General features: G+C 50.2%; 4 protein-coding genes across 9 annotated transcripts in view; all 4 read left to right on the forward strand.

Moving 5' to 3' along the window:
• Positions 1-7,100: 7,100 nt before the first annotated feature.
• HMGXB4 (HMG-box containing 4) lies at positions 7,101-40,209 on the forward strand. Of its 5 annotated transcripts, none has more exons than XM_055395327.2 (11): positions 7,101-7,240; positions 12,003-12,102; positions 12,747-12,895; positions 13,074-13,239; positions 14,025-14,983; positions 31,019-31,100; positions 32,039-32,103; positions 33,119-33,224; positions 33,683-33,852; positions 37,454-37,576; positions 38,329-40,209. In XM_055395327.2, exons 2-11 carry the CDS (start codon positions 12,072-12,074, stop codon positions 38,371-38,373), a joined length of 1,896 nt encoding a protein of 631 aa, XP_055251302.1. In that variant the 5' UTR covers positions 7,101-7,240; positions 12,003-12,071; the 3' UTR covers positions 38,374-40,209. The 5 variants fall into 5 exon arrangements, with proteins under 5 accessions (XP_055251302.1, XP_055251308.1, XP_055251307.1 ...); XM_055395333.2 differs by lacking the exon at positions 12,003-12,102 and adding an exon at positions 13,346-13,460 and having other exon boundaries at positions 7,103-7,240; positions 13,070-13,239; XM_055395332.2 differs by lacking the exon at positions 12,003-12,102 and adding an exon at positions 13,346-13,460 and having other exon boundaries at positions 7,103-7,240; positions 13,161-13,239.
• A 2,242-nt stretch (positions 40,210-42,451) lies between these two features.
• Positions 42,452-83,086, forward strand: TOM1 (target of myb1 membrane trafficking protein). Of its 2 annotated transcripts, XM_055394662.2 has the most exons (16): positions 42,452-44,061; positions 61,667-61,751; positions 64,275-64,353; positions 65,465-65,614; positions 65,896-66,030; positions 66,141-66,287; positions 69,334-69,450; positions 71,670-71,803; positions 73,576-73,609; positions 74,003-74,096; positions 74,738-74,858; positions 77,357-77,432; positions 79,796-79,849; positions 81,065-81,124; positions 82,061-82,100; positions 82,180-83,086. In XM_055394662.2, the coding sequence occupies exons 1-16, from the start codon at positions 44,010-44,012 to the stop codon at positions 82,332-82,334; spliced, it is 1,533 nt and encodes a 510-aa protein (XP_055250637.2). In that variant the 5' UTR covers positions 42,452-44,009; the 3' UTR covers positions 82,335-83,086. The 2 variants fall into 2 exon arrangements, with proteins under 2 accessions (XP_055250637.2, XP_055250639.2); XM_055394664.2 differs by lacking the exon at positions 79,796-79,849 and having other exon boundaries at positions 42,464-44,061.
• A 31,352-nt stretch (positions 83,087-114,438) lies between these two features.
• HMOX1 (heme oxygenase 1) lies at positions 114,439-121,452 on the forward strand. The gene is made up of 5 exons (XM_055395972.2): positions 114,439-114,584; positions 115,734-115,854; positions 117,989-118,480; positions 119,718-119,817; positions 120,796-121,452. Exons 1-5 carry the CDS (start codon positions 114,562-114,564, stop codon positions 120,924-120,926), a joined length of 867 nt encoding a protein of 288 aa, XP_055251947.2. The 5' UTR covers positions 114,439-114,561; the 3' UTR covers positions 120,927-121,452.
• A 2,475-nt stretch (positions 121,453-123,927) lies between these two features.
• MCM5 (minichromosome maintenance complex component 5) overlaps positions 123,928-140,574 on the forward strand; it is an 18,104-nt gene continuing 1,457 nt past the window's right edge. Inside the window, exons 1-15 of the mRNA XM_055396167.2 lie at positions 123,928-124,052; positions 124,297-124,471; positions 126,047-126,173; positions 126,254-126,382; positions 128,616-128,788; positions 129,595-129,750; positions 131,344-131,510; positions 131,908-132,079; positions 133,078-133,189; positions 134,209-134,352; positions 134,677-134,742; positions 134,996-135,172; positions 135,795-135,907; positions 137,585-137,713; positions 138,676-138,818. Of these exons, the coding sequence (XP_055252142.2) occupies positions 124,305-124,471; positions 126,047-126,173; positions 126,254-126,382; positions 128,616-128,788; positions 129,595-129,750; positions 131,344-131,510; positions 131,908-132,079; positions 133,078-133,189; positions 134,209-134,352; positions 134,677-134,742; positions 134,996-135,172; positions 135,795-135,907; positions 137,585-137,713; positions 138,676-138,818 (1,975 nt within the window). The 5' untranslated portion in view covers positions 123,928-124,052; positions 124,297-124,304. The remainder of the gene's footprint in view (positions 124,053-124,296; positions 124,472-126,046; positions 126,174-126,253; positions 126,383-128,615; positions 128,789-129,594; positions 129,751-131,343; positions 131,511-131,907; positions 132,080-133,077; positions 133,190-134,208; positions 134,353-134,676; positions 134,743-134,995; positions 135,173-135,794; positions 135,908-137,584; positions 137,714-138,675; positions 138,819-140,574) is intronic.

Consider the following 140,574-nt stretch of genomic DNA (forward strand, 5'->3'; position numbering starts at 1 on the left):
TTTTAATTAATTTCTGATTTTTTTTTTTTTTTTTTGGCTGCACTGTACAGCATGCGAGATCTTAGTTCCCCAACCAGGGGTCGAATCCATACCCCTGCAGTGGAAGCAGAGTCCCAACCACTGGACCACCAGGGAAGCCCCCAACCCATTGATAATTTCTTAAAGTGAAAGTTGATGTTATTGACTTGAAAGTTTGAGACCGGTCTTTAGTTGACAGATTTAGTACCGTAGATTTTAGTACTATAAATCTTCCTCAGAGTCCTGCTTTAACTGCATCCCACACATTTTGATATGTTTGATGTTTTTTGTTTTGATTCAGTTCAATATACTTCCTAATTTCCCTCTTGACTCACTTTTGGATGTATGCATGATTTGAAGGTACATTATTTAACCTCCAGATAGTTGGGAATTTTCCATAGAGACATTATCTCTATGTCACTGATTTCTCACTTAGTTCCATTATAGTGAGAACATATTTTACATGACTTGAATCCTTTCTAAATTTATTAAGACTTTTTTATGGCTCAATATATAGTCTATCTTGGTAAATGCTCCATGTCCTCTTACAAAGCATGTATGTTGTTGGGGGGCACATGCTAGTGAAATAATGCTCAAAATTCTCCAAGCCAGCTTTCAATAGTATGTGAACCATGAACTTTCAGATGTTCAAGCTGGATTTAGAAAAGGCAGAGGAACCAGAGATCAAATTGCCAACATCCTTGGATCATTGAAAAAAGCAAGAGAGTTCCAGAAAAATATCTATTTCTGCTTCATTGACTATGCCAAAGCCTTTGACTGTCTGGATCACAATCAACTGTGGAAAATTCTGAAAGAGATGGGAATACCAGACCACCTGACCTGCCTCCTGAGAAACCTGTATGCAGGTCAGGAACAACAGTTAGAACTGGACATGGAACAACAGACTGGTTCCAAATAGGAAAAGGAATACGTCAAGGCTGTATATTGTCACCCTGCTTATTTAACTTATATGCAGAGTACATCATGAGAAACGCTGGGCTGGATGAAGCACAAGCTAGAATCAAGATTGCTGGGAGAACTATCAATAACCTCAGATATGCAGATGACACCACCCTTATGGCAGAAAGTGAAGAAGAACTAAAGAGCCTCTTGATGAAAGTGAAAGAGGAGAGTGAAAAAGTTGGCTTAAAGCTCAACATTCAGAAAAAAAGATCACAGCATCTGGTCCCATCACTTCGTGGCAATTAGATGGAGTAACAGTGGAAACAGTGGCAGACTTTATTTTGGGGGGGCTCCAAAATCACTGCAGATTGTGACTGCAGCCATGAAATTAAAAGATGCTTACTCCTTGGAAGGAAAGTTATGACCAACCTAGACAGCATACTAAAAAGCAGAGACGTTACTTTGCCAACAAAGGTCCTTCTAGTCAAGGCTATGGTTTTTCCAGTGGTCATGTATGGATGTGAGAGTTGGACTATAAGGAAAGCTGAGCGCCAAAGAATTGATGCTTTTGAACTGTGGTGTTGGAGAAGACTCTTGAGAGTCCCTTGGACTGCAAGGAGATCAAACCAGTCAATCCTAAGGAAATCAGTCCTGAATATTCATTGGAAGGACTGATGCTGAAGCTGAAACTCCAATACTTTGGCCACCTGATGCAAAGAACTGACTCATTTGAAAAGACCCTGATGCTAGGAAAGATTGGAGATGGGAAGAGAAGGGGATGACAGAGGATGAGATGGTTGGATGGCATCACTGACTCAATGGAAATGAATTTGGGTAAACTCCGGGAGTTGGTGGAGAAGGCAATGGCAAGCCACTCCAGTACTGTTGCCTAGAAAATCCCATGGATGGAGGAGCCTGGTAGGCTGCAGTCCGTGGGGTCGCTAAGGGTCGGACACGACTGAGCGACTTCACTTTCACTTTTCACTTACACACATTGGAGAAGGAAATGGCAACCCACTCCAGTGTTCTTGCCTGGAGAATCCCAGGGATGGTGGAGCCTGGTGGGCTTCCATCTATGGGGTCACACAGAGTCGGACACGACTGAAGTGACTTAGCAGCAGCAGCAGCAGCCGGGAGTTGGTGATGGACAGGGAGGCCTGGCATGCTGCAGTCCATGGGATCGCAAAGAGTCAGACACGACTGAGTGACTGAACTGAACTGAAGCCAATTAACATGCTGCTCAAGGTTTCAGTGGCATTTCTGATTTTCTATTTAGGTATTCTATCAGTTATTGACAGACAGTTGTTGAAATCTCTGATATAATTGTGTTTATCTGTTTCTCCCTACAGTTCTTCTGACAACAATCTCTGATTTTCCTTAAGGTTCTGCCTGACCTACTCTTGGGTGAGGATGTGACCTAATTTAACCAGTCAGCATACCCCATGCCTTTGCTCATACCGATTGCTTTCTGTTTGGACATATGATCCAATTCAGGAAAGAAGAGTCAATCCTATGATATCTACCAAAACAAACAGGAAAAAGAAACTTTCTCTCCAGGGATGTTGCTAGCAATAAAGATAATAAAGCCTGGAACTATTGGAGTCACCACCTGGAGCCTGAGAATAAAGCCAGTTCAGAAGAAAGCACCAAAGAGAGATGTCAAGAGAGCAGCTGGAGTTCCTCCCTGGATCCAGCCACAGCTGAATGCACTGGACACTTCAATAATGTTAGTCAATAAATTCTCCTTTCCTGCTGAACTATTTTGAATTGGGTTTCTGTTGCTTACAACTGAAAACATCCTGACCAATACTGAAGAAGACAGAAATACATTCTTGAGGCTCTTAAATACTTAGCAAGGATTCTAATGTCAGGTAAGGTGTCCTGGAAGTGCAATCCCATACCATTTGGTGAAACTCATTGCCAGTCTTTTTGGTGAGCAGAATAGGGGCTGTGCAGAACGTCATGCTAGAGTTATTTTCTGTGCGTGTGTGTGTGTTTACATTTGAGGAATATATTCAACAACTCTGTCTCAATTGTTTTAACATCTCAGCATCTCACAGTTGTAAGAACAGTAATTAAACAGAATCTGATCTTCTACATAGCACAGAGGAAGAGAGAGCATGACATGGTGAAAACAGTAGTAAACCAAGAGTCCAATAACCTGGTGTCTAATCCTAATCTGATCACTAACTGACAGTATGGGTTGAGACAAATACCCCTGCTCCTCTTGACCTCAATTTGTAAGTCTGTAAAGTGATAAGAATGACTATATCGTCTTCAAGCACTTGTCCAATTCTGGAATGGACATCCTGTTAGGATAGAGGTTCCTATTCTTTGACAGGAAGAACTGATGCTGAAGCTGAAACTCCAATACTTTGGCCACCTCATGCGAAGAGTTGACTCACTGGAAAAGACTCTGATGCTGGGAGGGATTGGGGGCAGGAGGAGAAGGGGACCACAGAGAATGAGATGGCTGGATGGCATCACCGACTTGATGGACATGAGTTTGAGTGAACTCCGGGAGTTGGTGATGGACAGGGAGGCCTGGCGTGCTGTGATTCATGGGGTCGCGGAGAGTCAGACATGACTGAGCGACTGAACTGAACTGAAACCCCAGAAAAATACACATGTGCACAAACATATATTTCGCATAGAGTCTCATAGGTTTCACAACTCCAGAAGCCATTCTTCTAAGATGGAACTAAGATGGACTGGAATGGGTGAATTTAACTCAGATGACCATTATATCTACTACTGTGGGCAGGAATCCCTTAGAAGAAATGGAGTAGGCATCATGGTCAACAAAAGAGTCCAAAATGCAGTACTTGGATGCAATCTCAAAACGACAGAATGATCTCTGTTCGTTTCCAAGGCAAACCATACAATATCATGGTAATCCAAGTCTATGCTCCAACCAGTAATGCTGAAGAAGCTGAAGGTGAATGGTTCTATGAAGACCTACAAGACCTGCTAGAACTAATACCCAAAAAGATGCTCTTTTCATTATAGGGGACTGGAATGCAAAAGCAGGAAGTCAAGAAACACCTGGAGTAACAGGCAAATTTGTCCTTGGAGTACAGAATGAAGCAGGGCAAAGGCTAATAGAGTTCTGCCAAGAGAATGCACTGGTCATAGCAAACACCCTTTTCCAACAATACAAGAGAAGACTCTACACATGGACATCACCAGATGGTCAACACCGAAATCAGATTATATCCTTTGCAGCCAAAGATGGAGAAGTTCTATACAGTCAACAAAAACAAGACCAGGAGCTGACTGTGGCTCAGATCATGAACTCTTTATTGCAAAATTCAGACTGAAATTGCAGAAAGTGGGGAAAACCACTAGACCATTGAGGTATGACCTAAATCAAATCCCTATGACTATACAGTGGAAGTGAGAAATAGATTTAAGGAACTAGATCTGATAGACAGAGTACCTGATGAACTATGGACAGAGGTTCATGACATTGTACAGGAGACAGGGAGCAAGACCATCCCCAAGAAAAAGAAATGCAAAAAAGCAAAATGGCTGTCTGAGGAGGCCTTACAAATAGTTGTGAAAAGAAGAGAAGCGAAAAGCAAAGGAGAAAAGGAAAGGTATACCCATTTGAATGCAGAGATCCAAATAGCAAGGAGAGATGAGAAAGCCTTCCTCAGAGATCAGTGCAAAGAAATAGAGGAAAACAACAGAATGGGAAAGACTAGAGATTTCTTCAAGAAAATTAGAGATACATTTACATTTCATGCAAAGATGGGCTCGAAATGGTATGGACCTAACAGAAGCAGAAGATATTAAGAAGAGGTGGCAAGAATACACAGAAACTGTACAAAAAAGATCTTCACAACCCAGATAATCACGAAGGTGTGATCACTCCCACACACATAGAGCTGGACATCCTGGAATGTGAAGTCAGGTGGGCCTTAGGAAGCATCACTACGAACAAAGCTAGTGGAGGCAATGGAATTCCAGTTGAGCTATTTCAAATTCTAAAAGATGATACTGTGAAAGTGTTGCCCTCAATATGTCAGCAAATCTGGAAAACTCAGCAGTGGCCACAGGACTAGAAAAGGTCAGTTTTCATTCCAATCCCAAAGAAAGGTAATGCCAAAGAATGCTCAAACTACCTCACAATTGCACTCATCTCACACGCTAGTGAACTAATGCTCAAAATTTTCCAAGTCAGGCTTCAGCAATATGTGAACTGTGAACTTCCAGATGTTCAAGCTGGTTTTAGAAAAGGCAGAGGAACCAGAGATCAAATTGCCAACATCCGTTCGATCATCGAAAACGGAAGAGAGTTCCAGAAAAACATCTATTTCTGCTTCATTGACTATGCCAAAGTCTTTGACTGTGTGGACCACAATCAACTGTGGAAAATTCTGAAAGAGATGGGAATACCAGACCACCTGACCTGCCTCTTGAGAAACCTGTATGCAGGTCAGGAAGCAACAGTTAGAACTGGACATGGAACAACAAATTGGTTCCAAATAGGAAAAGGTGTACGTCAAGGCTGTATATTGTCACCCTGCTTATTTAACTTATATGCAGAGTACATCATGAGGAACGCTGGGCTGGAAGAAGCACAAGCTGGAATCAAGATTGCCGGGAGAAATATCAATAACCTCAGATATGCAGATGACACCACCCTTATGGCAGAAAGTGAAGAAGAACTAAAGAGCCTCTTGATGAAAGTGAAAGAGAGTGAGAAAGTTGGCTTGAAGCTCAACATTCAGAAAACAAAGATCACGGCATCCAGTCCCATCACTTCATGGGAAATAGATGAGGAAACAGTGGAAACCATGGCTGACTTTATTTTTCTGGGATCCAAAATCACTGTGGATGCTGACTGCAGCCATGAAATTAAAAGACGCTTGCTCCTTGAAAGGAAAGTTATGACCAACCTAGACAGCATATTAAAAAGCAGAGATGTTACTTTGCCAACAAAGGTCTGTCTAGTCAAAGCTATGGTTTTTCCAGTAGTCATGTATGGATGTGATAGTTGGCCTATAAAGAAAGCTGAGCGCCGAAGAATTGATGCTTTTGAACTGTGGTGTTGGAGAAGACTCTTGAGAGTCCCTTGGACTGCAAGGACATCCAACCAGTCCATCCTGAAGGAGATCAGTCCTGTGTGTTCATTGGAAGGACTGATGTTGAAGCTGAAACTCCAATCCTTTGGCCACCTGATGCGGAGAGCTGACTCATTGGAAAAGACCCTGATGCTGGGAAAGATTGAGGGCAGAAGGGGATGGCAGAGGATGTGATGGTTGGATGGCATCACCGACTCAATGGACATAGGTTTGGGTGGACTCCGAGAGTTGGTGATGGACAGGAAGGTCTGGCTTACTGCAGTTCCTGGGGTCGCAAAGAGTCGACTGAGCGACTGAACTGAACTGAGAAGCCATTCTATATCTCTAAACTCCCTGCTCCACAGAAACAATGATATTAGCTTCTGCTTGGACTCCTCTGGTGACAGCGAGCTCACTACCTTACAAAGTAGTCAAACATAACTGAACTGCGCTGGAAAAATTCATTCGTCTTCGTATTGAATCAAGAGCTGCAGACTGTAACTTCTACCCATTGGTCTAAATTCTCCAGAGCAAAATGGGGAAAAAACAAAACACTTTCCCTCCTTTGTGTAGCAATTCTTCATTTCTCTGAAAACTGTTTCTAACTTTGAAATGCAAACGATTTATGGGGAGAAATGCAGATGACTTGCCATGCAAATTATTTTACAGTGTATTGTTATAAAGATATATTCTGCCTACCTCATCCCAAATATGCCAATCTTCTAAATTCCAGACAAGCAGCACTGGTATTAATCTGCACGATTTTGCAAAGACAGGAGTTATTGTATAAAAATATCTCGAAGGAAACAGCAGAGTCTTTTGGAAAGAGCACTTAAGTAAGAATCAGAAGTCTTAGAAGTGACTGGTAGCCTGTCTTGCACTCCAACTACCTGTGTATCCTTGGGCAAGCCACTTAACCCCTCCCTCTGAACGTCATTTCTCATCTGTAAAATGTGACAGAACCTACCTCACAGCGATGCAGTGAGGATCAAATGGTGTCTTGTTCGTAAAGCTTCTAGCCCAAGCCTGACACAGAACAAATTCTTACTACAGATTAGCTCCGGGGCTCCGCAAACCCAGCGTCTCATTCGATGCGCTCGGCGCTCTTGCACCAGCGGGATTCCCCTTCCCAAGCGGAGTCTGCGCTCTGGGCTCGACTGAGGCTCCCTGGTCGCTCGCGCTTTTCTCTCCTTCTCCAAGATGGCGGCGGTCGGCGGCGCTGAGGCGGGATCCGGGCGAGCCTAGTGAAGGTAGCGGCGAGCGGAGCCCCCACGAGGCCGAGCTAGGCCCCCACCCCCAGGCGGCAGCGGCCCCGCCCCGCCGCCACCTGCCGCCTCGGGCCGCGACACCGCCCCGAGAGCGCCCCGGGCCCTTCGCGGCCTAGCCCAGGGGCCGAGCCGGGGACTGGAGTAGCGGCCGCAGTCCGCCCCCGGGAAGGGGCTGGAGCGGGCCGAAGGAGGAAGGCGGGCGGGAGCTGTTCAAATGGGGAAGGCGGGAAAGTGCGGGCCGGGAGGGGGCGTGCGGCCGCCCCGGGGGCCCGCGAGCCGAGGCCGCCCCTCCCCCTGCCCGGCCGTCTCCGCCCTCGGGGGCGCCTGGAGCCGCCGGGACGCGGGAACCCTGGACGCGGCCGCCTTGCGGCTCAGGACCTGGGACACGGGGTCCCCGGGCTGTCAAGGGGCAAGGGAGCCCGGGTGACGGGAGGGCCGGGGCGCGGCTGGCAGGAGTGGATGCGACGAGCTTTCTTTTTTTTTTCCCATCTTCGCCCAGCTTTGTTGAACTAGCTGTTGCTGCAAAACTGCCAGGAGAATCCCGTTGGTTTGCCGTGGGGACCACAAAAATGGTGGTCTTGGGGGCTCTTTGTAGCAATAACCTGTGTGGTATGTAATCTTTGCGTGCGACCCAGTTTGAACGTGCCTTCCTTAGTGGAATCTGCTCCATCCAGACCCATTTCCCCCGCAAAGCTGTTGTAGATTTCACTTAATTTTTCTGTTGGGCAGAAGAGGAGAACCATCTTATCTCTCTGCTACCTGATGGCTAAGTTGGTGGCTGATTATATTGCCCCACAGCAGAATTTAAAAAAAACAAAAACCACTGAATCTAGAGTAGAGCCTGTTGATTGGATAAGGCTTGTCAAAATTTGTACCGCTGGTTTTTTTTTGGAAATGTGTGTTGTCAGCAGATCTGTGTGGTGGTCGTGGTTCCGCTCAATTGCACCCCAATGAGAGGATTCAATCCCCAACCCTGGCTGTCGGGATCTCTGCAGTTTCCAGAGCTGGCAGGGGCTGTGAGTGCTGCATAGGTAGGTTCGTGGAGAAGGGAGTGGCAAGAATTCCGTGTCTCTGGATTCTGAGATTGGAGAAAATCTGGGCGAAAATGAGAAGGCATTCCCTGCACCTATCCTCAAAGTAACAACAGCAGCTATTCAGAAACTGGCAACAGCTATATGTGCATCTTCCTTTTCCTGCACCGACTGGCAGCTTGAGTTCCCGAAAGAAGGGCTGGAAGAAGAGAACGTGGAATCTTGAAAATCTTGAACAAGGCTTGCCTCCTGAACTGGACCCGCGCCTCAGGATTGCGCTTACTGCCGGGGTTTCCGAGGCTTACTTTGTCTTTTTCAAAACACACTTACATTTTGGGATGAAGAAGCTTGGTAGTGATTGCTGAGGCTGAGATGACCTCAAAACACCATCTTCTGAAACATTTTTTTCCAAAGTGCTTTTAATTTGGGCTTTCAAAATGACCAAGTACTATGTCTGATTTCCCCTTTTTTCCCGATTGCTTTGATAACTCCGAAATCAAAGCCTAAACATCACCATATACTTATCTACAAGTGGAAGAGTAGCTCTGTCTCCTTTTTCATCTCTTGAAGAGAAGTCCACAAGTTTGATAATTTTCATTTTCCAAAAGTGCACATTTTTCATGATGGCATATTTCTTACTTCCACAAACAACATAAATAATGAACTTTTACTTCTGTTGTCATTTCTTAACCCGCTGAGAGGAACATAATTGTAAAATTATCCTGCCTCTTGAAGTTGACAGTTTTGAATTCTGTACACACCAAAATTTATGGAGTTCCAGAGAATGAGCTTTAACATCTAAATGAGTTTTTACATTTGCCAACATTTAATGTAATTATGGCCTCTGTTTTCTAATGTGAATATCCAGCCTAATATTTTTCAATTTCATTAATCCTCACAATCTGCTGCCTAAGCCTGGACTCTGAATTTATCATGGATAATGTTCAAGACCTGGAAAGAACATCAGGAGAGTTACCTTACATAAATGTTGCCCTAACTCTGCCTTTCCTCCACACTGTTGCTTGAGACTTCTTTATCTGGTTTCATCTTCCTTCTATGAGTCAGCATCCAAAACTAACCCCTGGGCTGCAATAATATCCTCACTTGAAAGAACCTAAAAGTTCAGGGTCCATCAGACTGCCCAAGCTGTGAGTGAGTGAGACTATTGTATCTAATTTTAGTTTTTTAAGCTCTTGACTGTCCCAGTTTTACTGAGTTGGACTTGCCTTCAGGCCCCGTTCATTTTTCACTATAGGTTATTTAATCTTATAATTTATAAAATGCTCCTCCTGTGTCTTTAGAAAAATTAAATAGTAGCAGACCTAATTGTAATACAAAATGCCAACACCAGCACATGTTTTCTGTGCTGTTCTATGCCTCTGAGGATCAGCTCCTAATTTTCTGTTCTCTTGTACAATTTTTTCATCCACTGGTTGTTTTTCAAAGCAATCAGTTAAGAGACCATGAGTGCCTTTTCGTAGTCCAGTAAGTGACATTGTTTTCTTTCTGGAGCTGTCTTCAGAGCTGCTTACTCCTATTCTGTTAGTTGTTCAGCTCTGTTTTATGTTAGTTTTGATATTTCCAAAGGGAAGGCCTGGTTATAAGTCTCAGGACCTGCCTTCACTTCATACGGAAGAGCATTTTGTTCTTGACCACAGATTGGTGGCCGCATTGGCGTTGAATATTTCAGATTTTTTTGCCCATTATTTCTCAAAGGTTCTTAGCCAGAATCCATTTGGCATGGAAAACATTTAACTTGAGGTCACACGTTGTGCTATTTATTGGCACTATTAGCCTATGAAAATGAATGGGGTCCATATACTCTTCTAATAAACTTACTATGCTTTAGTGCCAGTGAGCAGATATGCTGTTTTTAAATGAGTGATGTAATTCCCTATGGTGATGCTCCTCCTCTGACCCCTCCTGGAGTTGCACCATGTGGGTGGACAGGGGGCAACAGTAATTTCTATTTGAGGGAGTTTAACGCTTAGTATTGGAATATGAAAAACTGGCTATATTATGAATTTCTACGTGAGACCCGACCTCGTATCCCCATAATTTCCTGCAAAAAGCCCTTTGCGTAAGCAGTTCTCCAATTATTTGTAAAAGAACCCAGTTCATTTCATTTCTTCACTTCACTCAAGCTTCTCTTGCCTTGACCAAGTCCATTCTTCTTTCCACTCCTTAGGGAAGTGGAGAGATGCTTTTTTATATTTCTGAATGTTACTTGTAAATCGTTCCTGGTAATACTTCTTTTTCTGTTTTCAACATAAGCTTATCTGTGCATTGTATCTTATCTGACTTGTGCAAGTAGGTCTTTTTTCTTTTGGTTTATTTTAAATGTAACTCTCAGGAAAGTTTCCCTTATTCATTCATCTTTTCTTTCCCAAAAGTTACATACTTCACAATCACCTGTACCTTCCTCAAAGGGATTGTCAGTATCTCCTTGAAGTGTCCTTCAGCATTTCTAAACCCCGCTATAGCTATGAAGGTAAAATAAAATATACGTAAATAATCAGATCAACTTTTAAGCATTTCACTAACAATGAGGACATTTTCAATATATTTAGTATATAAAATTTAAACTTCCTGCAAAAACTTTTCCTGCAGGAATTGTGACATTGCCTGTCCTAAAAATATTTGAAGAACCTTACCTTCGAGTGCGGTTTATGGCTCGTCATCTTCAGAGTCAAAATGGACATACAAAGTTGAATGCCAAAAAAGTAATTTTAACAAATTTAAAGCAGTATTTAGAACACTTAAATTTTAATAGTTCTTCAAATTAGTGAAAATCTTAATAATGGTAAAAATTTCATCACCAGTGGACAGGTGGCAATTCCTCCTTATTTTCACCTGTGAAAGTGAAAGTTGCTCAGTCATGTCCAACTCTTTATGATCCCATGGACTATACAGTCCATGGATTTTTCCAAGTCAGAATACTGGAGTGGGTAGCCTTTCCCTTCTCCCGGGGATCTTCCTAACCCAGGGATCAAACCCAGGTCTCCCTGCAGTGCAGGCGGATTCTTTGCCAGCTGAGCCACAAGGGAAGCCCATTTTCACCTGTAGCCTTTAAGAAAGGCTTCATAGCATTAAAGCTGTTTTATGGGCAACTAATGTAAGAAATGTGCCTATTTTTACACTTCTGTGATTTTGAGCAAATTCACAGAGCCCAACAAAATACACACCAAAAAATTATGCTCTCAAGATCTTTACTATCCCTGTCACGTCATCATTTCTGCTTAAACTGCAATACAACAGAGTTTAGCCTGTCACCAATTCAGCCAGTAGGATGTTGTGGTCTCAGATGCGTGGCATGGTCTGTCTTCCTCTGCATCCTGCTCTGTCTGTGCATTTTGTGACCGTAATTGAACCTAACCCTCTGACTTCATGTCGGCTTTCACCCTGTCTCAGTGTTACCAGACCTGTTGGCATTTTACAAGTTCTCATGAATTTTTGAATTTTTTTTTAAGTATTTTATATACTTCCCCAACTGACAGCTTTAATTCATGAATCAAATCAAATTAAGCCTAATGCACTTGCTACAGCTTCATCCCTAGTATATTTACAACCAAAGAGGAGGTGGTGACAAGACCCTCCTTTATTCCTTGCTGCCCTTCCAGTCTGCCCTTGGATCACTTCGCATTTCCACCTGGAAGGTTGCTTCTCCACAGTGATTTCGCATTACAGGAGGGTTTTCCTTCTTTGTTTCTCAGACCTGGTCCTGTAGACGGGGAGGAGCCTGGACACAGGGACCCCATTCTCAAAGGCCCTGCAGGACCGCCATGGCTTATGATGACTCCATGAAGAAAGAAGGTATGACCCCTTAACCTGAGAAGCATTCCAAAGGGGGTGTCCTCTTCAATCCTTGCAACCCATGGACATAGAGACCAGGACTGGCCATCACAGCCTGGACTCCCAAGTGATGACCCAGAGCGCTAGTAAGACTTCACATCGTCCCCAGACTGGGCCCGTGGAAACGCAATCCGGGACAGGGTTCTAATACAAGAATCTGAGCCATAAGTCTCCGTAGGCTATGGGGTGATCCCCAGCAGCACTCGTGGTCCTTGCCAGCTCCAGTGTGCAGGAGCCTGGGGATGGGAATCACACAGTGGACGCCCACAGAGCAGCACAGCACATGAATCCTTATTCTTTTCAGCCTTACCTCTGCAAATCCGTGTCCACCTGCCAAATCACAACTAAGAAACCATGTCTTGCACCCTTGGGCCTTTGCATAGCATGGAAGCGTTGTTTCTTCAGGTCTGATTCTTGTATTTGCAGCCAGCTCATCAGAACATAATGTTCACCCCCTCGGATCTAGCCCTGTGTTCCAGTGGACTTACCAAATGACAGGATTCTAATTCGGAAATGGAGGGACTGTTGCATTTCATGGGTGGGGATGCAGCCGTGACTTACTTGACTTTCTCGTTTCCTTTCCCAAACGAACCTGTGCCTCTCAGATTGCTTTGATGGTGATCACAGCTTTGAGGACATAGGGCTAGCTGCTGGCCGAAGCCAACGAGAAAAGAAACGTTCTTACAAAGATTTTTTAAGGGAAGAGGAAGAAATCGCTGCTCAGGTCAGGAATTCTTCCAAGAAGAAATTAAAGGTAAATTCTAAACATTTGAATTAGGAATGTTTAAACTAGTTCATAGCGTGTTTCTTAGTATTTGAAGAAAGATATTTCTTTGAAAAACTTTTTAAAAGAAAGATAAGCATCGTTCACGTCTTTTTTTTTTTTTTTTTTTTTACTATTTCCTGTGTGGTACTTTATTTTCCAAAGTCAGAAATCGTCAGAAAACAACATTGGTTCCAAAGTGCCTGTGCCTCGTCGTCTTACTGGTTGCTCAGTTCTCGTTCCTCTTGAATTCCAGGACAGTGAACTTTACTTCTTGGGGACGGACACGCACAGGAAAAAGAGGAAGCACTCCTCTGATGACTACTACTATGGAGGTGAGGCTGGGGAGTGGCAGCAGGCGGGACGACACTTCACTGGTTCTTGGAGTCGGGGTAGGGGAGAGAGATCCAGATGTTGCTGACTCAGTGGCCTATTTAACAGGACAGTGGTTCTTGTTCTGAGTGCCGATAAACCAGTGTGAAGGAGGAGAGAGGTGGAGGGCTGGTATTTTGGAGGATTCAGCATAGAAGAACAGTCTTCATTTGTGATACACCAGGTACCAGGCTCCTTCTCCCCCCAATCATCCACTTATCTTGTGCCCATTGTTACTAGCATCCCTCTTGCCATTTGTAGTCCTGGGCCCTCCAGCCTGCGCCTGTGGGTTCCTTCTCACTCCAGCGCGTATCCACTCACAAGACCAGCTTTTCTTAGCTATATTATGCACTTTAGCTGACAAGACCAACTCTTTACTAGAATGGATTTGTCCTGAACCCAGAAGTAAATGATGCTTTGTCTTCAGCATAATCTAAAGTTGTAACTACTCGTAACCCCGCAGCCATGGTCCATCCTTCTGAGCATGCTGTCTTTGGTGGCTGGTGAAGACTCAATGAAGAAAAACATCTTGAGTGGCAAGAACTGTCTCCAGGGTCAGAGGCAGGATCTACCAAGCCAAGAAGCACGTGGGCATCATCTCTGAATGTTTACAATCAGTTGAAGGGCCTCCCCTCCAGTCATTCCTGTTAGCCTCTTCCTCATCTTAGTTGGGGGTTTTTGTTGAGAGAGGAAACTTGTTGATAGTTACTCTGCCATAGGGACAATTATTTCTCTTGATTACTTCTAGATATTTCGTCTTTGGAGCCGTCACAGAAGAAAAAGAAAAAGTCCAGCCCACAGTCTGCTGATACAGCTATGGACCTATTGAAAGCGATCACTTCCCCTCTGGCCACAGGCGCCAAACCCTCCAAAAAGACAGGAGAAAAGTCGTCCAGTTCCTCAAGCCATTCAGAGAGTAAGAAGGAACACCACAGGAAGAAAGTCAGCGGAAGCAGTGGGGAGCTGTCCCTGGAGGATGGCAGTTCCCACAAATCCAAAAAAATGAAACCGCTCTATGTGAACACAGAGACACTGACCCTTCGTGAGCCTGACGGCTTAAAGATGAAACTTATCCTTTCACCCAAGGAGAAGGGGAGCAGTTCTGTTGACGAAGAGTCTTTTCAGTACCCCTCTCAACAAGCGACTGTGAAAAAATCCTCTAAGAAGTCAGCTCGGGATGAGCAGGGTGCTTTACTCCTAGGACACGAGCTACAGAGCTTTCTAAAAACAGCCCGGAAGAAGCACAAGTCATCCTCAGACCCACGTTCATCTCCTGGCCCCGAAGGCTGTGGCTCTGAGGCCTCCCAGTTCCCAGAATCCCACAGTGCTAACCTTGACCTTTCAGGGCTTGAACCTATCCTGGTAGAATCAGACTCCTCTTCTGGCGGGGAGCTAGAGGCTGGGGAGTTAGTGATCGATGATTCTTACCGGGAAATCAAGAAGAAAAAGAAGTCAAAGAAGAGCAAAAAGAAGAAGGACAAGGAGAAGCATAAAGAGAAGCGACACTCCAAGTCCAAAAGGAGTTCGGGGCTTCCCCCTGCTGCGGTGGCAGGAGAGGTCCCCGTGCCGCCTGTCCCTGCTCCCAGCCTCCCCTACACTGGAGCCGCCGCCCCGCCCCCGCCACTTCCCAGCCTCCACACAGACGGGCACAGCGAGAAAAAAAAGAAAAAAGAGGAGAAGGACAGAGAGAGAGACCGAGGAGAAAAGGTAAGGCATGTTTTTAAAGTATGACAGAGGACAAGAGGTGAAGCAGGCTTTTTCCTTGACAGTGGTAAGTGGACTCGGAATTAAGCAGGTGAACCTTTGGGAATGTAGCAAGATAAATCCACTGGAATGATGCAAAACATAAAATAGTGCCAGGCTTCCCTGGTGGCTCAGGAAAGAACATTGCAGAATCTCTAGTCCACTTTTTTTTTTCAACAGAAACAACAGTCTTATTGAAATATAATTCTGATGGCTCAGACAGTAAAGAATCTGCCTGCAATGCAGGAGACCTGGGTTCAATCCCTGGGTTGGGAACATCCCTGGAGAAGAGAACGGCTACCCACTCCAATATTCTTGCCTGGAAATCCCACGGACAGAGAAGCCTGGCTGGCTACAGTCCATGGTTTGCAAAGAGTCGGACACGACTGAGCAACTAACACGTTCACTCATAAAATAGTACCAGTGTTACAAAAATAGGAGCCATCTTAATTATTCATGAATTTTCTTGAGAGAGTTATTCTCCCACTGTGCCAGGCATGGGTTTAGAAACACCGAGGCTTTTTCTGACTGGCCCTTGGAATTCATAGAAGGAGCCAAACCCAATTTCCTTTACTCAGCAGTGCAGTCTGCCTAAGGCAGTTGAGAGAGATTTTCTGAGTTCATCTTGAAAAACAGATTTTTTAAATTAGAATGACAAAATAAGGTACTGGCTTCCCACTAACTGATACTGGCTACGGTGTGGTGTTCTTTTCAGTGTCAAAGATGTGTTCTCTCACCATGTGAGTGCTTTCTGTATGCCAAGACCAACCAGTGCTGCCATGACTTAAGAGTTGGGAAGAGGAACGTGGGGCCTATAGCTCTTGATCTCAGGATGCTCACCATTTACTGAGAAGAGAGGAATAAAAATCAGCCGCCTTGGTTTGATTTCTGTCTCCCAACTCAAGAAATTTTGTAGCAGTTGTACTATGGGGGCTGATGGCTGTGTCATTACAGGTTTCCTTTAAAAGATAAACTGTTTTTCCCCCAGTTATCAAAGTAGAATGTTATTTGTCTAGAAACTTAGAAATTCAGAATAGTAGAAAAAAATCAATCATAGTTTTTACCACCCAAGGACAAACATTTTCTTCCTTTCCCCTGCAAAGTTAAATGTCAAGTAAAATCAGAAAAGAAAAACAACTAAGAAAGAGAAAATCAACTATATTAAGAATATGGGATTAGTGATTTCATTTCAGCCTATAATTGAGGCACAAGTTATTTTCCCCACTAGTAAGATTGCTGTTTAAGAAAATATACAGATCAGAAAGAAAAAAAACTACCTTCTGATCTAAGGATCATCAAGAACTGGACAGTCAAATCTCAGGGCAGGTTTTATTCATTGTTTATTCCAAAATTATTTCACAAAGTAGTACATTTCCTGTGTAAGATTCTGTTTATTCCGAGAATTTCCACTCTAGTGATACATGCTAATGCCATTAATTAATCTAGTAAATGTGAGGAAGGCAAGGTGGTCATAGAAAGCTTAAAGGAGCAAAGGTTAATCAGCGAAAGGGAACACATGGAGGCAGAGAGATGTTTAGGAAGCAGGACAGCAAAAGAGCTGAACTCCGGTCCTGTGTTTCCAACTCTCTGATAATATTTCTACCTGAACACCTTGGCTACCTCAGATGGTGTATCACTCATGAAGCTCATCACCAGACCCTAAACCTGCCTCTCCCCCTCCATCACCTCCTATAATCCTCATGTCCTACCAGTCAACCCAGACTCAAATCTATATGCTTATTATTCTTCTCAGTACTTTATTATGAAATTTTTCAAGCTAAAAGCATTAAAGAATTGTACAGTGAACACCATATGCCACCCATTGAGACTCTGTAGTTAGTATTTTGCCATTTGCTTCATCATCCATCCATTTATCTTATCTTAAAGTAAGTTGTGTGTATCATACACTTCACCCCTAGACACTTCAGTTTGTGTATCATTAACTTAAGCTCAATATTTGCCTTCTGGGCTTTTATTAGGTAAAATTCACATATGGTAAAAATGCACAGATGTTAAGTATACCATCTGATGAGCGTTGATATGTTCACACAGGTGTGTGACCAGACCTCTGTCATGATACAGGTACTACCCTCACCACAGATACTCAGAGTTATTTCTCTTACCCCTTCCCAGTCAGTCCCACTTTTTCTCATATTTTTTTCCAACCTTATAGTTCACTTTTACATTTCCCTCCACTTAAGGATTGAGCCTAATATCTTCCTCTTTAATAACTTCCACACTTTTATGCCCTCTGTCACCACTGCTTCATCTCTCTCAGTACTTAATGTAATAAATAGCCCTCTTTCCGTCTCTTCCCCCGTGCAGTTAATTAGTCTTACACTGATGCCAGAATGAACCTAAGTATCATTTGATGATGACAGTTGCCCGCTCAACATCCTCAGTGAATTTTTACTGTCTTCATGCTAAACCATAAGCTCCAAGGGGACCGAGATCATGTCTGCCTTGCTGTCCACTCTGTCCCTAATACATCATCTGCAGTCTGGCCCATTGTCAAAAATCAATGCTTGTTGAATGAATAAATATCAAATTCCAAACCCTTGCCCAAGCATTCATAGTCGTGATTTAGTCTGAAACCTCCCTTTTCAGCTTTACCTGCTAGTAGTCTGATTTGCATACAACTGTGCAGAAACCAGACTTGCTCCTCACAGTCTGACCTCCATTCCTTGGATCGTATTTTGCAGTGACCTTCTTCCCCTTGTTTTTTCTCCTTCACATATTGAAGCTCTGCTTCCCCTTCAGACCCAATCAAATGCCACCTCCTCTAAGATATCCTGACCCTCCAATTATAAGTAACTAATGAATTCTCAGAACACCCTTGCTCTGGGCAGTTACTGCACTTATTTTCTTCTTTATATTGGATTTGTCTTTGTGTGTATTCCATTTCCCCTACTGAAGATGGTAAGCTCCTTGAGGATGTTTTAGCTCCTTCAGTTCAGTTCAGTTCAGTCGCTCAGTCGTGTCCAACTCTTTGCGACCCCATGAATCATAGCACGCCAGGCCTCCCTGTCCATCACCAACTCCCAGAGTTGACTCAAATTCATGTCCATCGAGTCGGTAATGCCATCCAGCCATCTCATTCTCTATCGTCCCCTTCTCCTGCCCCCAATCCCTCCCAGCATCAGACTTTTCCAGTGAGTCGACTCGTCGCATGAGGTGGCCAAAGTATTGGAGTTTCAGCTTTAGCATCAGTCCTTCCAATGAACACCCAGGATTGATCTCCTTTAGGATGGACTGGTTGGATCTCCTTGCAGTCCAAGGGACTCTCAAGAGTCTTCTCCAGCACCAGAGTTCAAAAGCATCAATTCTTCAGCGCTCAGCTTTCTTCACAGTCCAACTCTCACATCCATACATGACCACTGGAAAAACCATAGCCTTGACTAGATGGACCTTTGTTGGCAAAGTAATGTCTCTGCTTTTTAATATGCTGTCTAGGTTGGTCATAACTTTCCTTCCAAGGAGTAAGCGTCTTTTAATTTCCTGGCTGCAATCAGCATCCACAGTGATTTTGGAGCCCAAAAAAGTAAAGTCTGACACTGTTTCCACTGTTTCTCCATCTATTTCCCATGAAGTGATGGGACCAGATGCCGTGATCTTTGTTTTCTGAATGTTGAGCTTCAAGCCAACCTCTTCACTCTCCTCTTTCACTTTCATCAAGAGGCTTTTGAGTTCCTCTTCACTTTCTGCCATAAGGGTGGTGTCATCTGCATATCTGAGGTTATTGATATTTCTCCCAGCAATCTTGATTCCAGCCTGTGCTTCATCCAGCCCAGCGTTTCTCATGATGTACTCTGCATATAAGTTAAATAAACAGGGTGACAATATACAACCTTGATGTACTCCTTTTTCTCTTTGGAACCAGTCTGTTGTTCCATGTCCAGTTCTAACTGTTGCTTCCTGACCTGCATACAGGTTTCTCAAGAGGCAGGTCAGGTGGTCTTGTATTCCCATCTCTTTCAGAATTTTCCACAGTTTTTTGTGATCCACACAGTCAAAGGCTTTGGCATAGTCAATGAAGCAGAAATAGATGTTTTTCTGGAACTCTCTTGCTTTCTCCATTTAGCTCCTTAGGGACTCTTTTAGCCACCTTCTGAGATTGCTTTCAAGTCCTCAATGTCCTTGGTAGGCATTTTGTGACGTATGTCAAATGAATGAATATGTGGGTGAAAACAACATCAAAAATGTAGGTTGTAAACAAATGGTAAAGAATCTCCAATGCCAAAGTGAGGGATTTGGCCATGGCACTTTGGATTCTGAGCAGGGTTTAGATATGTGGTAAATGATAAGAATAAAATGATGAAGCTATACCTGGTGCCTTAGACCGAGGAGAGACTTGAGGCAGATCACCCAGGAAGTTACTATAGTCTGAGGTCAGTAATGAAAGCCTGTTAGAAATAAAATTGAAGACACAGATTCAGGAGAGACTCTGAAGGAAAAAGTGACAAGATCTAGCAGCGGAGCTTGGCTCTAGGGAGCCAGAAACCTGAGTGAGTACATAGATACTCCTTCAGGTTTTGAACCTGGGTGCCTGGGAAGATAAAATTGTAACCTCCTCAAGGGTGAGGACTTACTTATAACTCCCCCAAGTGGCGAGCGGTTGCTAGTGGAAAATGAATTTGAGTTTATAGTGAGAAGTCTTACTGTGAGTCAGTAGTTGATTGTGACTGTCCGCAGCTGAAACCTGATTACTCTGAATGCAATTCTTTATTTCCCAACAGATTATTTATGGGACATACACTGAGTTTTCACTGTGTATGAAAATTTCCATGGAGCTTTAAAAAAAAAATCCTTCCCTGGGCTTTGTTTCAGTTTAAAAAAGAACTATCTAAGGGACTTTCCTGGCGGTCCAGTGGTTAGGACTCAGCACCTCCACTGCAGGGTCCATAGATTTGATCCCTGGTTGAAGAACTAAGATCCTGCATGCTACTCGGTGTAACCAAAAAAAAAATAGAACTATCTGAAAATTCACCTCGAGATAGAAAGGAAGGCTTCAGGAACAGCTTTCCCTTGGCCTGCAGAAAACACACATGAGGAGCTCACTATGGAAGTGTGGTAGGCCTCCATGTGCCCTTTTACCCTAGGTTCTGTGACCAGGACAGCAGTAAATATGGAGAAGCAAGAAAATGTCTGATTTGGAAGAAGAAGAAAAGTTAGGTGTAGATTCCAAGACATAAGAATCTAGAGGTTCAGCAGAGCTAAGTGTGTGGTGAAGCTAAGTGCTGAAGAGCGAGGCCATGGAGCCAGCCCCGTGGGCTCCATTCCTGGCTCTGCCACTTAGAAGCTGTGCAGTGCTGGACACATTGTATAACTCCTCCATCTATAAGTTGGGGGTGAGGATGGACCGACCTGGTAGGGTTGTTAAGGTTCAGTGATACATGGAAAGGTATTTAGGGCCTCTGTATGCCTAGGCTCTCTGGGGTGCCAACAGCAAACTCAGGGGTACCACGGGGTTTTTTTTCAACATTAAAATTTCAGGAGAAACAGCCATACTTGCCATCTGTCGAGTACCTTCTAAACTACTGGAGTGAAGTAATTCTCAGTTTCAACATCTATACTCCATTCCTTTCCATAATGCCATATCTTTTCAAAGCTATGTTTTCAGTGATTGCTGTGATAAAAAGCGTATACTTTCTGGTGGTCCAGTGTTGAAGACACTAGTTTCTACTCTAGGAGGCACAAGCTCAATCCCTGGTTGGGAAATTAAGATCCTACATGCCATACAGCTAAAAAAAATAAATGTTTTTTAAACAAGGAAATTAAAAAAAAAAAAAAAGTATACCACCTGAAGACCTGCACAGGCACCGTGACCCAACAAAGTTTGGAAACCCTTGACTTTGCACAGTGTTGAGCACATGAGCCAAAGAGCATTTGATACTTATCAGTTGTCACTGACAAGTCATCAGTGACAAGTCATCATCTCAGTAGGTTTTCCAGGGAGCACTAGAAAAGTGAGGCCTTTGAGTTTGATGGACCACCTGAAACCAGGGTTAGAAGTTGGGTGTTCGTGGGCAGTACATGAAACGTGTGAGTGGATGAGAGGTCATCGAGCCCAAAGTGGAATCATGTAACACACTCGAAGGCCCTGGAGGGGAAAGAGAGGCCTTGGGTGCCGGAGGAGAGACCAGAGAGGGCCGAGTGAAGACAGAAGTTCAGGTGTGATGGAGAGAGCGGAAGCCAGGTTGGCAGAGTTCACGTGAGAATGAGAAGTGACGTGGGGGAGCTCTTCCTAAAGAACCATGACCGTCGACACAAAGAACGGAGACTGGACTGTCTCCCTCATGGAGACACTTTCAGTGTGGAGTTTTATCTTGGAGGAGGTTTTTTGCTTTTTTATTTGCCCCTTTGTTTGTTTGTTACTGAATCCTGCTTTCCAGGAGGAATAGAGAAATCGTAAGGTGGTACCTTGATGCATCATTTCCCCTTTAAGATCATGCTGTTGGAGTGAGGGTCTTTTGGTTTATATTGGAGGAGCAGGATATGGTAACATTTCCAAGACACTTTACTTTGTGTGTGTGTGTGTGTGTGTGTGTGGCTGTGCTGGGTGGTCATTGTTTTGTGCAGGCTTTCTCTGGTTGCAGCGAGTAGGGGCTCTCTAGTTGTGATGCTGAGGCTTCTCATTGTGGTGGCTTCTCTTGTTTCCAAGCACAGGCTCTAGGCACTCAGGCTTCAGTAGTTGCAGCATGTGGGTTCAGTAGTTGAGGTGCATGGGCTTAGTTGCGCTGAAGCATATGGAATCTTCCCAGACCAGGGATCAAACCCATGGCACCTGCGCGGGAAGGAGGATTCTTAACCATGGGACCACCAAGGAAATCCAAAGATACCTTACTTTTGGTTTTACTAAATCAGTAAAACCCCATTCACTACCACTTGAAATAAGATCTGTGACATTGCCACTTCAGAGGTATGTCTTCACTTATCTCCATGTTTCCAGAATGTTCTCATTTCCTCTAAGCAAACGAAGGCTGGCCTAGTGCCTGGCACGCTGACATTGCTGCTGATCTATGAATAAACTAAATTCTGAGAGATAAATAGACTTGTCTTGTCATGGTATTACATAAACGAGTCACAATAGCCAGAAGTGGTACCAGTGAGGAGGCATCATCTCTGAGGGCCTGCCACGTGCCAGGCTTTCTGAGGCCGTTTTGCACACAGAGGGGTCTTGACTGATAGGTATGGTTAGCTCCCTTTCACAGAGGAGGAAGCTGAGAAGACAAAACATGGAGCCAGAATTTTCATAGAGGTTTCTTTAACCCTAACGTTGTACTCTTTCCACTATAGTGCATGCCTTTCTAATACTTAAGATGATCACCCAGTGCCACAGTAAGCCTTCAACAAAGCTAAATGTAGGTCGTAGGGGAACTGAGACTGATACAGTGCGCTGGTGTCTGAGATCAGCATTATGGAGACAGATGTTGTAATAAAGTGGCTGAAAGCTTCGACTCGAATTCTGTCGTCTTGGGTCCTTGTTCTTGCTTGTGCTCAGTCATTCAGTCATGTCCAAGTCTTTGCGGCTCCATGGACTGTAGCCTGCCAGGCTCCTCCGTCCTTCGGATTTCCCAGGCAAGCATACTGGATCGGGTTGCCATTTCCTACTCCAGGGAGTTCTTGTTCTAGTTGTTGCTTACTAGACTTGTTCTCTGGTGATGGCATCCTCGCTGCCCTGCTCACTTGTGAAAGGGGCTGCTTAGAGAAAATCAGGTGAACGAGTAGCATGCTTGGCACAGGGCGTGGCACAATCAAGGGCTGCTGTTACAGTAACTGTCTTCATCCCAAGTTCCTTGGAAGCATAAAACATACTTGAAAACATGTTTTCAAAACTTTCTTTTTTCAGCCACTCATTTCACAAATTAGAATAAGCAAGGGGGTGCTGCTTTTATGGTTTTGTTTCTGTTTTGTTTTTTCATATTAACACCTACCTTTTAGGAAGCCACCTCTGCAACTAGCATCTATTTGGAAAGCAGTTAAGAACCAGAAAGAGAACAGGGTCCCTAAGGAGCAAAAGCAGATGTTACAGAACAAGTTTACAACAGATCCTTGGAACACTTCATGGGCGCTGGGGAAGGGGGAACATCAGCTGGAGATGCATCAAGAGGCCACTCTGGCCCTATTCTTTTCTTCACAGTCTTAACAAACAAGCACCCAGCCCGCTTCACGTAGAAGCAGATGAGGGAATACAAATGAATGTGCTTTTCACACACAATTCTGACACTTGGTTATGCATAAAATACTTATTTATTCTGCACTTACATTGTCCCAGGCCCTGATCAGATACATTGTCAGCTCTGAAAGAGCTCTCGATGTAGTAAGAGGGGTTGGAATGTACCCATTGGGTTGAACCTCAGCAGAGATTCGTGCTGCGTGCCAGGGAGAGCCTAGGGGTGACCAGGAAGCTTTCAGAGGGAGGCAGCACCCAAACCGAATCTTAAGGCCAAATAGGAATTGACGGGTGGAAAGGAGTGGGCTTTCCAGTCAGGGAGTGGAGAATGCGTGTGAAGGCACGAGAGGTGGTAGGGTGTTCGGAGAACCACAGAAGTCCAGCCAAAGGTGAAAGAAACCATGTGGAAGGCAGGAAGCAGGCATTAGTAAATTACAGTGGTAATGAGAACTTTACTATAGAGTTGCTCATACATTCCATGAACTGCACTAAGTTTTTTTATCTATGGTGTACTGATGAATTTGCACAAGAGCCCAATGAGGTGTAGGTATTTTCATCTCCATTTCACAGACACGAGCTCAAAAAAGTGAAATAACCTGCCCCCGGATGCATACCTGTTTAGTGGCAGTACAACGGTTTGACCCCAAGTTTTTCTGATGACAGGACACAGAAAGAACATTTAAATTCTACTCAGTGATGTAATATGAGAGAGAGCAGAATTAGATTCCCATTCAGAACAGTTAAAACAGAAGCTTTGGTGTGAAAACTTGACTGCTCCAGCACCCTTTCCTTCAGCCAGTACAGATTTAGAGATCTCAGTGAGGTTAGTTCAGAGGAGCATCAGAGATGGTGGCCCTGCCAGTTCCTGGGTAAATGCCTCAGGTATGTGGTTCTCATCTTAAAATGGCAGGAATGATGAAACCTACCTTGTAGGGTTGTTGGGAGCGGTAAGAGTTTCCGCAGGTAAAGCCTTTGGTAACTGTCTCTTGCACAGTATTAACATCAGTGAAGAGATTGGGTTCCGTCACCAGCAGAAGAAAGCCAAGTTTATTTAGAAGACTCATAAATTATGTTTTGCCAGATTCCTCTGTCCATGGGGATTCTCCAGGCAAGAATACTGGAGTGGGTTGCCATGCCTCCTCTAGGGGATCTTCCCAACCCAGGAATTGAACCCAGTCTCCCGCTTCACAGGCAGATGCTTTACCAAGTGAGCAACCAAGCAAGCTGTTTTGCCTTAACCCCCAGATATTTTACCCTTTAAAAATAGGTTCTTAAACTAGAGTCCTAGATGGGTTCAAAGAGCGCTTTTTATCAGATTTTCACAGAGTTCTGTGCTCTAAAGGAGTTCAGCATGACTGCTTTATACAATACATTAAGACGTTGCTCTTGGAAGGTCTTGATATTGTGACACATGTCTTCAAACATTTAAAAGGAGGGCTGGCTGTAAAATTACAACCTCCTGAGTCATGCTTAAGTGGATTTGTTGTAGTTATTTGCTGCTAGTAATAAAGTATCCAAGTTTTCCTCGAAGTGTTAACATTTTGTTAAAGGAGAGCCCACAGTTATTCCAGATGTAACCACTATGAGTCACAAGATTTTGGGGGTAGAGAGAAGGATTGAATATTTGTATAATAAGTGAAAAAAAAAAGGTTTACCGGTTTGTTATTTAGTTGCTAAGTCGTGTCTGACTCTTTGTGACCCCATGGACTGTAGCCCGCCAGGCTCCTCTGTCCATGGGATTTCCCAGGTTAAGAACTCTGGAATTGATTGCCATTTCCTTCTCCATTACCAGTTTGGGAGTTGGGGAGGGGTGGTGATTTATTGTAAATATCAAGTGCTAAACTTGAATATATTAAAATCCTATTTATACTATAAAAATAAAAAATCTAGGGTGTGGGCTTACCTGGGGATCCAGTAGTTAAGACTAAGCTTCAGTACAGGGGCCTTAGGTTCAATCCTTGATGGGGATGTAAGATTCTAACATACTGTGCGGGGCAGCAGAAAAAAATTTCTAGGGTGAAATTACTGGCCTTGCATTTAGAAGCATATGGAAATGTTTTGTTTGTCCAGAGATCATCCATTATTTGTGTTATTTCTGACTGTTAATTTAGAAAAAAAAATGGCTATGCCCTGGAAAAAAATTTAACCCTCAAGTTTGAATTCCAAACTTTGGATCCTTAGGCTGGAGTTGCATCTTATAACACAAAGGTTGGGTTCTAAGGTCAGCACATAAGGTGAAAATTGTTAAGAGTTTCCCTTGAAAATCCCTTAGGAAAGCTGAAGGCCAGTAGATGCTCAGTCCAACAGAATGTCAGCCCATTCTTTACCAGATGAAGTCATTGATGTGTATTGAGAAGCCATAATTATGTCAGCTCCAACATCAGACTCACCCTTGGGTAGCGAGGTGCTCACACTGAGAGAGACATACAGGAACTGTCTAAGGAAAGCAGATTTATGCTTTCTGTCACGCTCGCTCCAAGGACTGGGTTCTCAGAGCAGAGTCACCCAGACTAATCAGTCCATAGCTCCCTCTCTCTCATGGCCAAATATAGAACTGTGAACTCATATCTTTCTCTGTAATGCCACTTCATTTTATCTTGAGCCCAATAAAGGGAGATCTGAAAGGACTAGAACACGGCTGCTACTAAGTTAATAAAGGAGATACAGCACCCAGAACTTACTCCTGTAGCATCTCTGAACAGGACTGGCTTCATCAGAAGAATACTAAAACTGAAACCTTTACCATTTAAATGAAATGTTTAAAGGCCTTGCCACTGTGTTCTTTGTCTGATTTAAGTAAGATGGATTCACCCTATCCCCCTTCACCAGAATTTCTATTTTTAAGAAAACTCATATTGGCTTTTTGGATGCTACAACTTCTATTGTTAAAAAAAAAAAAAAATAGAGGGAATAGAAATTAACTTTTCTATTACGGCATAACAAATTACCACAGTATCCATTTGTTAATATCACCTCACCATCCTATAGATCAGAAGTCCAGCCAGGGCTCCTCTGGACCCTCTGTTCCATTTCTCACAATCCACGTGTTGGCTAGAACTGGGTTCTCAGCTGAGGCTAGAGGTCCTCTGCCAGGTTGTTGGCAGCATTCAGTTCCTTTCAATTGTAGAACTCATGGAAACTTGTCTCCAAGTTCAGGGCCAGCAGGGGAGTGTCTCCTGTTGGGTCTCACCTCTTTTAAGGTCACAAAGAGTCAAACGCAACTGAACTGAACTGGATAACATAAGGCCCACTCAGGAAAATCTCTCTTTGATTCACTCGGATTCAATTCACTTCGGAACCTTAATTACATCTGGACAAGTTCTTAGGAACCTTAATTAATAGCAAAAAAATCCCCTCTGGAATTCACCGGAACTGCCCACAGTCAAGGGAGGGCACTTTACAAGGCATGTCCACCAGAGGGGCAGAAATCTTGGCTGCCATCTTAAGATCCTGCCTACCACAGAGATAACATGATGGAGTACCTCCTGAAGTGTCAAACTCTGATGAATTCCCACTTCTGGAAATAGTATTATTCAAGCTCAGTGGTATCATCCAGGTTTTACTTACAGGGAAACTATAGTCAGGATTCTAACCTAGCTCTATCGGCCCCCAAAGCCCAGGGTCTTTTTCTTTTGCCACATTGGGTCTGATAAATCCTGTTACCTTTTCCCTCCCTTTCAATTGACCTGCTTCTCTCCAACCCCGCTGTCTTGGCCATGGGCCTTCATCCATCCCTCCTGGGTGCTCCCGCAGCAGCCTTCTCACCTCCACAGGACTCCCTGCCTCCCCTCTTGCTCTTCTCCAGTCCATTCTCCATTGTCATAAATTGCAGTCTGACGTTGTGACTTCCTTCTTGAAATAGTTGCCTCTTTCAGAGAGAACCCTTACTCTTCAGTACAGTTTACATGGCATCCATCTCTGAGCACTTCCTGTTTCTCTCCTACCTCGCTCTCTGATGAGTGTCACCACGCTGAGAGCCTAGAACACTTGTACCACTCTTCACCTGGCTAATTCTACCCAGCTTTAGGGTCTAAGTTAAATGTCCTTTCCTCCAGAAAGGAGGACCTTCTTCAACTCCCTGATTAGTGAGGCGCATATTCCTGTAGCAGACAGTACTTCCCCTATAATGTTGTCACATTGTATTATGATGATACATTTATCTGTCAGATTCTGTGTCTGGTTCTTGGCTATATTCCCAATGTCTGGCATATTTCAGTAAATATTAAGAAATGAATGACAGAGTACTTTGATGGGTTACTTTGTTTCCTTTGCAATCTCCTCCTTGTTAGTCTCTGCTTTTCCTTCTTTGCCACTGAAATACTTTTAATATCACATGTCAGAAGAACTATCCACTTCTGTGTTTTATTCAGGATCAAATCGTTAGTATAAGGTGAAGCTGAGAAAAGATGGTGACCCTTCGAACTTTATGTTTCAAAAGTTTTCCACCATTTTATGCTGTTTGACTGCCTTAGAATATGATCTGGGCTTCAAAAGCTCATCCTCTTTAACTACTCACATTCCCAGTAAATTAAGACGCTTACTCCTTGGAAGGAAAGTTATGACCAACCTAGATAGCATATTAAAAAGCAGAGACATTACTTTGCCAACCAAGGTCCGTCTAGTCAAGGCTATGGTTTTTCCAGTGGTCATGTATGGATGTGAGAGTTGGACTGTGAAGAAAGCTGAGTGCAGAAGAATTGATGCTTTTGAACTGTGGTGCTGGAGAGGACTCTTGAGAGTCCCTTGGACTGCAAGGAGATCCAACCAGTCCATTCTAAAGGAGATCAGTCTTGGGTGTTCATCGGAAGGACTGACGCTAAAGCTGAAACTCCAATACTTTGGCCACCTCATGCGAAGAGTTGACTCACTGGAAAAGACTCTGATGCTGGGAGGGATTGGGTCCAGGAGGAGAAGGGGCCGACAGAGAATGAGATGGCTGGATGGCATCACCGACTCGATGGAGGTGAGTTTGAGTGAACTCTGGGAGTTGGTGATGGACAGGGAGGCCTGGCGTGCTGTGATTCTTGGGGTCACAAAGAGTCGGACATGACTGAGCAACTGAACTGAACTGAACTGATACCCAGTACAGGTACTCAAAAAATGCAGGTTTATTTTCTACACAATTAAATAAAGTCCTTATGAGAGGAACTCCTTTCTTCCGGATGTGGACTTGGATCTAGTGTATTGAGTAAGAGTTGTGATTCATTCTATAAAAGTCATTTTAGTTTTATGTTATAGCTATAGATAGCCTTGTGAAATAGAGGGCAATAACCTTTCACAGTCCTATAACTTGTCTAAGGAAACATTGTTAAAACTCCTTACAAGTTTTATAATATGGCCAAATGTCAGTCCTATGAATAAGCTGTTTTTAAAGGTTGGTCTGAAATTTTTGAAGGTAAATTTATAACAAACATGCCATAATTTTTATAGCCAAAGAAGTGCTATCTCATTCAAAACAGGTACTTTGGGAGATGTCTCAGGGTTGTTTCCATTCTTCAAAAATGGTTTCAGGGACTTCCCTGGCGGTCCAGTGGTGAAGACTTCGCCTTCCCATGGGGAGGGTATGGGTTTGATCCCTGGTCGGGGAGTTGGTATCTCACATGCTTTGGGGCCAAAAAACCAACACATAAAACAGAAACAATATTGTAACAAATTCAATAAAGACATCAAGAAAATCTTTTTTTAAAAAAAATGGTTTCAGAATTCCTTTGGGAATTCAAGTCAGAGCTGTCACACAGCTATTTTTATTGTCTTAAGCGTTGGCTATGACAAACCTAGACAGCATATTAAAAAGCAGAGACATCACTTTGCCAACATAGGTCCATATAGTTGAAGCTGTGGTTTTTCCAGTAGTCATGTATGGATGTGAGGGTTGGACCATAAAGGAGGCTGAGCTCTGAAGAATTGATGCTTTCGAACCATGATGCTGGAGGAGACTCTTGAGAGTCCCTAGGACAGTGAGATCAAACCAGTCAATCCTAAAGGAAATCAACCCTAAATAGTCATTGAAAGGATTAATGCTGAAGCTGAAGCTTCAGTGGTCTGGCCACTTGATGCAAAGAGCTGACTCACTGGAAAAGACCCTGATGCTGGAAAAGATTGAGGGCAGGAGGAGAAGGGGGCGACAGAGGATGAGATAGTTGGATGGCATCATCGACTCAATGGACTTGAGTTTGAGCAAACTCCAGGAGATAATGAAGGACAAGGAAACCGGACATGCTGCAGTCCATAGGGTCACAAAGAGTTGGACACAGCTGAGCGACTTAACAATAACAAAAGTGTTGGCTAGCCTTTGGTCTTTGAGGATAGTGGTTTTATGAAAACAAGAATTAAGTCCGGTGAACCCAAAGTGCGTGATTAGACTTCGTTTTAAACAAGGTGCAGCTCTGAAGTCACGAGACAGGGACTGTGTCGTTTGTTGTTTTGTTTTGGTTGTAAAATCTGACTCTTGAGGCAAACAAAAGTTTCCAGCAGCTTTTAAAGCCCCAAACATTCACGTCAGTATAATAACTTGCAGGACCAGAAAGGACTATCTTGGAAGGAGGTGGAGGACCAATCAGCACATTTTGATACTTACAAATGAGGTTGTAAGGAAAGCCAGACTGAAAACATCTCAGTATATTAGATAAAAATCATAAATGGATAATCTTTTATTCTGAAATAGTAACTTTTTCTGTAAGGGAGCAATGTATTTTTTTTCCTTGGCCCATAGTGCATAACCCTAAAGGTCAGGTGCCTTGGTCGTAGCCATTCTGGTGTTACAACCGGCATAGCTGCAGAACCCAGACAAGTCACTATTTTTCTGAGTTTCCTTTTCTTCATCCTCAAAGTGAAGGGTTTGGACAGGTGCTATCTAATGTGCCTTTTCAGGTAGGAAAACTTTTTTCTTCCAAGTTTATGGATAATTGTAAAATGGAATGCATAGTAATGTATAATAGCTTCTGTTTTGTATATACTTCGTTGGTTTTAAAAGCTTGTTTCTCAAAAATCCTGTGTTGCTTTTCGAATTGTCATAATTCAGTGAAGCATAAACATACTTCAGGTAGTACAGAGCACTTTGTTGATGTGAAAGAGGTTCATCATACGTTGAGTACCAAAGAATTGTCCTCAGTTATTTATTTACTTTTCACCTTGGACCACAAGATGAAATAATCTTTGATTATTTCACAAGAATGTGAATAATAAAATAACAATAAACTACAAGTGACAGTCAAAGCAAGATCAAGAAAATTTTAAGGTTTGAAATCAAAGCCAGGGACTTCCCTGGTGATCCAGTGGTTAAAGACTTTGCATATCCAATGCAGGGGGCGCAGGTTCGATCCCTGGTTGGAGAACTAGGATCCCACATGCTGCAGAACCAAAACAAAGAAGAAGAAATGAAAACCAGAGGCACAATATGAACATAAATTTGGCTCTTGATTTTCTAGCCCCAAAGTAAAGGAAAGTTATGTGGTTCTTATTTTCAAAGATGAAGAATAGATACCCCAGGAGAGGTAAAGATTTGCTTAGTACTTAATTCTAAAAGAATTAGGTAACATTTATAGGATGAATGCAGAGCTTTACAAACAATTATCAAGTAGCTGCAACAACCTAAAAAATCTAAAAATCAGCATCTGGTTTTTATCTTCTACAAGTAAAACTGATACTCATCTCTGAGTCATAGTAACATGTTTAATAATTATCCTGTTTAAGGAAAGCTGGTTGGCAGTTTAGGACCCTTGAGGAAAAAGTGCAGATCACTTTTCTGTTTTGTTCTCATAGACGCAAAGTTGTTCAACTTGGCTTCTAATTAAGTCTTACCCTATTCTATTTTTATGTGGTACTAGCCAAAAAAGAAGAACATGTCGGCCTACCAAGTGTTCTGCAAGGAGTACCGTGTAACCATTGTGGCTGACCATCCAGGCATAGGTAAGAACATTTCTCATTTTTAGTGTTCTTACTTTCCGTTTGTATCTTTGAAGCAAGGCAGTTAATCCAATCAGCAGGCAAAGTTCCTCCCATGGTCTGAAAAGGACACAAATCTCATTTCTCTCCTCTACTGTACAAGTCACTTTAGATTCTGTCTTAGTACACCCCGTCCAAAAGCACAGTATGTAAACATACAGTTGTTTCTTTCCAAGATTCTACAGTTGACCTTTTCCTTAAACTGCCTCTTGGGTATGGAGTTGGAGTGAGATGACATATTACACTGTTCATTATTTGTCTTTATATCAGAAGTTGGTAAGGTGAGAATACTATACCTCAGCCCTTGGACAAGTCAGGTAACATCTACAAATCTCATATGCCTAGCATGTGGACTAGCTTCTCAACCCTCACACCAGGGCTGTTGTGAGGCCCACATGAAGCATCAGAAAAGACTCGGATGTGCTTTATGAAGTGTGAGCTTGCTCTCCAATGTGGGGACCACAGTGTCACACATCTGAAAGATTTCTTCTGAGCTGCTCTAGGGAAATTGTCCTTTGTTTCTGAGCTCTCAAAAATTTGGTAAAAACCTAACATTTCTTATCAAATTCTACATAACATTTTTTCTTTAAGTAGATAAGCCATGTTTCATGGGATCATATTAAAAGATACCAATATGATGCTTCAGGCATAAATCCTTAAAGAGTAGATGTGTGAGATTTTGAGCTTGTCTCATAGCGACCCAAACAGCTCCTTCCTTCTATAAAAGACCCAAGGGAAGTGGTGGGGTTTGGTTTGGTTTTCTGAAAGAATCGTGTGCTATTTAAATCTGATCTTCAAAACCCTCTTCCTAGTTTTTGTTCTTATCAGCCTTCTGTTTTGTTTATGGTTAAACCTTTACTATATTGAGTTTTCCTGGTTTTTTTTTTACTCTTTTGTGCCAGATTTTGGGGAACTGAGTAAAAAACTGGCTGAGGTGTGGAAGCAGTTGCCAGAGAAGGACAAACTGGTAAGCAGACTTTATTACAGACACATTTTTCATTGCTGTGTTCTTCCCAAAGTGTGTAATCCTCCTATGTTGTTGTTGTTTAGTTGTTCAGTCATGTCCGAGTCTTGCAACCCCATGGCCTGTAGCCCACCAGGCTCTTCTGTCCATGGGATTTCCCAGGCAGGAATACTGGAGTGGGTTCCCATAGCCTTCTCCAGGGGATCTTCCTGACCCAAGAATCAAACCCATGTCTCCAGCATTGGCAGGCAGATTCTTTTACCTCTGAGCCAATGGGGAAGCCTGAAATTCCAAACACTGAAAATAGAAAAAAAAAGAAAAATTACAGATTGGTGGAAGATGGCTTAGAGGGCAGCGAACAAGTTGGTGCCAGTTCACTCTAGGTGAGGATTTAGCTGCAGGGAGGCTGTCTTCTAACATCATCTAATTTTTTTTCTCAGCAACCTTAATATACTGCCCTATCAAAACACGAACAAGACAGTGATAAATAGTCATACGTGAATCACTCACAGTCACTTTCCAGTTAGATGATATGAAGGTGGTCTAGGAATTAGAATTTCCATTTTGCTTTCTTTAAGGTACCGCTCATCTAGGTGAAATGACATATATTTTTCACCCAGGTAGATTATCTTTAGTTTCTGGGTTTTGTGTCATTGTGATCCTACTGTTGCTGTTGCCAACTGACAGATTAGAAGAAATATTTAAACCAGATGGACATAAGGGTGAGCCAGAGGTTTCTTCTGTGATTTTACATTCCAGCCTTAGTTAGAGTGATCGCAGAGTGAATGCTGCCATCTGACCGTTAGCACTGAAGGATGTGCCTAGTCCTCTCCTGAGATGCAGCCGTCACCACTGCCTGAAGCCTGTGCAGTGACCTTCCAGCTTAAAAATAAACACCAATCCTCCGTCTGCTCCCCTCCACTGTTCCCTTTCTTTTCTTCATTCTGTTCTTCCATGACTGCTTTCCCTTTCAGTTTTTTGCCCTTTGAAATTTATTTTTGCCCTGATCTGATTGCAGGTTTGGAAGCAAAAAGCTCAGTATCTACAACACAAACAGAACAAAGCAGAAGCTACAACTGTGAAAAGAAAAGCATCCAGCTCAGAAGGTTCCATGAAAGTGAAAGGTAATGACCACATCCTTCTCCTCTTTTCATTCTCTTCCCCACAACTCTGTAAATTTTGCCTCTTTACCAAGAAATGGGGAGAGTGGCCTATGTTAGAAGCAGACCTTGATATCCAGATACCAGATATTAAAAGTTGCCCCCAATATTTAGAAAATTTTAAGGGAGAAGTCAGCAAACTTTTCTGTAAAGGACCAGAGAATACATATTTTAGGTCTGAGATCCATATGCATTCTCTGTCATGTATTTTTCTTTATTTCTTCTACGACAACCATTTAAAAATCTAAAATCATTCTTAGCTTACAGGCCATACAAAGTATGGTATTAACCCGATCCGACCCACAGTCTACAGTTTTAGCATATGCCTGGTGGAGTTCATAAAAAGGGAAAACCGGGAAGAAGAGTTTTGTGGTTCAGGGCCCTGAGCAAGCTTTATCTCTCTGTTTCTTCTCTGTTCTCAGCTTCTTCTATGGGAGTACTGTCACCCCAGAAGAAATCCCCACCCACCACCATGCTGTTACCTGCCTCGCCAGCCAAAGCTCCTGAGACAGAGCCCATTGATGTGGCTGCTCACCTCCAGCTGCTGGGAGAGTCCCTGAGCCTCATCGGACACCGCCTGCAGGAAACTGAGGTAAGGGCACCATCAGCAGCAAGACTCCAGCTGCTGGTACAGTCTGGATCCATGTGCTCGTTCCACATACACGCAGTGAGAGACTGCTGTATGCTGTGTTATATCAGGTACTCAGGATACAGTGATAAAGAGGGTGGTAATGTTCATTGTAGCACTGTTTACAGTAGCCAGGACATGGAAGCAACCTAGATGCCCAGTGACAGATGAATGGATAAAGAAGTTGTGGTACATATACAGTGAAACATTCAGTTCAGTCACTCAGTCGTGTCCAACTCTTTGCAACCCCATGAATCACAGCACGCCAGGCCTCCCTGTCCATCACCAACTCCTGGAGTTCACTCAGACTCAGTCCATCAAGTCAGTGATGCCATCCAGCCATCTCATCCTCTGTCATCCCCTTCTCCTCCTGCCCCCAATCCCTCCCAGCATCAGAGTCTTTTCCAGTGAGTCAACTCTTCGCATGAGGTGGCCACGGTATCAACTCTTCGCATGAGGTAGCCACGGTATTGGAGTTTCAGCTTCAGCATCAGTCCTTCCAATGAACACCCAGTGAAACATTACTCACCTATAAAAAGGAATGAATTTGAGTCAGTTGTACTGAGATGATGAACCTAAAGCCTGTTATACAGAGTGAAGTACATCAGAAAAACAAACACCATTTATTAATGCATATATATGGAATCTAGAAAAATGTTACTGATGAACCTGTTTGCAGGCAAGAATAGAGACGCAGACATAGAGAGCAGACCTGCGAACAGAGCAGGTAAACGAGAGGGTGGGACAGATTGAGGAAGTAGAATTGCAGTACCCGCCTTACCACGCATAAAATGGACATCCAGTGGGAAGCCGCTCTGCAACACAGGGAGCTCAGCCTGGTGCTCTGTAACAACCTGAAGGAGCGGGATAGGGGAGGTTCAAGAGGGAGGGAGATGTGTATACCTGTGACTGATTCACACTGTTGTATAGAAGAAGACATCACAACATTGTAAAGCCATTATCCTCCAATTAAAAAGAAATAAAATTTTTTAAAGAAGAAGAATGGTAATAGAAACACCTAGAGATTTGGAATCTGGCTCTCAGAGCTCACACTGATACTTTTCTGTTGAAACAATGACACAAAGGGAAATTACCCTGATACTTCCTCTCCCTCCCCCCTGTTTTATAGAGAGATAATTGACATAACCCTACAACTCACTTTTAGTTTTGAAAAATGAGTCCAAATCCCATGGAAACTTTTATCATTTTTACTTCCAAGAGAGTTAGGATTTTTCTGTGCATTTCCATCAAGGTTTTGAATAGACAGGTTATATTATCCAGGAGAGTAAGAGTTCCTCTACAGCTTTGAAAATAGGTAGCAAACGGGGAGATTGAGGTGTCCAAGTTCTTCATTACTCTGCACTTGCATTATACAGTGTTGTATACCCTAAGGAGATCTTTGTCCTTTTAAGCTTCAGTTTCAAAATCACTTAACCTGCAAAATTGTCATGTTCCATTTCTGTTACCATATTCCACTTCTAATCATACTGCCCCCTGGCTAACTCAGTGGTGCAGGATTTCAGGTTTCCGCTGGGTCCTAGTAGGACATTGCAGCAAAGAAATCAGTCTCCGTTCCTAAAGCCATTTTTAAGCTGAGAAATCAGTGTAGAAATACAAAACTACCCACTTGCTTTTATGTGGAAGTTGAATTACTATTCAACAAATAAAACGCCAGAGGCCACAAGAGATGAAGCTTTGTCTAAGTTCTTTGGTTAATTTCTCAAAATTTAAGTGTCAAAAACAGACACTTCCTGGTAGGCTCGGATATTTGAATGGATATAGATATTTCTAGCAGAAAATATTCTGGGATCTTTACTTATTTTTCATATTTAGATATTCTTATGTTTCCTAAAAAGTTACAGTGACTGTAGCCATGAAATTAAAAGTTACTTGCTCCTTGGAAGAAAAGCAATGTCAAACCTAGACAGTGTATTATAAAGCAGAGACATTACTTTGCCGACAAAGGTCTGTATAGTCAGTACTATGGTTTTTCCAGTAGTCATGTATGGTTGTGAGAGCTGTACAATAAAAAAGGCTGAGCACTGAAGAATTGATGCCCTCAAACTGTGCTGCTAGAGAAGACTCTTGAGAGTCCCTTGGACTGCAAGGAGATCAAACCAGTGAATCCTAAAGGAAAGCAATCCTGAATATTCATTGGAAGGACTGACGCTGAAGCTACAATTCTTTGGTCACCTGATGTGAAGAGCCCGACTCACTGGAAAAGACCCTGATGCTGGGAAAGATTGAAAGCAGGAGAAGGGGACGACAGAGGAAGAGATGGTTGGATGGCATCACCAACTCAATGGACATGAGTTTGAGCAAACTCCGGGAGATGATGAAGAACAGGGAAGCCTGGCATCCTGCAGTCCATGGGGTTGCAAAGAGTTGAACGTAACCGAGTGACTAACACAGCAACAACCATAAAGTTTACCCTTTTAAAATGTAGAATTCAGTGGCTTTTAGTATATGCACAGATTTCTGGCTCCATTACTACTAATACCAGATCGTTCTCACTACCCCCAAGAGAGACCCCATATGTATCTGCAGTGGAATTCCCTGGTGACTCAGTGGTAAAGAAGCTGCCTGCCAATGTAGGGGATGAGGGTTCAGTCCCTGGGTCAGGAAGATCCCCTGGAGAAAGGAATGGCCACCCACTCCAGTATTCTTGCCTGGGAAATTCCATGGACAAAGGAGGTTGGCAGGCTACAGTCCACAAGGTTGCAAAGAATTGGACACAATTTAGTGACTAAACAACAACAGTGTGTCAGCAGTAAGCAGTAATTCCCCTTCTAATCCACTTCTCCCCAGACTTTAATCATTTGCATATACCTTACAATTTTGCACTTTCCTCAGACCACTTATACTGTTATCTACTGTGTGTTTTTATTTAAATAAATCTATCCATGGTTTCACAGTGATATCCTGGATATCCAAGTGTGGTATTCTAATCTTTTTTCTAATGTACATTGGAAAAATGGATGTGCATTATCAACTGATTAATGTTCACCTGTATGCCACCTGAAATTAGTAAGCTACTACAGTTCAAGGAGCATTATACAGTTGCTCATTTAAAATTGAGTACCTAAAGCCCAATAACATTGTGACCAGTCTTATAAGTCTGCATAGCTCACTGTGAACAAGCTCAGCTTGCCCCACTGTGCAGCCTGCTGTTGTTCTACAGTGAGTGGTTATCACATTTGAGCTATATTTGTAGAGTTCATGAGAAAAATAACTTTTGCATTCATGACCTCTACAAGTCTTGCCAGCAGTTCTCCACAATAGATGAGGCCTTTTTTAATATTTTTAAGTGTAGGGTTGTTTCCGCTCCCCCACTCTTCCTAAGTGACCAACCCAAGGTCTCACAGAGGATACAACGGGTTAGGAATATAGACAGGAAACCTGGAATGTATTGAGTTACCAAAGCAGAAACCTTCCATTTCTGCCACAAGTTTCCTGGAACTGCCCAAGACTCAGAGAGCCATGCAAGGAAGTAGCCAGGGCCTGGAGGGAGCTTCATGAGTGTGATGCGGGCCACAACCTCCTCCTTTCACGCTCTCCCTTTCAGGGCATGGTGGCTGTGTCCGGCAGTTTGTCCGTGCTTCTGGACTCCATCATCTGTGCGCTTGGCCCCTTGGCGTGTCTGACCACACAACTACCTGAGTTGAATGGCTGTCCCAAACAGGTCTTGGTAAGTTTCCTTGTTTCCTGGGATTTAGGAGGGGCCAGACCCTTGGGCGGAGAAGGCAATGGCAAGCCACTCCAGTACTCTTGCCTAGAAAATCCCATGGATGGAGGAGCCTGGTAGGCTGCAGTCCGTGGGGTCGCTAAGGGTCGGACACGACTGAGTGACTTCACTTTCACTTTTCACTTTCACACATTAGAGAAGGAAATGGCAACCCACTCCAGTGTTCTTGCCTGGAGAATCCCAGGGACAGGGGAGCCTGGTGGGCTTCCGTCTAGGGGGTCGCACAGAGTCGGACACGACTGAAGTGACTTAGCAGCAGCAGACCCTTGGGAGCCCTGAGAGGCACACGCTCTTAAGGCTTCCTGGATACTGCACTGCCGTCAGCCAGCGGAATGTGACATTGACTGTTGAATGTGCGCTGGACCCTCAGTGAAATCGCAAACACGCCATTTCCTAAGATATCTTTCCTTTGGAGAGAAGCAGTGTAGCCGCTAAGGTACTGCACCTCCTGTGTTTCCTATTTGCTCTTCCAGAGATTAAGAGTACAGGAGTCTGCTGCCACTGTTTTTCTAGGATTAATGGGAGACGTCAGCAGAAAAGCTTCCAGCATAACAGACAACAGAATACCATCCTCTCTGCCCATTTTCTCTAACCCCAGACTCCTTTTCTGATCCCTCTCCCCTAAACAAAGAAATGTGTCTCAGGGAACTAAGGTAAAGTACTCTTCCACTGAAACTTGTCCCCTTGTTTTGCAGTCAAACACACTAGACAACATTGCTTACATCATGCCTGGACTGTGACAGCAAAGACTCTTGGGACAGAAACCTTATCCTGCCCTGTCGCTGGCTTGTGTGTATGTGACTGTTCCAGATCCCTTCACTGGCCTCTGGGTGTAGGTTTTAAATTTTTATATATATGCACATATATATATATGTAAAATGTAAAATATATACATAGGACTGTAAGTACTTTGCTTTTAATAATTTTATGAAATGGCAAAGGTTTAGCCAAGAGGAAACCTTGGCATGAATATGGGCTTGGAATTCTTTCTTCTCCTGTGGTGGATAAATCTGCCTTAAAAATCAATGTAACTTGGGGGCTGGGGGCTAGTTTTGGATGCCTAGTGCATCGCGGTAAGGTTGGCTAAAATGTGATTTTTTTCCAAACTCAGTTGTACCTCCAGACCCATCACTGACCATTTGCCTTACCTGTCTTACAGTCTGAAATGTAATGGGAAAGATTATGGGAAGACGTCAGTTAACTGAAAATAAAAGCTTTTCAACTTGAAGTGACCTAGGTGGGAGGCGATAACATCATTCCCATCTAAAAGTTACTGTGATGGCCTAAGTGAACTTAGTAGAGGGTTCATTCCAATTCCTGCTCTATTGGTGTCCACGTCTCAAAACTTATTGTAATCATTGGTACCATTGGCAGCCTCTGTCTGGGCCAAGGAGTTTTGTGAGCCCTGGAGTGGGTAAAGCCATCAGTGTCACCAGTTGCACGGGCTGTCTGTGAGCTGACCGGGAGCACTTGGTCTGCAGCAGTAAGAGCTGGTATCTTCCATGGGCAGCATCAGCTCAGCTCACAGTTCTGCCGCTTGGTGGTTGGGCGGATGTGGAAGGTGAGCTTTGCCCAGCCCAATTCCTGGGATCTTCTCATTAGCTCCCCTGCTGGCCAGATACATGGCGTTTCGCATTCCACACGTAAGCGAATTGCAAAAAAAAAAAAAAGTACTGTGTTCTCATGTAGGTTTATTTATGTGCGAGTATGAATGTGTTTTAATTATGTGTATTTAACTCTTTAAACTCCCTTAGATTTTAATTTATCTTGTAAATTTCTGTATATATAATTTAAAAACAAGAGCCTCCACCAGCAACAGCATGTGGAAGAGACTAGATTTGTCATTTCTTCTTCCCCTCCTTCCTCTGGCCTCCTCTGCAAACTCCAGATCACCCACACTTTAAGGTATCGTGCCTCAAGACGGAATCATTATGTTGGGATCCTAGTTCTTTACAATTAAATAATGTCAAGAAAGTGAAATAAAAAGGAATGTTACCATTCCCAGCTGCCCTCATTTCCAAAGAACCAGATTTTGGTTCCCAGTTCCAAAGAAAACAGTTTGGCCTTTCAGGGTTGTTTTTAAATTTGGTGCAAGAGTCCACATCAAAACCAAGCTCTGAGGTGACTGCTTGCTTCCCTTGGCCTGGATGGAGCACTGAGGCATCAGAGTCAATCTTTGAGGATAGTGCCCCCAGCCTGCATCCTGTTAACTCCTTCCATCCTTCCTTCTATCCTTCCCATCCGTGTGGTCACAGGACTGTTCCTTAAAGGTATTCTGGCTGCTGAATGCCTTTCTCACCTCAGAGCAGTTTTGAGATTGAACTGGGGAGACAGAAGGGAACAGGGATGTCTGGGAACCAAAATTACGAAGAGCAGAAATCCCGGTTTGATTTCGTGTGTCAGCACTTGTCACACACCTCCTCTCTACCCACGTCAGTTCCTGTTGGACACAGGGTATCAAGGAAGGGGCCTCGGAGATGGATTAGTACAGAAAGCAGTCAGTCCTGCCATTGTCATTTGTACACATTAACGGAGTCCTGATGAGAGCCTGCTTTTTGTTTTGTTTTCCTTTAAAGTCCAACCCTATTGTATTTGTATTTAAAATTTGTACACATTTGTATAATAATCTGTTCCTTGTGGTATTTGGTACTATTAGAGGAAAAACTTTGGATTCAGACCTTCTTGCAGTTTTTATATCATTGTTTTATTTTGTTTTTTAAATAAATTCTAGCAGTTTGATCCAAATCCCATTACAGTTGTATAAAGAAATAAAATTTTGTACTTATATTATTAAAAATCACATTTTTAATATTTGTAGTCCAGTGTCAGCTATCTTTTTCCTGTGGCTAACCAAAGTTCCTATGAAATTTTAAACCTGTCTGTCACATTTAAAAAAAAAACAGCCCATCTGGAATAGAAGTCAAGTTTCTGATCAAAGCTGTCTTCCTAACAAACATCTTGCTCTGTTTCTATTAACTTTTACATTGAGGATTTTTATCTTCTGTTTTGCTAATTGCAAAGCCAGTGGCTCTGTAAGTGTAGCTGTATTCACGGGCAAATGAAACTGTATGCACATTACATTGTTGGCCTAAGTCAAATATCTGTCAATCTTGTATAAGAGTGGTATCCAAATTGTGTGCTAAATCATGTGTTTCAGTATTGTCCTGATTTGCTGAGTTACACTGGATTGGATAAATCACTTAATTTTTATAGGTATCTGCAGTCCCATCTATAAAAGTGTTAATGGCACTTCTCTGTCTCCAAGCCTTGCAGCCAGCCAGCCTGACATGTATGTTTAGTAATACTGTGAACACCTAATATGTGAGATTAGATCTTTCAAGGTAAAAGGTGTTAATAGTCATAAATAGCAAAATATTATGATTGGCTGTAAGGCTCACTTCTTACAGAGAGGCAGCAAGAAAGAGATCACCATATTGCTGAATGAAGAGAGTGCTTTGCATATTTTATTGCACTTAATCCTCCAGCTTTATAAATATTATCCCCTTTTACAAATGACAGACAGGTACAGGAAAGCACTTTCCCTGGGTTTAAACAGCTAAGTAAATGGCAAAGCCAGAATAAGCACACTGGAACAGCACACCCCAAAGCCAAGGCTCTCTTCTACCCCAAGCCACTTTCAAATTTAAATTGTGTATGTAATTCATCAGAATCCTTCTCCATTATCTGCAGTCCTGAGCAAATGTGATTGCAGGAAAACTATCAGAACTTTTCATTGTCCAAATGTTCTTTTGTCCTAGCTGGACTTTACTATAGGGACCTCACTTTTCTTGTCATACTATGGTCTTTAAATTTTGGAAGCAGAGTATCTTAATTTTTTTGTTTAAAAGTACTTAAAGGTTATAATCAATTATATTACATTTATGCATTGTCAATCTTAAGGAACTTCAACATTTTTATCCATAGTAAGGCATTTGATATTGATATTGCTAAAATGCTTAAAAGGAAAAATTAAAACAGACTATTTACTAAATGAGTTTGTTCCCTGTTAGGAAATAGTTCGAAGACATAGTTTTGTACTGCACTTAATGTTTGCCATTTATGTTACTATTTATTGTATTGAAAAAATCTACACACTTCCATTTCTAATTTAATAGCTGTACAACTTTCTGTCTGCATGGAGTTAATATAATGTCACTCCCTGTTTGGGGGTGTGTGGGTTGTTTCTGCTTTCTTACCATGAAGGATAAAACTTACGGCTGTTCTATTCTCTGTAGTAAAGCCAAGATCTGCCTGTAATCACTTCAAACCAGAATGATGCAAGAAGGCAAGAACTTCCAGTCATCCAACATAGGGATATTAAAGGTTAATGGAAGAATCCAAAGGAAAATCATGCTACTTTCCATACTAACAAGCAATATGCTTAAATGAAAAATCATGGAAGGTACCTACCTGACATGAAAATTGTCATAAGTGCACACCCCCCCTTTATAGACTAAATGCCATTACTAATTTAAATTTTCAAGTGTTAGTCATCGTGCTGGACAACAGTGAGAGAAACAGACATAGCATCCCAGCCTCAAGGAGCATCTAGACTACTGGGGGACTGGGCATGTACTAACATGTCTCATGAGCGTTATTAAAACACTTCAAAGCACAGGAGTACATGATTTCAGTAAAGCTTTTATATTGTACAGTAAAGATGTCAGATCCTATTGACTGTTCAAACAGTTAACATACAGAAGTGATAAAGTTGTAATTTACAGAGAAGGCAATGGCAAGCCACTCCAGTACTCTTGCCTAGAAAATCCCATGGATGGAGGAGCCTGGTAGGCTGCAGTCCGTGGGGTTGCTAAGGGTTGGACATGACTGAGCGACTTCACTTTCACACATTGGAGAAGGAAATGGCAACCCACTCCAGTGTTCTTGTCTGGAGAATCCCAGGGACGGGGGAGCCTGGTGGGCTTCCGTCTATGGGGTCACACAGAGTCGGACACGACTGAAGTGACTTAGCAGCAGCAGCAGCAATTTAGCAGCAGCATCCTAAATTTGTGCAGTTTACTAGCCTTTCAAATTAAAAATTCACAAATATGTTCGATAAATACTAAAGCACCTCACAGTAGCTCAGACTACCAAAGCAGTGGTTATTGTATCTTTTGGAGTGCATGTCATTAGAAGCAAAAAAATATAACCAATAGATAAGATATCTAATGAGTAAGTGACAGAGCTGAAACATGGCACACGCGAACATGGAACATGTAAGAAGATTTTTGAATTACAAAGCTGGAGAAAGCCTTTGAGGTTCTTAGCCTGGGGTCCACTGGTGTACCTCAGGGACCCCAAAACCCCTGAGGTACAATTGTACCCCTAAGGTACAGTTCTATCTTGCCTTTTTTCTTCAGAAACTCTCAATACTTTGGACAATTTCTCAAAGGATCCTGTGACCTAAAAAAATAAAGGTTAGAAGTCCCTGATCTAATTCCAGAATTCAGAGAAAGTGGAAGCCTGCTGTTTGAATCACACCGTAAATGAAAGGCAGAAGTGTGTCCTAGGACCCACTCATAACATTTGTATGCTTTCTGCCACCCTGAGGTCTAGCTCATCACTAGCTGCAATTCACTGAGTTGTCTCTCAGTGTCAAGGTCTCGAAAACCCTTGGCCCTTGCCTCCTATTTGAGGCAAGGGAATCTGGGCTGCAAATATGACGCATTTTGCAGCCAGGAGACAGCCTCAAACAGGAAGCGTCCTCTCTGGGTAGGAAGGCAACAGTCCAGAGAGGTTGTCAACCCCAGCAGCGGGTGTGTAGTCATACTGAGGTCCCAGGGGCTTAGACTAAGAGATAGAGCTTTGGTCTCTTGCTTGCTGGGTAACCTTCAGTTCAGTTGCTCAGTCGTGTCTGACTCCTTGCGACCCCATGAATCGCAGCACGCCAGGCCTCCCTTTTCATCACCAACTCCCGGAGTTTACCCAAACTCATGTACATCGAGTCAGTGATGCCATCCAGCCATCTCATCCTCTGTCGTCCCCTTCTCCTTCTGACCCGAATCCCTACCCAAGTCATTTCCCTGGTCTGAGATTGGGTTTTCCAGATGTGAAGAGCTCAAAGACCACGCCCCTAAATCCTTAAGAATGCATGGAGGGCGTGGCTTAGCGAACCCCACGCCCCCTGGTCCGCAGTCGCCCTACGTAGTGCGTGACGTCCGCCGACGCCGAGTCAACCGCAATGAGGTCATCGCCCTCCGCCTCAGGGAGCTGACTCCACGTCCGGGGCGGTGCCTGCGACTGGGCTCCAGACTGCCTCTGCCCCGCCCCAGCCGCGCCTCCTCGAGGACGGGCCAACGCGTCACGTGACAGGTCCGCGGCGCTGGCGGTTGCTGTCAGCTGATTCCCTGGCTGGGTGGCAGCGGCAGCAGTGGCGATGGACTTTCTCCTGGGGAATCCGTTCAGCTCTCCGGTGGGACAGCGCATCGGTGAGTCCCCGGGGCCCCGCGCAGCCCCAGCGCGGCACTCCGCGTTCGACCCCGGCCCCCCGGGGTACCTCCAGGTCCCGAGTCACACACCCCGGAGGGAGGGGAGTGAGGCTGGCGTGTCTCTCGCAGACCCGACCCCGCCCTGTCTCCCGCCCGCTTTGATTGACAAAAGCCGCTGTCCACTAGGAAGCCTCGGCTTGTTATGGATGCTCACAGCAGCCAATAAATAAAGAGAGGAGGCGGGCCTGGGCGGCCGCGGCTCAGCCAATATGCAGCTGCTGGGGTCGCTAATCTAGGCAGAAAGTTTTGGGGGTTAAAGGGACTGCGTGGTTTTTGCCGTCTTTGGGTCCCTCGATGGTTTCTGTCGTCGCCTCCCCCGCACGGGTTGCGCCACCTGGGCTCTTGCCATTTCTTTCCTGGCTCGTCTGGACCTGCGAACACGGATACCTGAGAAGGGCTGGAAGTCCATTCTCAAGGACCAAGAGGCTGGGACTTGGCGGCCGGGCGGGCATATTGCGGGCAGGCGGCTGGGAGCCCTTCCTCCGCCAAGCCGGGGCTAGACCCTGGGGAGCCCACCCCACGAGGAGGCCAGGCCAAAGCCTCAGGAACTGCCGGCCGTGGCCGCCTCACCAGCCGGCACCGAATAGACCGCGGGGAGTCTCAGACTTGGAGCTGGAAGGGATCTTCGAAACCACCTGATTCGGCCTCCCTGATTTCTCAGCAGAGGGGAGGGCCAAGCCCTCTGGGCGAGACACAGGCTCACTCAGAGCCCAGGTCTCCTGACTCTCTTGGCACCTGTTGACCGGAGACTTATAATGGTGCGGCGTTGGCTGTCTGTAGAGAGGATCCCTCTCCTGTGATTAGGGGATAATAATGATCCCTGCCTCCTTGGGGTTGTTGTGTAGGTTAAACTCGTTCATAAGTGTGAAGGATTTAGTGCCTTCCACGTGGCAGATGCTCTCTAAAAGAAGGTGGTAATACTTATTATGGTTACTGAGATACCACCAAGTGAGGGTTCCAAAATCCTGAGAATGGCTGGACAGTTGGTCTCACTGACACTCATTCCTGCCCACCAATTCAGAGAGGACCCACAGGCCATGGCCCGGACACTTCTCCAGAACAGTCTGGGTGTGCTTCCTCGCCTGAATAAACCTAGGGAAGTACTGTGAAAGCCTCTCTCTATCTTTTTGATGATTTTTAGTTTTAAGTCCAGACTGGGAAAACTGGATCTTTTAGACAAGACATTCTTTTCGTTCTTGCTGTCTTAGAAGTCAAACATCACTTAAGTCTGTTAACCCATCTCTATGTTGAAATCGTCCCCGAAGGCTGTTTGTGGCTCTTTTGAGGTTTTGTAATCTAATGTATTCAAGAGGATGCTGTCAGTAGAGAATTTACACACCAGGAAGCTCCTGGACCTGAGAGGGGCAGTTGCTCTCTCAGGACCCTCACCCACCTGCTACACAAACACACACATACACACTGATGAGTCATTGTTTGGAAACTGAAAAGAGAAGGCAGCTCATCTTTTGTCTGTATTTCTCCAACTGCAGAAACCTCTGCTTTTATCACATGTCAAGTTTGAGACTTCTACCCACCCACTCCCCAAAAAAGAAAAAAATTCTGGTTCACAGTTAGCCAAATATGCCTGAGGCTTTCTAGAAAAGTTCGTTGAGACTCCAGCTTGAGGTAGTCAAAAGAAAAGAGCTTCTCTTCGTAACCCTGAAGCGTTACCTGCCTTGGGCAAGAAATATTCAATCCGAAGAGCGTGCTACTAAACTCTTAGTCCCTTGGAGCACAGACCATGTTTTACTGCAGGAACAGTCCTTGTCCTGGCGCTCTTCTATTCCAGGGCTATCATCAGAATCCCCTGGAAGACTTGCTAAAGCATCAAAGGCTGGGCTCCACCCCCAGAGCTTGTCACTATAGATCTGAGGTGGCCACCAGATTGAAAACCTCCATTCTAGCCCATCCCCTTCGCTCTACACTGGAGACTGAGGCCAGTAGAGGGAAGGTGGAAAATAGGACTCACCCAAGACCCCAGTGACGTGGTCGGAAAGCTGAGATGAACCCCTCTGAGTCCCTGAAATCTGAACCAAAGCTGAAGAGGTTCTAAAAGTACGATTAAATTAATAATGTCTGCTGCTTGAGTTCATACCCTCAGTATTCCTTTTCTTTTCTTCCCCACCCCCCACCCCTGGGGTGTGGGGGAGCAACAGCCCTGATCAGCCGTAATTACTAATGACCTTGTATGCGCTGCTTGCATTTCTATAAAGTGCAGGATTGAAATAATCTCTTCTCAAGCCGGCCAATTTCATCCCCCGGTTGAGCGTGGAACCCTGTCCGGGTGCAGCGCTGCGCACAGTAGGTCCTGATGTTTAAATCAGAGCTCGGTGTCTCGATTCGGAAAGTTTCCAGTCACCCATCCACACCCCTCTCTGCTTGCTGCTCCCCCTGCCTGGAATGTCTGCTGCCAGTGCCGCCTTCAAAGCTCCAGGCGCCACCACCTACTCCATGAGGCCTTCGCTGACCCCTTCAGATCCAGCCGTCGCTTTTGTGCCCTCCCATCACCCTAGCTCCTCAGGCTCACTCCCTGTCTGCCTCTGGGCTCTGAGCCTCTGCTTCCTGGGTGGAATGGTGGTTATGGCAGCATCCATTTCTCAGAGTGGTTGTGAGAGTGAAGTGAGAAGCTCTCTGGAGAGGGCCTGGCACGTTGTCAGTTTGCAGGAAACATCGTCATCATTTTTATTATCTTCACCAACATCACACTAATAAAGCACCGGGGCCTTCTGTTAGTAGTTGTGCATGTGTTTCCCCTGCTGGACTAGGCTTTGTGAGAGCAGATGCTGAATCTTACTGATCCAGACCCTAGGTACTTAGCGTCATGCTGACACATTACTGGAGAGAAGAAAGGAAAAAAGGACAGTAACAGTTTGTGAGCAAACACCAGGTGCCATACTTGCATCGCAGTCCTATTGTCAAACCCAAGTTTGTGTGCTGGATGTGCTGTGAGGCCAAACACGCCAAAGTGGGAGTTTGGAGCCGAGAAAAGTTTATTACAAGGGCCACGGAAGGAGATTGGGCTGTGCAGACTCAAAAGACCCAACAGGCCATTGGTTTTCAGGGAGGAGTTTCTAAAGGCAAAATTAGGAGGAGGGTGGAACTCCAGGGTTTGGAACTTTCTTCTGATTGGTTCGTGGGAGGTAACAAGGTGGGGCTCCAGGAATCTTAGGCATCAGCCTTCTGGTTCCATCCAGTCTTGGGGTCTCCTTGCTTGTGCAGACCTGAAGTCACCAAAAGTAAGTCTGAAGGAAAGTGTCACTTCCCAAGGTTTCCCAGCTTCCTAGAGTCGGGACCCAGACCCAGGTCTCTCTGCCTGCAGAACTGAGGTCCTCTCTTGCACCCTCACCACTCTGCCTCTGGCTGGTCAACACCTGTTTGGAATTTGGAGCAACCCAACCCTCCAGCAGCCAGAGTTATTGTTTGACCCATAGACCAGCTTTTCTGCTTGTGGTGCTTGCTGGGCCATGAATGTTTCCAGGTCAGTCGTGCTCAGTCAGTGAGTCCTGTCCAACTCTTTGTGACCTCATGGACTGTAGCCCACCAGATTCCTCTGTCCATGAGATTTCTCAGGCAAGAATACTGGAGTGGGGTGCTATTTCCTCCTCCAGGTCACTAAAGAATCCACTGTCGACTGAAGAATATGCACAACCTAAAAGTTGAGAATTGTGTTTTGTCTGGAGCCCTTACTGAGAACTACAGCCCGGGAGGCAGTCTCTCAGGTAGCTCTGAGGGACTGTTCCAAACAGGTCAGGGAGGAGCCAGGAGATATAGGAGTTTTTGCTAGGGGAAGGCGGGTGGAGGGGGTTTGGGGGACACACAGTCAGACATCAAAAGATGACTGCTGATAACAAAAAGCAGATATCACAAATTAATTATTTTAGTGCTTTTCTCTGTGTGGGAAGATTTTACTGCTTTTCTCTGTGTGGGAAGATGCAAGAGTGGACTTTTTGAAGGCATTCCTCTGGTGTGCATCTTCACTGTCTAGGCCCAGTATACTCTTTTTCTCCATCCTGAACTCTACTTAAGGTGCACTTTGGTGAAGGGAGGGTGCCGCTGTAACCAAAGGCTTGATGGCCACAAGTGCATTTGTTTACTGAAATGGTGGGTGATGCTTTATCTATCAGGAAAGCTTCCAGTGGGCAGCAGCCTGTGGCTGAAAGGACCCCAGATAGTGAGTACTAGCTGGTGTTGAAACAGCCCTCTTCTTCCAAGGATTTAAAAACCTATCTCAGGTATTTTCTGAGGACAGCCCTGGCTGGCCATGTTTTAAGAACCCAATTTTCCACCTCTAGCTGTCAGCTCACCACAGCACGTTGACTGGAGGCGCAGCTGACCCAGGAGAGCCAGCTGCAAACAGCAGAGATTCTAGATAAAGGCAGTGCCTGGGGACCACCCCCTAGTCGTGGGGCAGGAGGAAAGCTCAGAGCCTAAGACTGAGCCCTGGGGTGGATGGGAGAGGTGAAAGGTCAGGGAGAACCACTCTAAGCCCCACAAAGGCCAAGCCAGGGGGCTACCAGAAGGCATCATAGGTGGGAGACCACAGGCATTAGCAGGAAGAGAGCCCCACAGGCCCTCAGGGCTGCCCTTTGGGGAGCAATGAGTGGAAACCAAACTGGACATTCAGATGGTGTTGTCAAGGGGACTCCAGGATAGGTGGCAGGAGACCTGGGTCCAGCTCACGTTCGCTTCTGACTGTGTCTCGTTCCTTCTCACCACTTTCTGTTAGGGGCCATCACTCTCCCTCGTTCACAGAGGACTGAACAGCTGAGGGGACAGTGAGGATGGGGGAAAGTTGATACTAGAGAGAAGAAAGAAATGGATGGGTACTGGGGAGGAGTGATGGAACCGATTCCATCGCTCCAAGGAGCTCGGTGCCAGCATGGTTCACAGTGGGACTGGGTGCGTTGTTTGGTAGTGAGCTCCCCACCACTGGAGGTATGGAGGGGAGAGAGGCTGTAAGCAGGATGTTGCGTGGCTGGCAGGGTAGACTAGACCAGGATTTGCAAACTTTTTCTATAAAGGGCCAGAGAGTAAATATTTTCAATTTTGTAGGCCGTATGGCTTAGACTGCAGTCTGTTGGCCTCTGCCCTCAGAGCACGAAAGCAGACAGTGTCAGTGAAGGGATATGGCTGTGTTCCAATCAAACTTCATTTATGGACACTGAAATGGGAATTTCATGTAATTTTCATGTTATGAAATGATCTTCAGAATTTTTTTTCAACCATTTGAAACTGTAGAGACTGTTCTTAGCTTGTGGGTCAGGCAAAAGCAGACTCCTTTTGACACATGAGTTTATAGTTTGCTGACCTCTTGACCAGAGGTAGAATGATGGAGGGCATTGTACTTCAAAATGGGGTCCCAAGGCATCCCTGTTAGAGATGCTTGAGAATGCTCCAACTCTGGACCCCCTGAGTCAGAATCTCTACCACTTCCCACTCTTTGCTATGGGGAGCCCTTGCAGCTTGAAGCTCCAATTCCTTGATCTGTAAGTGCTGGCACCAGGTTAGAACCCAAAATTTGTGTCTTAACAGGGACTAATATCTAGAAAGGGCTTTGAGTCAGATGGCTGCATGGGATGTGTTCCTGAGTTAGAGCAGGTGGTCCAAATCCTGGTTTATCCGTCATCTGCTTTGTTACCTGAAGCAAGTTACTTAACCTTTCTGTTCTCCAATTTCCTGTCTGAAAAATAAGGATAGTAATAGCAGGGATCAGTCAGGTTTGGGAGGTTCAGCCATGTAGGGAGGTTCTCATATGGTCATGTTGTGAAGCACTTGGCCCAGTGCCCACCAGACAGTAATTGTCCATAATTGTCAGCTGTTGTGATTTTCCCCAGGTGTTATCATCATTGCTGGGGCAGAGTCTAAGGTCGCCGGGGAGCCAGGGTACCCACCTAGGTCCCTGGCCCCAGCACAGCCTCTGTCTGGTCTTGGTGTTACTGGGAATGAGCAATCGCAGGCTGGGTGGCAGCCACAGTCACAGACAGGTCAGGTTTCAGGCTGTGGGGTGGAGCCGGTTCTCACTTGGGAATTAAAGCCTTTGCCTGACCCTACAGATGGAACTGGTGAATAGGTTTTGTTCCCTCCCTGAGCTCAAAGAAATAAAAGTAAAGTCCTGGATTTCCGCCCTTCTGGTTTCAGAAAAAAACAAAAACCCTCAGTCTTCTAATTAGCCTGGGGCCATCACTCCGTGAAAAGCAGGAGGATTCAGGACAAGTTAACTCTTTGCCTCCTTATCACGGAAGTCTCTGCCTAAGCTAGCTCTCTCCAAACTTCTGCCCTTTGTGTCCCACCTTTAGTTTATTTTCATCGTGTTTTGCTTTTGTTCACTTACCTTTTTAAAGTTGGCCTTATCCTGAGTAATTACATCCTGAAATCATGACTTTGACAAGCTGCTGCTGCTAAGTCACTTCAGTCGTGTCCAACTCTGTGTGACCCCATAGACAGAAGCCCACCAGGAAGCTGCTCAACATTAAATAAGCAACTCTAAAAATGTGTTTATGGTTGCTCATGAGCCCACCTGATCCCAGGTTTGCTCGTGATCCCAGATGGCACATTTGAGCCACTCGGATGTAAGCAGTCTGGTTAGGCTCAGAACACAGACCCTGCATCAGAAGATTTAAGTTCAAGTACCAGTTCCTCCCCTCCCCAGCCATATCCCCAGGCAGGTGACAACCTCCAAGGGGATTGTGCCTCCATGGACATGTAATATTTGAGAACTGGTAGAGACCCCAGAGTGCCATGAAGAACCAAGCAGCAGTGCAGGACCCATGGGAGGAATTGGGCTTTACACCTGTGGGGAAAACAGAAAAGGGAAGGAGGGAATCAGGAGGGAGGAGCCAGCCAGGTCACAGAGATTGAGACCAGGAGGACTGAAGGACAGGCAGTGATGTCCTCTGTTCACCTGGAACTTGAATACACTGATGCAGGATAAACTCTGGGTTGGTTCCCTTCATGTGTCAAGTTTGGCCAGGTCACAGTACCCAGATATTTGTTGTTGTTGTTGTTTAGTCACTAAGTTGTGTCAGCTCTTTTGCAACCCCATGGACTGTAGCCCACTAGGCTCCTCTATCCAGGTGATTCTGCAAGCAAGAATACTGGAGTGGGTTGCCATGCCCTCCTCCAGGGAATCTTCCCGACCCAGGGATCAAACCTGAATCTCCTGCACTGGCTGAGCCACCAGGAAAGCCCACACAGATATTTAGCCAAACATTAATCTAGATGTTTCTGTGAAAGTATTTTTTTAGATGAAATTAACATTTAAGTCCATCTTTGAGAAGAGCAGATTACCCTCTATAATGTGGGTAGGCCTCATCTGACCAGTTGCATAGAAGAAAGACTGGCCTCCCCAGAAGATGGGATTCTGCCAGCAGATGACCTCTGTACTTGAACTGCATCTGTCTCCTGCTAGTCTGTCCTGCAGATTTTGAAAGGTTCAATGCTGTAAAGAGCAAAATTTCATAGGAACCTGGAATGTTAGGTCCATGAATCAAGGCAAATTGGAAGTGGTCAAACAGGAGATGACAAGAGTGAACATCAACATTCTAGGAATCAGAGAACTAAGATGGACTGGAATGGGTAAAGCGGAGACATTACTTTGTCAACAAAGGTCCATCTAGTTAAGGCTATGATTTTTCCAGGAGTCGTGTGTGGATAAGAGTTGGACTATAAAGAAAACTGAGCACCGAAAAATTGATGCTTTTGAACTGTGGTGTTGGAGAAGACTCTTGAGAGTCCCTTGGACTGCAAGGAGATCCAACCAGTCCATCCTAAAGGAGTTCAGTCCTGGGTGTTTATTGAAAGGACTGATGTTGAAGCTGAAACTCCAATACTTTGGCCACCTGATGCGAAGAGCTGACTCATTTGAAAAGACCCTGATGCTGGGAAAGATTGAGGGCAGGAAGAGAAGGGGACGACAGAGGATGGGATGGTTGGATGGCATCACCGACTCGATGGACATGGGTTTGGGTGGACTCTGGGAGTTGGTGATGGACAGGGAGGCCTGGCGTGCTGCAGTTCATGGGGTCACAAAGTGTCAGACATGATTGAGCGACTGAACTGATACTAAAGCCTCCACAATAGCACAAGCAATCCCTTAAATCTCTCTATAGATAGATAGGTACATAAATACAGACATGCATACATGTGTCAGTAACATCTTTTGCATTCATGAGTTGGGGGAAGAAAAACAGAATGTCATATATGCCTTGGCCAGCCCCTTCAAACCTGTTTTCACAGTTTTGCTCCTTCTTACCTTGATAGTTTTTCAAAAGCCCTCTTTCAGCAAATGAATTTTCTTCAGTTAGGTACTATAGTTAGCTGTATCAACTTTAAAATTGTGGGTTGCAAAGTTATGCCTTCTGTGAGGTATTTTCAAGTTCCTCTTGTGGCCTGTGGTTACAAAATGGCAGGGGAGAGGCAGCCAGAGTTTTGGGGAAGGATGGCTCAGCAACTTAGGAGAATGATGGAACTTTCCATGCTGAATCTGGAAAGAGCTATTCACTGGAAAGTGGGCTTCAGGACAGTTTGCTGGCTGGGGTAAAAAAAGAATGGCTTCTGCATGTATGTGATTTAAAAAGCTATTTTTGGGGGATACTTGAAATTTTCAAGCGATGATTTGGGGATTGATTGATATTTCCAGTTGGTGATGTTTGTTTGGGGGCTGGCTATTTGCTGGGTGGGATGCGGAGCACATGTAATGCCTTCTCTCATTTTCTCCTCACATAACCCTGAGGGTCAGTGCTTTAGTTACCCTTTCCTCTATTCTGCGGGAGGGGAACTCAGCACAGAGAGGTTAAGGTATTCCCTCAGGTCACACAGCGAGCGCTCCCGTCAGGACTTGAACTGGGGTTTGTCTGTGTCCAGATCCCACTCTCCTAACTTTCCCACCTCATTGCTTCCCCTTAGAATTGACAGGGACCCAGCAGGTTTCCTTTACAGTGGAAATGTGTGGGTCCAGAATCATAGTTTGAGTTTGTTCATAATTCTTTCTGCATTTCTCCACCCACCCACCCCCAACCTTTAGCATATTGGTTTCCTCCTTCTGCTGGACTGCACATAACAGAGAATGGTTAGCACCTGCCAGCACTGCCTCTGTTATCAGGAGAGGAAAACCTTCCCTGGGAGCTACCAGAAAGTTCCACTAACATCAGAGGCCAGTGCTGGGTCACAGGGCCTCTTCTGACTGCGAGGGGAATTAGAACACCTAAATAGAGTACACCAGAGGAGGGTGTCTTTCACAGCAACAGACTGCAGGGGCCAGGTCTATACGGTGAAGTGAATAAGCATCTAACATAGTCACAGGGTGAGTTAACACGGATACCGCCTCCCATTGGACAGGTGCGTGAGTTCCTGCACTGCGTCTCCAGGAGGACAGCACAACTGGCCAGTGTCCCACGGGGATGATAGGAATGGTGAAGGCTCTGGAGGTCACATCCAGAGTGGAGTGGTCACAGGAACTGAGGATGTAGCGTGGAGGTCAGATTAAAGAGGGCCGTGGCACTTTTTAGGGCTTCCCAGGTGGCACTAGTGATAAAGAACCTACCTGTCAAGGCAGGAGACATAAGAGACACAGGTTCGATCTCTGGGTCAGGAAGATCCCCTGGAGGAGGGCATGGCAACCCACTCCAGTATCCTTGCCTGGAGAAGCCCATGGACAGAGGAGTCTGGTGGGCTACAGTCCATGGAGTCACAAAGAGTCTGACAGGACTGCAGTGACTGAGCACACACACAAGGTAGTTTTTAAACATATTCATTGCACTGGGACTTCCTGGCAGTCCAGTGGTTAAGACTCCACACTTCCAATGCAGGGGGCAGAGAACTAAGATCCTCCTACATGCCACATGGCATGGGCAAAAATGCTAAAAAAAAAAATTAAAAGTTCATAGAATTGCCAAGGGGAAGGAAGATTAGGATTTCTACACAGCCGCTTCTAAAGGGTCTACGAGGGCCAAAGGGTAGGAGTAGTTCATTGAAATTAAAGTGCTCTAAGGGACGGGGGAGCCTGATGGGCTTCCGTCTGTGGGGTCGCACAGAGTCGGACACGACCGAAGCGACTTAGCAGCAGCAGCAGCAGCAGCAAGGGCTTATGGTCCTGGTGAATATGGCCTCATCCTTCATTCAGTCAGTCATCAAACACGTCCTGCAGGTTTTCCACAGGCCCAGTCATCCAGTCTGGTGTAGAGAATTCCATGACTCACAATCTCCACCCTGGAGCTCACAGCCTAATGGAAGAGACAGAGAAACAAAGCAGTAAATACTGCAAAGTTCCCGTAACACTAAACAGAACTTGTAGTTTTGTCTGTGCAGAGTCCTCTTGGTCCGTCATGGAGGGCAAGGCCCTCTGGGGGTCCAGGGAGGCCCCATAGGAAGCAGGACCCAGGCAAAAGGCCCGGGCAGTGGAGGAGGAAGTGGGGAGAAGACCAGCCTCCACACCACATCCCGCCACCAAGATTCGGGGTACCCTGGCTGCAAGTGACAGATAGATACCCACCCGACACAGCCGAGCCAGCCCCACGTGCTGGGGTTACCTGACAAGAAGCCGGAAGGTGGGAGGTTTCGGGGTTGGTCTGACCGCTCAGAGACGTCTCTCAACACCCAGACTCCTTCTTGGTCCCGGACACGTCGGATTTGTCTCCTGTGTGTGCCACCCGCTCAGCCCGAGCTCCAGGCGCCATGCTCCTGTGCTGGCTCCCAGAAGCAAAGGAAGGGATGGGCGAGACAAAGCTCTCCCCTCCTCAGTGCAGCCCCGCAGACACCCCATCCTCCCCAGGGGTCTGGACTGGGTGGCTTGCCCACTCCGAGATTGGGCACTGCCAATGGGTAGCGGGATTGTTGTTTTGGGTGGGATGAGGGAGGAGTTGCTAGGGGGCAGGCTAGGGGTGTCCATGCCCGATTCCTTCTGTCCTGCTCCGGGGACTGGTCTTCCAGGCCACTGGCATCACTGCCCTTCTCTGGCTGCCTCGCTCCCTCCGGCTCCTGGATCTTTCCTGGTCTCAGCACAGCCTTGTCTCCCTCCCTCAGGCCCTTCAGACTGACCCTCGAGCCCCTTGTCTCTCCTCTTCTCCTCTTCACCCCTGAGGTTTCATCTTGGAGTCTTTCATTCAGCTCATGCTCTTCCTCTCCCAGGAATGTCCCTCCTCATCTTTTCCAGCCCAGCAGCTCATGCTCTGTGCTCAGCCCAGACGGTACCTCCTCCCTGGAGCCTTCCCGGTTCCTCCCGCAGGTGCTCACCCCTACCCCAGGCTCCCTAGTGCCCTGGACTGATCTCAGTCACATCACTTGTCCTTTTTCACGAAATACGTCTCTCCAGCTGTTTTCACTGATTGCTGTCAGGCCTCCCCAAGGGCAGGGATTCTCTTCTTCATCTTTGCCCCTCTGGCACCTGGCGCAGGGCTGGACGAACGGCCGCTCAGAGTGTGTCGTGGGAGGGAGGAGAGAGGGACAGGAAGAGGGCACCTGGGAGGCAGGGGGGTGCTGGGCAGCGATGGAGGCAGATGTGGGTGGGGAGCGGGGCAGGGAGCAGGGGGGTGGGTGCTACTTACAGCAGATTCCAAGCAGCATATCATTTCACTCTTAAATATTTCTGTGTCTTTTAAGGGTATGGCACAGGAATCGTAGTTAGAAACAAATGAGCCATAGTCACAGTACCGTTACACGTCTTAAAAAAAATTATGCTGATGTGTTTTTTAAACCCTGAAAACAGTGAAGACTAGAAGGGGAATCTCAAGGGTTCACCATGGTTCCTTTGAGCGATATGAGTAGGTGGCCATTAACGCTGGAAAGGTGACAGTGTTCCTGAAGATCAGGTGGTCTGTGGGCACCCTCACAGGGACCTGGTCTTAGGAGGATCTGGAAAGAGGACCCGTGGGAGCTCTGAGGAGAGCCGACGCCTCATGTCACTGCCTGCTTGACCATGTCAGCTACCTCACCTTGTATCCCAGGCCGGTGAGCCCTGCCCCAGGCCTGATCATGGTCAAGGTAGGACTTGAGCTGTTGGCCTCGCCCTTTAAGACACTTCATTACTGTTTGCAAACCATATTTCATTGAATCTAGAAAGAAAAACCTACCAACTGAGTTCTGACAGGTCGTTATTTATAAGCCACATCCCAGCAGCAGAGGGGCTCAAGAGTGGACAAGGGAGCTTAGGTCAGTGAAGCGCGAGGAATCTGCCCCGGGACAGAGTGGAGACGGGTGCCCAGCACTGAACTGGGGTGGCTGGGTGGCCTGGAGCCTCGGCTGTCCTTCCACAGACATTGGCTGAACCTCTACTCTGTCCCACCAGAGGGTGGGCCTGGAGAGACAGAGATGTCTCCAGAGCTCGGCATCCAGCCGAGGCAGGCGGGAGCAGAGCAGAGGGGGAGCACACAGGTCCAGACCCCCTCTAGCCCGGCTCTGCATCCTCACCCTTCACTTCCGGGTGTGGGTGTGAGCTGTCCCCACACATGGTGTGGGCTGTAGGGTGGTGACAGGAGAGGAAGGTCCCAGGCCGACGGGCAGGGAAGGCCGGTCATCTCTTGTCCACAGTGTCAGTGCCGAGGTGCAGGATGAGCCTGGCACGGGTCACCTGGCTGGAGGCACACTGCGGGACTGACCCTGGGGTAGGGCCTTACTGGTCCTCCCGTGGGCACATCGGAACCGCACACCCCTGTGCTTGTCTCAGCACCTGCTCTTTTCTGTCCAGGCGTTTTTCCCTCCTGTGAGGCCACTGTGGCCACCCACCAGGCAGCAGACTTCCTGAAGGCAGGACCTGGCCAACTCTGCTCACCAGTGTCTCCCGGGGCCCAGATGACACGTGTTCAGTATGTTTGAGAGGCACGCAACCTAGTAGCTAAGAAGCTCTTGGGGTTCAAACCTCTGCTTTGCAGCACACACGCTGTGTGCCCATGGGCAAGGCACTGGCCTTTCTGTGCTCCTCAGCATTTCCACCCTCTGCCTTAGGGGCTGTGGTGAGGGCAGTGGGACTGATGAGAAGTGCAGGGCCCTGTGCTTGGTTGTGCTGAGAAGCCGACAAGTGTTGGTGGTGAGGGGTGAGGTGCCTACGTGGAGGGGAGCCAGGCACCCCAAGCAGAAGCCCTGATGTGTGACAGAACAAGGGCAGCCGAGGGAGGGAGGAGCCACAGCGGGTCGTGGCCACGCTCGGCCTCAGATGTCCCTCTCAGCCCCTGAAGAGATCTGGTTTCGACCCTCGGGCAGTGGGGTGTCATGGACAATATTTAGACAGAGAAGAGCACTGGTTGGATTTATGTTGGGAGAGGAGAGTGTGAAGGTGATGGTACAGGGCTGGGTGGGAGACAGGCCAGGAACCAGAGCTGCAACCGTGATGATGGAGGTGGGCACCTCTGAGACATGTTGAGCAGCCGGGCCCCTGGGGACCTGGTGACGGAATGTGCAGGGTGGTGGGGAGGCGGCTCTAGGCTGCTGCCCTCAGGCTGACCTGGCAGGAGGTGGTCACGGGGACGGCCACCCACAATGGTGACCACAGGTCCCCTGAGTCCCACAGAAATGGCCTCCTATGAAGCAGGGCTTCCCCCATGGCTGAGAGAGTGGGCTCTCCAGAAACTCAGGGTGCCCCCGGGTCGAGCAGGCTGGCTCCAGGGGCCTGCAGCTGGAGACTGTAGTGGCCACTGTCTGCTGCTCTCAACCCAGGTCATGGTCATGGGACTCAGCAGTGACCTGCCACTGCTCTTCAGCTGACGCACTACACATTGTCAGGATGAAAAGTCCCATCGCCTGTGGGGGAGGCCTTCTTCCAGCTTCACAGATGAGGAAACCAAGACTCTGAGGCTCAGACCCTTGCCCAGAGTCTCCCAAGTTCAGAAGTGAGGCCAGGCTTGTCCCACTCCAAAGCCGTGCCACCACTCTGGCTGTGCCGGCACCAGCCCCACACGGAGAGGACAGACTGCTGAGCAGACAGACAGGTGCCCCAAGATCCCCAACCTCGACCTGCCCGCCCGGACGACAGCAGGTGATTCACAGGGCCTGGCTTCCTCGGGAGCTAGGGGACAAGGGTAGGATCACCCCAGGGCCTCCAAAGGTCACGGCCAACAGCAGAGAGCTCAGGAAGTCAGCTGTCATTCTTTTGGAACTAGTAACCATTGTCAGTGTTTTTATTCTGCCTTCTTAAAATAGCCAGCTGAGTTACTTCTGCGGTTAAAACCAAAAACAAAACACACATCCCCAGATTCCTGTGGGTTTAAATTTCTGCCCTTAATAGAGCATGCCTACCCCTTGGACCTTTTTGCAACTTTTCTTCTTTTCTTTTTTTTCTTTTATCTTTTTCTTTTTTTTTAATCTTCTGGTCAAGCTGCTCAGCTAATGGGATCTTAGTTCCTTCACCAGGAATAGAACCTGTGCCCCCTGCATTGGCAGCACAGAGTCTTAACTGCATGACCACCCCACCAGGGAAGTCTCTGGACATCTTTATGGAGAAAGTCCTGGAACTTTCCCAGTCCTGAAGGGAGGGGTCTGGGCGTGCCTCCCTCCTGCTGGAACTGCTCAGATGTCTCTGGTCTCCCTTCTGCCTCTTCGTCATCTCCTACGTGCTCAGACTGACTGCAGCGCCCCCTTTAACCCAAACCCCCTACACAAAAAGCTCCATCCTCCGAACGGCTCCGCCCACAGCTGGCACTCAGGACTAAAGAGCTTGGCCCTGTGCTCGGGATGGCATCAGACTCGTGCTCCAGGGGTCCCACTGCACCCACCCTGGTTCCTCAGGATGGCTTTCTCTCTCTCATAAATGTCCCATCTGCTCCCTCAACAGCCGCTTGTCTTTCCAAAATGATCATAATCCCTTCTGAGACCTTGCCGCGCTGTCCCCCAGAAGGAGGGAGGTGCCGTGGTTTTCAGCAGTCCCTGGGGGAGGTCACAGGGAGGAACCAATGGAGGAACCACCAAGGGCTGCTGGTGGAGCCAGAGTCCAGAAGGAGCAGGCAGATGGCCTGAGTGGTCTGGGCACATTCTTCTGGAAAAGCAGAGTGCCTGACACCCGATGGGAGATAAGGGCAGAGGGAGCCATAACCACCCTCCTCACCACCGTGTGACCTCTCCATGCCTCAGCTTCCCCATTAGTTAGACAAGGGCAGTAGTGACCACCTCATAGGCGCCAGGGCCCAGTCACCTTCTTTATGTAAACAGCTGGGTATTACCTAGCAGCATAACTTGGGAAGTGAAAATATCACCATTGTGGAAGAGCATTGTAGGTCCAGCCGGGGGCTAAGGGACCTTTGAAGGATTTGGGAATGGACAGACACAATCACTTTCAAGTTCCAGAAAGTTTACTCTGGGTTAGCAGTTAGCATGGAGGACGGGTGAGGGGAGTGAGGCAGGGAGGTGGCCTGGCTGGCAGAGAGCAGGCCGGGGAAGGGAGGGGCTGGGATGGAGAGAGCATCCAGGGCTGGAACTGGCAGAACTCGGTGGATCGTTAGAGGCATCAGGACTTGGGTTGATGAGTCCTTACCCCCGTGAGACTGGGGGTCACTGAGACGTGCCTTTTGAAGGAGATGCTATTCTGCATGGTTGATCAGCCACTGCCCCCCAGATCCTCGAAAGTAAGACCTGGCCCTCCCCTGCCCAAGGGTCACTTGTCAGCTTTTTCGGTTCTTCATATGTGGTTCAGTAGGCGTGTAAGTCCCAGGGGTAGGGAGTGTGGCCCAGAGAAGCCACACCCAGGACATACTTGTGGGATGAGCAAGCTCCCTCTTCTACCCTTTTAAAGGGAGCCCTTTGTCATCCCCTCCCGCAGCCCTAACCCAGGAGCCAAGCAACCTGCCTGCCACCAGGTCCATACCTGAATGCCCAGCTGCCTGGCCCATGTCCTGAGCTTCCCAGGCCTCCTCTAGCCTGCAGGACCCAAGAGGGCCCTAGGGTGGAGCTGAAGTCAGGCTAGTTACCAAATGAAGAGCATGGAAGCCACTGTTCTAGGGATCTGACTATGCCAGCCCAGCCCAGGCTCTGCCCCACAGGATAGGACTGCCTATCGGCTGGAGGAGAACCCTGACCAGTCTCACAGAGCCTACTCATCTGTCCTGAGAGCTCGGCCTCTTTGAGCGCCACCAGGCAGGGACTATGTCCATCTGTCCACATTGCATCCCCAGAGCCTAGAGCAGGCCTGGCATGTCACCCCATGAGCAGGGTGGTATGGGAACCTCCCCTGCACCATCGTGTGTAATAAGCTCTGGGTGCCTAGTCCATCAGGGCTCCTGGGAGATACCCGACTGCACAGTGCCCGGGGGTGCACCGAGGCTACAGGCAGGAGCACTCCTAGCCTGGAGCTGGGCTCTCAACTCGGCCATGACGGGGGATCTTGACTAGTGATCCAACCAGTGGTAAACACTCATGTGCGTGCTTGACAGATGCGCAGGGGTAACACGCAGGGCAGACTCTTGCCTGAGACGAGCAGGGTATATGCGCTCTGCCTGTGTTCTTGCCTGGAGAATCCCAGGGACGGGGGAGCCTGGTGGGCTGCCATCTATGGGGTCGCACAGAGTCAGACACGACTGAAGCGACTTAGCAGCAGCAGCAGCAGCAAAGCTTCTTTTAAAGCTAGGTCTGTGTGTGGATGGAACCTAGAAGGTGCAGAGGTCAGAGAAAACAGGTAGTGTGAACGCAGGTTGGCGCTTCCCTCTTAAAGAAGGATTTTCTCTTCCTGTTCATTGTCCACCCACCACCTCTCACACTAGAGCACAGTGAGCAGATCTTACCTCTAAACACGGCCTCTCCAGGCCTGGAGAATCTCATAGCCGGCTACCTGGAGACCTCACCCTAAGATCCAGACAGACAGAGTGGTTTACACCTTTGTGAACATGCTAAATGCCACTGAAATGGTGAATTTTACTTTGTGCGACTTTTGCCTCAACTTTAATGAAAAAGACCCATCACTACTTACAAGCACCCGTTTGGCACCAAGTATCCTGTTGGTGCTGGTTTGCATTACCAGATTCCCCTGGGCAGTTCTGCAGGGCGGCTCGGTGTCCACCTCTCCGTAGATGAGCTGACTCAAAGGGGAAGGCCGTGGCCAGGCCTTTTGGTAACAGAGTCAGGATTTAAAACCCCATGTCCTTGGCTCTGGAGGTAAAGAACATCACTGGGAGATTTGAGAGGAAACTGAGAGAGGAAAAGGGAGCTGGGGGCAGGGGAGGCAGGTAGATTGACTCTGCATTCAATGCCTTTTTGGAACTTTTTACACTTTGAACCTAAGAAGGGTTTCCAAATCCAAAGATAATTAAAAAGTCAAGAAAGAACACTTACTTGCAAGTATAAAACCAAACCCTGTCTCAATATTGTCATGTCAAAAACAAGCACACTGAGGCCAGGCCTCTGATCCATCCGCTCCCCACGTGGTAGACTCAGCCGGGGCTTCCCTCCTGGCCTCACATGGCTACTATAGGAATTAAGAGACGAAACAGGACGATGAAGGTGACGCCGTACACGTGGTGCTGGCCCGCCTCGGTGCCCAGAGAGCAGGCGCTGTCCTCCCCACTCCCGCTCTCCGTGTTTGTCCGTCCGGGACCCCGCACTCCTCTGTGACCTGTGATTTTCTTGTCCTCAGAGAAAGCCACGGACGGCTCCCTGCAGAGCGAGGACTGGGCACTCAACATGGAGATCTGTGACATCATCAACGAGACCGAGGAAGGGTGAGGGCCGCGGCGGGAGAGGGAGGCGGGCGGGGCGGCCACTGCAGTTCATCTTAAACATTTCAGAGCCGTGATCTAGCCTGACCATCTCATCAGGTGGGTGAGAGGCCCAGAGATGCCGGGTGTGCCACTGGCCAGCTGGCCCCTGGATGCTTCCCACCCAGCGGCCACAGCACAGCCTACTGGCTCTTCCAGGGACATCACCTGTGTGGCATCTTCACAGAACAAAGCCAGCCGGAGGCTCCTAGAATCCAGAGGTGGCCCTGAGCCGCCTCTGCATGCCGTGGGAGGGACTGTGCATCAGGGATGCCTAGCTTCCCCCGTGAGCAGGGACAGACTTTCATTTCCTTAAGATCTAAAAGCAGCACGGAGGGTCGGGATCACAGGGAGGCCAGTGAACATGTAGCAGAACCGAGAGAGGCTGGGCAGAGTTAGTGTTTCTGGAGCACGGGGCACGGCCTCCTGCTCGGGGTCAGGGCATCCCACTGAAGCATGTGGTGTGGCGGAGGCGCCGTGGTCCCAGCTCCTGGGCTCTGACTAGCATTGCTCACTGGCGTGTGACCTTCGGCAAATCACTGTACCTCCCCAGGTCTTTGTCCTCAGAGAGAAAGCTCTTTTCTCTCCAAGACCCTGAGGGGAGCAGGGAAGGGTACTGTCCTTCTCATGAAAAACCAGGGATGAGGTGGGAGGGGTGTGATGACTACCGCCAGCCGGAGGAACTACCAGAGGAGGCCTCTGTCTGGAAAATGAGGCTCGGCAGTTGGAGCAGGCTCTCAGCACTCCCCTCATTTCTCCCTGTGCTGGTCCAGTTGCCCTGCAAGGGCTCCCTCACCGAGTGGAGGGAGCAGACAGGCAGCACCAACCTGGGCGTCTGCGGCACACGGTCAGGGCCAGTCAGGAGCGCTCAGTGGCTGCCAGAGCCTTCCAGTTCCCCGGCCGTGTGCCCTGGGCTCGCTGAGGTGCTGGGTGGGGACACGCCCTCCTACGTCTGGACTCCTAAGTGTGGCAAGGAGTGGTGGGCAGGTGGTGGGGCCACCGAGAGCGAGGACTGAGGCAGAAAACCTCATGGGGCCCGGTCGTGAATGTCGAGGCTGGAGGTCACTACCGTGTCCTTAGAGAAGCAAGTCCCCATCTCGCTATAGACATCGGCGGAACTGGGGCCATACTTGTTCAGGTGCTGTTGATGTGAGTACCTCCTGAGTTCCAGGCTCTGCACAAGGCCCAGGGGATCCAGCAGTGAGCGGGGCAGACATAACCCTTGAGCTCACTGAGCTTGTCATCTAAGCCTTTGTCTCTTGTCTGCTGCCACCTTGGGTTGCGTCCACTTTGTGCCCTGGCAGAGAACTAGACCCACAGGCTGGTAGACTAGAACTAGACTCGTAGAGCCGTAGCCACAGGACACGGGCCAGAACTGCTGGTTCCCAGTGCTGCGCCCCTTCTCTGGTCACTCGGTAAGAAGTGGAGACTCGTCCCTTCAGAGTGCTAATGCGGCCACAGGTGAGCAGCCAAGCCAGGAACAGAAACCAGCTTCTCCCAGGTTGGAGCCCCGAGGGCGGCTGAGGAGCTGCCCCAGGGCATTGGATTGAAGACTGCCCTCACACCCCAGGGGCAGGTCCCTCCGCGGCCAGGGCCATGTGGCCCTTCACCCTTGCGTCACCTCTGTCCCAACCGCCCCCCACTCAGGTCTGTTCCCAGGAAGCCTTGGCTGCCTCCTTCACTCCTGTCAGGGAGCCCCCGACTCTCCTACATTGCCTTTGATGGATTTGGCACTGACAGCCCGACACGGCCAGCCAACAACAGGACATCCCCCTCCCCGCTCTCCCCAGCCTAGAAGTATTGCTTGAGCTCCTGCAGCGCATGGGGCTCTGGGAAGGCAAAGTGTCAGAGGAGAATGCCGCCCCCCGCCTCTAGGGGGTGTCCTCTCTAGCCGGGCAGCCCCCGGAGGTGAATGTGGCCAGGAGTTGAGGTCTGGGAAAGGGTCATGAAGCAGCACGATTTCAGCTGGGCTTTTGCTCGGTAGGTGTGCAAATTGTGGGCCACAAAGGCTTTTAGGCTGGAGCGGTCCAAGCAGTGTGGCTCTCCTCTGCACAGGGCTGAGGGACAAGGACACGGGTGAGGCGTGCAGACGGCTGTGGGGTTACAGGCGGAGCAGGGAGAGCAGCTGCCACGCTCCCCTCCCCACCGTGACCACAGGCCTCGCCAGCCCCTCCCTCACCTGCCACCACACGAGGTGGCCTCCTTTCATTTCCTCCCCACCTGAGCCTGGTCCGGACTCCTGCCTCTACTACCTGAACCACTTTCCCCGCTCCTTCCAGCTGACACCATCCCACCCTTCACGCTCAGCTGCGGGCCTTGGAGAAGGAGGAGGCTTCCCTGGCTCCCGCATCCACGCACCCCGCTCCCCCTGGGTGGATGAGAGCTGTTCCCATCTCCCAGCACCTCCTGATCTCAGGCACGCAGCCTCCCTGTTGGATAAGGAGGTTCTGATCCTCCGCCCATCCTTCCTTTTGTCCTTCTGTCCAGTCCCAAAGATGCCTTCCGAGCCGTGAAGAAGAGAATCGTGGGGAACAAGAATTTCCACGAGGTGATGTTAGCTCTCACGGTGAGTGCCCCGTCCCTCCATCCATGGAGGACCACAGCCCACCAGGGCCTGGCGGGATTCCCAGCCATCCTAGGGCCCCTCTTCCAGGTGGTAGCAGTTTAGTCACTAAGTCATGCCCAACTCTTATGACCCCATGCACTGTAGCCTGCCAGGCTCCTCTGTCCGTGGGATTCTCCAGGCAAGAATACTGGAGTGGGTTGCCATTTCCTTCTCCAGGGGATCTTCCCGACCCAGGAATTGAACCCAGGTTTCATGCACGGCAGGCAGATTCTTTACCAACCGAGCTATGGGGATGTGAACAAAGCACTGGCCTGTCTACACAGCTGGCCAACATGGAGTGACAAGAGAGGCTATTTGGAAAAGTTCTCTTCAGCCTACTGGTGTGGGGAACAGACACACTGAGGCCCACAGCCCTCCAGGGCGCGTCATGGGACACAAGGGCAGAGGACCTGCCCGGTGACACAGAAGCTCAGTGCATACAGGCCTCTGGGGGGCAGTACCCAAGTTGAGTTCCAATTGACACCTGGACTAATTGGCCCTGGAAAATGAACATTATGCAAGAGGCCAAGGCCAGTCCTTGCCCACAACAGGGCAAGACAGACATGAGCTGGCAGCCTGGCAGTCAGGATGGGTTTGGCTGGGGAGTGGGGTTGTGGCAGAGTGGGCTCTGTCTCTGCCTCCCCCAGGCAGTACTTATATCTGGATTAATCCACTAAACTGAAAGTCAAAGGCAGCTCCTGCCAGGAAGTGGAGACAGGAGTGGGGAAGGAAGTTGGACACCTTTTTCCCAGGCCCAGGGTCACCATTTCAGTGGAGGTTCTCTGCTTTCCAGCTGAAGAGCCACCTCCCTCTAGATTGTGCTCAGCTCAGAGATGGCCACTCCGCCAGGGGCCTCAGCCAGCACTCAGCCCTCAGCCCACCCCGAACTCACCCCCAAACCACCCAGCCCCCGAATCCAGCATTGTCCCTGCTCCCCCGTGTTCTGGGTCTCTCTTTCGAACACCGCACCCTCTGCCGGGTCTCTGTGCTGGGACGTGGGTGGGGGTGAGGGTGGGGTCCTGGGTCCTGCCCCTCCTCTGCCGGGAGCTCACGGGCACCACACGGCATCCAGGTCTTGGAAACCTGCGTCAAGAACTGCGGGCACCGCTTCCACGTGCTGGTAGCCAGCCAGGACTTTGTGGAGGGCGTGCTAGTGAGGACCATCCTGCCCAAAAACAACCCACCCACCATCGTGCACGACAAGGTGCTCACCCTCATCCAGGTGAGTGCGGGCAGCCCGGGGCAGGTGGGGAAGAAGGCGCCCCCATCAGTGCCGCTTTTTGTCTGTCTACTTGGGTTTCTCTCGTTGGGACCGTCTTGCTCATCTGCGGACGGGACTTCTGAATGAGGGAGCCTAGTTGGCAGAGGCCTGGCTGTCGGGGTGATGCTGCCAAAGGACCAGCGAGTCCAGGAGGGAATTTCTGCTCCCTGGGGGTGGCAGGCAGGCTTACAGAGGAGCCGCTGAGCAGTGGTTATCAACCCTGTCCCCTTGTCCCCTCTCAGTCCTGGGCTGACGCGTTCCGCAGCTCGCCCGACTTGACGGGTGTGGTGGCTGTCTACGAGGACCTGCGGAGGAAGGGCCTGGAGTTCCCCATGACTGACCTGGACATGCTGTCGCCCATCCACACGCCCCAGAGGGTGAGGGGCAGTGGCAGGGGTGGCGGGGGCCACTCCAGAGGGGGTTTTGCGGCTGTTTCCTGGGGGGCCCTGACCTCCCAGCCTTGCTGATTCAGCCTGTTGCCTTCTAGACCGTGTTCAACTCAGAGACACAGTCAGGACAGAATTCTGTGGGCACTGACACCAGCCACCGAGGGGACTCCAACCAACACACCACACCCCTGCCCACCTCGGCCCTCCTCCCCAGCGACACACCCATAACGCCGACCCCTGAGCAGGTAATCAAACCTGGGTCACAGCCATGCAGGTCAGGCCGTAGGCCCAGCACCTCCCCGCGCACTAGGGAGGGGGCCCTTTCAGTGTGGAAGTACTCCACCCAGTCCTCAGGCAGCCCCACAAGGGCTCACTATTTGGGAGATGAGGCTCAGAGAGGTCAGTGAACTTGCTCAGAGCTACACAGCCCAGTGAAGACAGGGCCAGGATTCAAGCTTAAGTCTGTGACTCCAGGCAGGCTCTGTCCTGCCCCCAGGCCCTTCTCCAGACTGTCCCCTCTGTGGAGCTTTCTGGGCAATGCCAGGAAGAGGGAAGACTCAGCAGATGGTCCCTCGTCCGCAGCAGCTCCACTCCCTGCTCGGGTTTGCTCAGGCGCTCACATAAGGTTTCGTTTGAATAGAGGTTCTGCTAAAACAATGGTTCTCAAACATCTGCGCAGCAAAAATGTTAAACCCATGTCTCACACCATGATACTTCCCGTCAAGCCCTAAGAAGAGGATTGGGGTTGTATGTAGTGTAAGATCCCGGAGGCCAGTCCTGGGCAGGGTTTTCTGGCGCCCCATGAGTAACTTTGCAGGACTTCCTTCTTCAGACCATGCCACTTGTCCCTCCTGCCCCTGAGGCCAGCGCCATTGCTTCTGTCCTACGAGGGACATCCACAGCCATGCCCAGCATCTCTGGGTGTTCGGTCAGTTTACTTGTGGATGGGAGTCGTTCATGGCCTGTGCACTGTGGGTATCACTTCTGAGGTGTTTTACAAATGTCTACAGTATTGTTGAGCCTCAGAAACAAGCTTACCAACAGCCTTCACACCCAAACCTATTTAATTCTGTACTTCTAGCAAGTTATGAAGTCAATCCCCAGAGTTACAAATATTACTAGAAAAGTTTTCCTAATAAATAATAGGCCCAATACTAAAAGGTGCATAAATGTTGTAAAATCACCCTGTGATCCAAAACTGATCTCAGTTCAGTTCAGTCACTCAGTCGTGTCCAACTCTTTGCAACCCCATGAACTGCAGCATGCCAGGCTTCCCTGTCCATCACCAACTCTTGGAGCTTACTCAAACTCATGTCCATTGAGTTGGTGATGCCATCCAACCATCTCATCCTCTGTCGTCCCCTTCTCCCGCCTTCAATCTTTCCCAGCATCAGTGTCTTTTCAAATGAGTCAGTTCTTTGAATCAGGTGGCCAAAGTATTGGAGTTTCAGCTTCAGCATCAGTCCTTCCAGTGAACAGTCCAAGAGACTCTCAAGAGTCTTTTCCCACACCACAGTTCAAAAGTGTCAATTATTCAGTACTCAGCTTTCTTTATAGTCCAACTCTCACATCCATATATGACTTCTGGAAACACCATAGCTTTGACTAGATGGACCTTTGTTGACAAAGTAATGTCTCTGCTTTTTAATATGCTGTCTATGTTAGTCATAACTTTGCTTCCAAGGAGTAAGCATCTTTTAATTTCATGGCTGCAGTCACCATCTGCAGTGATTTTGGAGCCCCCAAAAATAATGTCAGCCACTGTTTCCCCATCTATTTCCCATGAAGTGATGGGACCGGATGCCATGATCTTAGTTTTCTGAACGTTGAGCTTTAAGCCAACGTTTTCACTCTGCTCTTTCACTTTCATCAAAAGGCTCTTTAGTTCTTCTTTGCTTTCTGCCATAAGGGTGGTGTCATCTGCATATCTGAGGTTATTGATCTTTCTCCTGGCAATCTTGATTACAGCTTGTGCTTCATCCAGCCCAGCGTTTCTCATGATTTTCTTATATCTCATGATATAAGTTAAATAAGCAGGGTGACAAAACTGATCTAACCTGGTTATAATTTTAACCAGTTTGCCTGAAGTCTGGCCTCTGTGTAGATTAAGACTGATTATGTCCAGTGGAAGAAGGTTCTTGCTAAACAAGACTGAGTAGTCTGAGTAGTTTAATTTCAGAGGGCCCTTCTGTCTTTTGGGACACGTTGATGTAACTCCCAGACTCCTTGTAATTAGGTCCCATCTGACCCAGACACGTGGGGTTTGTGATCAGTCGTTTTTCCACTCGCTTCTACCAAGAGCCTTCATTAAACAGGCCAAATGTACCAAACATTTACAGGTCTGGAAGGTGCTGGCAGACTGCAGTAGACTGTGTCTACTGCCACTTTTTCATCTATAAAGGGTGGGGGATAGTGATGCCTGTCTCATGAGACTGTGGTCAGGATTAACTAGCAACATACGATAGTACTTGTCATTTAGAGGTGATCAGAATGCCAACTGCCTTCACAGGCACCGTGAATTTATATGATAACACTCGTGTTCTGAAATCAACTGGGTCACCCAATTTAGAATACATCCAGCATTTCCCAAAATGGAGGCCACTAAATCTTAGACTCATGAGACAGCCCGTGATCAAAGGGTTCATGAACCAGGTCATGTGTGGCAACGTCCACAAGGGTCCCTTCCTGGACGTTCACGGTGTCCACGTTGTCCATGAGGACACAAGACACCCCGCAGAGCCCACGGTGTGAGATGCTCCACCAGGGCCCTCCCATCACCTCCCCTGGGTGCTGAGACTCTGCGACTTGCTGTGCAGCTGTTTCCCAAGCCAGGACCTGGACCCTGATCCCTGAGAATCTGCTCACATGCATACTCAGGCGGGGGTGGCACTGGGACTCACCCTCGGTAGAATCTGGGACACCAGAGCAGGCCGCAGCAAGACAGAACCCCATCCTCCTGGGAGGACAGCCTCCCTCCTCTCCCCTCGGGGGAACTGCCCTTCAGGGCCTCGTTAGGCGCCGGCATCCATGAGATGCGGGTGTGCTCAGCTTCTTTCCTCCTGGCCTCTCCCTGCTCCGGGCACTCCGGCTTGGAGATGGTAACGGTTGGTAGCACCTCTGTAAGCGGGTCAGTGGGGATGGGAACAAGCCCCCCACAGGCCTCCTGGCACAAGGCTATGGTCGAGGAGCCTGGAGAGGGTGCCAGCAGGTTGGGCTAGTAGTGCCAGGCTCTGGGAGGGGCATCAGCTCTGGACCCTGGCCTCACTCAGCAAGACCGACCGTGTGTTCCAGATCGGGAAGCTGCGCAGCGAGCTGGAGATGGTGAGCGGGAACGTGAGGGTGATGTCAGAGATGCTGACGGAGCTGGTGCCTACCCAGACGGAGCCAGCGGACCTGGAGCTGCTACAGGTGAGTGGCCACTGCCCCTGGCTCGGCCTCCCCGCCCCCCACCAACAAGGCAGTTTCCATGGCAACTCTGGGCTCCTAGGTCACAGTGGGAGAGGTTAAAACCAGGGACTTTGGGCTCCCTCAGATTGGAACTCAGCTTCTACCACTTGATGGTGTAAACAGTAAAGCCCCTCTTGTCTCAGTTTCCTCGTATATAAGATTGCTTTTATGGTACACATTTGGCATGAGAATTAAATAAGGCTTTGCATGTAAACACCCCTTCCTGTGCCTGGTTCCAAATAGCTCCCAATCAGTGTCTTGAGGAAGGCTGGAAGGTGAGGTTTCCATCCATCAGAAGAGGAAGCCTAGCAGGCAGGCGTGAGCTGGGATCTATGGGCCAGGGCTCCCGTATGTCAGGTGATATCCCCAGGGTCCCACCCCCAACTGGGCATGAAGGGGCTATATGTGGGGAAAGGCACCCTTCCCATGGAGGTCATCCCTGGGGACCCCCAAGGCCCCGGAGTCACCTGAACCTGTGAGGGGACAGAGGGCTTGATGTGATCAACTCATTTGGTGACTTTCCTGCTGGACCCTCACATTTCTGGTGGGCAGAGCTGGGTCATTCTCATCTCTGTCCCCGGGCTCAACTGAGCTATGTGGCCCTTACCTTACTGCAGGAGCCAGGGGGCGGAGTGAAGTCAGAGTCTCAGAGTTGAGTGAACCCACAAACATGAAGAGTAAATGACAGAAGCCTGAGTGAGTTGGGAAGCGACAGATTACTGTAGTGCAGTTAATTTCAGGTGTCTCATGCCAGGGCCATGCAGGTGTGAGTGATTCTGTGGCCTCAGGAGGCTGGCTGGCAGGCAGGGGTGACCCTGGGACAACTGACAAGCGCTGAGCATGTCCCATGTGCCAGGTTCGGATGTGGACACGTGATACAGGTTCACTCACACAGTCCTCCCCTTTCCCCCCATAAGGTCGGTACTCTCACTGTCTCCATGTCCCAGGTCAGCAAACTGCAGAGGCAAAGAGATGTCATGAGATATGCCCAGGGTCACAGAGCTGGTCATCAGCAGAGCTGGGGTATGAACCCAGGGCCCTGGCTCCAGTTGCTGCTTTTCCCCTCTTAAGAGGGGTAGGCGAGGAAGTGGGAACAAAGCCACAGTGTGCTTAGTCATGGGGGAGGAGAGGGGAGGCCCATAGGATGCTGGAAGGAGTCTGGGCTGCCCTGCCCCATGCTCAGGGGGCAGAAGAAATCCCAGAAGAGGGTCTAAGTAGGGGAGGGGCAACAGGGTCTGCAAAGAGCCAAAGTCAGAGGTCTTCCTGATGCCAGGAGAAAAGTCTGGCTCGTGGCTGAGCCCACAATGCCCAACAGCTGTCTGCTGGTACTCAAGACTCAAACCTGGGCCCCCGTCCACCTGGTGGCAGGCCCCTGAGGAAGGAAGCACTCAGTCCAACAAATGAAAAGCCTGTGATGCTGCAGCTTCTAATTTTTTTTTCTTTTTCCCAAACAAGCTTAAATCCATAACACTAACTGATTAAAAGTCAGTCTGTGACCTGGTGACTAAATGCAGTGTGGGACTCTGGAACAGAGGGGGAAAGGACATTAGTGGAAAAGCTCGTGAGACTGGAGTGGCGCTTGTAGTTTAGTCAATAGCAGCGTACACATGTTGAGGTCTTAGTTTTGACATTGCCAAACTAAGGTAAGGAGAGGCTGTGTGAAGGGTTTACAGGAACCCCTGTGCTCTCTGACCTTGGGAACTTTTCTGTATATTTAAAATTATTCCAAAATAAAAGGCATTAAAAAAAGAAATTAGACTAATGAGGCAGAAATTTGGAGTCGGAGTTTGTGGATAATAGTTGGATCATCCAGTTCATTTTTTATGCTTTGGTCACAAAAAACCTGACTGCCCCCTGATAAGTGGCAGGTGTTTCACCAGCCCCCTTGCCAGCTTAGCCTTTCCCCAAATCGGAGATGATGGCAGGAGCTCCATCCAGAGGTCCGCACAGAGCCAGGTAAACCCACGGCGCAGTTCCCATCTGGTTGTGTCCAGTGTTCTCCACACTTAGAAATGAGACGCCGGTGCTCGTCCGTAGAACCCCAAAAGCTGTTCCCTGCAACCTCAAGTCCAGTGTGGAGACCGCTGCTTCTCCATGGCGCGCCAAGGACCGGACGTCCAGCAGGGACGGCCTCGCTCCCAGTCCAGTGGCCATAGTTGTCTACCTTCTTTCCCCGATAGGAGCTCAACCGGACGTGCCGTGCCATGCAGCATCGGGTCCTGGAGCTCATCCCCCGCATCGCCAATGAGCAGCTTACTGAGGAGCTGCTCATCGTCAATGACAATCTCAACAACGTCTTCCTGCGCCACGAACGGTAGCTCCGCCTCTGGCCCCGCCCCACCGCCTGCCCCGCCCCTGGCCCGCAGCGCCACCATCTCCTTTGTTCACACCCGCTGATCTTTCATCTCCCTCCCAAACACCAGGCCAGTCGCCCAGTGCACACTCTCAACTGTCTTCATCCAGCGTAGGCCACAGTGCCCACCTTCCGTCCCACCCCTCCTCTCCTGCCACCTGAGTGCCTGCATCCCACCAACGGGCTAGCGTCGGTGGTGGCTGAGCGCCTGGGCCCACAGCCAAACAGGCCTGTTCTGTCCCTGCTCCCCCACCCCCACCCTACCCCCCAACTGCTTGGCTCTGGGGCCTTGGACAAGTCACTTGACTTAATTATGGCTCCTTGATTGCAAACTAGGTAAGCCCTTCTGGCTAACTTAAGCAGAAAAAGAAGTCATTAGGAGAACAGCCTTTATTGAATGGGTAGTTTTCAGAGCCCAGAGAAGAATAAAACAGTGAGCCCTCTCAAGGGGGCAGAAGGGTAGATGCCAGGGTGGCTCAGGGGTCTCAGGACAATAATGCCTGGACTGTGATCCCAGGGTGTCACCCTGAATACATGGGCTTCAAACACTTGCCCACTTGGGGGGTATCATTCTGTCCAAGAGTCAGCACCCCCAGGAGACACTCCGATTGGCTCAGCTTCCTTGTGCCCACAGGAGTGGGAGGGGAGAGGCCCCCTTGATCCTGGCAGTCCCACCAGGGTCATGGGAAATGGGAAGCAGTTCCCCAGAGGAGCATGTAGGTGCTGGGCCTGCAGAGACAGCACACCCCTACTCTTCTCTCTGTCTGTACAGTGAAGCTGTGATCCCTTGTAGGTAGCCAACAGCCCATGCAGTTACTCCTGTAAGGACCTCGGCAGGCAGGCTGTCTGCACAGGTGCTAATTATGCCTGCTGCCTCCAGCTCCCAGTTCATTTCATATGTTTATCCATCAGCAGACACTTGCTCAGTGATTCTTAATGAGGTGATGGGGATTGGGCTGCAGCAGATAACATCTGCCCAGCCTTTCCTGCTCACTGGACCGGTGGAGCCAAAAGCCCCTGCCACTAGGAGTGTGGGCTGGGGGGCGGCCCACGGGCCCAATCTCGAGGTGACCAGGACCCCTCTGACACCCACCCATCGGACCTCGTGTCTGGTTGTTTCCGGTTTGCGGTCACTCCTCCTCAGTGTCTCTGCTTGATCCTCACACCTGGGAGGCAGGTTGCAACTGGTTGTTAGTTGTTCAGAGGTGATGTAATTCACCGGGGGTCACACAGTGAGGGACAGAACCAGGACAAGAGCAGATCCCAGACTGAGGTCTTCAGCCCACCCAGCAGCAACTAGGCCTGTCTAGGGTGGTGTAAGTGTCTCCACGAAGCAGTGTGAGAGATGTGTGTCCTCCTCACACCACTCAGACACTCACCACATGCGCAAAAGTATGTTACCCAACAAGCCCAAAAAACCCACACCTCCACTGTGCGTGCGCCCCCGTTCCGTTTCCCCTCTAGCCTGTGCCTCTTGTCTGTTTAATGCTGGGTGTAACTGAGGTAACTAGGTAATTGGCCATCTGATGGGGACACTTGCTAGTGAAAGAGGCACCCTGTTAATGCTCCCCGAGGGCATCCACTGGATCGTCCGGGGCCAACCTGGCCAGTCACCACCCTGTTTGTGACCCGTTCCGTGGGTTTCGAGACCTGCAGTGGGCAAAGCTCTGGCCTGGCCGTGCTGAGGACCCTCTTCGTCTGTCTCCTTGACCCAGGTCTTTTCTGTCCCGTAGGTTTGAACGCCTCCGAACAGGCCAGACCACCAAGGTAAGAGGCAGCTTCTCCGTATTAAGGACAGGACGGGCTGTGCCCACCTCCCTCCCTGGGTATCCTAGCCAGAATGTGTCTTCTTAGCCAGGTTCTTAGAGAAGGCTCTTTCTAAGGTTTTTTGTCACTGTCCCTTTAGGGTAAACAAGGTTCTGCCACCAGCTAATGTGCCAGGGTCTTGTGAACCTCCCAGCGGGTCCAGCTGAGCTAGAGGCCAAGGGGAGGAAGAAAGACTCCCTGACTCCCAGTCATAGCTGCTGGGGGTGAGGAGGGGAGGAGGGAGCCTAATGACACACCCTCAGGCAAAGAATGTAGGCGCCAGTGCTTCAGGGCAGAAGGGAATGAGGCTGCAGCTCCGGTCAGAGGGTGACGGTGCCTCTCCCCTCCCCACAGGCCCCAAGTGAGGCCGAGGCAGCCCCTGACCTGATCGACATGGGCCCTGACCCTGTAGCCACCGGCAATCTCTCGTCCCAGCTGGCAGAAATGAGTAAGTGCAGCACTGGGGGCTCTGGCCATTGTACATTACATACCATGGGTACCCCTGCAGCTCTTGGGGTGCCCTCTCATTACACAGTTGGGGCTGGAGTGCCCACAGCAGAATGTCGGCCCAGCCCCCACCGCCCCGGGGTCCCCTGCTGAATCTTGCTACAGGGCTCACATCTTGCTGCACAGCTGGGATAAAGCATGTGGGCCTCTCCCTCACAGCCCCGCAGCTCCTGAGCCCGCTCAGATCTCAAACCCCACTATTGTGTGATTGCCCCGGATCATCTGGTGAACTTGGACATATCACGTGGACACCCTGGGCTCCTTTTCTCCTGAATAAGCTTATGCACAGAGCAGGCTTAGACCAGGCCAGGCCCAGAATGGGCTCCTGGCACACGTCAGCCATCAGCACCATCGTCATTTGATCTGTTAAGTGTTATCGGCTGCCTGCTCAGAAGTAATTGAGAGAGAGGAAGTGAGGTGCCTCCGCCAGCAGGTGGCCTGTCCCATCCATATGCCCCACCCTGCCCCCATTCCAAGTTGCCCTGCTTCTCCAGAACTGGCCTGGCAGGAAGCAGCTCAGCCATGACTCAGTGTCCAAGAACAGCCAGGCAGACCCTTCATGTGGTCTTTTTGTCCCCACAGACCTGGGCTCCAGCAGCGTGAGGGCTGGCCTGCAATCTCTGGAGGCCTCTGGCCGACTGGAAGACGAGTTTGACATGTTTGCGCTGACGCGGGGCAGCTCATTGGCTGACCAACGCAAAGAGTGAGTGCTGAAACATACCCTGGGCTCCTGCGGTTTGGGTCAACCGCTGTCAGGGGAGGGCCTCTCTCCAGGTCCCTGAGCTCGGTGTGTGGGTGGGCACACCAGCACCTACCTGCACCCCCTCAGGATGGCAGAGTTTTTCCCCCTGAGTCAGTCCTACATGGCCTGGGATGGATGAGGGAGGGACGCCCGTTGAGTGATGACCAGCTTGGTTCCAGAATCTTACACAAGCCGAGCAGATGAGGAAACAGACTCTGAGAGGCTGGTCATTTGCCCCAGCTCAGGCAGCTAATGTTTGACAGCACGGGGAACCCCAGACTGTCTGGTTCTAAAACACAATGTCTCCAACCCAGCCCAGCTCCCCAGTGTACTGTACAGCATGTACCAAGCTCTTGGGGGCTGGTCCAGTGATTTCTGCTATTCTGCAACCAGCCCTAATTTCCAGAGAAGTCGCATTATCCCACTCACGTCTGCCTGCTGTGCCCTCGAGCTGGGGCTCTATGCTTCCCGGGACTGTCCATTTTCAGGGAGATACTTTCAACAGCGGAGGCCACGTGGCCAAGTGTCCACCAGGCCGACTTCCCAGGACGGGCTCCATACAGGCTGGTCAGGGGACGGGGTTTGCTTGGGGTTGTTGTCAGCCTTTTGCTTGTAACCCCCGGGCAACCAGGATGTTACAACCAAGGAAAGCACTGGACTAAGGGAACTTCTCGGCAGACTCCATTCTGGTCTCCTTGGAAACTGTTGATGGGCCTCCAGAGGGCCCAGGGTCCCCCATCCACACTGGCCAGTCCCAGTGGAACCTGACAGGCTGTAGCCAGCCTGGCTCATAGGGCTGCTCACAGCCCCACCCACTGGCCAACCAGCCCTGCGCTGTGAGCAGAACCGTGAGTCTGGGGCGGAGTCTGTGCTCCCAAGCCCAGCTGCTCTGGGACCAGCAGCTCACGGTCGCCCTCGAGGGAGGGGTGCAGTGAGGCTGCTGTGTGACTGGAGGCTAATGAGTCTGGTGGGACTTGCCAGCAGAAGGGCGGCCCGCCTGAGAACCCCAGCCCGGCTGAGGTTTGCCTCCGTACTGCCCCTACTCTGGGAAGCCCTGAAGGCCAGAGAAAAGTACACCCCGAGCTTGCCTCCAAAGCCTGCAGTCTCTTGGGTGTGGGAGGTAGCCTGCCTGTGGACCACTGCCTTGCAGTGCTAGGCTGTGGATCAGCTCGTGCAAAGGGTCAGAGACAGGGGTAGCGTGAGACACCCAGTTTTCCGGTTGGCTCCAGCCGCCTTGCGTGGTGAGCCATGTGACAGGGTTAACTCGCCAATTCCTGCGCCCTCCTGCTACCTCCGTTCTTCAGAGAGGCTGCCTGAGAATTTGGGGGTTTATTCTAGAGAACCCTTTAAGTGCCAGCCTACCCAGTCCCCAGGGAAGCAGGTTGGCGCTATCAGAGCTATGTGTGGCCCACAGCTATGGGCTGGTCCAGCCCAGCTCCAGCAGAGTGTGAGGTGGTCCCCACCCACCCCACCTGGAAGAAAACCCCTACTCCCTAATGGCACAGGGCCTTCCTTTGAGGCTGGAATCCCAAGATTCTCATCTTCTCCTCAACAACTGACCCAGGGACTTCCTGATGGTTCAGTGATTGACTCCATGCTTCCAATGCAGGGGGCACAGTTTCGATCCCTTGTCAGGGAACTAGATCCCACATATCGTGGCATGACCACCAGAAAAAAAAGGCTGACCCGGTCTCACCTCCTCCCTGCCGGCAATTCAGGGCAAGAGTGACAGCTCTTCCCAAGCTGCTGGACCACGTCCCCAAGGCCTCCCTGGATGTCCCCATCTGTAGCAGCCAGAGAGACACCAGCCCCCTTGTTAGCACGGGCTTTCCTCCCGCTCCCCCTGAGCCTTCACCGGAGACACAACAGATACCTCCCTCCCTGTCCTCCTCTGCCCGGAGGGTACAGTGTCCCCTGCATTTCCTCCCAGTTGCCATGGCTGGCACCCCCGAGCACATGCAGAATCCTCACCCGCCATCTGCAGGTTTGTTTTCAGCTGCAGAGTGGGGTTCCCCCGTTCACACGCAGCCTTCACAGAACCACAGATTCTGAAATTACGCTGTAGGAGCTGCTCTGGAGAGGGTCTAGATACGAGCTCTCCACGACCACAGGGTCTGGGACGCTATGCTCATCCCTGTAGTGTGGCCAGATCCGGGAACAGGAGGTCAGTGGTCTTGGTCTCTGGCCCCAGCACCTTCCCTCGCTTCTCCAGCCTTGCTCTGCCTGTCATGCAGGTCACATGTCTGACCCAGGTTCCCAAAGGCAGGAAAAGAGACTTTTCCTCCATCCCCAGGCAGGCCTGCAGATTGGTGCCCCTCCTGAGGCCCCTGCCCAGGCACATTCTGAATCCACACAGGATGTGGGTCCAGCCCTTGCTCACCCAACCCCTTCCCTCCTCACGTCGGCTGGCATGTCTGGTACGGTGGCAGGTAATGGCCACGGTGGCCTCTGTATTGCAGGGTAAAATATGAAGCCCCTCAAGCAACAGATGGCCTGGCTGGAGCCCTGGATGCCCGGCAGCAGAGCACCGGAGCGGTAAGCAGAGGGGCCTGTCCAGGGGAAGGCTGGGCAGTGCTTGCCTGGCGGTGCCCTTGGTTTATGACAGGAGGTGTGAGAGAATGGATGGGAGGGGCTTGGCACTGACTTGGAGCTGAGCTAATGTTCAGCCTCACTGCCCCTCTAGAGAGACCTGTTAGCTGCAGGAATGTGGAGAGGGACTGGAGGACAGACCCTAAAACCACAGGGAGGCACCCAAAGGCGCCACTTTTATTCCATTTAACTGCTGGCATGTGTGGAGTGAAAGCCACTTGCCGCACTGAGCACGCTCTGCCAGCCACTTGCCCCTTCAGCAGGAGCTCCAAGGACAGTTCCCTTGCTTTTGAACTTGTTTCTGGATGCCTTTCAGGCAGAGAAAGGTGGTTAGAACGTGCAGGACCCGGGCACTGGAGAGGCAGGGGCAGTGAACAGCAGGGCCAAGGAGGGGTTTGGTCACAGCCCAGGGCTTCAGAGGCGCAGGTGGGTCTGGGCGCTGGGGGGTGAAGCCCGAGGGGCAACTGGCAGGACTGGCTTCTCCTGCCTGAGGTGGGAGCCCTGGGCACTCTGGAGTGGGGGTGGCAGGGGGACGTTTATCTGGCTTCATTTTAGGAGGACTCAGCCTAGAAGCTGGGAGAGCAGTCAGGAGGCTGTGCAAGCCAGCCCATCTTCTGGAGTGGGGAAGGGGCTCGGGGGGTGCGGGAGGGATTCCAAGTGACTCCCCAGCAGTGTCCGCAGCATCCCAGGAGTCATTCCCAAGTCAGAACAGGGCAGGACCAGCAAGGGCCTCAGATGCCCCTCTGGGTGCGTTGTGGACCTGCCACCATGCAGAGAGCGTTTACACCCTGAGTCTCAGAACCTCCCACTTGGATCCTTTGTCCTCTGCTGAGTGAACACTCTGTGTCCCCCACTTACTGAGTCATCACACAAACCCTGAAGGTGTCCCCTTTGCAGATGAGAAAGCCGGGTTCCAGAGAGGGCTGAGTGAAACCATAGATCTCACATCCTTCGCACAGTGCCTGGCATGTAGTGAAACGTTTTACCTTCAGAGCAGTGCAGTGTGGTCATCCTCACTTACAGAGGAGACACCAGGGCTTAGAATTGAGGTCATTTGCCCACAATCTCACAGCCGTTGGTCTGTCCAGCGCGGAAACCAGTGCTGGTAACGAGAGCCCCAGATGACCTGCAGAGCCCAAGGAGCAGAGTTGCTCCCATGCTCAACCTTCCTTTTCCATGGGCCATCATTCTGGCTCCAAGAATCCAGATGAGTCTGGACAGTTGGGGAGCACTTCCCTCCCCCACCACCTGGTCTCCTATGGGCAGAGACTGACCTCACAACCCTGTGCCTTCCTGTTATAGAATTGGGGTGGTGGGGGACAGATGTCACCTGCTAGGGGCACAGAGCAGCTCAGGGACCTGACAAGCACTGGGACGAGGTCTCCTGGCTGCTGCCCCACCTGCCGTCAGCCTTGGGGCAGAAACACTCACACCTCTGCCTGCAGAAAAGCAGATGCTGACAAGTTCTGCCCATCCATCTTGGGTGACTTGAGAGATTTAAGTGAGTTCCACCAATCAGGGTACGACTTCCTCCAAAGGAAGTCATAAAGCAGGTCATAAACATCTGCTCACGAGATGCTCAGATCTGGCTGAGGGCTAAGACCTTCTCCCTCTCAGCTGTCAAAACATGATTCCAGGTAGCAAAGTACCGAAGGAATCAAGCGTCAGCCCTGTAGGTGGCCGGTCAGTGTTTGCCCCCAGCGGTTGATGAGTTCTGGGAGGGGAGGATGCTGGACACCCTGTGCCAGGCCCCGGGCTGGGTCTGTCTGGCTGGGGAAGACGATCGTGGGGTGATGGGCCAGAAGCCAGGACTCTAGGCTTCCTCCACCATCCGTCTGCTCTGGGGCCATGGGCATCTCCTGTTTGCCCATCGACAAACGTGAGGGGAAACAGGTACAGCAGTGCTCCTGACACTGGGTGCCTGTCAGAACCCCCTGAGAGCCAATGGAGGGCTGCCACTCCATCCTAGGATTGCTCAGCACACCCACCGGGATCTGTGGGGTGAAAGCGGGGGAGGCTTTGCCCCACCCATCCAGGACTCTGGGGTCCCCACAGGGAGACACCTTTCCTGTTCCCCCCGCCGGCCACCACACCTACACAAACATGGGCGTGTAGACACACACACACACACTCTCTCTCGAGGCAGTAGCAGGCCTGTGCTGGAGGAGGCTCCCAGTGCACCATGGGCGTGTACACACACACACACACACACACTCTCGAGGCAGTAGCAGGCCTGTGCTGGAGGAGGCTCCCAGTACACCAGTGGCCTGGCCTCCCCACCACCTTCAGTGTGACTCTCTCTCACCCAGATGGGAGGCGGCAGTGAGAAGAGCCTCAGTGACTGGATGGTGAGACAAGGCATGGTGAGGAGGGGCCAGGCGCACTCCTGGGGGCCTGCCCAGGTGGTACCAGCATCACAACCAGAGGAGCGCGGGTCGGCCAAGGGCCTGCGGGCCCCACCCAGCACCCAGCACAGTCCCACTCCCTCTGCTCTAGTTTCCACGGCCCCTCGGTGCCGCCTCGGAGCAAGGCCTGGGCAGTGCCTCTGGCAGCTGGGAGGTGCCTGGGGCACGTCTGGGTCTGGGCCAAGTGCCGGCAGAAGGAGCTGCAGGGTGCAGCCCAGAGAACTTGCTGCTGCTGCTGGTGCTGCTGGAAAGTCAGCTCTGCTGCTTCTTTGGTGCCCCCGCCCCCTCTGGGGTCTCGGTGCTGAGGACGGGGCTTGGGGCCTGAGCTGGCTTTGGTTGGAGGAGGACTCGCTCTCCCTCTGGTTCTCAGAGTAGCTGAGTGGTAGCTCGCATTTCCTGAGCGTCTGCCCTGTGCCGGGCGCGGGGCTGCGCTCTTTACCTCCCTCGTCTCTTTAATCCTCACGACCGGGACCTCGACGGTAGGTACTGTCATCCTCTCTGACGATGAGCAGTAAGGGTGAGAGAAGCTAAGTCACCTGCTCCAGGGGTGGGGGCCCAGCCAGCTCCCGGTCTCTGACCCCAGGGTCTGTGCCCATGACCTCCGGCTGGATTCTTCAGATTTGTTCGAATGGGAAAACCCCACACCAGCCCTCAGCCCCCGCCCCGTGCAGGGCTGTGTGGCAGCGTCAGAGTGACACATTGCCTCTGGTCGTCTCGGCCCCTGCCTCCTCACTGGCTCTCCTCTGCCCACTTCCACCAGGAACTCCGAGTCTGCGGAGGCTTGTGGGGACAGCCCGCGGCCGTGCCGCTGCCCCAGCCTTTCTGGCTGGCTGCCCACTTCCTGGGCTTTGAATAATCTCGTGTCAGTTGTCAGGAGCCCCTCTCCATCCCCTGCTCGGCCTGCTGGCCCGCATCCCCCTCACCCACAGCCTGGCGCAGCGGGCAGACTCGGGGAGACTTCAGGGTCCCAGGCAACTGGGCCAGAGCCGTCTTGGAGGGACTGCCAGGTCAGGGGACTGACTTCAGGGCCCCAGGGTGAGGGGGCCGGGCAGGTCAACTGGCCCCGTCCTATGAGTGAGGGGCTTGAGTTGGGTGACCCCTGGGGCCGTAGCCGGTGGACTCAGGCTAGTGAGGGGCTCTGCCCTCCCACCTCACCCCTGCCCTCCCCTCCAGATCCCCGTCACCCAGGCCTGCCTCATGGAGGACATCGAGAAGTGGCTGTCCACGGACGTGGTAAGTGGGGCCCGCTCCTCACCCACCTCACCTGGGGACCCATTTTCCCATGAGGAAGTGACGGTGCGGGGCAGGGTGAGCAGCTGGTAAGAGCGTCAGCAGGGTTAGTGTCCCCTCCCCTGCCGCTTCCCCAGTACTTTGCCTTAGATGGGGGAAGCCTCACACTCCTCGCAGCCTCTGGGGCCTCCCCTTGCCCAAGCCTGCTGCCCACGTGAGGGCCCACTGTGGACAAGACAGGCTGGCTGAGGGCAGCAAGGACGTGAGAGCTCTGAGCTCAGCATCTGCGGTAGCTCGGGAAGTGGTGCCCAGGGGGAGCCCCATTGTGCAGAGCGGAGACTGATGGGCAGCTGTCAGGGGTGCTGTGCCAGGAGAAGGAGGCCCAGCATCCTCCAGAGCCCCCAGTGTGCAGGAGGGGCAGTCAGTCCAGGCCCCCTTCCAGGTTTCTTCCCCAGCCTCTGCCAGCCCACCCCTCATTCTGAGCACCAAGAACCAAGTACCCGGACATTTCCTGGCTCCAAGGCCGTCTTCTGCAAGTGGCCAAGACCGTGTTTCTGCCCAGGGTCCATCCATTTTGCCTAGTGGGTGAAGGCTCACCCCTGCCCGGCCCCTAGTTGAGTGTGTGTAGCTGACACAGGCTTGGGTGTCAGCCTCTCCACCGTGGGCGAGTCTGCCCATCCCTTTGGACACTGGAAGGGGAGGAACTAGTGCCCTCAAGGGCACCACACCCTGCATCTGGCACTCTTCCGGAAGTCCTCCGCTTTAGCTTGCCAACAACCCCGTGTCACCAAGCAGAGAACTGAGGCTCAGAGAAGTAAAGCGACACCCAAGGCCCTGTGGCTTAGGAAGTGGTGGGGCCGAGGTCTGGACCCTCTGGGTCAGCAGCTGAACCCCGCCCCGCCGTGCCTGCAGCTAACCTCCCTCCTTCTGCCTTGTCAGGGGAATGACGCGGAGGAGCCCAAGGGCGTCACCAGTGAAGGTAATAGACCCTGGCCCTGCCCACCCTTCCCCAGCTCCAGCCTCGGAGCCCAGCCCCAGCCTCCTTCTCGTTGCTCTAGAATTCGACAAGTTCCTGGAAGAACGTGCCAAAGTGGCCGACCGTTTGCCCAACCTCTCCAGTCCCTCAACCGAGGGGCCCCCAGGCCCCCCACCTGGCCCTGCCCCGAGAAAGAAGACCCAGGAGAAAGACGACGACATGCTGTTTGCCTTATGAGTGTGGGGCCTGGCGCCCTGCTGCCTGAGCCCCGGTTGTTCCCACACCCCGTGGCGGGGGCCTATCCCTCCATTGGTGTTAAGGCTGCTTGGGGGTGGCTTGTCACATACGTCCTTCTCTTCCCCTTGAGGTTGAGGCTGTGCTGCCCAGGAGTGTGGGAGGCAGCTGGATGAACTGGGGGAGTGAGTCAGTTCTACTTTGGGGCCCTGAACACTCATGCCTCCCCTCCCACCCCCACCAACCACTGCGACTGCTGAGGACAGGAAGGCCCTGGGCTAGAGAGGCTGGTCGCTTGGTGGCCCAACGTGACTCCCCTTGTCCTGGGTGATCCCCTCCCGGGACCCACCCCCAGAGGAGCCCTCTTCAGAGCGCACACTGCTGGTCGAAGCCTGGCCAGAGGCTGGAGACAGCAGAAGTCTGTCGCAGCCTCAGGCCCGTTCCCCAGTGCCTGCCTTGGAGCCCGAAGGGTTGGCCAGCTGTTGAGGGCAGGGCCTGTGGCTCTCTACTGAGAGCGCACTGCCCAGATAAGCTGCATGTGGTGGGGGAGACCTCGCCAGCCCCGGGCCGGCAGGGGGCTTCCGGTGCTGCCTCTGGCTCCTGGGACCCCCGTGGCCTCCACTGCCGTGGCCGCCTCCCTCTGTTCCTCCTTCACAGGGCTCCGCCGGGCACTGGGCCCCCACCTGTTGGTTGGTCCTCTTGACTGGGAGAGGTGCCTTTTGTATCCCCAATAAAGGTAGAAGAGCACCCTAGAAGTGTTCAGTCTCCGGGAGGAAGCTCCTTGGCCTCACCACGGCTGGGCTGGGCTGGGCTGAGGGCCACCCACGAGACAGACATCTGCAGATGGGGTAGTTGCAGGACTGGGCACCCAGCCACACCTCGCACCAGCACAGGCTCCGCCACCAGTTGCCTGCCAGCAGCCCCCTTGCTATCTGTGGGTGACCTGTTCGCATCCTCAGGCCAGCCTGTGCGCAGCAGCAGGAGCTCTGTGGTCACAGAGATGGAGCAGGTGTGGGTGTGGCGGGGCACTGAGCCTGCAGGGAGGACACAGCCATCCTGTCCAAGGCCCAGGTGCAAAGCTCTCCGTGAGCTCGTAGCATCATCTCCACAACCCTGGGTGGAGCAAAGTTGCATCTTGTTTTCCAAAGGCTGAGTCTCTGATTCAGTGGGTCCTGTGAGCTGCCCCAGTTGCACTTGTTTATGAGGTGCTAGGCACTTACTCATGCATCAGTACATCATCCCCATTTTTCAGATGGCAACAACTGAGGCTCAGGGTGGAGGCCTTGGCACCTGGCTCAGGAGCTGGGCCACAGGTCAGGTGCTGGCGTCATTTCTCATCTCCATGGCAGCTCAGGTGCCCTGGTCTCGGAGTACAGCCTTTTCCGGTCTGGAATCTTCACACCAGGCTCCCCGAGAGTCACTGCTTGAGGCACGTGGGAGCCCCCAACCCAGCAACCCCTCAGTGGTGGAAGGGAAGGGGGCTGGTGTGGGACTGGAACAATTGACCTGCCTGAAAGGTCAGCCCGTGGAGGAGAGCAGAAGTTGGAATGCCTGGGCCTGGGGGCTGAGTGACTGGAGTGGGTCCAGGGGCCTCAGCAGCCCCCATCTCCCGTGAGCAACACGTGGGCTGTGTGTTCTGAGGCATGGCCTGGAGCCGGGCACACGGGAGACCAGGCCCACCCAGCCCTCCATGAGGAGTAGGGCCAAGGGGAATGGCTGCAAAGCAGGTACATGGGACCAAAGGCTTGTCCATCCTCCAGGCAGGGAGGAGGGGGCTCATTGTCCAGGCCATGGTTCGGAGCATGAAGAGAAGCCAGCCTGGAGAAAGATGGCTGAATGTGACCTCTGACCTTTCTCCCCAACCTGAACCACCTTTCTCTCCCCGCCACCCCCTGGGGAGCAGCTGTGTCCCTATCCCTGGGCAACCAGTGTCAGCCTGATCTGACAACCTTTTAGGAGATGGAGGTGCCCACCCTTCAGTCACACCAAGCTCAGCTGGTCTGAAGGTTACCTCCTGCATCCTGCATAAATCAACTGTGTCCGCCCAAGTAGTGGGAAGGCTCTGGTTCTCACAAGATTAATATTAAGCATCTCCTGGATGCGGTCCAGCCTTGCCTGGCTACTTGGCAGTGACCCCCATGCCAACCCTGCCCGAGGATGCTGAGACTCAGAATGGGGGAGAAGCCAGAGCTGGTGTGCCACACTGGCACACGGTCCCCAGCACCTCCATCTTCTGCCTTAGGTCACACAGAGGTGACCAGGTGCTGGGGACCGCAGCCGAACTCACCAGGCTGCCACCCCCCGACGGCACTCAGGACAGCAGATGGCTTCCAGAGGCCCCTTCCTGGGCTGTTCTGGCCAGTGGTCAGCCCAGTGTGCCAGACCACCAGCCTCTGGGGTGGTAGCTGAATTCTGTGTGGGAGGAAGGCCCAAAGCACCTGCGTTTTGTGACCATCTTTTTCATAATATCCACCTGTATCATGAGGTTGGGAGCCTCTGGTAGTCAGATAGGAGGATTGTAGTGATAATAGGTGGGTTACCCCCAAGCCCTTGGCCTGACTGGACTGCTGCCTGGCACGCTCACACGGGGGCGGGGGGGCAAGCTCTGCTGCTGAACTCCGGCAGGTGTCCCAGCTGCTCACTGAGCCTCCAGGCCTCTGACCCGGGTCCCCCAGAGACTGGGGCCCTTCCCCTGCGGCCCTCCAGTTCTCACCACCCCACATTCCTTCTGCGGGCCCTCCCCTGGCCTGGGCCTTTCCACACCTCACAACGGTCCTGTGGAGTCGGTGGTTTTGACCACTGCTCTCGAGTGGGAAACGGGCTGGGGGAACCAGGAGGGAAGGTGCTCTGGGCACTGCCACCTCTGCTCCTCTCTGGCCCCACTCCTCCAGGTGAGTGACAGCGAGCCAGGAAACCCTCAGTGGGAGCTCCAGGGGCTCATGGCCCGCGCATGGCTAAAATCACCTGTTCTTCCCTGCGTGTGGGTATCCCCAGTGGCACACCAGAGGTGGTTCTGTGTACTGAGAACTCGCAGGTGAATGTGCCAGGCCCAGTGGGCCCCGTGGAGGGCAGGGGGCAGTAGACACAGGTGTAAGTTCCACACGAACCACCTACTCCAATGTGAAGAAAACGGAGGCTGATGCCAAGGAACAGAGCCTGGAGATCAAACAGGGCCCAAGGCCAGTGAAGTGGAGCCTGCCCCAGAGAGCCCGGCCTCGAAGGTGTCCAGGCTTCCCCTGGAGGGGGCAGCACAGGGCAGCCCCACCTTAAGGGCCCCTCCAGAGAGAAGGCATCTGGGGCCCCGATGGGTGAGGGAACCCTGGCATAAGCCACCAGCGCTGGCCAGGCTGGGTCTCCTGGCACCAGGCGGTGTTTGAGGCCACAAGCCCCAGGTCAATTACAGCAGCAGGAAGCCGCAGGGCCCCACTTAAAGGAGGACCAACTGCAGTCAGGGGCCTTGGCCTGCGGGCAGGGGCAGGATTATGCAGGCACCAGCGGCTCCTGCTGGGCCCAACTGCTTCAGAAATGGTACCCAGCCAGGGTTCTGGGGAGGTTGAGTGGAGCCACTTAGGTGGGTAGGGAGGAGGGGAAGTAACCAACCAGAGCTGCCTTCAAAGCCCCCTGGCAGCGCCTCCACCCCATTTGCTCCCTCCTGGCTTCCCTGACCCACCAGACCCGACCCTGGGCCTGGACACTGACCCCATTCCCCGCTCCCTGTGTCAGCATCTAACTCTCCAATTATCATACAATAGCCAGTCATGATGCAGCCCTTCGGAGCTGTGTGGCCTTAGGCTAATTACTTAACTTCCCTATGCCTCCCGTTCTCATCTGTAAATGGGCTCCCTCATAGGGCTGTTCAGTTCAGTTCATTCGCTCAGTCATGTCCCAACTCTGCGACCCCATGAATCACAGCACGCCAGGCCTCCCTGTCCATCACCAACTCCCGGAGTTCACTCAAACTCATGTCCACAGAGTCGGTGATGCCATCCAGCCATCTCATTCTCTGTCGTCCCCTTCTCCTCCCGCCCCCAATCCCTCCCAGCATCAGGGTCTTTTCCAGTGAGTCAACTCTTCGCATGAGGTGCCCAAAGTATTGGAGTTTCAACCTCAGCATCAGTCCTTCCAATGAACACCCGGGACTGATCTTTAGGATGAACTGATTGGATCTCCTTGCAGTCCAAGGGACTCTCAAGAGTCTTCTCCAACACCACAGCTCAAAAGCATCAATTCTTCGGCACTCAGCTTTCTTCAGTCCAACTCTCACATCCATCCATGACCGCTGGAAAAACCATAGCCTTGACTAGATGGACCTTTGTTGGCAAAGTAGTGTCTCTGCTTTTTAATATGCTATCTAGGTTGGTCATAACTTTCCTGCCAAGGAGTAAGCCATAGGGCTGTTAGGAGGGTTAATTAAGAGGACCAGTAGCATAACACCTGTCAAGGAAATGTTCCAACATGTCATGGATGGTACCACCTCCATCCAGAATGGCCTCTGCATCAGACACTCAGCCAGGTGCACTGCCCTGTCAATTCCTGGGTAATTACAGAGACCCCAGTTCAGCCTCCAGTATTGCATTTCCAGCTCTCAAGGGTGCTAGGCTGCCTCCCAGACAACCTGGGTTCCCACAACAGGGCACTTGTTGCCCCTCTCTTGGGTCTGAGATGCTGCCCCTGAGTGGGACCATGGTGCCTTGATCTCAGCAGTGGGAGAAAAGCAGGATCTGTCACTGGTCTTGGATGGTCCTGCTGACTCATGGTAGGAACTTCAGAAAGCCCTCCCCCCATCTCATCCCCTCCCCCCACACCCCACCCTCTCTGGGGGTGACTCTGGCTCAGGGCAGTGTCCCACAGCAACACAAGGTGGCAGCAGTACTCCATGTCCCAGGGCCAATGGGGCCAGCGCCTCTGAGTTGACAAGAGGAGGGACCCGCAAAAGGGAGCCCTAGGTGGGCAACATGGAGCTGTGGCCCTCTGAGCTCCCCAAAGCTGCGAGTGCCTTCTACGAAATTACAGGGTGCACTGATTCCCGTGGGACGGTCAGTGGACGCAGCATGTGGATCCACGTGTATTTCTAGTTCTACCTATATATGCATGATAACACAAGTTTATACAGTCACAACCCAACACCACAGATCCCCTCCAGTTTTCTGTTCCCTGTGCCCCCCTTTAACTGCAGAGCCTGGTTCCCACTGCCCTTCATGTACAGACCTATTTGCTCAGGCCCGTCGGTAGCCAATCACCCTCCGCCCTCACCGGCCCAGCCCTGAAGGGGTCCTCACCTTCCTTGGGTCCCGTCATCCCTGGGTGGACCACCAGAATCCCTGCTCAGACCCCACCCAACCTGGGGCCACCGCAGCACAGCCCTGCCCTGAGGCTGCTTCCTGCCTTGCCTGGTACTGCCTAATGACTGGACCAAATTACTCAGGACGGAAGAGGAAGAGGGGATTTCACTTTAAGAAGCATGGTCAGGGACTTCCCTGGCAGTCCAGTGGTTAAGACGCCCTGCTTCCAATGCAAGGGGCTCGGGTTTGATCCTGGGTTGGGAGCTAAGATCCTGCATGCTATGGAACAGCCAAAAAGGTTTTAAAAAAAAAAAGGGGTGGTCAGAGAAAGCCTCTCCAAAGTGATGTGTGAGTCCCATTGTCCCCGCAAACCATCCAAAGGTTTGCACAAATGTAGAATTTACACCTGCAAACTACCATTGCCTACCTTTTATATCCCAAAACACAAAAATCCTTAGTGAGTTCGTGTGCGAGGACTGCCATAACGAAGTTCCACAGACTGGGGGCTGAAACAGCGGAAGTGTTCTGTCTCATAGTTCCGGGCCGTGGGGGTTACAGCGCCTACAGGTTGTTTGTCTGGAGGCCTGTCTTTGGTTTGCAGACAGCCATCTTCCTGCGTGTGTATCTGTGACCTCATCTCCTCTTACACCAGTCGTACTGGATTAGGGCCATGAGGCCTCCAGTCCGTGAGGTCAACAAAGTCAGGCACCAGTCTGTCTCACACTTCACCAGTGACCTCGTTTTTTCTTAATTACCTCTTTGAAGACCCTGTCTGCAAATGCAGTCACATTTTGAAGTCTTAGGGGCTAGGACTTCAACAGATGAATTTGAGGGAGACACAATTCAGTCCACGTGCTCAGATATACAGAGTCCCTCTGGCCATCTTCCTAGGGTACGCCTGCTCTGCTTTGGCCCCTGTCCCAGAACAGGATCACCCATGGCCCACGCCAGCTCTGCAGAGGGTGACCATGTGTCACACCCACCTCCACCCTCTCCATGTCCCCTCCCCTGGTAGGGGTTTGAGGGCAGTTTAATCCATCTTCGGGCCTTGGGGGTTGAGGAAAGACCAGCCGTGGGGGCCAGGGGCAGAGCAGAGCCGGAAAGAGGTGGACGCAAGGAGACCACAGACACCCAGAGCCTAGGCCAGGGGCTGTCCTGGGCCCCACTGCCGCCTGCTGTGTTTTAGAGCAGATCCAAGGGAGTGACCCAGTGGGGTTCCCTTCCACCCACCCTGGGGCACCAGGACCAGGCCCCTTTGTCTCCCTTTGCCTCTGACTCAGGACTCGTGGCCTCTCCCAGCCCCTGCCCGAGGCCAGCCTGCACCCCCTTCCCCTGTAGTCCAGTTGGCTTCATGCTGAGTCACAGCTGGCTGGGCCACTGTGTTATCAGACAGGGAAACAGCAGCCTAGAGAGGGGAGGGGGCCTGTCTGGACAGGTGTACCACCTCCCTGTCCAGGAAGAGGCAGCTCCCAGCCCACCCCAGGAGCTCAGGAAGGCCGGGGTGGGGAGGGGGGGCCTTATTTGTCAGGCTAGAGGCTGTGCAGGCCTAGCACTGGCAGGGAGTCAGCAGACACAGTGGCTGGCTCGCACCACCACTGGTTTATGGTGTGGTTTGAGGCAAGCCTTTCCCTTCTGGGGCCTCAGTGTACCCAGCTGTCAACCCAAGAGATTGACTAAGTGATTCTGGGACTCCCTCCCACTCTGCTCTTCTGCTCCCTAAACCCCAAACTCCACAATCCTCCCTCTGAAAGAAAAAAAATACATATATGAGGCTAGAAATCCTAATAGAGGTAGCAACATGGGGACTCAGGGTTCTCCTGCTCCAGGACACACAGGAGTGGGAAAATGCCTGCCGATCAGGACAGCAGAACAGGCAGGGGAGGCCCTGGGCCACGCTAGCTGCTCTCCGGGGAGATGGCAGCCCCAAGGGCAGAAAGGAAGTGAAACCCAAGCTGCGAACCTCTTTGCACTCACCACCCCCCGCCCCAGCCCTGGGATAGCCCCTGAAAAGAGGAAGCTAGTGGTGCGACAGGAGAGCAACCTGCCCTTGGGCTGCACAGGGTAGGGGTGGGAGCAGCCCAGTCCTGGGGCTCCTGAGATGGAAAGGAACGGAATCGCAGCTTCCCTGGCAACTCAATGGTAAAGAATCCACCTGCTGATGCAGGAGCCACGGGTTCAATCCCTGATCCAGGCAACTGAGCCCGTGCGCCACAGCTGTCGAGCCTTTGCTCTGAAGCCCGGGAGCCACAACTACTGAGCCCACATGCTGCAAGTGCTGAAGCCCTTGCACCTGAGAGCCCGTGCTCTGCGACAAGAGAAGCTACCTCAGTGAGAAGCCCGCACACCGTAGTGAAGACCCAGCAGAGACAAAAATAAAAATTTTTTTTTAAAAAAAAGAATGTCCATCTTGTGGAGGAGAGAAGTAGGCTCAGAAAGGTCAACTACTCAAACCAATGTTACACTGCTGGGAAGTGGACTGGCCGCACTGAGTCCTCCTCTTCTTGGAGGAGAGAGTCCTACTGGGGGGTCAGATGAGGTGCATTTTATTCTGATACTGGGGCAATGCCTAGGGCTGCTTTGGGTCTAGAAGAGTCATCATGTGTGTGCAAGTCTGTGTGTACACGTGTGTGCATCATATGTGCATGCTTGTACAAATAAATGTGTGTGTGCCCCTAAAGTGGGCTGGATGCACCATTTAGTCTGCAGGAGCGTCCTGGCCACCTGCGAGAAGGGGGCTGCCAGGGTGAGGCAGAGTCTCTTGGGCCCAGAGTGATGCAGAAACTTGGCCAAAGTCACAAAACAAATCTGTGCTACAACCAGGATTAGAAATCAGGTCGCCCACAGATCCGGCCCAGCAGGAAGTGGGGAGAGGACAGCAGTTGGGAGTCTCTCTGTGGAAACACCTCCTGGCCCCTCCCTGCACCCCAGCTCCCACAGAATGTTAAACCTCAGAGACCAACTGGTCTGCAGGTTGTAAACCTCTCACCAAGGACTTCCTTTTATCACGGCTTCTCCAGGACCTGACTTGCAAGATTTTTTGGTCTCGGTTTTTTGCCTACAAAACACTGCAATGCATTGAGGAGTTAATGCTGTACCTCTTGTGTGTCATAATCAGACTACATCACATAGTGAGGCATTTTCTCATTCCAGTCAGAAAGAGCCCCACTGGGCCCATCCACTGTTTGGGGCCGCCCCACCACTGAAGGGCAGGAGCCAAGGACTACCACACTGTGCCAGGCGCCCACAGGTCTTGGCCTTCACCTTTGCCACACATGACCATTCTCGACCCCTGGCTTCTGCACTGGCCCTTCCCTCGTGGACACAGTCTGCTCCCCACCTCCCTCCTCAACTCTGTTACTGAGTCCAAGCTCATACTGCTCACCGCGCAACAGGCCGATGAATTGAGAGATGAGTTGTCGGGACAGAGAATAGTGACTTTATTTGGAAAACCAGCAGGCCAAGAAGGTGGTGACTAGTGTCCCAAAGAACCATCTTACCTGAGTTAGAATTCAGCTTCTTTTTTAGTTAAAGAGAAGGGGATGTGGTTGAGTGTTGCAAACTTGTTGGTACCAGAATCCTTTGTTCGAGCTTATACATCTGGTCACAATGTTTCTATAAACCTCCAACAAAACAAATGTGCTTTTTTGTTTGTTTTTTGTGCTTTTTGTATTTTAAGGGAAGTACTCCTTCACCTGCCTCCAGACTCAGCCATCAGACACTATGTTCCTGACGTTTGTTTCCAGGCCTGTCTCTTGCTAGTAATTTTTTTTTTAATATCTATTATCTGTTTGGCTTTGCTGGTCTCTGTTGCAGCATGCAAACTCTTAGTTGTGGCACGTGGGATCTAGTTCCCTGACTATGTATCAAACCCAGGCTACCTACCTATATTGGAATTGAGGAGTGTTAGCCACTGGATCACCAGGGAAGTCCCAAGACAAATGTATTCTCTGTTCTGCAGCTTTTTATCTTTATATAAATGGAAAAGTGTTATACCTTTAAAGGTCAGAGTCTTGGGAATGGATTATCCCATATTTCAGGCTACAGGCAACATTCTTTTAGTGACTAACTTGTAGCAAAAGCAATAGAACACACAGGTTAAATTGAAGAAACAGATCCAATATGGAGTCAGATTTGTTCTTCTCTGTGACACCTGCAGGGGCTTCCCAGGTGGCGCTAGCAGTAAAGAACCCTCCTGCCAATGCAGGAGACATAAGAGACTCTGATTCAATCCCTGGGTCAGGAAGATTCCCCGGAGGAGGGCATGGCAACTCACTCCAGTATTTTTGTGTGGAGACTCTCATAAACAGAGGAGCTTGGCGGGCTACAGTCTGTGGGCTCGCGAAGAGTCGGACAAGCAGCTTACCACACATGCACACATGACACCTGCAAACCCACGCTATCAAATCGTTTGAGTCTCATGTGTCCCACCCTCCATGACACTTGGGAATCTTGGCTTTTAGAGCCGGACTGGTGGTGAGAAGCCCCAGCCCTTCCGCTCCTCTCCCGTCCCCAGTTACTCTCCCACCAAGAGCTCCACCCACTGAGGATCAAGAGTGACACTGCTGAGCCTTCTCAGATGCTGCCAAGGTGCTTGAGGACCAGGCAGGGTGGTCAGAGACCTCCAGGTGAGAACGCCCAATGCCATCCAGCCTCTCCTCCAGCTCTCTAGCCGTGCACCACCGGTCCGTCCACCATCCCTCCATTTGTTCATCCAACACAAATGCCGGCATACCCTCCTTCCTTCCTTCACCGTCTATCCAGACTGCATAGATGCCTGCCACACAGGGGACTCGAGGGCCCCCAGTGAGGGCTTCAGACACGGGGACATCACACAATGAGGACCACGGCAGCAGCCACTGACAAGAGGTGAGGACCTTTCTGTCTTTCTCATCTCCACCATGGCCCACCGGAGAAGAAAGGGATCCAGAGAACAGAGGGAAATGGGGGTGAAGGAGCAGGCCACCTCACCCCTTCCAAATCTCTCCAGCAAGGACCTTGGAGCTGAGGGATGGGTAGGAGTGGAGTGGAAATCGGATGAGAAATTTAACTTTGAACCTTTTCATGCTTGAAAGTAACAAGAGGAACTTCTCTGAGGGTCCAGTAGTTAAGACTCCAAGCTCCCACTGCAAGGGGGGGGCGGGTTCCATCCCCGGTTGGGGAACTAAGCTCCCACATGCTACAGAGGCTCAGCCAAAAAATAAAAAGTAAAAAGAAAGTTAACAAAACTGCTGGAAGTGTCAAAAAGGCTGCAAATGGGAGGCTGCTGCTGCTGCTGCTAAGTCACTTCAGTCGTGTCCAACTCTGTGCAACGGAAGCCCACCAGGCTCCCCCGTCCCTGGGATTCTCCAGGCAAGAACACTGGAGTGGGTTGCCATTTCCTTCTCCAATGTGTGAAAGTGAAAAGTGAAAGTGAAGTTGCTCAGTCGCGTGCGACCCTTAGCGACCCCACGGACTGCAGCCTACCAGGCTGCTCCATCCATGGGATTTTCTAGGCAAGAGTACTGGAGTGGCTTGCCATCGCCTTAGAAATTTGAGGCTGGGCACCGTCAAAGGCAGGGGTTGGAGAAAATGAGCAAAAGTCACTGTCAGATTTGTGAACTGTGACTTGGATCTGCAAGCTTGGAGGGCAGCCTGGGGAAAGCAGAACTGCTCTGTGTATCAGAGAAAGACAAATCCTACATTCCAATGTCCACGGCCTGCTCCCAGACAGGGGAGGGGAGCCCAGAGTTAAGAGAAGGGGAGGAGGAGAGAGGAGCCAGGGTGACCAGACAAAGGGTTGAAGAAGGTCTGGAGATGAACTACTGAGCTGGGGGAGGGGAGGGGACAGAGTATCCCTGAAAGTTCCAGGAAAACAGACCTATCTAAGATGCCCTGTGCCATGCCTTCTGTGTGGGATTTCACCCCTCTCTGTGACCCCAAGATCTTTATGTTCTGCTCACAAGTGTTTGTCAAGATGGGAGTTTTATGGAAATGGAGAAGGGACCAAGTTTCATGTCTGAGTCAGCACTGTACCGAGCAGAAGTCATTCAGGGAGAAGCGAGAGTGACAGGGGAAGTGGTGACAACATAAGCAAGCGTCCAAGAATCCATGAAACTTTGGAGGATTTTGAACTTTTACTGGACATAAAGTTAGAAGATTAAAGCCAGCAGCTCTGCCTTCCGCCCAGTGAATTCCTCATATGCAGCCAGAATAAATTGTAAAAGGCAAATCTGTCCGTGTTTTATAACACCTGCACCCCCAAACCCCAACACACAAACATGAAACCCTCCACTTGCTCTCGGGTTAGGGCCCACTTCCTGGCCTGACCTGCAAAGCCCATGGGGTCTGGGCCCTGCCACACTCTCCAGATCCTTTGCACTCTTAACACCCAGGCTGGTTTTCTCATCTCAGCAGTTTCACACTCTACTGACCACAGGGCCTTTGTACATGCTGTTCTCTCTAGACCTGCCCCGCCCCACGCCAACCCCCAGTTAACTCACTCACCCTTCAGCGCTCAACTCAGGCAAGCCACTCCTGACCAAGTCATCCATTAATTGTGGAATTTACCACACCAATTACACTGGCAAAGAGGAATGGAATAATCACAAGATGGCTTGGAATCCATGCCTTAGAATAATCATGATTCATGTCCTGGTGATAGGCACACCTTCCCTGAGTATGTTTTCATTTGAATCCCAAAGTGGAGGTCTGTCATTGAGGGGACAGGGGGATGGCTATTGAATAGACAGTCAACAGTGTCTGCCGTATTACCATACACTGCACCCTCTTGCAGGGTGGATGGGGATAGCATCTATTTCTGGAAGGGGAGGCAATGGGCGGGCGTCCCAGGTGACACAATGGTAAAGAATCCACCTACCAGTGCAGGAGACACAAGAGACTCAGGTTCGATCCCTGGGTCAGGAAGGTCCCTTGGCTTAGGTTAGGAAATGGCCTGCTCCAATACAGGAGCATGAATGAACTCACCATGTCTGAGGGCTGGACTCAGACTGGCCTGAGGAGATTGTGGACTGTGTGAGGTATAACAGAGCCTTACTGGACAGCTTGTTTTTCATATGGGTAAACTGCACGTCTTCTTGAGCTCCAAAATCACTGTAGAGGGTGACTGCAACCATGAAATTAAAAAACGCTTCTAGGAAGGAAAGCAATGACAAACCTAGACAGTATATTAAAAAGCAGAGACATCACTGCCAAAAAAGGTCTGCATAGCCAAGCTATGGTTTTTCTAGTAGTAGGGTACAAATGTGAGAGTTGGACTATAAAGAAGGCTGAGCACCGAAGAATTGATGCTTTTGAACTGTGGTGTTGGAGAAGACTCATGACAGCAAGGAGATCAAACCAGTCAATCCGAAAGGAAATCAGTCCTGATTATTCATTGCAAAGACTGATGCTCAAGCTCAAGCTCCAATACTTTGGCTATCTGATGCAAAGATCTGGCTCATTGGAAAAGATCCTGATGCTGGAAAATACTGAAAACAGGAAGAGAAGGGGGCAGCAGAGGATGAGAAGATTAAATAACATCAGCAACTCAGTGGACATGAAATCGAGCAAACTCCAGGAGACAGTGAAGGACGAGGGAGCCAGGCATGCTGCAGTCCAGGGGGTCTCAAAGAGTCGGACACAACTTAGCTACTGAACAACAACAAAACTGCAGGTGAAATCATGTCCCCTAGAGCACACAAAACCCCTACACAACAAAACCTCCCAACTCAGCTAGCAACAAGTAAGATTTTTCGTCTCATCCTTCAGCAGAATCCTGGTAAAGACCAGTATGGAGTCATAGATCACTGCCATCAACTAAGCCCTAATCTGACACCCACTCTTTGCTTGCTCACCCCAGTAATGGGACACTTGCCACTTCCCATAGAAGCCCATGTCACCTGGCCAGATGTCCAACACTAACCCATCATTAAGCCATAAAATCTGATTGGCTTATTGTTTAATGGGAACAAAGTTTCAGTTTAGGATGACGAAAATGTTCCAGAGATGGATGCTAGTGATGGTTGCTCCAGAATGTGAATGTACTTAATGCCACTAAAAGCTACACTTAAAATTGGTTGATAGGGACTTCCCTGGTGGTCCTAGTGGCTAAGACTCCTCGCTCCCAATGCAGGAGGCCTGGGTTCAGTCCCTGGCCAGGCAGCTAGATCCTACATGCCACTATGAAGATCAAAGATCCCCCCATGCTGCAATTAAGACCCAGAACAAATAAATAAGTAAATATATTTTTAAATGGTTAAAATGGTAAATTTTGTTATGTATTTTTATCAGAATTTTTAAAAGCACATTGCCTCTGGGCTTCACAATTTATAAGCCTGTGTGACTTTGAGTAAGTAACCATTTAAAGGTTACTCTAAAAAATCTAATTAACAGTTAAGGCAAACCCTTAGGTGCACCTCACCCTCTTCGATCCTGATTTGTTTTTGTTCAGTCTTATCCCTCCAGCTAAGAAATCTGGGCTTAATAATTCCAGTTTCAAGTCCTGCCTATGCCCGGAAGGGACTGCAGTCACTGTGACCCTCCCCTGCTAGGAGCTTACTATGTGTTAGGCTCTGAGGCTCTGAAGATGCCTCAAGGAATAAGTCAGAGCCCTTGTCATCCCAGACACACACGGAACACTAGGACTTTTTTTTTTTCAGTACAAAGCTACAGGCCTCCAGTCTACGTGAAACCTGGCCCAGCCCTAAAGGCCTGCAGGGCTGGCCCACGATGATTCGTCCCTGAAGACATCACCTAGCTGAAATGATGATGACAGTGGCACAGGACGACTCTGGTTCCTGAACACTCAGCTCCTGGAATGTTTGTGGGGCGCAACGTGTGGCCTCCTGGAAACGTTCAGTGACACAGCACAGCCTGGGGATGTGCCGAAGGGCAGGAGGCAGGAACCATCTCTGAAATCTCATCTAAGTTCAACCTCACCTGACCCCCCAGGAATCACAGACCCACCAAACAATCAAAAAACCGGATGGAGACCAGAAGGAAATGAAACACCCAGCTAACCCAGGGTGTTCACACTGGCAGTTTGCAGGCCTTGTCAACTCTTACAGGCGGATTTTTTTTTCAAGGGCTTTTTGTCAATATTCCACACACACACACACACAAAAGTGAAAATTCTCATTCGTCTCTGAAAGATTAATACATAAATGAGGATGTCTCTCATGATGAGCTGTCAGGAGCTGAGTTCCAATCTCACTTTGGATGGGGCCTGTGGGCCCCAATCATCCCTACCCCTTAGCTTCCCTTACTCACACCACCTGCTGGGCCCCTGGAGGCCTCTGAGTTCAGGTTTTCTCATCTAATCCTAAATCTCTGTTTCACAGAGGAGTTCAATGAAGCCCAAAAGGTGAGTGACTTTCCCAGTAAGTAACTCATCTGGGACCAGAAAGATCTAGAATCTCAGAGGTGCCACCCAGGGCCCACTCCAATCCTCTACAGGCTCTGCTGACACGCAGCAACGTGGGCCCACCTGTGTGGGGAGGGGAGTGGGTGGTTCATTGGGAAGACTGCGGAGAGGGCCAGTCGGGTGCCTCGTCCAGTCAGAGACATGCCCCTCTTCAGGGGACACAGACGAATGCGACGCGGCCCCCTCACCACACCCCAGTCTCCCCTGGACGCCTGTCTCCATCTCTCCTCACCAGCCCTGTGAGCCCCGGTTTTTGCTCTGTAAAATGGGAGTCCTCCTTGTGGCAGGCGGAATTGAGGTCCCATCCCCTGAGTGTGGAGGAAGCAGCCGGTGTGCAGGCTGAAAGGCACTTGGGGAGGAGTATGGGAGAATGGGCTGACAAGGACAGAGGAAGGAGAGACGAGGCAGCCGCCTTAAGAGGCCCTTGGGAAGAGTGTCGATGCTTATGGCGCTATCAGTCAAGATGGGCCAGGTGACGCTGAGGTAAGAAACAATCCCTCCTCTCAGCCACTCCACTGCTTTACTTATTTTTCCCTAATTTTATTTAGATATAATTGACATGGACATCTGTATTCAAGGTGTACAATGTGATCATTTTACATATAAATACACATATATATAGAATGGATAAACAAAAAGGTCCTACCGTATAACACAGAGAATTATATTCAATATCCTGATAAACCATAATGGAACGCAATGTTTAAAAAAGAATATGTATTTATATATATATTAATATATATCTGAATCACTTTGCTATGTAGCAGAAATTAACACAACCCTGTAAGTCAACTATATCGCAATTAAAAATATTAAAACAAAAAATAGCTTAAAGGAATGGGCTGATTTTTTAATTTGTCTTAGCCAGGTCTTAGTTGCAGCCCATGGGATCTAATTCCCTGACGATGGGTCAAACTAGGGTCTTCTGCATTGGGAGCGCAGAGTCTTAGCCACTGGACCACCAGGGAAGTCCTAGCATGAGGTGACTGAGGGAAAAAATAGTTGACCCATCATATGGAAAAGGTTCTTTTAAAAACTTTTTTAGATGTCATTTTTTATTAAAAAGAAAATAGTTAAAAATTTAAAAAAAGAACATATCCACAGAAATACTTTTTACTGAGCAGTTGCAACAAGTCAGCCACAATGCTGAATATCTGACATGGATAACTTCATTTCACACAGCTAGGAGGTAGACACTATTAGTATCCTCACTTTACGGATTAAAAAAAAAAAACCCAGGTCCAGAGACATAAAAGACTTGCCTAGATCACGCAGCTTATTACTAATGGAATTCATAATTGGTAATATGGTCTGGACATGTTTAACCACCAGGCTTTATAAGGAAGCAATAGCATCGTTTATAGTAATAAATCCCATTTTCCTTTGCTTAGTGAGCATCTCCCACTTGACACAAAGGCACTTTTCCTGAAAGTCCTGCGTAATCAATCATAGACCGAATAAAGGCAAATTAAAAATCTGATAATAAGATGCATCTAAACTCTGCCACCAACTAGCCAGGTCTCAGTTTCCTTATTTTACCTTACGGGTTTAAAAAGACCACATGGTATTTTTGCCAATGCCCAAAATTCTTAGCCAGAATCTGATCAGGAGAAAAAAAAGACACATCTAAAACATGCGATATACATTTTCAAGGCCGCTGACCTGACTCTTCAAAGCAATTCTTTGTGAGTTAATGTCACAAAAGACAGTAAAAAGACAGCCAAGAGGAAGATGTGGACCTTGACTGAGTTAGAAGGGAGGAAGCTGTCATTTAAAGCACTGTTTTGGGGGCTTCCTGGGGAAATGGAACGTGGACAGACGAAGGACGTCACGGAGTCAATGGTCACTTTATTGTGATAGTGATACTGTGAGCCCTTGCTCTCACAGATAAAGGGTCATGAGATCTTCAGTTTACTTATAAACAGTGCTGGAAAAAAATACAGGCATACCTCTCTTCTCTGGGAATGCAGATACTGCTTTTTTTTTTTTTGCAAATTGAAGGTTTGTGTCAACCCTGTGTTGTCAAGTGATGGTTAGCATTTTTCAGAAGGAAAGTTTTTTTTTTTTTCATTGAAGTATAGTTGATTTACAATATTGTGTTAATTTCTTAGCTGTACAGCAGTGAATATATATATATATATTATATATATTTCTGTAAAGCTAAGAAATTAGCATTATATATATACATTCCTTTTTAAATATTCTTTTCCATTATGGTTTATCACAGGATTTTTAAATTTTTTTTTATTGTAGTAAAAGTCACATAATATAAAATATACCATTTAACCATATTTTACTGTACAGTTCAGTGGCACTAAGTACATTCACACCGTTGTGAAACTCTTGCCATCATCCATCTCCTTCCCAAACTGAAACTCTGCCCCCATTAAACACTAACTTCCCACCCCTCCTCCCCACCCACCCCCAGCCCCCTGCATCTGCCAGTGTACTTTCTGACTCTATGAATGTGACTATTCTAGGAATCTTGTAGAAGTGGAATCAAACAGTATTTGTCTGCACCTAACATCTGTGGGCTTCACTGGTGGCTCAGAAGGTAAAGAATCTGCCTGAAAGCCCAGGTCAGGAAGATCCCATCTCCAGTATTCTTGCCTGGAGAATCCGTTGCACAGAGAAGCCTGTCAGGCTATAGCCCACGGCATTGCAAAGGGTTGGAACTGAACTGAAGCGACTGACACTTTCTTTCAATTTCAGTGTCTATTGAAGTGCAATTGTTTTGTCTTTATTGAATTTGCTATGATATTGCTTCTGTTTTATGTTTTTGGCCATGTAACATTTCAGCTCCCCGACCAGGGATTGAACCCACACCTCATGCAGTAGAAGGTGAGGTCTTACTAGGCCACCAGGGACGTCCTGGGGTGCATTTTTAAGGTTAACCGAATTTATGTCCTAAAGACAGATTGTTCCTTCTTCTTCTTCCCCTGTGCTATACAGTAGCTTCTCGTTAGTGATCTATTTTATACATAGCAGTGTAAATATGTCAGTATCGTAGGATATTGAATGTAGATCTCTGTGCTGTACAGTAGGGCCTGGTCATTTATCCATTCTCTATATACAAGCTTACATTTGCTAACACCAACCTCTCTCTCCATCTCTCCGGCACACCTTCTCCCCCCTTGGCAACAGTCCATTTTCTCTGTGAGTCTCTTTCTGTTTCATAGATAGGTTTATTTGTGTCATATTTTAGATTCCACATATAAATGATATCATATGGTATTTGTCTTTCTCTGACTTATTTCACTTATATGATAAGGAAAGAATTTTCAAATTAAGGTATATACATCTTTTTTTTTTTAAGACATAATGCTATGGCACACTTAGGTTACGGTACAGTATAAATATAACCTTGATATGCACTGTGCGTGCTTGCATGCTAAGTCCTTCAGTCGTGTCCAACTCTTTGTGATCCTTTGGATTGTATCCCACCAGGCTCCTCTGTCCATGGGACTCTCCAGGCAAGAATACTGGAGTGAGTTGCCATGCCCTCCTCCAGGAGATCCTCCCAACCCAGGGATTAAACCCGTGTCTCTTATGTCTTCTGCATTGGCATGCAGGTTCTTTACCACTAGCGCCACCGGGGAAGCCCCTGATATGCACTGGGAAAACCCGAAAAAATCATGTGACTCTCTTTACTGCAGTCTTTCCCTTATGGTGGTGATCCGGATCCAAACCTGCAAAAATCTCCCAGGTTCTGCTGTAAAAGAGAAAAGAAGGAGAGAAAGAAAAGCAGCAAAGTGTCACCAGTGTGTGACCTCAGGGAAGGGTGTGCTGTTCTGATCAGCTTTTTAAGAGGTCTGAAATGCTTCCACAATGAAAGGGAGAAAGAGGGTATTTCCTGGCAGTCCAGAGGTTAAGACTTCACCTCCCAATGCAGGGGGTGCTGGTCTGATCACCTGGTTTGGGAACTAAGGCCCCAAGTTTCCACATGCCTCTTGGCCAAAAAACCAAAATATTAAATAGAAGCAATATTAAAGACTTAAAAAACTCAAAAAAGACTTTAAAAAAATAGCCTTACAAAAAAAATTTTAAAGGGAAAAAGAGGGATTTTCCTGGTGATCCAGTGGTTAAGAATCCACCTTCCAATGCTGGGAACACAAGTTCGATAACTGACCAGGGAGCAGAGACCCCACATGCCACAATGCACCTAAGCCTGCACGCCACAACTAGAGAGAAGCCTTCTTGCCACAACTAAAGAAGCCTGAGCACAGCAACAGAGATCTGGCGTGCTGCAACTAAGACAGACCAAAGTCAAATAAATTTTAAAAAAATTTTAAGGGGGAGCGTGGGGAGAGAAGAGGTAGCGGAGGGTGGAACTGGACAAGCCTGATCTCTCAGGGTCCCTTGGGTTTTAGAGTCTGTGACCCTGTGTTCATTTGCTAAGGATGCCAGGACCGTGGTTCACAGACTGGCTGGCAACACACATTCATTCTGTCAGTTCAGAAGGCTGGAAAGGCGTGTCGGCAGGGCTGGTTTCCTCTGAGGCCTCTCCCTTGGCTTGCAGGTGACCCTTCCTCTTGCGTGCCCCCAGGGCTCTGTATATCTCTCCTTTTCCTAGGAGGACACCAGTCACAGTGATCACGGCTACCCTACAGGTGTTGTGTTAACTTCATCTCCAAACACTGTCATCTTCTGAGTACTGGGGGTTAGGGCTTCAACATATGAATTCTGGAGGGACACAACATTCCCTAAGTGCTACCAAGTCCAAGTTCATGCTGCTCACCGCACAACAGGCCAGTACATCAAGAAGCAAGTTGTTGGGGCAAGGAATAGTGACTTTACTTGAAAATCCAGCAGACTGAGAAGATGGTGTCCCAAAGAACCTTCTTAGCGTAGTTATAATTCAGGTGTCTTTCTTTCCTTTATTTATTTTGACTGTGCTGGGTCTTGCAGCAGCTCAGACTTTTCTCTTGATGTGGGAAGTGGGGGCTACTCTAGGTGCAGTGTGGACTCGTCCCTATGCTTCACCGTAGGGCCTTGTTGTTAACTTATTTTATATAAGGAAACACTTTGCCTAAAGACGTTTCTTTTGTTGGTATTCACAATGCTAGGTAACCCAGCCTGTACCTCCCTGACACCCCAACTTCTTGGATTATGTGGAAGCACCCTGTTTTCTAATTTTCAAATGCAAAACTCCCAGCACCACCCCCCACAAGGCACTGCTTGTTGGAGGAGCTCACAGTCCCCCTAGCCACCCTCCTCGCCCTCCTTTCCTGCTTCTGAATCTGCCATCTCTTTTCTTCTCTTTCATTCCTACCAAGACCTGTGCCTGAACCTGTGCCTGAGGATCTGGGGTGGTGGTAGAGAATTACAGGGCACACAGCACAGGCAGTCCCTTAAAGCTGCATATTTGCTGCCTCTGCCCACAAGCCCAGTGGCCACTCACCCCTTTCTCACCCTAAAACTCAGTGGGGCAGGGGGCCTGTTTTCTGACTTTCCAGCTGAGGCTGAAGGACCTTCTCAGAAGCCCCGCCCTGTTCACTCTTTCTCCTTCTGTTTCACCTTTTCCTTTCAGACCCTGTGGGATGGGTGTGAGGCAGGCAAAGTGTGCTCAAAAATCAAAAAGGCAGATCTCTGATATGAATTATGCCCTTCCTCTAGGATATGAAATCCACTAAGGTTATTTTTGTTTGTTTTAAATACTCATCTTTCCCTTCTGATGAAAGGAAGGGAGGCAGGGAGGAAGGAAGAGAAAAGAAATAGAAAGCAACCCAAAGGTTTATTGTAGGTGCTGGCTATTTAGATTAACTATATTTTGAAGGAATGAATATGCCCACTCAGTGTATTTTTGTGTAGCCTTTGAAATGAGGCTTACAAGCAGGTAGTGATAATTTGAGAAAGCAGTTAATTAAAGGGGGGAGGCACAAAATAGACATAATCACAATATTCAGAACTTGCAAAGAAAAAGGCTCTAAAGAAAGACACCTCCTTCTTAAACAGTGGTCACTGTTTTTTACCTTTCATCATATTGTATATTTACTCCTTTGTGAGTATGCTACCCTTTGCCTAGCATATTAACTCTAATTTTCTGCAAGTGTGAGATTACAAACTCCAGTGAGCCAAGTGGCCATGCAGTACTTTCAGATGTTGCTGTAGTTGTGTCCGACTCTTTTGCGACCCAGTGGACTGTAGCTCCCCCAGCCTCCTCTGTCCATGGGATTTCCCAGCAAGAATACTGGAGACAGTTGCCATTTCCTTCTCCAGGGGATCTTCCCCACCCAGGGATCAAACCTGCATCTCCTGCAATGGCAGGCGGCTTTTGCAGGCACTGAGCCACCAGGGAAGCCCGGTACTTTCATAACTGATAGATAAAAACAGATTCTTTTTAAAATGTATTTATTTAAAATTCAAAGATGATAACAGATTCATGAAATGGCATTAAGTAAAGGGAGTTTATCTTTGTTCCTCAGTTTTAAGATGGAGGAACTGAAGACCCAGTGAGACAACCAAGTGTTTACTGAACTGGGCAGAAGGAAATCGCTGATCACTCATCTGTGCCAACCCCACCTTTCCAGGGCTCCAGCAGTTCCCACGCTGCCGGAGGCACTGAATGGCCAAGTGACTGACTCCAGGTCATTTGTTAAGGTACCCTGTGAACTCCTGCCATTCTGAGCTCATTTAAGCCTCCCAGTAGCCAGCCCTGCACTGTTGGCGCTGGTGTTAGCTGATCTCAGGAAGGGGAGGCGGTAAGGAGGGGTCAGGGGGTCAAGGCCAGAACGCTGTCCCCATCCTGAAGACGGCCTCGGGGCCAGCGCACGTGACCGGGCTCCGCCTGCCCTGCTGAGCAATCCTTTCCCAGCACGTCTTGCTGAGTCACGGTCCCCAGCAGCTTTTCGCTGAGTCACGGTCCCGAGATCTGTATTCGCTGAGTCACGGTTTCCAACTGCTCCCGCCTTAATCCCTGCGGACAAAGTCCCAGTTACTAGGCGGGCGGCAGCGGCGGCAGCGGCGGCGACTCCCTGGATCACGCCCGTCCAGTCTCCCCCGGCGAGCCCTCTTCCCCTTCCCCTCCTCCCGCGGCTCCCCAGCCCGCCTCCCTCCCATCCCTGTGTTAGGAAAGTTAACACTTCCCTGCGGCCAGGAGCGGCGCTGGGGGCTTCACACCTTAGATTGCAGAGCCCAGTGGGGTGGGCAGGACGATCCTCTTGAGATGGGGATCTAGTCAAAAGCAGGGTCGTCTGCGAAACTGCTGGTCCGGATCATGGCCAGACAAGGTCATGGAACGTAGGAAGGCAGAGGGCAAAGAAACAGGACGACTAAATGCAAGGGGCTGCTGGGTTAGAACCTGGACTGAGGGAAAGGGCAGTTAAGGACCTTTGAGGGCAATTGTTGAAATTTGAACATAAGCTTTAATATAATGAATGTGTGTGAAAGTCTATCTTCCTGATGTTTATAATTGGATCGCAGCTTACCAGAGACAGTCTTCTGGATATACTACATGCTAAATGAGCCAGGAAAAAAAAATTCATACATGTATGTCAAAAGAGCATATATATAATCGAAAGAGAGGGAGAATGAACAGTAAAAAAAAAAGGAACCAAATTCTAACCTAACAACTAGTGAATCTAGGTGAAAACATACAGGAATTCTCTGTAATATTTCTGCAACTTCTGTGTATTTGAAATTACCTCAAAGATGATTTTTTGAGAAAAAAGTTAAGATGAGAAATCTGATGTTCAAAACTCCCAACCGAGAGCAAACTTTGTCAGATATTAGTGAGCCTGACCCTATTCAGAACCATCCAGAAACTTCTAGATAGGAAAAAGGCTCTTGGGGGCCCTAAAAGGGGAACTAGATGCCACTCTCAGACCAAACAACACCTAACACTCACTGTAGGCTTCCTGGCCAGGCCCAGCTTTGAGCTTCTTACAGATCTTGAACTGATTTAATTCTCACCACATCCCCTTGAGCTGATGCTGTTATGACTCCTTGTTTCACCAGACAAGGAAATAAAAGCTTAGTGTTGAAATATATATACATGGTAAGTCATGAATCCCAGATGTGACTGCAGTCCTTTGTGGAAGTGCTGTGATCAGATTGAACCAGGTCCAACCAGGTCTTGGAGCCATAGCCAGGCCAAGATTTTTAGCAGTCTGAGCTCCCTAACACTGGACTGCTGCCTGGTCTGGCTGTGGTCTTCAGTCCCTGGACCTGTGTTAATGGAAACTGGGCAATGTTAGAAAAAGATATTAGTCTTTCTCCATTCCTCACCACCCCAGGTCCAGGATTTCTAGACAGTTCGTTGTTGTGGAACTTCAGTATGCTTTACAGCCAGACACACCTGGCCTCCCTCATGTCCCAGGTGAGCTGTGTGACCATTGGCAGGAAATTTAACCCTGCTAAGGCCTCCTTCATTTAATATGAAGGGATCATTTAATATGAAGGGACTGGATATAGGGAGTGTCACGATCCTTGCTATCTTCAAGGACCTTACAGTCAGGATGGAGGCTACTGGGGGACAGGGACCTCAGCCAGGGACCCATAAGGCAAGGGGAAGAGCTTCAGGAAAAGTCTGAGCCGAGTTGGTTTGTTTTACAGCTTTATTGAGATGTAACTGACATACAATAAACTCTACATGTTTAAAGGATGCAAACTGATGAATTTTGACATGAGTATACTGGGAAGCTATCTCCACAATCAACTTTTCATCACTCCCAAAAGTTTCCTCACAGTTCTTTGTAATCCTCCCCTCCAACAAGAGAACTGCTGATTATATTAGTTTACACTTCCCAGAATTTTATGTATTTCTATATACACTTCATATGTAAGTGTTAGTCACTCATTCGTGTTGACTTTGCAACCCTATGAACTGTAGCCTGCCAGGTTCCTCTGTCCATGGCATTCTCCAGGCAAGAATACTGGAGTGGGTTGCCATTTTTCTTCTCCAGGGGATCTTCCCGATCCAGGGGTTGAACCCAGGTCTCCTGCATTGCAGGCAGATTCTTTGCCGTCTGAGCCACCAGGAATGCCCTATTTATATGTAACTTTGTATAAATGAAATTATACAGTAAGTGCTCCTTTTAGGGGCAGGTCTGGCTTCTTTTCCTCAGCAGAATCCTTTTGAGAGTTATTCATGTTGCTGGAGCAGTGGTTCATTCTGTTTCACTGCTGATTATCCAGTGTATGTTCGTACCACAGTTTGTTTACCCGTTTACCTGCAGATGGGTTGTTTTCAGTTTGGGATTTCGCAGATAAAGCTACTTTGATTATTCATGTACAGATGTGGACATATGCATTCATTTCTTGCAAATAAATACCTAGGAGTAGAATGGCTGGGTTGAATGGTAGGTGTATATTTAGGCTCTTAAGAAATCACCAGAGTGTTTCTCCAAGCGGTTGTACTGTAAAGGAGGAAGAAAACCTTTCCCTCTACCCTCCTATGTTCTCCAGTTGGGGCCCTGGAAATTAAACTGAGGGGAGATAAATTGACAAGAGAAGCAGAGAGTGTGAAAACGCAGAGGGTTCATTCATGTGGGAGAAACACTGTGCTGAATTAGTCAGAAGATCCTTAGAACTGAAGCTTATGTAGCATCTTAACAGAATAAGTGTGTAGAGATGTGACAAGATAAAGAAAAAAAGTTTAGGCCTTTGGCGGCAGCAAGCAAAAAGAGGGTAAGCATATGGGGGAAACTCATGGAAGATAAGGGTTAATTTGGAAAGGTTTGTTATGTCAATTTTTTTTGGTGTCATCCCCAGGCTGAGTCTAGAGTTGTGTAAGCTTGCTTTCAGACAAATCAGGGGGGAAGCAGAGAAGTGGTTTTCTGACATTTGTTGTTTCTCAGTTGTCTTCAGCTCAAAATAACCCTTATACCAGAGTGTGGTGGGGCACACTCTGGCCTCTGGCAAATACTATTTCATGTTGCCACCAGCCATAAACATTCTCCTTTCTCTGCATTTTCAATAGCAGGAAGAGTCAGCCCTTAATTTTAGCCATTCAAATAGGTATATAGTGGTATGTCATACCGGTTTTAACTTGTGTTTCCCTAATGACCTGAAATGCTGGACTCCTGAGACTCCCTAGGACTGCAAGGTGATCAAACTTGTCAATCCTAGAGGAAACCAACCCTAAATATTCATTGGAAGAACTGATGCTGAAGCTGAAGCTCCAATACTTTGGTCACCTGATGGTGAAGAACCGGCTTATTGGGAAAGACCCTGATGCTGGGAAAGATTGAGGGCAGGAGGAGAAGAGGGCGACAGAGGATGAGATAGTTGGTTGGCATCATCAATTCAATGCACATGAACTTGGGCAAACTCCGGGAGGTGGTGAGGGACAGGGAAGCCTGGTGTGCTGCCATCTGGGGGACTGAGAAGAGTTGGACATGACTTGGCAACTGAACAACAACAAAATGACCTACAAACTTCAATGTCTTTTCATGTGCTTAGTTAGCATCCATCTATTTTCTCTGAATTATTTGCTGAAACTTTCTACCCATTTAAAAGACTCACTTATTTGCCTTATTATTGAATCATATTGATTCTTTACATATTCTATAGACAAGTCCTTTGTTGAAATGTATTTTTGCAAATATTTTCTTCTATTTTATTAAATAGAATAGGTGTCTATTAAAAGACGCCTCTTTTTTGAATCACAGATCTTTTTTTTTTTTTTTTTTTAGTATTTATTTATTTGGCTGCGCTGGGTCTTAGCTGTGGCATGCAGGGTCTAGTTCCTCACCAGGGACGGAACCCCAGCCCCCTACACTGGGTGTGAACACAGAGTCTTAGCCACTCAAACACCAGGCAAGTCCCGGTCACAGTGTCTTTTAAAAAGAAAAAGTTTTAAATTTTAATGAAGTCCAATTTTTTTTAATATCTTCTGCTTTTTTCTTTTGGTTGTATTTGAGAAATCTTTGCCAAATCTAAGGTCAGTAAGTTTTTCCTTTATGCTTTATTCTATATGCTTTATAGGTTTACCTCTTTCATGGAGGTCTATTTGGGCTGAGTCTGGAAAGGTGAGTAGCCCAGCAAAAGCACAGGAGAGAACATTATAGGCAAGAGGGACCACTTGAGCAAAGGCCCAGAGGGATGGGAGCTTCTGTAGTTCAGGAGTAGTCAAGTATTCCTGAAGCTGGCACACAGGGTTTAAGGGATGGAGAGGGGTGAGATCCCTCCTACTGGAGACGTGGCCTGGGCTGAGGGCAGAGTGCTAGGCTGAAAAGCTTGCACTTTATCCCAAGGGCGACGTGGAGCTAATCCTGAGTGTTAACCAGAGAAGTCCTGCCAGCAGCTCAAGTTGCCTTATCAGCCAAATCAGGAGCAGGAGGAGGAAAAGAAGAGATAAGGAATGAACACGAGTTTCATCTTGGGCCCGGGCCGGCCCTCTTCTCCTGCTCTTTCACTGGGATACCCAGTTCTCCCAGAAGGGAAATGATAATCAACTCCTATTCAATGCTAACATCTCCTGGTGACTGTCTTACTGCTTCTGGGAGCTCTCCCTCCCCACTCCTTTTCCGCTTTGTTTTTATTGGTATTAAGGTAGAGTTAACTTACAATGTTGTGTTAGTTTCAAGTGGACAGCAACGTGATTCAGTTATTCATCTCTATAGGAGCTCTTTTATTAGCCATGTTCATCTTTTGTCTGTTACAAGAGGTCCAAACGTTTTTCTCCCGTTCTGCCGCTGGGGTGTCAATCTTGTTTATCAGGCTTCTTGCAACCTAGAAAGATTCAGTGTTTTGCAGTCCAGACTGAGGATGGTTTTCATGATTTGGGGCTCTGAGATGGCTGGATGGCATCACCGACTCTGTGGACATGAGTTTGAATGAACTCCGGGAGTTGGTGATGGACAGGGAGGCCTGGCGTGCTGTGATTCATTGGGTCGCCGAGAGTAGGACACGACTGAGCGACTGAACTGAACTGAACTGAACTGAACTACCTTGAGGAGACCAAGGCTGGGCTCCACGTAGCCTACACACCACCACGGCGTTCCCCGTTTCACTCCATTCCCCTACCCTCCCTGGATTAAGGACTTGCTTGTTCTCTTGGATCGGTGCGGGGCGTGGATGCGGTCTGGCTACCCCTGCTTGAGGACACACAGGCGGGGGTCCACTGATTCGCCTGGAAAACCGGTCCAGCCTGAAGCTAAAGACTTCTCACCCCCAACCCTGTGTTCCCCCAGCCTCCGCGGAGGCCTCGCCTTGGTTTTCACTTTCGTGCCAGAGGAGCCTCAGCCCTGGCCCCTCCCTGCAGCCCATACCGCTTCCGTTTTCCAGGCGGGCGGAGGGGCGCCGCCTTCGGAGAGCTGAGTCTCGGTTTCCATGTTCCCCTCGTGCCGTTTCTGCTGTGTCATGGTTGGGAGGGGGGACGGGAGGAGACAGGAAAGGCAGATTTTGCTGAGTCACTCCAGCTGCTTCCTCAGCCTCCGGCTGGATGCTTAGGTAAGGACAGTCTTCCCTGCTGGCGGGAGGAAGTGAAACTTCTAGAAAAGGGTAGAAGCTTCCCATTTCACTCAAGTTTTTGCACCGCGTTTGCAAAGCCCTGTCCCATACATCTCAAAAGGGATGTGTCCAAGGTTGAGCTGCTGAAGGTCTCCCATCACAGCCAACTGAGCATTACATCTTCCCAGCTGGTTGAACCCAAACTTTGGAGTTAATCCTTGACAGCTCCTCTTACTCACATCCCATTTCCTATTCTTCTCCTAACGTGTAAAGCTCTGCCTTTACAATATGCATGTCTTCGACCACTTACCTCTCTGTTCTTTGCAAGTCAGCATCATCTCTCTTTGGATTTGTGTGGTCAGTTGCCTTCTGCCAATGTCCTGTGTCACCCAGAGCAGCCAGTGATTGATCCCAGAAAAGCCCAGTGAGACCCCAGCACTCCTCCCCTCCCAGCCCTTGGGTCTCCCCTACTTAGAAAGGTCCTAGCAATGGCCTGCAGGCCTCACAGGCTACATGTCTCTCCTGCTCCCATCTCTACCTGTCCCCTCCCGCTCTCTGCTGCAGCCACGCTGACTTCCAGGCTGCTGCCTGTCCCTGCCAGGTCTGGGCCACCTGGGGTCTCAACTCTGACTTTTTCCTGTGGCCCCAAACAGTGATCCTCACACACCTCCCAGCCTGTGGAGCCCACCTTGACTTAGCATTTACAATCACTGATTGCTTCCCATGCCTCACAGCTCTCTGACATCTCCCGCCAGGGAAAGTTCTGTGCTTGCAAGGGTTTATATGGCCAGACTGAGCCCATCTAGACTGGGCCCTTCCAGAGACTCTGCAGTGATTTCCCTACTTTGAGATCTGTGACCTTAATTAAATGTGCAAAGGGTGATTGAGGAGGAAATAGGCTCCAGGTTAGATATTTACAACTGGCCTCCTGCAAAGGGTAATGACCCTATTCAATGATAACAGAGCATATTCACAGGTTGTAAGGATTAGGCAAGTACATCTTTGTGGGGCCACGATTCTTCTCACCACAGATAAATGCTTACCTCCTGGGTATGGGGAGCATGAAATGGGACCCTGCTTGGGAGAAGGCTTGGCTCAGAGCAAACTCCAGTGTTTCTTTCCCATTTCCTCCTACATTTGTCTTTGGTGCTCCCTACCCCCTTTCTGGATCATTTCCCAGGGCCCGGACTTCATGAGGACACTGAGCACCCATGTTATGTCAAAGTGGGGGTCCAGCCTCTTCAGCTTTGTACCTCCAGCTCCACACATAACAAAACTGGCCCATTTCCACTGCTCAAGTATTTGACTCTGCAAGGGAATCCAGAGAGAGGGTGGTGGGTTCTCTGATGGAATAAAGCTTTATTTTGGGGGCAGGGAACTCCCAAGCGGCTCAGTGGTAAAAAAAAAAAAAAATGCTTGCAGTGCAGGACTCGCAGGTTCTATCCCTGGGTTGGGAAGATCCCTGAGATGAGGAATGGCAACCCACTTCAGTATTCTTGCCTGGGAAATCCCATGGACAGAGGCGCCTGGGGGGCTACAGTCCATGGGGTCACAAAGAGTTGCACACGGCTTAGTGAGTAAAGAATAACAACACGTTAACGGTGGAATGCTAGGCATCACGCAGGGAGATGGCAGGAAGGGTCTCTCTGTCCACCCCATCCTGCTTCCCAAAGCTGTTGTGGCAAATATCACAAACACAGTGGTTTGAAACAACACAGATTTATTGTCTGGAGTTCCTGAGGTCAGAAGTCCTGAAATAGGTGGGCAGGGTTGCATCCCTTTTGGAGTTCTAGGGGAGAATCTACTTCCTCAAGTTTTCTAGCTTTTGGAGGGTACCAGCTTTCCTCGGCTCGTGGCCCCTAACTCCATCTTCAAAGTTAGCAGCACAGCATCTTCCAATATCTCTGTCCTGCTTCCCTCATCACATCACCTTCTGTATCTGTAACCTCCCAGCCTCCCTCTTATAAGGACTTTTCTGATCTTAGGATAATCTTCCCATTTCAAGATGCTTAACTTAATCCCGTCTGCAAAATCCTTTTTGCCATGTAACATAAGTAACATATTCAGATGTTCTGGGGATTAGGATGTAGACATGGTAGGGGGCATTATTTAGGCTACCACAGGAGGAGAAATATCACTTAAATCATTCCAGTTATTTGAGAACAGAGAAGAGGAAGTCAGGAAGCTGAATCAGCATGGGGAAAGGCCACAGGCTCAACACTGGGACAGAGGAGATACCAGATCAGCCCTAGTCCAGCCCCCTCCACCCTGGGGTTGTCTGTGTGTGTGTGTTGGGGTTGGGGGTCCATTCTGGCTAAGTCAGGGGCTCCCAGGGAAGAAGCTGTAGTGAGGAGTGAACCTGGACTCGGAACCAGGGACCCTGGGCCACTGAAGGCTCTGTGTCCTAGAGCCTGGCGAAGTCACTCTCCTCTTGGATCCTCTGCGCCCCATGTTAAGTATGAGAATGGCAGATCATGTGAACTTTACCTTCTGGGCTTTCTGAATGGACAGGCTGATGGCAAGCATTCAGACTTTCTCACTCTTATCCTCTAAACTCTTGGACGACAGACTGGCCTCCCATAAAAGGGCATGTGATATGGGGGTCAGAAGTATGGATTCTGGCTTCCAGGTGCTGTGCTTTGAATTCTGGCTTGGCTATCACTAGCCATGTGGCTTGGGAAAACGACTTAATCTCTTTGTACCTTAGTATTTACGTGGACAAAACAGAAATGAAAATGACAGGGACTTTGCGAGGATTAAATGCAGTCTTGCACATAAGGGTTCTGTACACAGTAAGTAATCAGTAAAGTTGAACTAAGATCAAAACTTGTAGGTTGATTCCAACTCTTTCTGGCAACCTAGCTGTATTATCATGTTTACCAGAAAGAGATCTTGTGGCACATATTCATTCATTCAGTATTGATTGTCTGCCACTTATCAGGCACAGTTCCAGGCTCTGGAGATTCACAAAACAAAACCCCTGCCCTCCTGGAGCTTACATTCTAATGGAGATATCTATTTCTAATAATCCTTCTTTCTAGAAAGTTCTTGGCAACTCCTTTTTGAAATCTTCTAGCAGCTCCAGTTCTAATTCTTACCTCTGTGAATCTTGTGAACTGGTAAATGCCATCCTCTGTAGAATGAGCCTTTCAAGGACACCCATGGAGGTGACTTCTGGGCTCTAGCGGGAAAAACCATGTTTTTTTTTTTTTTTTTTTGGCTTGTCTCGCGTCCTACTGGATTCTGAGACGCCCTACCTTGAACTTTTGAAATCTTTGTGCTATACTGCCTGGGTTCAAACCCTTATCTTCACCTCTCTGCCACAGTTTCCTCATTTGTAAGATGGGGACAATAACAGTAACAGTCTTATGGAGTTATTATGAGGATTTAACCTGTTGATACATGTGTTTAGTATAGTATCTGGCACACAGGAAGGGCTCAATGAATATTAGCTATTAGTATTGTTATCATTGTTCATTGAAACAGAAGGTCGATATATTATTTATACCAAGAGCTAGATTCTTTGGCATAGCCCCGCTCTCTAGAAGACTGAGCAGCCCCCATGTCCCTAGATTGATTTGGTGGCTGAAGTTCAGGTCAGTGATCCTGGAAGAGGATGGACCATGGGCCAGAGCTCTGACCTTGGATCGGATGGACACACTGACCTCCAGTACCTGCTTGGTTCTTCCAGACTGTCTCCAAGCATCAGAGACTCCTACTTACACCCAGGAAGGACCACTTCAGCCGCTGTAGTCTCCCAGTCTGAAAATCCATGCTTGACGGCTGGGCTGGCTGTCCTCAACCTTGTACTCACGTTCCTTCAGAAGTGGAGCACTTGATACCTCTTTCCCAAACAACATCCTTGTCCTGAGTCAAAGTTAAACTTCTTTGTTTTGTTTAATCTAGAATCCAGAATTGTAACTTTGGGAAGGGACTTTGGTATTGTCATTTACATTGTCATCTGGGCTCGCCCAGTGACCTGCTTCCCCCCATCCTAAGTGATCAATCTCATTCAGTATCAATTCCATAGTTGATCACAGGACCAGCTCTGTTCCAGGCCCAGGTGGGTACCGCATGTGTGCTTAGTCACTCAGTCGTGTCCGATTCTTTGCAACCCCATGGACTGTAGGCCACCAGGCTCCTCTGTCCATGAGGATTCTCCAGACAAGAATACTAGAGTGGGTTGCCATGGCGATCTTCCCGACCCAGGGATTGAACCCAGGTCTCCTACATTGCAGGCGGATTCTTTATCATTTGAGTCATGAAGATGAGATAACTCAGACTCAATGAGCCCTGAAGATCGCCCTAGGAAGGTGAGCAGAGAGGTGGTCTGGATAACCAGCATCATTGTCCAGCTGGGAACCAAGTGCTAAGAGGCCCTGAAGGAGACAGGCAGAGACCTGGAATTTGGGTCCTGTTTTCCTGCTTTATGTGTGTCCTTGGTCATGCCACTTAATCCCTGCCCCCACCCACCCCCCAGCCTCATTTTATCTGTCTGCAAAATGGTAGAGATCTGCCTCACAGGGTAACTGTAGGGATGAACCATGAAAACAGTACCATCTTTAACACTTAGTAGGTGCTCAAGAAAGAAAAAACGGCCAAAGGGAACATAAGGAAGCAGGCTGCTGGCTGAGGGTCCCAGAAGGAGGTGACAATTAGGGAGCAGGCTGGTCAGGGGGACAGCAGAGAGGGTCTGGGGACGGTGAGTCCTTTACATTGCCCAGCAGCCTCCCGCTCTGAGAAGCCCTGCCTCCCAGCTCTCAGGAACCATTCAAATTCCTGGGGTATTCAAGTACCATTTCTGGGCTGGAGGCTCTGAAAGGGGCAAAATCACACTGCTGCACAGAAGTTTTTTTTTTTTTTTTTTAATGTCTTGTTTTAAATAGATTGTTTTCCAAGGGTCATATGACCGCTCCTCCTCCGCCCCCGCAGGCCAGGGGCGGGCGGGGCGCCGGCCCCCCGCGGGTGTTGCAACGTCGGGCCTCAAAGTGGGGAAAGGCAGGCGGGCGGCGGCCACGTGACTCGCCCCGGGGATAAATAGACGGCGAAGTGGCGACTCGGCACAGTCGCCCTCCCGCCTCCTCGATTCAGATCTGAGCCGTCGGAGCCAGAGTTCTCGGAGCCAGTGTCAACACCACACCTACGCAGCCGCAGGATGGAGCGCCCGCAACCCGACAGGCAAGTGCGGGGCGGGGGACCGGCCTCTCCCAGGCAGGGCAGCTCCCTCCTCCCGCAGAGCTCCCGAGCCGGAGCCGGGAAGCAGGAAGCGACCTCGCTGAACGGGCGGGCGGTCACTTGGGGCTTTGGTGTTAGGAGGAGCTGGGTGCCAATCCCTCCCTGTGGGGCAGTTGGAGAGATGAAAGGTGACTGACATGCCTGGCTCCCTGTGGATGACCCGATGGGAGTGTTGTCGTGGGACCGACTTTGGTTTTGAACTCGTGCGAGTGCTTGGAGGTAGCGGTCTTCTTAATCCAGGATCCCCACGACTGTTGGAGCCTGGTTGACAAAGCCTGGCTTTCTTACTGGGGATTCTTCTTGGCCGCATCCACCACTGGCTAGCTGTCGAATTAAGGAGCACATCACCTCGGCTACTGAGCCCGCGCTTGCAGTATGAGGGTGGCATAGTAGAGGAGGTACAGCAAGCAAGCCAAGGTCTCCTCACTAGCTGGAATTTGGCCCTGGGTTTGTCCACCTCTGAGTCTGGCTCCTCCCATCTTCCAAGAATTGGACCAGCATGTACAGAACAGGGAGTGATTCTGAAGGAGTGCTGGCGAGAAAGGAGAAATGACACTGGTGTTGGGAGGTGGATGCAGACAAAAGGCAGAAATACTCCCCCAAAGGGACTTTGAGTAAAGCTGAGTTTTACTTGAGCTTTTTCAATACTTTTCTGCGAGCAGAATATTAAAAGGGATCATGAGATCTGTATCTGAGATCTCAACAAAGTTAATGAGTCAAATCTTGGGTCTAAAAGCCAGTCGAAGCAATTGCAGGTGAATTGAGTGTTCACCCTGCCCACCGATGCTGCTCCCTTCTCTTTATTGAGAGTAATTGGCCAGATCTTTCCAGTTGGTTTGGGGGACCCGTATTACACAGTGTTTTAATAACTGAAAAGTGTGGCTGGGGTTGCATCTTAAAGGTAGTTGAGAAAGGGGCTGTGTATTAGATGGGAACCTGGGTTTCTGCAGAGAAGCCTGATAAAAGCTGAAATCTCTTTTTTAAGTCCTGCAAACAGGCAGGGGTACCCCTCAGAAGCTCAGCGTTGGAAGGGACTGTGCTCAGAGCCCTGTCTTCCACTCCCTCGTTCACCTCTGTGCCTTCTCTCTGCAGCATGCCCCAGGATTTGTCAGAGGCCCTGAAGGAGGCCACCAAGGAGGTGCACACCCAGGCGGAGAATGCCGAGTTCATGAAGAACTTTCAGAAGGGTGAGGTGACCCGAGAAGGTTTTAAGGTATGTGGACTGAAGGTCCCAGCCTTGGCAGGGGTACATTGGGTGGGAGTGCATCCAAAGTGCAGAGCTGTGGTATAAGTGGGAATGGCTCCTAGGGATGCTGAGGGACCCGATGAGCATGTTCAAGGAAATCATTTTACAGGTCATGACATTAAGGCTCAGAGAGTGGAAATGACTTACCCAGGGTCACACAGCAGATTTCACAGCCTGCAATGTGGTATTATGGAGGGGCTGGGGCAGTGGTACTCTTTTAAGTGACCACCTAGTGCCTGCTTGGCATTTTACTCACTTAATTTTAATCAGTGCTTCAACTTTTATAAGGAAGATGAGGAAGGGAAGGCTCAGAGAGGTTAAGCAACTAACAGAAGGTCACACAGCCTGTAAGCAAATGGGAGAGGCCAAGGCTGGTTATCTTATCTGTCTCTGAAGGTAAGAGGGGAGTATGGGTTCGAGCTTGAGTACTTCCATTCTCTAATAGTAAGACTACGGGCACCATCTAACCTCCCCAAGGTACCTTTTCCTCACATGTGAAATGAGAGTTTTCAACAGCAGGGTTTTCTTTTTTTGGACCACACTGCACAGCATGTGGGCTCTTAGTTTTCCAACCAAGGATTGAACCCACGCTCCCAGCAGTGGAAGTACGGAGTCCTAACCACTGGACTAAGGGGAATACCCAACATGATTTCCTTAAGTGCCCATTGTATTTGAGGCATGAATTTTTGCTATTACTCAGAACAGTTGTGAAATTCCTGCAGGTAGAAGGAAAGCATGTGACAAAAGAACCCAGCAGGTGCTGGGTGTGAGGAGAGGCTTGTTTGGGTTGAAACAAGTGGGGGTGGGGAGCTGTTGTTCACCACTTCTGACACCCTGCCTTTGGCTACTGGGAGACGCCCGCTACTTCCAACAGGAGAGGTGCTTCATTGAAGGGCGATTTAACATGCAGCTCTAAGGGGCTCACAGCCCTGGGCTGTGTCCTGTGGGTGTGAGTCTAGCCCTTACTCCTTCGTTCTGCCCTCCACCCCACTGAGAAAGCTGACGTACAGTTGCTGTAATGTGACTGGGGCAGTGGGAATGGGGAGGTGGCCGCTGGAGTACCCCATGCCCAGCCCACTGTATGCTTTGGAGCTTCCTTCTTGGCCCTAGCACAAAGATCCAGAAGAGAACCCAGTGCTCGCTCAGATTGTGCTGATGGAGTTAGCGTTTTTATCACCACAGTCCAGCTTTAGTGCCGACTACCAGGTCACACCTAGTGCTTTATGTCATCCTCCCTGACCAGCACACCTGCCCTATTACTCTGTGGTCAGATTACCCTTCTTTGCAGGGAAGGGAACCAAGGCTTGCCTTGTGCAGAGTCACTCAGGCCCCAGATTGCCTGGAGAGGGCGAGTGGTTTTATCCACTGTCACCCAGCTGAGGACTGGCTGAGTGGAGTTAGGACCAGGTCGGTCACAGTTGAAAACCCAGGCTGCCTGGGTTTCTGCCCTGGTGAGAGATAGTGCTCCCATGAATGATTAAAGGCTCAGAAATCACCTGAAAACCTCAACCAGAACATCTAAACTTTGTCCTCTTTCAAACTCAAAACTAGAAAATTAATGTGTAATGGGAGTTACCCGAACCAAGGGGCACTGGGCTGTAACCCCAGCCCAGCTTTCAGAGATGATGGGGTTCCAAGGGGTCTTTTGGGGAGAACTGTGCCCTGCAGATGGATCCCCAGAGGTCAAAAGCCAGGGAGAGGTGCCTGGCATCTCCTGTAAACACTTTGATTCAGTTACTTTCTCCAGAAAGCCGTGCCTGTGCTTGGCTCCATTTCTGTTTAGTAGAGGTGCCTTCTGTGCCTCATACCCTCTCTCAGCCTTAGTGTCTTTTCTGTAGAGTGGGCATAGCCATTCTTTTGTTAGATTTTTCCAAGGATGAAGTGAGGCTTTGTATTTTTTCTAGTGTGATAAAAGGTTTTTAGGCTCAGTGCACAATGAAAATTTTCTCCTCTGACACTTTTTCTGGCTGCCACATGGGAAGGGTTGGAGGGGCTGGCAGGAGGTGGGAGCCCAGCCTGGGGAGGTGACAAGGATGTCTCTGAAGGCGATAGTGCGAAGGGGCTGCATGCGCTGATAACGACCTGCTTGCTCTGGTTTCAGCTGGTGATGGCGTCTTTGTACCACATCTATGTGGCCCTGGAGGATGAGATCGAACGCAACAAGGAGAACCCCGTCTACACTCCCCTCTACTTCCCAGAGGAGCTGCACCGCCGGGCCGCCCTGGAGCAGGACATGGCCTTCTGGTACGGGCCCCGCTGGCAGGAGGCCATCCCCTACACGCAGGCCACCAAGCGCTATGTTCAGCGACTCCAGGAGGTGGGGCGCGCCGAGCCCGAACTGCTGGTGGCCCACGCCTACACCCGCTACCTGGGCGACCTGTCTGGGGGCCAAGTTCTCAAGAAGATCGCTCAGAAGGCCCTGAACCTGCCCAGCTCCGGGGAGGGCCTGGCCTTCTTCACCTTCCCCAATATCGCCAGTGCCACCAAGTTCAAGCAGCTGTACCGCTCCCGCATGAACACGCTGGAGATGACCCCCGAGGTCCGGCAGAGGGTCCTGGACGAGGCCAAGACTGCCTTCCTGCTCAACATCCAGGTGAGGGTCTGGGCTGTACTGCATGGCCACCCCTGGCTCCAGCTGCTCTTCCAAGGACATTTCTCGCAGGGCGGGGGGCATCAAGGGTCATGGTTAAGGGCAGGGGCTTGGGGTCCAGGGTTCCAGTTCTATCACTTACCTGGCGAGGTGATCTTAGGTAAATCCCTTTCTTAATCACTTTGTAGTTCAGTTTCCCCATCTGTAAAACGGGGATACAGTAGCACTTAGCTCATGGAGTTGTTGTGACTGCTTAAATCAATCAAGTCCCCAAAGCAGGACATGTCACAGGGTCAGCCCTTGAACGTTAGCTACGGTTATTGTACGATGTGAGCGTCACCATTGTGGCACTCTGACAATTCCCTGTGACAACGTACACGTTGGCTGTGTGCGCATATGTAGCCAGGCTGGCACTGCAGGGTTCACGGATGCCGCAGAGCTGGCCTCCTGGGCCTCTCAGCCCAGCCAGGAGGCATGATCTGTCTTTCTACAAGTGTCTCAGATCCAGGGGAAGATGGGTTTTGCCTTGAAGGGTGACCTCTTAGGCAGAGCCAGGATGGATGTTCCCAGTGGGGGTGAGAGTCCTTCTAACCCTGATGTTGTAGAATTCTGTCGCGCTCCTATCTGGAGGCCCCGTGGAACCTGGGCTCTTAGTTTATGCTCTCCTGGCTCCTTATTCCCAGCCTGGGACCCCAGAAGAGATTGGTCATAGCACTTGCTATTGAGCAATGTGTGTCCTTTGCATACCGCTAAAAAATACCCAGCAGACCTGGTCAGTCTTCTGAGAAAAGCTGTATCTTTCAGAAAGGTGTTGTAGAAAGAACAGGCGCTTTGGCGCCAGAGCCCCATGGGAGGGCTGGCCCTTGCCGCTTGACCTCTGAGTTAGCCACCACCCAGGCGCTGAATCTCTGGAGCGGCAATGTCCTGGTCTATAACCCTGACTAATGAGTACCACAGAGCATTGAGTGCCTGCTTGGGGACCACTGAAGACATGGTACTTTGCAAAGGGACCCAGCATACGGGCATGAGTGGCCATTCAGAATGGCTGTTACTGGGGAGCATTTGGGGAAGACCAGGCAGGCGAGTTAATGAACTTGTGACATCTTATCTCTTAAGCTGGATGTTCAGTATTTTTGCTGTGATTCTGTTCTGTCCTGCTATTTCACAACCAAACCTCAGACCTCCCATCAGCAGTCCTGGCCCCACCTTTCATGGAGACGTGCACTTTGTTCTCTTGCAGCTGTTCGAGGAGTTGCAGGGGCTGCTGACCCAGAAGGCCAAGGACCGTGATCCCTCACAGGCACCAGACCTTCACAGACGAGCCGGCAGCAAGGCACAAGGTGAGGGCCTCCCGGGGGGCAGTGTGTGGAGGGCACATGGCCCAGCCGTCTGGCTCTGGTGTCTCCTGACTCTTCTGTCTTTTCCATAATTTAAAATGAGAAGTTAGGGGTGGAGCCAGCCTTCACCTGGACGACCCCTCTGCACCTCAGTCTCCCCAATGCTAGAATCAGGGGGGTTGGGTTGGTTCTAGGTCACTTTCGAGTACTCAAAGGATACTCTGAAGTCATGGCAAGTCCTCCTCCCCCCCGCCACATACACACAATTTAGGTCCCTTGGGGGTCTGTTAATGGTTCCCGAGCAGAGACCCCCTTGACCTGGGGCTAGGGCCCCGGGGAAGCTTCTAGCTATCCCCCCAGTGTGGACGCAGGGTCCTGTATTGGGTTAGTCCCTCCCTCAGGCCGCTCAGAGAGCTCTCTAGGGGGTGGTAGTGCTGAGAAAACATATGGGAAACTTCCAGAGCACCAGAGCGCCCCACAGATGTTCCCTTTCTCTCTGTGGGCGAGAGTGTGGCTTTGGGAGTCAAGGGAGGGGAGGGGTGAAGCTCGGGCACCTGCTTGGCAGGTCTTCTCAGATCTCTGCTCCTGGTGCCACCATAGCTCACCTGTGCCAGGACTGCGTGGATCCCTCTGTTGGTGGGGTTTTGGGGAACATTGGAATGTGGCCATTCCTGATGAGATGATCTGGTGTGGGTGAGGGGACTCAGCCCTAACACATCAGTTCTCAAACTGTGGTCCTCTGGGTATCCCTGGAGAGTACTTCTCACAATCTGGCTGAAAATGGAAGAGTGGACAGCTTGGAGAAGTAAGTAAGCTCCCTGTCTTAGGAGGTATCCAAGTAGTGGCTAGAGGGCTACTGGCTTGCATCTAGCGGGGACTTTACTAGACCCTGCTGAGGCGGCTCTGATTTGTTTTTCTGTGACATCAAATGGCCCTTGCTTCCACCCTCCAGGAGTTGACATCATCTCCCTTCTCTTTCAGACTCTGCTCCCGCCAAGGTGTCCAGAGGGAAGCCCCAACCCAGTGTCCTCTCCCAGGCACCTCTCCTGAGATGGGTCCTCACACTCAGCTTTCTGGTGGCCACGGTCGCTATGGGGCTTTACGCCATGTGAATGCAATGTGCTGGCTCCTGGGGGCCATGAACTGTTTGTGGAGAGGGGCAGCCTCTTGGCTAGCTTCCTTACCTTGAGCTTGGGGCTGGGGGACAGCTGTCAGGGCTCCTGCTGTCTCCCTGTGTCCCTCTCTTCTGGATAAAAGGAGCCTGAGACATCTCCACCAACCCAAAGTACATCCAGTCTGTGACCTGAACTTCAGAGTGAGACAAGGGGTCCTCTCCGGCCCCTCAGCACTCTCCCCTTCCCGTTCCTGTAGCAGAGCCCAGAAGATGTAGCCAGAGCAACAGCTGTTGTGAACCTCCGAGAGCCTTGGGTCTGAGGTCTCCCTTTTGACCCTCTGTGACCGCTTGCCCTGTGGCCATGGCAATTTTTGTGTATGTTCAGAGATGTTGTGTCTTATGTTTCTGTCTTGTTTTTGTTGGAGCCACTTGTGTTCCTGGCTCAGCCTGAACTGTGGTATTCTGTTGTGTTCTGTTCTGTTTTTATAGCAGGGTAGGGGTGGGTTGTGGCGGGTGGGGAGGGAAGTGTTTAACAGGACTGTGGCCTTGACTGTTAACTTTCATGTGAAATAATAAACTAAATGGCCTGATAGTAACTCGACGTGTTTTTCTTGGGCTCTGTTACCCTTGGGGAACTGACCTTTTTTCCTCATGTGTTTCTTGAAAGTCTGGTGGGCAGAGGGGGTGAAAGTGCGGGTGACACAGGAGCTGGTTTGGGATGTTGTGCTCTGTTCTGAGGGTGATGGGGGTGACCTTGAAGCAGTCAGTGGGCACATCTTTGGGGTGAACCCTGCTTGATGGAAGACAGCTTTACCAAGGACGGGATTCACTGTAAAGCTGAAATGAGCAAATTCTGGAATAAGATCTGTGTCTTGTACAGTGAATTGTAGGGACTGGAATAAGAACCCTGGTTCAAACCGCTGGTTTTCTTCTTTTTGTAACTGCCTTTGTGGTTAGGTATTAACCCTTCTGGGGCTCAGTTTTGTCATCTTTAACACCAATACAGAGACCCAGCTCACCTGTCTTGAGAAGCAAATGAAATGCATGTAAAATGTCATCAGCATGCAATATGAACTAATGATGAAACGAGGGAGATCAGTGTACTGTGATTCTTGCTAGGTGATTCTCTACTGTGCGAGTCACCTCACATGATGTCATTTCATTTGATCCTCAAAAACACTGAGGAGTGTTACCACTTCTAGAGGGTCAGGAAGGATTTAAACCAGGTCTGGCCAGCTCTAGATCAAGTCTTTTCCACTGTCCAAAGTCCTCAAAGTGTGTTAGTTGCTCAGTAGTGTCTGACTCTTTGTGACCCCCATGGACTACAGCCCACTGGGCTTCTCTGTCCATGGAATTCTCCAATACTGGAGTGGGTAGCCATTCCTTTCTCCATGGGATCTTCCCAACCCAGGGATTGAACTCCAGTCTCCCACGTTGCAGGCAAATTCTTTACCGACCGAGCCACCAGGGAAGCCCCGAAGTCTTAAAAGCCACTGAAAGTAAAAATGTAGTCCCCCAATCTGGGAGAGTGAAAGCCCCAGGTTGAAAGTGTATTTAGCAAAGCCAAGGACAAAGCTTTTCCTTATTGAGACTCGAACGTGAACACTGGGAACCAGGAGACCTCTGTCCCTAGTTCTGGCTCTGTGAAGTAAGTCTGGAACCTGGTCAAGTCACTTCATGTCTCCATTTGCTCACTGGCAAACTAACAACCACCTGCATCCCACAGCTGTTAGGAGGGTCCAGTGGTCTCCAAACAGCAGGCTGTGAATGGTGACATCAGAATACCTGGGTATCATGGACCCCCAACCTAAGAGGGTCTGATTCTGGAGATGTGGGGCAGGACTGTGCAATGGCTAGTTATGAAAGCTTGAGAGATTCCAAATAGCATAGCAACTAGGTCCAGAAGCTGCTGTTTTATGTGATGATGTATGCCAAGAGTAGGCATTCAAAATATTTACTTAGCTCTTCACCCAGGCCCAGTTTCCAATTTTCTGTGACAAGGATACCAGTACTCATTGTTTGCAGTGACAAAGAAAGGAAGGAAGAGAGGGAGGGGAGATAGCACCACTTTAAATTCTACCAACAGGAAAACGGCTTAATATTCTGTATTCTATTCACAGGGTGGAAGATTAAGGAGCTAGAATGAATTAACTAGAATGAATTAAATCTATGTCTCCATGCAGAGGAACCTCCCTGAAGGTTTAGATTCATTTGGTATAATTCTGACACCTTTAAACAGACTCATATTTTAAACACTGCCCGTAAATATGTCAACGTAGACTATGGAATAAAAAGATGGTTCCTGTAGTTAATGTTTCTAGTGAGAATGGAAAAGAAGGGAGGGGAGATTATGCAGTCCTTGTTGCCGCTTGAGAATCCATCAAGTTTTGCTGGATCTTCCCGTTTTTCTAAGCTAGGCTGGGAATCTGGTCGTGAATTTTCGCAAATTTTAAGCATTGCCAAATAATGAAAACTCTTCTACAACTTAAACAAAAACAAAAATACACCATTTGGGCCTAAGAAAACATCCCTGGAGTCCCAAGTCTGACTTTAGTCCTAGAGGCGTTAAGGAGACCAGAGGTGGATCATTTCTGATTAATCCCCAACTTGTTTAGGTGTGAGAGCGGGGAGGGCAGGAGGGCAGCGCCCCCTCCAGACGCTTGGGGACAGCGGGCTCGCACCGGGAAAGGGACCACACCTTGAGAAGCAAGTACTTCTCAGGGACCTATAGCTTCTTCCGCCCGCGGTCGGAAAGGGGTCATTTCCTCCTGAAAAGGCTTAAGACGAGTACACAGCAAGACCCTCCCCTCCGCCATCTTTGCGCCCCGCCCCGCCGCTTCCTCCGGATCAGTTTCGCGCCAAATTGTCCGGAAAGCAAAATGGAGCCCGGAAGGAGGGTATCCCGGCGTCCCGCGCCCTGCAGCCAATCCCTTTCAGCAGTTTCTTTGGAGGCGGGACCCGCGGCCGCAGAGCGGTCCAATCGCTGGCCTCGGGGTCTCGGCGAACCAATGAGGGCGCAGCGGCTGCGGCGTCCAAACGCTGCGTCTGGTTTTTCCCGCGAAACGCTGCTGCGGACCGTGGGGGCTCTCGTGTCTGTGGTTCCGGGGAGCGCGGGAAGGCAGAGGTGAGGCTGGCGGGGCTGGGGAGTGGGCCCCTCGGAGCCAGCCCCCGGGGGACGGCCGGCGTCTGCGTTTGGGGCGCAGCAGGGCTGGGCAGGGGTGTCTCATGGGATAGCTGGGGTCGAGGTCTGGGAGGCGGGACCGGCTCACGTCCGCCTCGCACTCGGAGACGAGGACCTGCGTGTCGGAGGGGACGCCGCACGCGCCCATCTACCCTCCGGTCTGCTCCATCTCCCTGTTCCGCGTCAGGTGCGGTCATGTCGGGCTTCGACGACCCCGGCATTTTCTACAGTGACAGCTTCGGGGGCGACAACGCGGCCGATGAGGGGCAGGCCCGCAAATCGCAGCTGCAGAGGCGCTTCAAGGAGTTCCTGCGGCAGTACCGGGTGGGCACCGACCGCACCGGCTTCACTTTCAAGTACAGGTGTGTGCCGGAGCGGGACAAGCGGGGTGATGCGGTCCCAGCGGTGCTGAGTTCCGCTCGCTGGGGCCCCGCACCCTCATGGCGTTTGGTTTTGTACATTTCATATCTGAAGTTAACTTCTGAGTGAGTCACCTGGGCCCTTTGGTTCTTTTCCCAGGATTTGCTTCTATTCGTCTGTTACTTACAGTCCTTCTGTGCAATGCCTGCAATACTTTGTAAAGCGAGTTATCTTCAGTTCTCTGGAGATGGTAGTTCTGCTTTACCTTACTTGCTGACTTATTCTTTCGTTCCACTCAGTCAGCTTCTATTGATTGAGCACCTGCTGCATGCCAGCCGCTGTTCTAAGTGGTGAGCTGCAGCACTGAATGAGCTGGGCAAAGCCCCTGCTCCTAGTCATTATACAGTGGTGACATCCTGCCAAATCCTTGTAGGAGGCCCTTAAATGCAGACTGCAGGTCCAGACTTGGGCCTGATCCATTATTAGCTCAGTGACTTCCAAGTGACAGTCTCTCTGAGCCTCAGTTTCTTCGTCAGTAAAATGGGCATAGGCACTCCTGCTTCCATTTATTCATGCACCAGCTGACACTGACCATCTGTGTGCCAGACCTTAGGGTGCAAAGATGAAAAGATTCATACTACTTCACCTCAAGGAGCTTTTGAATCAGTGGGACTGAGGCATAGGCTGCTGTTCCTAAGTCGCTTCAGTCGTGTCCAACTCTGTGCAACCCCATAGACGGCGGCCCACCAGGCTCCCCCATCCCTGGGATTCTCCAGGCAAGAACAGTGGAGTGGGTTGCCATTTCTTTCTGCAGTGCATGAAAGTGAAAAGTGAAAGTGAAGTCCCTCAGTCCTGTCTGAGTCTCAGTGACCCCATGGACTGCAGCATGCACAAGTAAATTATAAGGTGATGATTGCCTCAAAGGAGGAGTGTACAGGAGGAGTTAGGGGAGGCTTCAGGTGAATTCGAGCTGAGAGAAGAATATCTGGTGTGGAAGGCATTTCTGATAGCAGGAGCTGCATGCATGGGCAGTGTGGGGTGGCCTGTTAGAACAAGGGGCTCTCAGAGCCAGACTGGCTGTTGTATATGGCTCTGGACATAAGGTAGAAAGGGATGAGGCTGAGGAGGTCAGTGGCCTCCTAAAGTGTTTTTAGGATAATAGTCTCATGGGATGCTCCGTAAAAAGAGTCTGGTGGTTGATAAGACAGGCATGATCTCTGCTGCCTTCCATCGCCAGGTTCCAGCTGTGTGCCTTGTTAGTATCTGAGAGAGGGTTAAAGGCTCCAGGGAGTCCAGTGAAAGGACTGGTTTGCAGTGAGAGTCTCCCAGACTTGTCTGTGAACTTTGAACTGTTCTTTGATGATGACTTGGACTGCTTCCATGGAGCTTGCTTTGGAAGATACCTCTGTCAGGGGTGGGGGGGGTATGGGGGGGTGGTTTGCTGAGCTGAGTAGCAGAACCACCCGGAGCTCGATGTGTTTGGGAAGCTGGTGGGGGGGCGGCGGTGTGGGCAGACTCAGGGTGTCTCAGCCAGCATTGCCTCCTCTTCTCTGTGCCTCTCCCCGCACCTACCCCAGGGATGAACTCAAGCGGCATTATAACCTGGGGGAGTACTGGATCGAGGTGGAGATGGAGGACCTGGCCAGCTTCGACGAGGAGCTGGCTGACTACTTGTACAAGCAGCCAGCCGAGCACTTGCAGCTGGTGAGTGGGACCCCTGCCTCCAAATCCTGAGGGCTGGCCCCGCTCCTGTCACTCACAGCATGTCCCCTCCCCATCTCCAGCTGGAGGAAGCTGCCAAGGAGGTGGCTGACGAGGTGACCCGGCCACGGCCTGCTGGTGACGAGGTACTCCAGGACATCCAGGTCATGCTCAAGTCAGACGCCAGCCCGTCCAGCATCCGTAGCCTGAAGGTGGGTCCCCTCGGAGGGTTGCAGTGGTGGCTTTGTGCCTGGAGGGGTTTTGGAGAGAGACCTCAGTGCCAGCTGGGAGACCCTGAGCAACTTTTTTGAGCCTGTTTCTGCCTCTGAAAAGTTAGCTCCTTGGACAAATGCTTGCTGAGCTTCTGTGGACAGGACATGAGTTGGGTCCTGGAGAAGCAGTAGTGAACTCAAGGACAAGTGCCTTTCCTTGGGAGACTGGATAAACAGTTAATATCACCCATGATAACTGTAGGTGACGTGAGAGCAATGGGAGAAATTGGGAGGTGATGAGAACGCATAGCGCCCCTCTGGAAAAGATAGAGAAGGCTGCTTTCCAGAGGGGACGTCTGAGAGAAGACCTGTGGGTGAGAACAAGCAGCGTGCAAATAGCTGGAAGGGAACACGGGGTGGGGAGAGGAGAGCAGGGCATAGCTAGTGTAAAGCTTGCAAGGTGAGGGGCCAGGGCGTGTACCAGGCTGAGGGAAGGACGGTCGGTGTGACTGGAGAATGATGGGGCCACAGGAGAGCTGGGCAGGGCCAGTCTGTCATCCAGCAAACACTTTTTGAGTGGCTACCTCACACCGGATGCTGGGTTCGACTCTCACTGTAGACAGACAGTACCTGGTTCTGTGGAGTTTATAGGGAGAGAAACAGACAAGGAGCACTGAGCTGGTTTCAGGTCCCAGGACATGAGCCAGGACATGAAGAAGAAAAACTGGGATCGACGTGATGGGCCCAGGGGCTGGGTGGCGGTTGGAGAAGGCCTCTCTGAGGACATAGTGTTGGGACGAGTCTGAGGGATGTATGACCCTGAGACAGCTCAAGGGAGGAGTGTTCCGGGCTCAAGGAGAAGCAGGTGCAAGGGCAGTGGGGTGGGGACAGCAGCCGTTTCAAGGGACAGACGAGGGGCAGATGGCAGCCGCTGTGGCTGGACCCTAGGGCGTGAGGGCAGGGGAGAGGAGGGAAGGGAGCGAGTGGAGAGCCAGGTGGCCAGGGCCTTGGCTGCTGAGGAAAGGAGTTCGGATTGAGAGGTAGGTAGGGGGATGGTCTGATTCTGTCTTTAAAAGCTTCCTCTGGCTGCCAAGTGAAAGGAGAATTTATAAAGCGGGCAGGAGTGGGACCCAGGAGAGTTCCCTGAGGAGGACGTGAGGGTCAAACGCTGCTTCTTCTGTCTGAAGGTTGTCGTGAGCAGCGAATGAAAGGATGCACGTGCCTGTGCCAGGTGAACTCTGCGCCCAGGTTGTGCCACCAAAAGGCCACGCACTGGTCTTTGCGGAGTCCTCATGTCCTGCTGCTCAGTTCAGGTCCCCACCCAGCCTTCCTTGCTTGGCACAGTGGCACGTCTGTTACAGAAGCAGGGCTGGGCTGTGGGCTCTTGAAGCTGTGGTGTGTGCTGGCTTTGTCTCTGTGCCCTGCACCAGGCTGGGGAGGTGAGGAGGAGGCGCGGGTGGGACCGTGCTTGAAACTAAACTGAGCATCATGTGTTTGCCTGCCCATGGAGGTGAATTTGGGCTTGTTTTTTGGGGTAGCTGTTCCCTCAGAAAAGCAAACCTCAGCCCCACTTGGAGAGACTTCCTCTTCTCAGCCCCATTGGAAAACCCAGTGACTGGCCTGCTTGGTTGGGTGTTCTATGACAGAGGCGGAGCCCTCTCTAGAAGGATTGCTCATCAGGGTGGCCTAGGGGCTGAGGCAGCCCCAGTCCTTTCCAATCCTGGGATCCTGGGGGCTCAGATCCCCGCACTCTGTAGAGTGTTTTCCAGAAAGCAAGCTCTGAGGTGGGTGTCAACAGTTCTGGGGTCCCCTGGGCAGTGACAGCCACGTGTGCCCCTGGACTCAGTCACCAGAGAGGGCCAGCCTCTTTCCTGCTCCCCTCTCCACTCCCCGGGCTTCAGAGGGGGCATCAGCTCGAATTGTAGCCTACTTGCCTGTCCCAGAAAACTAGATCCCATATGCTGCAACTAAATATGCACGTAGATATTTTTTTTTAAAGTAACGAGAATAGTGTAATGACCCCATCTGCCTCCATCTGGGTTTAATGGCTGTTAATGTTTTGCCTTACTTCCTTTCTACTTTTTTCTGCTGAAGGATTTGAAAGTAAATCACAGACATGGCACTTTATGCCTAAATACTTCAGCAGACATTAAAATAGAAGAGATTCTTGATGTGTAATCTTGGGCATCCCCGGCTACCCTCACCCAGTCCCTTCCCTGTGGCTCTGTTGCAGTCGGACACAATGTCACACCTGGTGAAGATTCCGGGCATTGTGATCGCGGCCTCGGGGGTCCGAGCCAAGGCCACCCGCATCTCCATCCAGTGTCGGAGCTGCCACAACACGCTCAACAACATTGCCATGCGCCCCGGCCTGGAGGGCTATGCCCTGCCCCGGAAGTGCAACACGTGAGTGGGCCTCGCAGGCCCCGCGGCACCCTGGGGGCTGATGGGGAGATGTCTGAGCCGAGGTGTGAAGGATGGGGATGAAGCCCTGCAGCCAGGAGGGGCGGGGGCCGCGGCATGCCCTGTGGGCGTAGGGCCAAGTGGACGTCCTGGGTCTTGGAGTTGCAATCAGGGTGGTGTCCCCCTGCCCCTCTGTGGTGGTGAGTTCTGTCCCTCCAGGGAGCCCAGGCAGCCTGTGTAGGGGGCTGGGGTGGGGTGTCCACCTGGAGTCTTTAAACCCTGGCTCGCTGGGTCAGGTCTGGAGCGGAGGCCCAGGGACATACCAGGCTCCTTGGTTTACGTGTGGCCTGTGGCTGCGTTGCCTGTGGCCTCATGGCCCACAGACGGAAAATATGTGTCTCTGGCTTCTTTCAGAAGATGATTGCTGACCCTGAGCTTCAGGGCCCTCACACTTCTCTTTTCTACACTTAATTCCTTTTCGATCTCAGTTTTTGAGTACCCTGAGTGCAGAGGACGGGCAGATGGGTGTTTCCACTGAACCCTAGACTCCAGTCTGGCTGCCTGCCAGACACTCCCATGTGGCTGTCTAACGCAGGTTAACGGGAGAGCCAGGTTCCAAGCAGGCCTCCCCAGCCCTAACCCTGTGTATTTTTCCCGCCGAGCCGCCCTCCTGTAGTACCTTCCCCCAGCTTGTCCTGGAGACCCCGAACTTGCCACTGCCAGGCTTGTCGCTGACTTGTGTGATGGGTTCCCTGGGCTTGGGACTCTGGGAGTAGCTCTGGTGATTCTTTTCTCCTTTCTCATTACAGGGATCAGGCTGGGCGCCCCAAGTGTCCACTGGACCCATACTTCATCATGCCGGACAAGTGCAAGTGCGTGGACTTCCAGACCCTGAAGCTACAGGAGCTGCCGGACGCCGTGCCGCATGGGGAGATGCCCCGGCATATGCAGCTCTACTGTGACCGGTGAGCGGGCTTCTGGCTGTACCCCCCCACACCAGGTCCGGGCTGTGAGCCTGGCCATGCCTCCCGCCCCTGAGTCAGAGGCCATATGTGGACCCCAAGTGCAGTGGGGAGCAGGGAAGAGGGCTGGTTATGGAAACTTGCTCTGTGCCTTCTGCTTCCTCCAGGCTTTTCCTCCCTTCGTCTCCCAGTATTCTGTAGGAGCGGGTCAGTCTCACATGTGACCAGCTCCCTGAGTGGAAGGGTCTGCTACTGCCTGCATTCTTCCTGCAGAGTCTCCCTGGCGCTCTTAGAACCAGGAGGCCCGAGGTGGCACAGCTGGACATCTAGCGGTGGGGTGGGGAGGACCCTCTTCCCAGGCTGATGCCCACCCTGGGCTTTCTGTTAAGATTCTTCTTGGATATTGCTGTAATCAGAAAGTGGGGAGAGGGTGCTGCGCTGGCCTGGTCCCCTTCCAGGGACCTGGGAGGATGGTGTGGCGATACGGACGGGGCTTCTTCACCTGGGCTCTCGCACCCTGATACCTCAAGCAGGTAGTCTGTGCAGTCGCTTTTTGGACGAGGGGATCCACAGGTTGTTAGCTCCCTCAGCAACAGTGGAAGGTATAGAGGTCGGACTGCTGAGCAGGTGACGTGAGCTCACTGAGCCTCAGTCTCCACACCAGGAAAATGGGGACAGTGACAGGCCTTAATCTCATCACTGCTGGGAGATGTAAAGTAGAAAATGTGTGTGAAGTGTTTACCACAGTTGCTTCATACAAATTTAAGTATTTGGTGTTAGATTATTTGGGCAGTCTGGGGTTAGATTTAAAGCTGAAGAAGTGGCATCTGGGAAGAGAGGAGTCCCAGAATGTTAACAATGACAGTGAGGGTCCTTTAGGGATGGGACTCTCTTTTGCCTAACGCCCTTCTGGGTCTGGTACCGCACTTGATCCCACAGTAACCCAGCAGGTCAGATCACTTTATCAGAGCCCTCCAGGGTTCAGAGAGGTGCAGTGACTTCTTTGAGGTCACACAGCTCGTAAGTGGCAGAGTACGAATATGTGCCCCAGCGTCCTGTCTGGGCTGCATTGGAGCATGGTTCTAGCCGGAGGGGCTTGGAGAATTCCTTGTTGCAGGATTTTTTTTTTTTTAAAGAGGAGATTAAAATCCAGGTGCAGAATGACTTGCCTGAGCTTTGTGGAGCTGTGAAGAGGCAACAATGGGGTGTGGCCCTTGCAGGGAGGCTGGGAGGGCATCAGGAGGAAGGCTTCGGCTGAGATGGCTGAGGGGAGCCTTGCAGCGCTTCTGACAGCAGCCAGGTGGAGATGGGGACCCCGAGGGGCTGGGGGTGGGCCTTCTACCCCTACCCAGTCAGGCCGCTGCCATGACCAAGGATTGTCCTCCTCCCAGCAGCTGTGCCATCCAAACATGGGCTGGGTCCTGGTGAGAGAGTGAGAGCCCTGGGGCGGGGCGGTGGCTAGAGACGGATCAGCCCGGAAGCCTCCTGTAGAGAGGCTGAGGTGAACGGCGAGCGTGCCGGGATGGTGGGAGCCAGGGGCTCCTGCCCCCACCAGACTCTCACCTTCTTCCTCCTTCCTCCCCACCCTCCTCTCAGGTACCTGTGTGACAAGGTCGTCCCTGGGAACAGGGTCACCATCATGGGCATCTACTCCATCAAGAAGTTTGGCCTGACCTCCAACAGGGGTCGCGACAGAGTGGGCGTGGGCATCCGGAGCGCCTACATCCGGGTCCTGGGCATCCAGGTGGACACAGATGGCTCCGGTGAGTGGGCTTTGGGCCGACCCCCCTTGTCACTCCCTGGGCCTCCTCCTAGCCCCCCTATCTATACCCCAGCCCCTACACTCTATTCTGCACGGCAGCCAGGGACAGTGCTTTCATAACCAAAGGTAACCTGTCACTGCCCTCAGCAAGATATAGAAGACATCCCGGTGGTCCCCGAGGGCCCCTCTGATCTGGCCCCTAACTCCTCACAACCTCCTGCAGGTCCTCCCCTTGCTCACTGGAGCCTGGAGCACACAGGCCTAGCCCTCGGGTGAGAAGTGGGGTCTGTCTGTGCTCAAGATGCTCATGCAGCCCGGGTCTGAGGGCCTTGCCCGCTGGGAGGCCCTGTGCTGGGAGGGTGGGCCCTCACGCACCCACGCCCCCTCTGCCTGCCCAGGCCGCACCTTTGCTGGCGCCGTGACCCCGCAGGAGGAGGAGGAGTTCCGGCGGCTGGCCGCCCTCCCCAACGTCTACGAGCTCATCTCCAAGAGCATTGCCCCCTCCATCTTCGGGGGCACCGACATGAAGAAGGCCATCGCCTGCCTGCTCTTCGGGGGCTCCCGAAAGAGGTGGGGATCCAAGCCTTCCCAGGTCCAGGGAGGAGATGGGTGACTTGCCCACAGCAGGGCAGCTGCCAGATGGGCAGGACGGGAATACTCTTTACATTTGCCCAGGACCCTCAGTCCTACCTCCTACTCTGAAGCACCCTTCCCACCTCCCAAGGTTACTGTCAGCTGGCAGGGGGGCCAATCCACGCCTTCCCTGCAGAGCAGTCCCCCTGACCCTGGGTAGGTGGGGCAGCTTGGGGGACCTGGCAGATCAGTGGAGAGAGCTCTGGGCGTGGAGTCTGGAGACTGAGAATTAAATCTCCAATAACTACTTACTTACTGTGCAATTTTAGGCAAGAGACACCACTCCTTTGTACCCAAATGTCCATATGAATACGACAGATGGAAGCCTAACACTCAGGGGACATCATGTGTCCTTTTGAGATTCTGAAACAGTAGAGATACAGAGAGTGATAATGTTACTGGCAGCTACCAGTTACTGAGTTCTTACCATGTGCCAGACAGTCTTCTGAATGTTTTCATGTGTTTGCAACCCAGTCCCCAAGTTAGCCCTATGAGAAAGCTACGGTTGAGCCCATTTCATAGATGAGGAAACTGAGGCATAGAACATTAAAGAGACTGCTAATAGGCACGTGTCCTGGCCTGAGCCTGCCCTCGTGGCGTCTGCTCCATGGTACCTCCAGGGGCGCGCTGGCGGCTCCATCTCTCCAGCTGGGGCACATGTTTATCAGATGCTGTCTGTGTGTGCCCAAGCCCAACTCTTGGCGTCATTGGTCCCAAGGAGGGTCTTGGTCCCCTCCCTGGGTGGCAGGTCACCACAGAAGAGGCTAGGAGATACAGCTGGCTAGGAATGTGGCTCTCAGGCCAGAGCCCCCACCTCCTACCTACTCCAGGGCTCATGGTGTGGTGGGGCGGGAGTGATAGCCAGATTGCTGTGATCAGCCAGCCCTCGCTGGATTCTCTTGTTGCTCACCTGGCCTTCCTGCCCATCTCCCCAGGCTCCCAGATGGCCTCACTCGCCGAGGAGACATCAACCTGTTGATGCTGGGTGACCCGGGGACGGCCAAGTCCCAGCTGCTGAAGTTCGTGGAGAAGTGCTCACCCATCGGGGTGAGTGTCCTGGATGACCTCTGCCTGCCCTGGCTTCCCCACAGGGATGAAGCTGCAGGAGGGGCCATGGGGTAGAGAGTGTCTGGTCAGCCAGGTTCCCTCTGTGGAGATCAGCACATCTGGGGGATCAGGGTGGGGTGAGGATGGCCGCGTGGTCTTACGGGGGGAAGCGTGGCCTCTGGGTAGACGCAAGGTGGGCCAGGTGTCCTCTGCCAGTGCTGCCCAGTGGAGACACACGGACTCCAGCTGTGAGCCTCAGGGAGTGTACGATTCCTAGTAGCCTCTTAGAAAAGCAAAAGAAAGTGATGGGCTTCCCAGGTGGCTCAGTGGTCAAGAATCGCCCTGCTAACGCAGGAGACACAGGTTCTATTCCTGGGTCGGAGAGATCCCCTGGGGAAGGAAATGGCAAGCCACTCCAGTATTGACTGGGAAATTCCATGCACAGAGGACCCTGGTGGGCTACAGTCTGTGGTCTTGCAAAAGAGTCGGACATGACTGAGCATGCGTGTACACAGTCTTAATTCAGTTTAATCCAAGTGGTGTAAAATATTATTTCAGCATGTGGTTTAACATAAGAGAACCTGAAGAAGATACCTTGCATTCTTTTTAGCACTAACATTGAAATTCCTGTGTATTTCATATACTTAAGCACACCTTGCTTTGGACTTGCCACAGTTCAGAGGCTCCTTGGCAGCATGTGGTTCTCAGGTCTCTACAAAGATGATGGGACTCAGGGTGGGGAAGCCTTTTCGGAGAGTCTGGAGTCCACCTTACTGGGAGGGTGTCACTTCTCTCGGCCTCAGTTTACTGCTCGGTGAGCTCCTGGGGGCTGATTCATGAGACAGTCGGGCTCAGGTGAGTGATGGATGTGAAGAGCCCTGGGGAGAACATCCAGGCCAGCTGGGGCTGGTGGCCCCCCATCAGAGGAGGAATGCTGCGATTGTCTGTGCTCTGCACCTCACTGGGGTCAGAGCCTGGGGGCTCTGTTGGGCCCTGATCATCCCGTTGCCATCCTCCAGGTGTACACGTCTGGGAAAGGCAGCAGTGCGGCCGGCCTGACAGCTTCGGTGATAAGGGACCCCTCGTCCCGGAACTTCATCATGGAGGGTGGGGCCATGGTCCTGGCTGACGGAGGGGTCGTCTGTATTGATGAGTTTGACAAGGTGAGCCCAGCAGGGTGAGGGGGTGGCTCAGTGCTGGTGGCACCTGGTGGCCGTGGGCTGGGTGTGAATGGCAGGAACCCCCTTTGATGACGTAGAGACCTCCCATCACTACAGGGACATAACAAAACCTCTCCAAGTCTAGAGAGTCGGGAGACGAGAGCCAAGCCCACACGTTATCCCCATGACTAGAGGTGACCTGGTTCCTGCCATTGGCTGGCACGGAGTGGGGACTTAGGAACAGTAGCTCCTATAGGTAGGATTTCCTGCTGCCACTGCACTCCAGCCCCCTCACCTGGGTCTGGTGGATTCCCCTCTTCCACACAGATGCGAGAGGACGACCGTGTGGCAATCCATGAGGCCATGGAGCAGCAGACCATCTCTATCGCCAAGGTGAGCACCCTCCCCAGGGGCCCGCTCAGCCGCAGTGCGGCCTGGCCCGGCCATGCCCGGGGTGCTGGGAGGGCTGGGCCCTGGCCCCATCCTTGGGCTGTCCTAAGCGGCCCGGCCTCTGTTGACTGCAGGAGTGATCCTGGAATCTGTGTGTGTCTGTGTCTGTGTGTGTGTGTGTGTGTGTGAGACTTGAGAAGGCTGTGACCCCGAGTTCTCATCTCTGTCCTCTGCTGCCCCCACACTCCCCTCTCAGGCCGGCATCACTACCACCCTCAACTCCCGCTGCTCCGTCTTGGCTGCTGCCAACTCGGTGTTCGGCCGCTGGGATGAGACAAAGGGGGAGGACAACATCGACTTCATGCCCACCATCCTGTCCCGCTTCGACATGATCTTCATCGTCAAGGACGAGCACAACGAGGAGAGGGACGTGGTGCGTAGGGCGCCGGGCTCCTCCCAGGCCTGCAGGTCTTGGGCGGGGGAAGGCTGGGCGGACTAGGCGCTTCAAGGGTCCAGAGTCCTGGCTATCAGATCAGCCTGTCAGTGGCCCCCAAGGAGGTGGGTTGCAGACTCCAGAAGCACTGCACTGGGGGCCCCAGTCCTGCCTCTCGTATGCGCCACGTTCGGTTTGATTTGGGGTCTCATTCCCTGACCGTCGGTCCTTTGTATGTGGAACGAGGCGGTTGACCTTTGATTGCAAGTATTAGAACCCCAGTTCCATTGAGTCTTTCTGGAGGAGCTCGAGGGCTTGTGTAACAGCTGGAGGTGCAGCGCCCAGCTGGGTCTCAGGCTTGTCTGCCTCTGTCTCACTCCGCTCGGCCTCCCTTTGTGGAGGTTTGTTCTCAGGCAGCGTCGTCCCGCCGCAGGGCGGCAGGGAGGGCCCTGGCAGCTCTGGATGTTGTCTTACCAGCTGACAGCCCCCAAGGAAAGAAGGGCTACCTCCTCTCCACTGGTTCTAGTCCTGGGAGCCCTCCCTCCCTGCCTGCCCCAACTCTGTGTTGCGACCTGGCTCGGGAAGGCCTGTGGGCTGACCGCGGGTCCCCTCTGCCTCCCAGATGCTGGCCAAACATGTCATCACGCTGCATGTGAGCGCACTGACACAGGCCCAGGCTGTGGAGGGCGAGATTGACCTGGCCAAGCTGAAGAAGTTCATCGCCTACTGCCGCACGTGAGTTGTGGACACTGGCCCCCAGGGGTGGAGTTGCCAGTCTTCCCTGGTTGGGGACAGCCCTTTCAGGATACCTGAGATGAGCCCTTGTTAGCTCTGCTTCTTCCTCCCCCTACAGTCATCCACTCCATGGCTCTTTGCCTCAGCTTCCCCGTTTCTAAAATGAGGGTGGAGGGTTTAGATGGTCTTGAAGACACCCTTGGCTCTGATGTGTGGGGAGGCATTGTGGACATGGTCTCTGGTAACGCCTGCCCCCACTGTGTGGCCTTAGGCAAATCAGTTGACCTCTGAGCCTCGCTTTCCTGGGGTGGTTGTGCTCTCAGGTTTTTCTAAGAATCACACAAGATGATGCGTGAGTGCTTGGCACAGCCCTGCGCCAAATTGACAGTGAACAGCAGCTGCAGCCTTAAATATTGTTGTTCTCACAGACTGCCAGCGATGGTAGTCATACATACAGTGATTATTCTGTACCAGGTGTTATTCTGAGCATTTTTTTTAAGTTTTAAAACTTAGTGCTGCACAGCTTACAGAATCTCAGTTCCTTGACCAGGGATTGAGCCTGGGCCCTATCTGTGAAAGCACCGAATCCTAACCATTAGACCACCAGGAAACTCAGATTATTGTATATATATAAGTGAACTTTATCCCTCTCCCCAAACCTTTGAGGTTGGCCTATTGTCATCCCATTTTACAGATGGGGAAGCTGAGGCAAAGAAAGGTTAAGTAACTTGTCCAAGGTCACAGGCAGGAGCTGGTGGAGCCAGGATTTGAACCCAGGTGCCTGGCTCCACAGGCTGTGCTTTTTGCTCCGGTACCAAGGTTCTGGACACGTACCTCCTCTGTTTCTTATTGGAGCTAACACCTGGGGTGGAGGGATCCTCAAGTGCCTTTCTGATGGGAGGTGAAGTACTGCATTTGGGTGGATGCCTCCTCACCACTTTTGTCCCAGTGACCCAGTGCCTAGTGGTACCGGGGTGTTCATCATGGTTCTGAGTTCTTCACGGCCCCACCCATGGAGGTTCGGGCCATTCTGTGTGAGTCTGAGAGCCCTGAATTTTTGTTCTCCCTTGATGCCAGGTCCCAGGGGGCCTTGGGGAGTTTCCTCCCTCCCTCTGGGCTCAGTCACTCAGTCATGTGTAATTGTGACCCCACGGACAGTAGCTCTTCAGGTTCCTCTGTCCATGGGATTTTCCAGGCAAGAATACTAGAGTGGGTTGCCATGCCCTCCTCCAGAGGATCTTCCCAACCCAGGGATCAAGCCCAGGTCTCCCGCATTGCAGGCAGATTCTTTACCATTTGAGCCACCAGGGAAGCCCTGGAGTAGGTGATTTGAGGTTCCCCTAATCCAGTGGCTGTCAGTTGGCTTGGGCCAGGGCTGTGGGGTGGAGGGGATAGAGTGCAGGTGGGTCTGACCGAATGCCCCCCGCTGCCACCCTCCCCACTCCTCACCCCCTAGTCTGGTGTGCTCCCAGCCCCTGGACAGCAGTCACCAGGGGCCTCTTGTGGGTGTCATTGTGCACCTCACCCCTGAATGTGTCGGGGGGAAGCACTGCTGTGAGCTGGCCATCTGGTGGGCCCAGAAACTGTCTGCAGACCAGCAGAAGCTGGCCAGGGTGGGTACCCCAAGATTCCTTCCCGCTGTCATGGCAGCTGCTCTCCCCACCCCCTGTCCTGCAGGAAGTGTGGCCCCCGGCTGTCAGCAGAGGCCGCAGAGAAGCTGAAGAATCGGTATATCATCATGCGGAGCGGGGCCCGTCAGCACGAGAGGGACAGCGACCGGCGCTCCAGTATCCCCATCACTGTCCGGTGAGCGGGCTGGGTGGGCTGATGCAGGGCCTGGGCCTACAGGGCGTGGTGTGCCCTGCAAGTCTGGGGCTGGGACCCACTGCTGATCACCGCTGCCGGCCATGGTCAGGCTGCTGGGCAGGGACCACTCCTTTAGGAGTGAAAACTGGCCTCCCTAATTATCTGTATCTTTTGCTTTGTTTACTGTTGGGAAAATCTGGAACCCTCTCTTCTGAATATTGTCTAGCTTCCCCCATTTTAGGGAAGCCTGATGGTGAGGGAAGGGAGTCAGGAGACCTGGTCCTTGCCTCCTGCCCACGTTGTGATGGCTGAGAGATTGCTTTCCTTTTCTGGGCCTCAGTTGTCTTAGGTGTTAACTCTCTTCACTGTGGTGAGTTTATACAATTGAGTGAGTAAGAGCTTAAACCTACCTCATTTGAATCATGCTTCCAGCACTGATTAGATAGAAGTGGGTTTTGCTCTGTATAATGGAAGGTCCAAATAAAGTCACTTAGGTAAATTGGAAGTTTATTTCCATCTTAGGTGAAAATGTTTGAGGGCAGGTAGTCTAGGATCGTGTGATGGTTCTTTAGTCATCAGCAGCAATTTGGGCTCCTTCAGGCTCACCCTTATTCTCATTGTCCAATATGACTGCTGGAACTCCAGCCACCACCCCTGCATTCCAGGTGGCAGGAGAGGCAGGAAAAGAAGTGCCTATTTTTTTAAGGACACTTCCTAAAGTTCCCATAAAATGTTTGGAATGATAACATACAGGCCACATCTTAGTCACACAGACACACCTAGATGCGTTGGAGAGTGGGAAGTGTCTTGTAGCTGGGTACCGTGTGCTGGAATAGAAGCTGGGGTTCCGTTACTAAGAGAGATGGATCACGCGGACAGCCAGCAGCCTTCCCTGTGAAGGGGCTGGACAGAAGACGGACGATGGACTGAGTGCACCCTGGCGTCCCGTTGCTCCCACACAGGCAGCTGGAGGCCATCGTGCGCATCGCCGAGGCCCTCAGCAAGATGAAGCTGCAGCCCTTCGCCACAGAGGCAGACGTGGAGGAGGCACTGAGGCTCTTCCAGGTGTCCACGCTCGACGCCGCTTTGTCTGGCACGCTGTCAGGTGAGACAGGCTGGGTGGTCCGTGGGCTCTGGCTGGGGCTCGTGCTGGATGCCTGCTGTGCTGGTTGCTGCTCTGCACTTGCTGGGGTCTCTGTGCTTCCTCCTGCGAAGAAGCCGCCCCCCGTCCCCACCCCCACCAGCCATTTTCTTCCAAGATGGGACGAACAGCCTCTCGAGACCTTGGAGCACAATCCTCTTAGGCCCAGTCCATTATTAAGGCTCACAGTTTTATCACTGGTTAAGAACAGCACTCACCAGCTCTGTTTGTTGAGTTGTAACCGTTTGAGCGCTTCCGACGCTTTCCCCTGTTTTACTTACAGCCGCCCCCAGAAGCCAGGTTGGGTGCTTAGTCCTTCCCCTGTTAGAGAAAAAACTGACACCCAGAGAGGCCTTTCCACGGTGCCCAAGGTTGATCGCCATTCTCCCAGCTAGAGAGCAGGTCTCTTGACCCCAAGGCCAGCGTGGGTCAGGCTGCTGTCAGTCCTGCCGCCTGCTTCAGGCTCAGCCTCTGAGCGGACTTCCCAGAGTGTTGACTCTGTGCCAGGCTCCCCTGGGACGAATGTGTTCCCTTGCCAGCAGACAGGGCTTAGTGTCTGCCTGCTGTTTCAGATGCTGGGAGGACAGGAGCAAGGAGATCTCTTGAGTCCCACCTTGCAAGGCTGGGAGGACAGGAGCAAGGAGATCTCTTGAGTCCCACCTTGCAAGGCCCCCTTTCTCCTGGGGAGACACAGCAGAGGCAGACATGCCAAACTCAGGGAGCCGAGAGTGCAGAGGGGAGAATTCCAGCAGGTCGGGCCTGTTGGAGAGGGGTGGGGCTGTGTCCCTGTTGGGTGGCCCAGGATGGGCTCTCAGGAGGTGGCAGGAAGCACGGATGGGCATGAGTGGACACCTGACTCCCTGGAGTGTGGGGATGGGCCCCTGGGTAGAGGAAGGGCTGAGTGGCAAGACCCCGGGGACAACAGGTTCAAGGGCCAGTGTGGCTGGAGCCAGGGAGGTGGGTAGGGGCTGATTGCCTCTGCCCTCCCCTTGGTGATGACGACTCAGTCTCTGCCCTGAAGGGGCTTCCTGTCCCTTGAGGTGTTTGGTTATGGGGGGCTCTCTCGGATGTTTGAGGGCACAGGGTGGGTGTGATTTGGGGCAGAGTAATTAGAGTTGGGCTTTGCAGGCTATATAAGAGTTTGCCTTGTGAACTCATTTCAACTTGAAGCCTCAAAGTCCCTCAGCGGCTTCTCCCCCCGCCCCGCCCCCTCTCTGTAGCTGAAACACCAAGGCCTCTTCAGGCCTGGGTCAGCAGAGGAGACCCCCTTCCATCAGTTGTCGGAAATCAGGAGCTGCTTGCCAGGGCTGCTTGGGGTGCCTCATTGATGTGGTCTCCAGGACAGCCTGCATGCTCCTGGGTCACTGCTGGGTCCCCTCTAGCTTTCCATCCTGACATAGCGGCCTCCAGGAAGTCTTCCTGACTTGTCTAGCTGCCTGGGGCCCAGGTGCTGTCCTCAGCTCGAGGCCCTCCTCACAGCCTCCAGTGGCCGCTCCACTCACCAGAATCAGGAAAATTTGGGCTGTGTCCTCCAGCCTGTGGGATCTGGCCCCCCCTCTGGCCATGTCCCTGGCCCTGAGACTAGGTTTTGAATGAAGTGGGCACATTTCCCACCTCTGAATCTTTGCACCTGCTGTTCCCTCTGCCTGAAGCATCCTTCCGCTCATGCCTGCCCTGTCCTTGACTCCAGCCTCTGTCCGTCGTCCCGCTCAGGCCCTGG

The sequence above is a fragment of the Moschus berezovskii genome, chromosome 6 (genome assembly GCF_049115385.1).
Source record: "Moschus berezovskii isolate FMDL1 chromosome 6, NW_MosBer_1.0, whole genome shotgun sequence".
Classification (NCBI taxonomy): domain Eukaryota; kingdom Metazoa; phylum Chordata; class Mammalia; order Artiodactyla; family Moschidae; genus Moschus; species Moschus berezovskii.

Excerpts from the sequence above, each read along its gene's own strand:
- HMGXB4 (XM_055395327.2), top strand. The coding sequence starts at position 12,072 with ATGGCTTATGATGACTCCATGAAGAAAGAAG. Across the intron at positions 32,104-33,118 it reads TGCCAGAGAAGGACAAACTG|GTTTGGAAGCAAAAAGCTCA; the intron begins GTAAGCAGACTT and ends ATCTGATTGCAG. Across the intron at positions 37,577-38,328 it reads GCTGTCCCAAACAGGTCTTG|TCAAACACACTAGACAACAT; the intron begins GTAAGTTTCCTT and ends CTTGTTTTGCAG.
- HMOX1 (XM_055395972.2), top strand. The coding sequence starts at position 114,562 with ATGGAGCGCCCGCAACCCGACAG. Across the intron at positions 118,481-119,717 it reads CCTTCCTGCTCAACATCCAG|CTGTTCGAGGAGTTGCAGGG; the intron begins GTGAGGGTCTGG and ends GTTCTCTTGCAG. Across the intron at positions 119,818-120,795 it reads AGCCGGCAGCAAGGCACAAG|ACTCTGCTCCCGCCAAGGTG; the intron begins GTGAGGGCCTCC and ends CTTCTCTTTCAG.
- TOM1 (XM_055394662.2), top strand. The coding sequence starts at position 44,010 with ATGGACTTTCTCCTGGGGAATCCGTTCAGCTCTCCGGTGGGACAGCGC. Across the intron at positions 44,062-61,666 it reads TCCGGTGGGACAGCGCATCG|AGAAAGCCACGGACGGCTCC; the intron begins GTGAGTCCCCGG and ends TCTTGTCCTCAG. Across the intron at positions 64,354-65,464 it reads AGGTGATGTTAGCTCTCACG|GTCTTGGAAACCTGCGTCAA; the intron begins GTGAGTGCCCCG and ends CACGGCATCCAG.